General features: G+C 42.2%; 2 protein-coding genes and 1 non-coding gene across 3 annotated transcripts; all 3 read right to left on the bottom strand.

The window, feature by feature from the left end:
- Positions 1 to 42032: 42032 nt before the first annotated feature.
- TRNAS-CGA (transfer RNA serine (anticodon CGA)) lies at positions 42033 to 42114 on the bottom strand. The gene has a single exon. It is a non-coding gene; the product is annotated as a tRNA-Ser (tRNA).
- A 2099-nt stretch (positions 42115 to 44213) lies between these two features.
- TBX15 (T-box transcription factor 15) lies at positions 44214 to 112009 on the bottom strand. Its single transcript, XM_075263350.1, has 8 exons — positions 111702 to 112009; positions 65982 to 66198; positions 60486 to 60587; positions 57230 to 57401; positions 56644 to 56811; positions 56429 to 56493; positions 50255 to 50352; positions 44214 to 47484 (listed from the first exon to the last, which is right to left on the bottom strand). Exons 1-8 carry the CDS (start codon positions 111907 to 111909, stop codon positions 46703 to 46705), a joined length of 1812 nt encoding a protein of 603 aa, XP_075119451.1. The 5' UTR covers positions 111910 to 112009; the 3' UTR covers positions 44214 to 46702.
- Positions 112010 to 128624: 16615 nt separating this feature from the next.
- WARS2 (tryptophanyl tRNA synthetase 2, mitochondrial) lies at positions 128625 to 132114 on the bottom strand. Its single transcript, XM_075262539.1, has 6 exons — positions 132025 to 132114; positions 130422 to 130676; positions 130238 to 130318; positions 129461 to 129546; positions 129242 to 129360; positions 128625 to 129073 (listed from the first exon to the last, which is right to left on the bottom strand). The coding sequence occupies exons 1-6, from the start codon at positions 132112 to 132114 to the stop codon at positions 128625 to 128627; spliced, it is 1080 nt and encodes a 359-aa protein (XP_075118640.1).
- Positions 132115 to 144179: the final 12065 nt, after the last annotated feature.

The following is a 144179-nucleotide window of genomic DNA, read 5'->3' as shown; positions in this document are numbered from 1 at the left end:
CTTGTCCTGGGATCTTAGGGAAGTTCCTAATGATTTGGGAAATAGTCGGCTATAAAATTGTCCGCTCTTCCCCACAGGCCTTGTAACTGGGATTGGTGAGAGCCACAAATATCACCTTCCTTGTATACGGGGTGTTGTGTCTTCTGGAAAATGCTGAAGTCACTGGAAATAGCTGCACTCCAGACAAAGCCGCCTTTGAGTTGAGCGCCGACATTTCACAAGGAGAATTTTGTAAAAACAGAACCAAATGTGAGAACTTCCCACACAAAAGTGTTGGATCCAAACAACGACAATGCAGGTTACCATGGAAGAAGCTCGAATATATTGCTGCTCTCCATACTTTACGTCCTCTAGTTTGGTGAATTCACATTCAGCAGATTTATTGCAAACATTTTTGCAACTAAAACCAGGTTTTTTCTTTGCATAGGGTTGTTTTGACAGCAAATATGAAAATTTCTCCAAGCTTCATCCAGAGGATGGGACTGTTTCAGAACTTTCTGCAATAAATCTGCTATGTGTGAATACACCCTTAGACTAAAGCCAGTACAGAGTGACCGCTTCATAGCAGTGGCCAATGTTTTCAAGATTTGCAGCATCAATAAAAATATATTTCTAACCACTTCTGCATGGACTGGTTTTACCACAAGGACATATAGGCTGAAGTAGACACTCAGTGAAAGATTGGTGACACATTACCATGGATAGATGGAGAGGAACTTACGCCCATTGAGCATATTACATTATTATCAGGAATATCTTTAAGTATTTCACACTTGACTGCTGAACCCATATGGGATAGTGTCAGGAAGGCTGACTTATGGACCACCATAAAGTTATAGAATATCATCACCAAACCCTTCAGATACAGACAGGAATTACACTGAATCTCCATGATGTTTCCTTCTCTGTCTGACCAATATTAGAATAATAATAAGAGAGTGATTGACCAAGAACAATGATGTCTAAGAGGACGAAGGTGAGAAGAAGGACATGGAGGAGGATAAGAAGAAGGAAGACAGCTTCCCTGTCGTCCCTACCAGCGGCACAATGTGGGGTATTTCGTGCCCCTGTGTGCTGGTAGGACAGGCGGAATTTTAATTAGCCATGTATTAATTTCACATGGCTTGTTCCCTTTAAGAGGGCACAGATACCTCCCCCCTGTGCGTTTTTTTCTGTCCTGTGTAAAGGATCGGACAGGTGGGGAGGACTCTGTGTCCTCCTAAAGAGAAAGAGTAAGAAGAAGTTTCAGGTACTTACCTGCTCAGACCTGTTCAGGTGTCTTCAATCATGCACTCTGCCCCTTTGGACTTCTGTCGGTCCTGCAAAGAGAATAGGTAAGATTAAAGTTACCTATTTTGCCCACCTCCCTCACGCAATCCTACCTCCTGTTCCCCGGCATCCAGTCTTGCTGGGCTTCGGGAGCCGCGCGCAGCCAGCCGGCGTGTTCGCGCGGCTCCATGAGGGGAACTTCCGGTTTCGCGGAACCTTTCCTCTGCGTAGGAGGGTTCCGGCCGGTCGTTTAGAAGTGTAACACCGGCAACTTCCGGTTTTTCGGCATTCGCCGCTCCGGGACCACGCGAACAGCAGCGTTGGACACTGGAGGTCCTCAGGAGATTGAGGTACGTGCCAATGTAGTTGGCTCAAGGGGGGAGCGTGACTTGAAGGGCTAGGAGTGTTATGAAGGGCAAAGGAACGGAGCTTTTGACTAAGGCCACGCCCCTTCCGGATATGGGGCTGTAAAAAAGGGGGCAGGTTGCATCCCTCATTGCCTGCTAGTCTAATCCCTAGCTGGTTTCTGCGCTGTGGCTTGTGGTTACCGCTTCAAACTGCATTTATTCTACTGCAAACTCTGCTGAAGGTTGGTAAGTGGTCTGCAGAAGCTGGGTGAGTCTCCTCATATGGTTCCTTGAATGTACTCCTCTGATGTTTCATATTCCATGCTTAGGTATCGCTGAAAGCTAGCTTCTTTTTGTCATGTCTTCCTCTTCTACCCCTCCCGGGGATCAAGTAAGACGGAAGAAGTCTTCTAAAAGGAGACACCTGGCTTGCATTGATTGTGACGTTCCACTACCTGATGGTAGGTGCGGTTTTTTCGTCTGCTAATTCTCCCAATGGTGGGAGTATCCTGAATGTCATTGTTTTGCCTTTAGGCTATGACTGGTCACGCTGCCAGCAATGCAGGGGACCTCTGCGGGAGGAACCCGTTACCAGTGATATGGTTGCATGGGTCAAGGAGTACATGGTGAGTACGGTTGCCGCAAAGAGGGGAAGGGTCCCCTCCGGCTTCTAAGTATCCTTGTGTTTTTTGCAGGATGATTCTTTAAAGGATATCCGTACTTCACTGGCTCAGCTCACCAAGAAGCAGCGCGTGGAAAGGCGTTCTGCTTCACTGCCCTCCCTGGAGCGCCTCCAGGTGGAGGAGGTGTCCATATCATCGGACGATCAGTCCTCCTGTACCAGCAGACCAATTTTCCATCGGGAAAAGACTAATAAACTGCTGAAGGCCATCCGGTCGTGGGACCAGGTTGGCGAGGGGGAAGCCTCTGCGTCCACCTCTGGGAAGCGGAGGGTTTTCCAAGTGGACGCCTCCATGGCCAGCCTAATGGAACAAGAATGGAAGCAGCCGGAGAAGGCTTACGTCACCACCAGAGCTTTCAAAGCAGTGTATCCGATTGATCCCTCCCAGCTGGATCGCTGGGGTCCGCCACCCAAGGTGGATTTAGCCATCTCTAAGCTTTCCCGTCGCACTGTCGTGCCCATCGATGACGGGTCAAATCTTCAGGATTTGCTCGATAGAAGAGTGGATTCAACGCTCAAGAAGGCGTATTCGTCTGCTTCAGCCCAGGTGACGGTGGGCATCGCCTCAACGGAAGTAGCTGATAAGCTTCAAGCCCGGCTGGACCGCCTGGAACGGGATATCGACTCCGGGGTTAACAGGGACGACATCCTGGCATCCATGGGGGAGATCCGTCTCGCTACGGATTTCCTGAGAGAATCGGCAAGACAGCAGGTGAAGCTGGCTTCCAAGGCCATGGCCCTCAATACCGCCGCCAGGAGGCCCTTGTGGCTCAAACCTTGGCGGGCTGATGTCGCCTCCAAGTTTTCTTTGTGTTCCCTCCCCTTTCAACCTGGGAAGGTTTTCGGCCAAGGGCTGGACGATCTGATGGAGGGATTGGCTGATGGTAGAGGGAGATCACTACCACAAGCAACCAGAGGAGGAAGGCCTCCCCCTTCTAGGGGTCGAGGCTCCACGTCTCAATACAGGCCTCAACAAGGAAGCCAGAGACGCCCCAGATACCGTCCGAAAGGGGCGGGTCGCGGGATCCCCAAGGAGGACCCTAAGAAGAAGGGGTTTTGAGGGGACGCCGCTCTCTGTGACCAGCTCTCCCGTAGGAGGGCGCCTTTCGAATTTCCTTGTGGCATGGCATCTTCACATTCTGGACCCATGGGTCTTTCAAGTTGTTCAGCGAGGATACGCAATAGAGTTCTCCCATCCTCCGGTGGATCGTTTCATCACTACGCGGGTCTTACCAGCCCTACAACAAGACTGCCTGGAGGCTTCCGTCGCAGAATATCTCTTAAAGGGGGCCCTGGAAAGGGTCCCTCCTCCCGAAGTGGGTCAAGGAGTTTATTCACCCGTGTTCTTGGTTCCAAAGTCCACAGGAGGGTGGCGGATGATTATAGATCTTCGGTTCCTCAACCTCTTCATAAAGAAAAAACCTTTCAGGATGGAGTCCATAGACTCAGTAACCAGTTTCCTATTGCGCAACGAGGTCATGGTCACCCTGGACCTGAAGGATGCCTACTTACATATCCCCATCTTCCCGCCACACAGGAAATATCTACGTATAGCCGTTCTTATGGCTGGTCACGGAGAGCACCTACAGTTCACTGCTCTGCCATTCGGCATATCGTCAGCTCCGTATGTATTCACCAAGATGGTCGCACCAGTTGCCGCCGCTCTCAGACTTCAAGGCCTCTTCGTGGTTCCCTACCTCGACGACTGGCTTATAAAAGCTCAGTCTACTTCAATTCTCCATCACCACCTCCAGATAGCCATCGCCTTCCTCCAGGAGTTAGGTTGGCTGATCAATTGGGAGAAGTCAGAAATAGTGCCATCCACCCGGAAGGAATTCCTAGGGTTTGTTCTGGATTCCCAGAGCATGCAGATTTTCCTATCTCGTCCAAGGCGAGCAAAAATAGAAGCTTCGGTTCGGGGCCTCCTCAGGTCCCGATGGATCACCATTCGCACCGCCATGCGGGTCCTAGGCCTGATGTCTTCTTCAGCCAAGGCGGTCCCTTGGGCTTTATGGCACTTGCGTCCCCTTCAGATGGAAGTGTTGAGAGCCTGGAACGGATCTCCACGGGGACTGCACAGGAAGATCTGCCTTTCTCCCGGTACCCGTCTTTCCCTCAGATGGTGGAGACACCTGAAAGACGGAAGGTCCTCGGTTCAACCTCGTTGGACCCTGTTGACAACAGATGCGTCCCATTCGGGATGGGGAGCCCACCTGGACGGCAGGACTGTCCAGGGTCTGTGGAGGAATCCAGAGGTAGGAACCTCCAACCTGAAGGAGCTAAAAGCAGTGTATCTGGCGCTGAAGTACTTCGCCCCCTTTCTCGAAGGGAAGGCAGTCAAGGTCCGGTCAGACAATATGACGACGGTAATATACTTGAACAAACAGGGCGGCACCAGGGTTCCAGCCCTACTGAGAGAGGCGAACTTGATCTTCACGTGGGCAGAGAAGAATCTGACCCACCTATCCGCTGTTCACATCAAGGGCTCCCTGAACATAGTAGCGGATCAGTTGAGTCGGGGTATCCCTGTATCAGGAGAATGGTCTCTCAATCAAGACATATTCCATCAGATTGTCCAAATATGGGGCCTTCCGGATGTCGACCTCATGGCAACCCGACTCAACGCCAAGGTGGAAACCTTCTGCTCTCTGTACCAGGAGGACAATGCCTTGGCAGTGGATGCCCTGTCCATCCCATGGAGGTTCAGGCTGATATACATTTTCCCTCCAGTTTCCATCATACCCAAGGTATTGATGAAAATCAGACAGGACCAAGTCTCGGGAATTGCCATAATCCCGTTCTGGCCGAAAAGGACTTGGTTTGCCCAGCTCATGTGGATGAGTCAAGGCAGGTATTGGAGGCTTCCCCCCCTCCCAGATCTGGTGACACAAGGAGAGCTGAGACACCACGATCTGAGGAGATTCAATCTGACAGCCTGGAGGTTGACCAGTCCCTATTAAGGAATAGAGGACTGTCTCAAGGCGTCCTAAGGACTTTAGCCAGCGCCAGAGCCACCTCGACCAATAAGAATTACCGTAGGATCGGTAATATTTTCCAGGCCTGGTGCACGGAACACGAAGTGGACTCCTCCGATCCCCCTGTGAGGGCGATCCTGGATTTCCTTCAGGACGGCCTAGACAGAGGGCTTGCAGCTTCTACCCTGAAGGTACATGTAGCCGCTTTGTCCGCCTATCTGGGGAGGCGGTTGTCTCAGGATCCTTTAGTGAGCACCTTTATCAAAGGGGCAACTAGGCTGAGACCAGCAGTTTCTGCTCCTGTCCACCAATGGGACCTCAGCAAGGTCCTAACGGCACTTTGTGTTGCTCCATTTGAACCTCTGGAGGAGGTGGATCTAAAGTGGCTGACCTATAAGGTATCTTTTCTCCTCGCTATCACCTCGGCAAAAAGAGTAGGGGAGCTTCAAGCACTCTCATCGGAAGCTCCTTACATTGCCTTCTTTGAAGACCGTGTTCAGTTGAGATTTCTGCCAGGATTCAGGCCGAAAGTTTCTTCTAGGGCGAATATGAGTCAGCTCATTTGCTTGCCAACCTTTTTTCCCGTGCCCACTTCCCCTGAGGAGGAGAAGTGGCATACCCTAGATTTAGTCCGGAACCTGCAGATTTACCTTCAGCGCACACGCGCTTTCAGGAGATCTGAGAACTTGTTAATAAATTATGTAGGGGGCCATAAAGGCCGCAAGGCTTCTAAGGCCACCATCTCTCGCTGGGTGAAGGAAGCAATCAAGTTGGCGTTTGTGAGTCAGAACTTACCTCCGCCGACCGTCCTAAGGGCCCATTCGACGCGGGCAGTATCGACCTCTTGGGCAGAGGTCAAGGCTCTCACCTTGGACCAGATTTGTGCAGCAGCATCCTGGTCTTCAGAATTAACCTTTGTGAAGCACTACCGACTTGATCGGTATGGCTCAGAAGCTACTGCCTTCGGGCGTACTGTATTACATTCTGCTTGGGTTTAATCTCCCACCCTTATGGGGATTACTTGCTATTTCCCCACATTGTGCCGCTGGTAGGGACGACAGGGAACAAAGGATTATGTAGATAATCTTGTTTCCCTTAGTCCTAACAGCGGCACAAGGATTCCCCCCCTATTGTTGTTTATTTTGGAATGTATGTATTATTACTTGTTATTTACGCACAGGGGGGAGGTATCTGTGCCCTCTTAAAGGGAACAAGCCATGTGAAATTAATACATGGCTAATTAAAATTCCGCCTGTCCTACCAGCACACAGGGGCACGAAATACCCCACATTGTGCCGCTGTTAGGACTAAGGGAAACAAGATTATCTACATAATCCTTTGTTAGGCTGAGGAGGAGGAGTATGTGGAGAAGGAGAAATTGTAGGAAGATAAAAAGAAGAAAGATGAAGAGTAAGATAGGAAGATAAGTCAGGATGAGGAGGAGAAGGATGAAGAGAAGACATTGAAGAGGGATAAAGAGGCAGAAGATGAGAAGAGGATCGGAATCAGGAGGAGAAGGATGAAAGGAAGGAACATTGAAGGAGAGTAAAGAGGAGGAGGAGAAGAGGATCAGGAGCATAAGAATAAAAAGGAAAATTATTGAAGGAGGAGGAGAATGAGAAGAGTACGGAAGAGAAAAGGATCAGAAGTAGAAGAATAAAAATGAAAAGCTATCGAAGGAAGATAAAGAGGAGGAACATGAGGATCAGGAGGGAAGGGAAAGAAGGAAGAATGTGAGGTGGAGAAGAATGTGCAGAGGAGGTGGATGAAGAGGATAAGAAGGAGGATAAGGTGGAGTAGTAAGACGATGAAAAAGATCAGGATGAAATAAACGAAGAGAAGGAGAAAGCATCAAAGGAGGTTAAATAGGAGGAGCTGACAAAGAGAAATCAGCAGGAGAGAGGAAAGGATGAAGAAAGAATATGAGGTGGAAAAGTAGAATGAGAGAGGAGGAAGAGGATAAGCAGAAGGATGAAGAGGATAAAATGGAGGATAAGATGGAGTAGTAAGATGAAGATGATCAGGATGGAATAAAGAAGGAGGAGGGGAGAAGAATAAAGAAGAGGATGAAGTGGTGGAGTGAGAAAAAGAGAAGGAAGCTGAGTGGATGAAGTAAAGGAGGATGAACAAGAAGAAGTAGAGAAGGTTTAGGAGGAGTAAGAAGATGGAAGATCAGGATAAAAGGAGGATCAGCGTGAGGAGGGAAGAAGAATAAAAAGGAGGAGGAGGATGAACGGAATAAAGGAGGAAAAGGTTTAGGTTGGAGAGGAGCTAGTTTTGGAGGCTGACAATGAGGCTTTCATGTAACTTCTGTATTGTATTATTATTATAGATGAGTCTTATTTGATCTGAGGTTTTAGCACCCATTGGCTGCGGTTCATCCTCTTACCTCATGTGCCTTGGGCGCTGGCAGAGTCTGCTGTACCTTATTTCACCGGTATAATGGCGAGATGATTGTAAGCGATTACCACATCTGGAGCAGGACAACCATCATCCATCTTATCACTGAGATTAATCACACTTCAGATGTGGAAATTATTTACTGCTCCTTCTTATGAAAGTCCAAACAAAGAGAAGCAGCTTCTGACCACATGAAGGTCAATCCTGCCAAAAACAACTCCTTACCCCAAGTCCTTTATTGTGCATATGTTGAGGTTCTTGTCTTGTTTTTACTAATGCCCTTGCCCCATGATATCACAATAGTTAGACAATCTTATTATTTAATATTTCCTGGCCACAGATGAGAGAGAAGAGGAAAGGAGTCTCACAGAGGACTTCGCATTACATTACATTCAGCTCAAAACTTCTCAATAGAGGAATCTTCTCTATCCATGGTTGACCTGCCAAAAATGAGCACAGAACAGGGGGATAACTTGAGGGGGTACAGAGGGTGTAATCGCACCCCGGCCTACGAGCCTTACGGTGCTCACAAGCATTGGCATCAGTATTGAGATTGCAACTTCCATCTGGCCCATACGCCAAGGAGACCCATAGATTACCCTAACCACACTAAGATTGATTAAACTCCTTGGCACCCATAACCATCACTATCAAGAATTCAGCGCAGGGATGAAGTAGCAGGACCAGGACAAAAGATTGCATCGGGGCCCACAAGACTTTAGTTACGTCACTGGCACAGAAGATGGCTGAACTTCCTGAGACTACAAAAAAGCCTTCTGTGATATCAGCTGCACAATACGTGTGTATTATGGAGGAGTCCCCATCTACTCTACTTCATTTCCATTTTTGAGAAAAATGGACACAAATGACAGAGGAGAAGAAAGACTGGGACAATGTAGAACGTATGATGTAGTATAATGAAAGAGAGAGTATGGTTATGATGGGTACTGTGTGTCCTTAAGGAGACTACCTTCATCATGCAGAGTCTTAAGACCATATGTGCAATGGTAAGAATTCTATGAAAACAATATGCAAATAAGCTTCGGAAAAAGAAAACCTGCTCTAGCGCCATCTTTTGGAAGCTAGCTCCTTATAGATTGATGTCTGGTTTTTCAGAAACCTAGTGACATGATCTGGGATTAAAGCCAAACCAGAATACTTCCTCTAAAAAGAAGGGAGATCCATCTGCAGACATCTGTTTCGGGTTTAGTGTCCATCATCTGTGGGAAGCAGGGCAGTAGTTGGCCGGGGTGATAGGTCATAGACGCAAGAGCAGAGATTTGTCTGCTACGGCAGGGTCATCCTTGACCTCTATTTGTTCTTAAAAACAGATACAGGTGATATTTGAAGGGAAAAGGTGAAAAAATTTAAAAACAGATGATGGTGCTCCTATAGGACAGTAGAGTTTGGACTAGCCCTTCATCTTTGCCCAAGTTACTTACCTTAAAGAGTTATGCTAGGATAGACACAACTATCAGAAGGCTTAAGAGATGGTATACTTGTCGGCTGACACACCTGGACTGGAGCTACCATCCAGGAATACGCCAAACTTCTTGTCATGTCAAATCAGCAGGGCTGCAACCTTTCTCTGAGAAAACACCAGAAGACTCTGATGAAGAAGGAAGTTCTCCGTAACGTGTAATCCTCATTGAAATCAACCCTGACGGACGTCCACAGCATCTTCGGCCATGTCTGTGTTCCAGACGACACAATTTAAGATCTTGTTTTCATCCAACAACTCAGCGGGGTAAGGAATCATCTGGTATATTTTCAGAGAAAGGTCGCACCACTGCTTGCTGTGAGACCTCTGGGGCTGTATTGTTGGAGAATAGTATTTAATAATGGAGGTGAATGTGGGAGCTGGGGTTGAGCCGATCTTGAGACTTCAGGATCGACTTTAAAATCCGATTTCCGATCATTTTCCAGCCGATCCCGTTCACGATCGTGAAATTTGCTCGATTGCCAATTTGATCTTTTCCGTTCCCGATCGCTCAACCCAAGTCAATACTTCTCTATGGGAAAAGTCACTTTTAGGGTTGAGCCGATCTTGAGATAACCTCCGACTTCGATCCCGCTGGAAAAGATCGGGATTGGAATTCCAATCGCGATCGTGAAATTTACTCAATCACCGATCGAAATCCAATCTTTTCCAATCACAATCGCTCAACCCTAGTGGGAGCAGAATAATACAGGTGGTAAATTGTGGACAAGGACTCCACCAACATGTGCCTTTTATATTACTGATATCTTCTTATGAAGCTTTGGAACTGTCTCAGGCATTAGGACCCTGCTGCTTCCTCTGCACCCCCCTATAGCTATCCCACCTATAGCTACAGTACTAGATACTGCACCTACCCAAAAGATATAAAATTAAGTCAAGTGTTGATCCGGCTCCATTGGTGAAGGCGCGCACCCTCCACCCTGACGAATACCGAGCATCGGGGAAGAGTTTTATATTTGATGCTTACAAGTCAGAAAATGGAAATAAATTGAGGCAATGACATGAAATGCCCCCCACCCCCACCCCGAGTCTTGTGTCTGAGCCAAATGGACTCATTGAAATTGCTGAGCATTTTATAGCAAGATGTGAGTTTTCAGCTGGAATAAACCTCAGCTCCATGTTTTACACACATTATAAAAGATTCCGGCCAAGTTTTTGATGAGGATTCCATGCTAAACAGCAGAAAAGAAACGTTCAGGGCTTAGCCTCATGCAGCGAAAAAAATCTGGTAATGAGAGGGAGCGGAGCCGGCACATCAGCGAGAAGCCTGACTGGCGCCCGCTGTACTCTGGCAGGGTGTGGGCACTAGGAAAACACAATGCCTCCTCATAGACCTCACATATCTGCAGCTCCATGGATCAGTCAGCAATGGCGGCACAATCATAAGGGGGTTCACACGTAGCCCTGACTCTGCTCTGGCCCTGTCTGCCCTCCTGCTTGTATATACAGTGTGTAAAGGTTGTTTCCTTATTATATACACGACATATATCATTCAGCCTTATCGCTGGGATCTTTCTCTACAGCTGAGTCAGGTCATCTTTTCTGACAAGAAATGGGTGAACCTCATGAAATTGCTTTCTCTAATATTCCCAGAGTTTGCCCGCCAGTTTTGTTTCGGACAGTACTAGAATAGGGTTGAGCAATCGGGATCTGAAAAGATCGGATTCCGATTGTTGATCGAGTAAATTTCACGATCGCGATCGGAATTCTGATCCCGCTCTTTCCTGGCGGGATCGAGGTCAGAGGTTATCTCAAGATCGGCTCAACCCTACTCATGTATATATCATAAATAGGGTTGAACGATCGGGATCGGGAAAGATCAGATCCTGATCGGCGATTGAGCAAATTTCACGATAGGGATCGGCTGAAAAATTATCGAAAATCGGATTTTAAAAACAATCCTGAAATCTCAAGATCGGCTCAACCCTATGCTAGAAGTGATATTACAATTTTGGGTTCAGTTTCCTGGGTGACGCTCATGCAGGAGCAGCAGACATGTTGAGGAGCCCAGGAGAAGGAGGGAAGGTGACTATGACTGCTTATGGCTGCCAACAGTAGGCATAGTGCTATGTACATGAATTTAATTGCAATGTCCCAGGGGTATCAGTGTGGAGCCCTGGTGTACTGTGAGAGTATTACTGCTGAGATGAATGAGCCCTGGTGTACTGTGACTATTACTGCTAAGATGAATGAGCCCTGGTGGTACTGTGACTATTACTGCTAAGATGAATGAGCCCTGGTGTACTGTGACTATTACTGCTAAGATGAATGAGCCCTGGTGTACTGTGACTATTACTGCTGAGATGAATGAGCCCTGGTGTACTGTGACTATTACTGCTAAGATGAATGAGCCCTGGTGTACTGTGACTATTACTGCTGAGATGAATGAGCCCTGGTGTACTGTGACTATTACTGCTGAGATGAATGAGCCCTGGTGTACTGTGACTATTACTGCTGAGATGAATGAGCCCTGGTGTACTGTGACTATTACTGCTGAGATGAATGAGCCCTGGTGTACTGTGACTATTACTGCTGAGATGAATGAGCCCTGGTGTACTGTGACTATTACTGCTGAGATGAATGAGCCCTGGTGTACTGTGACTATTACTGCTGAGATGAATGAGCCCTGGTGGTACTGTGACTATTACTGCTAAGATGAATGAGCCCTGGTGGTACTGTGACTATTACTGCTGAGATGAATGAGCCCTGGTGTATTGAGGGACTACCCCGCTACCCTGGTGCAGGTGTGAACTGAGCCTGAGCCACAAGCTGGATTCATTTCAGTAGGAGCTTGTATTGTACTGTATAGTATGTAGAGATATCTCTATAGGTCACTACATTGTATATATAATACTACTAGCAGGAGGTATATTACATTTTATGTTTGTGTAGTGGCCCCATAAGAATTGTCCAATTTTGCACTGGTGTATTTTGTATGTGGTTTGTGTGTATGTCCATAAGCGTCGTGATTATGTGTATCTCATTTTGGATATTGGTGAAAAACCTGTGATCAATTGTTATGGATACTTGGCGTAAAGTTGTATCTAATCCTTCCCCATGTAGTACTGTGTTTAGACGCAAGTATCTAATTCTTGTTGGTGTAGTACTGTGTGCAGATGCACATATCTAATCCTCCGGCGTGTAGTATTGTGTGCAGATGTGTGTATCTAATCCTCCCCGTGTGGTATTGTGTGAAGAGGCGCGTATCTAATCCTCCTGCAAGTGAAACTGTGTGCAGACGTGCATATCTAATCTTATGCCATGTGGTATTGTGTGCAGACGTGCGTATCTAATCCTCTGGCATGTGGTATTGTGTGCAGAGGTATGTATCTAATCCTGCCCCATGTGGTACTGTGTGCAGATGCAGGTATCTAATCCTCACCTATGTGGTATTGTGTGCAGTGGCGCATATCTAATCCTCCGGCATGTGGTATTGTGTGGAGAGGCGTGTATCTAATACTCTGGCATGTGGTACAGTGTGCAGAGGCGCATATCTAATCCTCCCCCATGTGGTATTGTGTGCAGTGGTGTGTATCTAATCCTCCGGTTTGTGGTATTGTGTGAAGACGCATGTGGTACTGTGTGCAGATGCACGTATCTAATCCTCCCCCGTGTGCTACTGAGTGCTGAGGCACGTATCTAATTCTCTGGCATGTGGTACTGTGTTCAGACGCACGTATATAATCCTCCCGTGTGGTATTGTGTGAAGAGGCGCGTATCTAATCCTACGGCCTGTGGAACTGGTTTTAGACAAGCATGTCTAATTCTACAGCATGTGGTACTGTGTGCAGACGCGTGTATCTAATCCTATGGCGTGTACAACTGTGTGAAGATGCACGTATCTAATCCTCTGGCGTGTGGAACTGTAAGCAGACGCGTGTATATAATCCAACGGCATGTGGTACTGTGTGCAGACGTGCTTATCTAATCCTCTGGTGTGTGGAACAGTGTGCAGATGCGTGTATCCAATCCTCTGGCATGTGATATTGTGTGCAGACGCATGTATCCAATCCCCCGGCGTATGGTACTGTGTGCAGATGCGTGTATCTAATCCTCCGGCGTGTGAAACTGTGTGCAGACACATGTATCTAATACTACAGCATGTGGTACTGTGTGCAGACGTGCGTTTCTAATCCTCTGGCGTATGGAACTGTTTGCAAATATGCATATCTAATCCTCTGGCGGTGGTACTATGTGAAGACATGCATATGTAATCCTCCAGCATGTTGAACTGTGTGCAGATGTGCGTATCTAATCCTCCCCCCTGTGGTACTTTGTGCAGACACACGTATCTAATCCTTCAACATGTGGAACTGTGTGCAGACGCGCATATCTAACACTCGGTCGTGTGGTACTGTGTGCAGACGCACGTATCTAATCCTCCCCTGTGTGGTATTGTGTGAAGAGGCGCGTATCTAATCCTACGGCATGTGGAACTGTGTGTAGATGTGCGTATCTAATCCTACGGCATGTGGTACTGTGTGCAGACACGCGTATCTAATCCTCCCCCGTGTTGTACTGTGTGCTGAGACGCGTATCTAATTCTCTGGCATGTGGTACTGTGTGCAGAGGCATGTATCTAATTCTCCAAAGTGTGGTACTGTGTGCAAACACACGTATCCAATCCTCCCCTGTGTGGTATTGTGTGAAGAGGCGCGTATCTAATCCTACGGCCTGTGGAACTGTGTGTAGACGCACGTATCTAATCCTATGGCATGTGATACTGTGTGCAGACATGCATATCTTATGCTCTGGTGTGTGGAACTGTGTGTAGATGCATGTATCCAATCCTTTGGCATGTGGTACTGTGTGCAAATGCGCGTATCCAATCCCCCGGCGTGTGATACTGTGTGCAGAAGCGTGTATCTAATCCTTCGGCATGTGGAACCGTATGCAGATGCACGTATCTAATCCTTCAGTGTGTGAAACTGTGTGCAGAAGCACGTATTTAATCCTCTGGTGTGTGCGACTGTGTGCAGACGCATATATCTAATCCTCTGGCGTGTGATACTGTGTGCTGATCTGTGTATTTAATCCTCTGATGCGTGTATCTCAGTTTGGATATCAGTGTTGTATTGTGCATGTGGAGTGACCGTGTGTATTGCAGTTGGAATATGAGTGAAAGACTTGCAGGTTGGTATTGGCTAAGGGGGGGGGGCTTTGTGTTTGGAATGCTGTATCTCAGCAACGGTACGTCCGAGCGAGTTGGAGTCTCATCTTAAACCTTCCTGGATACCTGAAGTATCTCTGTACCAAATTTGGTGAAGATCGGTCCAGTCCTTTGGTTTGCATTAGAGAACGGACGGACAGACAGACAGACAGACAGATTCATTTTTATAATATAGAGAGATATTACCCTAGGCATACAATGTTTGGTATATGGTGTATACAGAGATTTCTCCACATATCACACCTATGCAGGGAAAGAAAAAGCTTCATCAACAATTATTAAAATAAAGTTTTAGCAATTTTATTATGAGATGCTTTTAATTAAATGTATATTAAATATCACCAAAAAATACTTAAAGGGATCACTAAATGGAGTAAATAAAAATGGTGCAATTGTTTATTAGAATTAACCAGTAACAATCTGGGGTCTAATATTATTATACGGGGTCTGGATATATGTAACGGTGCGCTGGTATAGAAAGTCCACGCCCCTTAACCCCTTAACGACCGGCCCATAGTAAAATTACGTCGGCACTGACAGGTCCTTCCTGACTGCCCTATAGTAAAATTACGTCGGGCAGTCAGGGAAGGATTCCCTGTCAGTGCCGATGTAATTGGAGCGGATCTTAGCTGTATCTGACAGCTAAGACCCTGTTCCATTACCCCCCATCGGAGGGGGCTCCGATCGGGGGGTTTTAACCCCTTCAGTTCCGTGATCAAACATGAAGCGGTTCCGTGACGGTGCCGGCCGAATCGGCACCCCCCGCGGCGAGATCGAGGGGTGCCGATGTCTCTAACATGGAGCCTGGGGTCTGGCCAGTGACCCCAAGCTCCAAAAGACCCCCAATACCTGGTTGATCCTGCCCGGGGAAGAGGAAGTCAGACGCAGGCAGCCCCTGCATCTGACTTCCTCCAGACGCTGCAAGACACTGAGAGCTGTGTCCTGCAGCGTCTAATAGAGAATTAGTGATGCTTTTATCAAAGCATCACTAATCCAAGTGTCCTAAAGTAAAAAGTGTAAAAGTAAAAAATAAAAAGTGAAAAATAAATAAATAAAGTGTCTGATAAAAATGAATAAACTTATAAAGCCCCAAAATTTCCTTTTTTCTATAAAAAATGAATTATATTAAAAAAAACCTAAAACTTAATAAAAACAATACATATTTGGTATCGTCGCGTCCGTAACAATCTGAACAATAAAACTCCAACAATATTTAATGTATACGGTGAACGTCGAAAAAAAACCCCGGAAAAAACCCGCCGGAAGTAGTGATTTTTCGCCATCTCACCTTACAAAATATGCTATAAAAAGTGATCAAAAAGTCATATACACCCCACAACAGTACCAATAAAAAGCGCACATTGTCCTGCAAAAAATAAGCCCACAACCAACACTGTCAACCGAAAAATAAAAATGTTACGCTTCTCAGAAGATGGCGATGCAAAAAACATTGATTTATGTCCCTAAATGTGTTTTTATTCTACAGAATTAGTATCGCATAAAAAAAATACTATAAATGAGGTATCGCCGTAACCGTACCGACCCGCAGAATAAAGGGAACATGTTACTTATATTGTACGCTGCATGGCGAAAAATTTAAAAGGTAGAATGCAATGCCAGGATTGATTTTTCTTTAAAAAATCCTGCAAAAAAGGGTTAATAAAATGTATTCAATAAGTTGTAGGCACCCAAAAATGGTGTCATTACAAAATGCATCTCATCCCGCAAACAGCAAGCCCTTATATGGCCACGTCACCAGAAAAATAAAGAAAATATAGCATCTACCAATGTGAAGACAAACAACCCCAAAATCGCCAAATCATTAGAATACAACTGGCTGCGTCAGGTAGGGAATGTATAAGCTGTGCAAGCGAATATCAGGGGACACCCCAGATTTACAGCTTACGAGGGAAAAGACACCGGAAGTGACCCCCTAAGTGACCCCAGAGTGACTCCCCCAATCATGGGACATAGTAGGGAATTTGGTGTTTGCAATGTCCTCCACACCGCTTATATATTCCCTCTTCGCCATCCCCTCTGCAATCACGTCCAGGGTACTAATACTCACTACACCCCCTGATATATTCTTTCAGGGGTGCAGTTTTCAAAATGGGGTGACTCCTTTGATGAATCCAGTTTTCTGGTACGTTATAGGCTCTACAAACATGACATGGCGTCCAGATACCAAACATCTGAATCTGTACTCTAAAAGTCGCATAGCGCTCCTTCCCTTCTGCGCCCTGCTGTGCGCCCAAACTGCAGTTTATGCCACATGTATGACACATGTATGACACTGGTGTACCCAGGATAATGTATGTAATGTCATATGTGGGTATAAACTGATATTAGGGCACAGCCGGACACAGAAGGGAAAAGAAGGGTTATTGGGTTTTTGGAGCGCAGACGGTTTGGTTTTTGGATGCCATGACACTTTTGCAGAGCTGAAGCGCCAGTAAAGTGGAATCCCCTGATATGTGACCTTATTTTGGAAACTACACCCCTGAAGGATTTATCCAGGGGTACAGACAGCATTTTTAACCCCCAAGTGTTGCTATAACTTATTATCCATAAATGAATATGAAGCTGATTGTGAGAAGTGAAAATGACAATTTTTCCAAGAATCGGTCATTTCAGTGCGTAATATGTTGTGTCCGACTCGTATCAGAGATGAACGCTCTGAAAGCTGTTATGCCCGGGATACCCGCTTACCAGTGTTTGGAGTGTGTATCTCTGCTGACATAAGTTGGGCACAACATATCAGATACTGAAATGGCGAATCTCTGGAAAACTTCATTTTTAACTTCTCATTATCAACCGCAATTTCATTTCTGGAAACCAAATAAATGCAACCCTCAAGGGTTAAAATGCTCGCTACACCGCTTGATAAATGCCATCAGTGGGGTAGTGTCCAAAATGGGGTGAGATGTCTGCAGATTCCACTTCAGGGGCTTTGCAAAAGTGGCATGGTGTCCTAAAACCAAACTGTGCTCCAGAAACCAATATAGCGCTCCTTTCCTTCTGTGCCCGGCTGTACCCAAACAGCAGATTCTACCCACACATGGCATTAAGTCTGTTATCCGGGGTACACCAGTGTCATACATGTGGGCATACACCGCCATTTGGGTACACAGCAGGGCGCAGATGTGAAGGAGCGCTATGTGCTTTTGGAGTGCAGATTTAGATTGTTGGTTTTTGGACACCATGTCATATTTGCCGAGACCCTAAAATTTCCCCTACAAAATGGGGTCACTTCTTGGCGAATTCCAGTTTACTGTCACCTTCAGGGCTCTGCAAAAGAAACATGGCGCCCCGAAAGTCCCTCTAACACTGTACCCCAATAGCTAAAAAGCGCACTGCTCCTTCTCTTCTGAGCCCTGCTGTGTGCCCAAGCGGCAGTTTACACCCACATATATAATTTTTTGACCCTCGGGATGGCCCCTTAATAGTTTTAGGAGTGCAGGTCTCTGACAACACAAAGTGGGTGCAACGTATTGGGCACCGAGATGGCAGATTTCTTTCAAAATTTCAATTTTCATTTTGTACATTAATTTTTGGGAAGCATTTTTAGGCTCAAAATGATGATACCCCTTGATACATTCCTTGATGGGTGTAGTTTTTAAAATGGAGTCACATTTGAGGGGTTTCCATTGTATTGGTACTTTAGGGGTTCAGCAAATGCGACATGGCACCTCAAAACTATTCCAGCAACATCTGCCCTCCAAAATCCAAATAGCGCTCATTCCATTCTGAGCCCCACCATGTCCCCATACAGCAGATTATGGCCACATATGGGGTATTGCCGTGTTCAGGAGAAATTGTGTAACAAACTGTGGGGGGCTTTCTCTCCTTTAACCCCTTGTGAAAATGAAAACTTTGGGGATAAAGGGACATTTTACTAATTTTTAACCTACACATCCCTAAGTTAGTAAAATCTGTGAAACGGCTATAGGGTCAAAATGTTCACTATACCCCTCAATGAATACCTTAAGGGGTCTAGTTTATAAAATGGGGTCATTTATGGAGGGTTTCAATTGTTTTGGTATCTCAAATCTTGTTTGAATGTGCAATGGGCCTGAAATATCTGCAAGCAAAATTTGAGTCTTGAAATCCAGTTGGTGATCCCTTCTTTTTGGGCCCTACCGTGCGTCCGTACATAGAATTAAGGCCACAAAGTGTACATTTTTGAACACGGGAGAAATGGGGCCATCTATTTTGGGGTGTTTTTCTTCATTTTTATGTGTTATGTGCAAAAAAACTGCCTTTAAAATTACTCTTTTGTGTAAAAAATATGAGAATTTTTTGTTTGACGCAAATTCTTTTAAAACCTATAGTGTCAAAATACTCACTATACCCCTCAATGAATACCTCAAGGGGTCTAGTTTATAAAATGGGGTCATTTATTGGGGTTTTCAATTGTTTTGGTAACTCAAATCTTGTTTAAATGAGCAATGGACCTGAAACATTTAGAAGCAAAAATTGTGTCTTGAAATCCAGTTGGTGCTCCCTTCTTTTTGGGCCCTACTGTGCGTCCGTACATGGGATTAAGGCCACAAAGTGTACATTTTTGACCACGGGAGAAATGGGGTCATCTATTTTGGGGTGTTTTTCTTCATTTTCTTGTGGTATGTGCAAAAAAAACGGCCTATAAAATGACACTTGTGTAAAAAATATGAAATTTTTTTTGTTTGACGCAAATTTTCTCAAAACTTATAGGGTCAAAATACTCACTATACCCCTCAATGAATACCCTAAGGGGTCTAGTTTATAAAATGGTGTCATTTATGGGTGTTTTCAATTGCTTTGGTAACTCAAATCTTGTTTGAATGTGCAATGGGCCTAAAATATCTGCAAGCAAAATTTGTGTTTTGAAATCCATTTGGCCCTCCCTACCTCTTAGGCCCTCCTGTGTGCCCGTACATAGGACTAAGGCCACAAAATGGACATATTTTAACACGGGAGAAGTGGGGTGATATATTTTGGGGTGTGTTTCTTCTTTTTGATGTGTTGTGTGCAAAAAAACTGGCTTTAATATGACACATATTTGAAGAAAATTAAAATGAAATTTTTTTCATCATTTGTAATAATTCTTGCAAAACAATATTTGTTTGATCAAAATGCTCACTATACCCCTCAAAGAATACCTGAAGGGGTTTAGTTTTCCAAATTGGGTCATTTAATGGGAGTTTCTGTCATTATGCCACCTATTCCTGTCTGCAAACATAGCTTGGTACAGGAAAAAATCACACACTCAAAATTTCCAAAATTTGCTTATAAACTTGATAAACTTGTAAATTGTCTAAGTTACTCAAATATGCTAAAATTATCTCAAATATGCTTGAAACACAAAAGGAACATTTGGAAATATATAACTACTAACTTTTTTGCCCTGTATTATTGTGTATATGTGAGATATCGCAGCTTAAAATGGAAAACATTGAAAAATTTTCAAAATTTTCAGCATTTGCGAGTTTTTTAATAAATTTACACAAGTTATATCAGTCTAATTTTACCTTCTCAGTAAAGTACAACATGTCACGAAAAAACAATATCAGAATCGCTTGGATGCAATATACTGTTACAGAATTATTCATTGATAAAGTCACACAGGGCAAATTTCAAAAATTTGGCTTGGTCATTAAGGTCCAAAACAGGCTGGTCACTAAGGGGTTAATATGGCCACTCCCACTCCGACTCGCCATTCTCCCAGTGTGACATCTCTGTGGACCGACTACTACTGACTAGGGCTGAGCGATCGGGATAGGGAAAGATCGGATCCCGATCGGCGATCGAGCAAATTTCATGATCGGGATCGGCTGGAAAATGATCGAAAATCAGATTTTAAAAACGATCCTGAAATCTCAAGATCGGCTCAAGCCTAATCCTGGAGTAGAAGCCACCGTCATTATAGAGGATTGTTCCTGGTCTCAGATAGCCCCCCCTGGAGGCAGAGTGGTATAGTACTGCCCCTAGGTGTTTATGGTGTTTAGTCATTTCCTCTTCAGTGTAACGTCCCTTTAAGACATTCTCAGTAAAGCAGATGTGAATTTGTCACTGGCTATTTCAATAACTCCAGGCCTTTCTTAGGGATTGATGTTCTGGGCGCCCCCCACAGCTCAGCCTATGATATGTGCTGTGCTCAGTGGCCACAAGCAATGGCCTTATCTTTGATCTGGGCCGATGTCTGGATGTCATTATACGGAGGAGGCTGAAGACATAACGCCGAGGAAATTTGCACTTAAAACAAGATCTGGTTTCCATCTGGAGAGGATGGAAAATAGAAGAAATCTATCGCCTCCAAGTCACCCGAAGATCTCTATAAACATGTAGACAAACCCCCCCAAGTCCTCTGTGGCCTCATCAATAGATCACCTAATGTCAGGTCTACTCCAGTCACATCCAGAGCTGCATGCACAGTCCTGCTGGCTACCTGTCAGGAGCTCACACCTCACCTCTCTACTGCCCCCTACCAGTTTAATGTCTGTATTAGCCTTCTCTGGTGTATTTCATACCTGCACAAGATAGTCAACATCTGTAAGTAGAAAGCAGCAGGATAGTCGCAGCAGCTTAGGTAACAACTACTGTATTCTCAAGCAAATTTATAAGCAAATTTTGGAAATTTTGAGTGTGTGATTTTTTCCTGTACCAAGCTATGTTTGCAGACAGGAATAGGTGGCATAATGACAGAAACTCCCATTAAATGACCCAATTTGGAAAACTAAACCCCTTCAGGTATTCTTTGAGGGGTATAGTGAGCATTTTGATCAAACAAATATTGTTTTGCAAGAATTATTGTACATCTATCATTGATAGATGGCATGCTGACTGCAGCTTTGGATGTGACTAAAGTACACTACATAATGTGAATCGAAATAATAAATCTGCTGTATTATACGGCGATTATCTCCGTGCGGTCAGGGATAATTATTAGTTGACTGAAAATACAATGAGACAATGTTACTTATATTTGAGTTTCATCCCTTCTCATGGACTGAGGTGCGTGAAGGAGAAGTCACCAGATTATCCTTAATGGACCCCATGAAAGTAACAGATTCAGGGGCGAGGGGGAAGTTTTATGATTATCGGCTTCCTGTTCCCCATGTAAAAAATGTGGGAGAAATATATAAGAAGGAACCGCAGCTCTGAGGGGATAATTTAACATTTCTATCACATTCTCACTGAGGTTTCTCAGATTCTTGTGGTTATAGAGACCTCACACAGTTTAATATCGAATATGAGGCCGCCCAGCATCCATACAGCCCAATGTGTATATAGTGAGAGTGAGATAGAAAGATTACTCTGCAAAAGCAGCGGAACCGAATGTGTCACACATCAAGAACTGCCAAACCATAAAGAGCACAGACGGATAATAAGTTCATATATTGAGACATACTGTACATTGAATAAAATGGCAAAACCTGTCACTACTGATATTAAAAGCACTCCACTAAAATATTACAAAACATAACTACTATAATACTACTCCTATATACAAGAATATAACTACTATAATACTGCTCCTATATACAAGAATATAACTACTATAATACTGCTCCTATATACAAGAATATAACTACTATAATACTACTCCTATGTACAAGAATATAACTACTATAACACTGCCCCCTATGTACAAGAATATAACTACTATAGTACTGCTCCTATGTACAAGAATATAACTACTATAATACTGCTCCTATGTACAAGAATATAACTACTATAATACTGCTCCTATGTACAAGAATATAACTACTATAATACTGCTCCTATGTATAAGACTATAACTACTATATTACTACCTCCTATGTACAAGAATATAACTACTATAATACTGCTCCTATGTACAAGAATATAACTACTATAATACTGTTCCTATGTACAAGAATATAACTACTATAATACTACCTCCTATGTACAAGAATATAACTACTACAATACTGCTCCTATGTACAAGAATATAACTACTATAATACTACCTCCTATGTACAAGAATATAACTACTATAATACTGCTCCTATGTACAAGAATATAACTACTATAATACTGCTCCTATGTATAAGACTATAACTATTATATTACTACCTCCTATGTACAAGAATATAACTACTATAATACTGCTCCTATGTACAAGAATATAACTACTATAATACTGTTCCTATGTACAAGAATATAACTACTATAATACTACCTCCTATGTACAAGAATATAACTACTACAATACTGCTCCTATGTACAAGAATATAACTACTATAATACTACTCCTATGTACAAGAATATAACTACTATAATACTACTCCTATGTACAAGAATATAACTACTATAATGCTGCTCCTATGTACAAGGATATAACTACTATAATACTACTCCTATGTACAAGAATATAACTACTATAATACTGCTCCTATGTACAAGGATATAACTACTATAATACTACCGCCTATGTACAAGAATATAACTACTATAATACTGTTCCTATGTACAAGAATATAACTACTATAATACTACCGCCTATGTACAAGAATATAACTACTATAATACTACTCCTATATACAAGAATATAACTACTATAATACTGCTCCTATGTACAAGAATATAACTACTATAATACTACTCCTATATACAAGAATATAACTACTATAATACTACTCCTATGTACAAGGATATAACTACTATAATACTACCGCCTATGTACAAGAATATAACTACTATAATACTACTCCTATGTACAAGAATATAATTACTATAATACTACCTCCTATGTACAAGAATATAACTACTATAATACTACCTCCTATGTACAAGAATATAACTACTATAATACTGCTCCTATGTACAAGAATATAACTACTATAATACTGCTCCTATGTACTAGAATATAACTACTATAATACTGCTCCTATGTACAAGAATATAACTACTATAATACTACTCCTATGTACAGGAATATAACTACTATAATACTACTCCTATGTACAAGAATATAACTACTATAATACTACTCCTATGTACAAGAATATAACTACTATAATGCTGCTCCTATGTACAAGGATATAACTACTATAATACTACTCCTATGTACAAGAATATAACTACTATAATACTGCTCCTATGTACAAGGATATAACTACTATAATACTACCGCCTATGTACAAGAATATAACTACTATAATACTGTTCCTATGTACAAGAATATAACTACTATAATACTACCGCCTATGTACAAGAATATAACTACTATAATACTACTCCTATATACAAGAATATAACTACTATAATACTGCTCCTATGTACAAGAATATAACTACTATAATACTACTCCTATATACAAGAATATAACTACTATAATACTACTCCTATGTACAAGGATATAACTACTATAATACTACCGCCTATGTACAAGAATATAACTACTATAATACTACTCCTATGTACAAGAATATAATTACTATAATACTACCTCCTATGTACAAGAATATAACTACTATAATACTACCTCCTATGTACAAGAATATAACTACTATAATACTGCTCCTAGGTACTAGAATATAACTACTATAATACTGCTCCTATGTACTAGAATATAACTACTATAATACTGCTCCTATGTACAAGAATATAACTACTATAATACTACTCCTATGTACAGGAATATAACTACTATAATACTACCTCCTATGTACAAGAATATAACTACTATAATACTACCTCCTATGTACAAGAATATAACTACTATAATACTGCTCCTATGTACAAGAATATAACTACTATAATGCTGCTCCTATGTACAAGGATATAACTACTATAATACTACCGCCTATGTACAAGAATATAACTACTATAATACTACTCCTATGTACAAGAATATAATTACTATAATACTACCTCCTAGGTACTAGAATATAACTACTATAATACTGCTCCTATGTACTAGAATATAACTACTATAATACTGCTCCTATGTACAAGAATATAACTACTATAATACTACTCCTATGTACAGGAATATAACTACTATAATACTACCTCCTATGTACAAGAATATAACTACTATAATACTACCTCCTATGTACAAGAATATAACTACTATAATACTGCTCCTATGTACAAGAATATAACTACTATAATACTGCTCCTATGTACAAGAATATAACTACTATAATACTACCTCCTATGTACAAGAATATAACTACTACAATACTGCTCCTATGTACAAGAATATAACTACTATAATACTACCTCCTATGTACAAGAATATAACTACTATAATTCTACTCCTATGTACAATAATATAACTACTATAATACTACTCCTATGTACAAAAATATAACTACTATAATACTACTCCTATGTACAAGAATATAACTACTGTAATACTACTCCTATATACAAGAATATGACTACTATAATACTGCTCCTATGTACAAGAATATAACTACTATAATACTACTCCTATGTACAAGAATATAACTACTATAATGCTGCTCCTATGTACAAGGATATAACTACTATAATACTACCGCCTATGTACAAGAATATAACTACTATAATACTGCTCCTATGTACAAGAATATAATTACTATAATACTACCTCCTAGGTACTAGTATATAAATACTATAATACTGCTCCTATGTACTAGAATATAACTACTATAATACTGCTCCTATGTACAAGAATATAACTAATATAATACTACCTCCTATTTACAAGAATATAACTACTATAATACTGCTCCTATGTACAAGAATATAATTACTATAATACTACCTCCTAGGTACTAGTATATAAATACTATAATACTGCTCCTATGTACTAGAATATAACTACTATAATACTGCTCCTATGTACAAGAATATAACTACTATAATACTACTCCTATTTACAAGAATATAACTACTATAATACTACCTCTTATGTACAAGAATATAACTACTATAATACTGCTCCTATGTACAAGAATATAACTACTATAATACTACCTCCTATGTACAAGAATATAACTACTATAATACTACTCCTATGTACAAGAATATAACTACTATAATACTACTCCTATGTACAAGAATATAACTACTATAATACTGCTCCTATGTACAAAAATAACAAAAATGTATTTACCGAAATGTTATTTTCCTGTGGTCGGGTGGCAGTACACACATGGGATAATAGTTCCCTGGATACAATCAGAAGTGACAGGTTAATAAGCAGTAATTGAGATTAATTAATTCTTCACCGCTTATATAAGACAGGAGAGAGCACAGCACACTTGTAATGTACAGTATGTAGCAATGAAAAATATGAGGACAAAGCCCCACGTAGCGAGCCGCAGCCGAAAAGCACTACAGGAAAATCTGAGGTGGAAACGCATCACAGTTTTTCTCGCAGTGTTTTTCACAGAAAGTGTACAGAGATTTCTTCTGCACACATTCTGCTTCCATTATATACAGTGTTGGCCAAAAGTATTGGCACCCCTGCAATTTTGTCAGATAATACTCAGTTTCTTCCAGAAAATGATTGCAGTCATAAATTCTTTGGTATTATCTTCATTTAATTTGTCTTCAATGGAAAACCACAAAAAGAATTGTCAAAAAGTCAAATTGGATATAATTCCACACCAAACATAAAAAAGGGGGTGGACAAAAGTATTGGCACTGTTTGAAAAATCATGTGATGCTTCTCTAATTTGTGTAATTAACGGCACCTGTTACTTACCTGAGGCACCTAACAGGTGGTGGCAATAACTAAATCACACTTGCAGCCAGTTGAAATGGATTAAAGTTGACTCCACCTCTGTCCTGTGTCCTTGTGTGACCACATTGAGCATGGAGAAAAGAAAGAAGACCAAAGAACTATCTGAGGACTTGAGAAGCAAAATTGTGAGGAAGCCTGAGCAATCTCAAGACTACAAGTCCATCTCCAAAGACCTGAATGTTCCTGTGTCTACCGTGCGTAGTGTCATCAAGAAGTGTAAAGCCCATGGCACTGTGGCTAACCTCCCGAGATGTGGACGCAAAAGAAAAATTGATGAGAGATTTCAACGTAAGATTGTGCGGATGGCGGATAAAGAACCTCAACTAACATCCAAACAAGTCCAAGCTGCCCTGCAGTCCGAGGGTACAACAGTGTCACCCCATACTATCCAGTGTCAGCGTCTGAATGAGAAGGGACTGTATGGTAGGAGACCCAGGAAGACCCCACTTCTTACCCAGAGACATAAGCCAGGCTGGAGTTTGCCAAAACTTACCTGAGAAAGCCAAAACCGTTCTGGAAGAATGTTCTCTGGTCAGATGAGACAAAAGTAGGAAAAGGCCTCAACATAGAGATTACAGGAAAAAAAGAGGCCTTCAAAGAGAAGAAGACGCCCCCTACAGTCAGACATGGCGGAGGTCCCTGATGGTTTGGGGTTGCTTTGCTGCCTCTGGCACTGGACTGCTTGACCGTGTGCATGGCATTATGAAGTCTGAAGACGATCAACACATTGTGCAGCATCATGTAGGGCCCAGTGTGAGAAAGCGGGGTCTCCCTCAGAGGTCAGGGCTCTTCCAGCAGGACAAGGACCCAAAACACACTTCAGGTCAGCACTAGAAAATGGTGGTGAGAGAAAGCCCTGGAGACTTGTAAAGTGGCAGCAATGAGTCCAGCCCTGAATCCCATAGAACACCTGTGGGGGAGGGGGAGAGATCTCTTGGTGGCAGTTTGGAGAAGGCCCCCTTCACATCTCAGGGGGGACCGCGAGCAGGAGCCAAAGAAGAATGGTCTAAGATTCCAGCAGAGCCTTGTAAGAAACTCATTGCTGGTTAGCGGAAGCGGTTGTGCGCAGTTATTGTGTCTAAAGGTTGTGCTACCAAGTATTAGGCTGAGGGTGCCAATACTTCTGTATTCGGAGTTTTGTGTAAAATGATCAATGATTTGACTTTTTTTTTTAATTCTCTTTTGTTGTTTTTTTCATTGCGAACTAAATAAATGAAGATATTACCAAAGAGTTTGTGCTTGTAATCATTTTCTGGAAGACAACAAGGATTATCTGACAGAATTGCAGGGGGGCCAATACTTTTGGCCAACACTGCATATAGGTAAACCGCCAGCGTTTTCATGGGTGTAATTGACGTTGCAATTTTCTGCAATGTGTGGATTGAATTCTCTAGAATACCATCCCCTTTGTAGTGACTGTAGTGCAAATCTTTTATCAGGGGCTCCCTACCTTATCCACAGTACAATGGATTCTTGATACTGATGGTTACGGCTCTAAGGAGTTTAATTCACCTTAGTGTGGTTAGGGGAATTTGTGGGTCTCCTTGGTTTAAGGGCCAGATGGAAGCTGCAATCTCAATACTGATGCCAGTGCTTATGGGCCCGCTAAGGCTCCTAGGGCCCGGATGCAGCTGCACCCTCTGCACCCCCTCAAGTTACATCCCTGGAACAACCCTTGCAGAGAAAGAAGATCCTGCCGAACTGGAAGTTCTCACCATCTGCACCTTGATGTAAAAGTAACTATAAGAGTCAATAGCATTATGGCAATGTCATACACTTACTTGTGGTTCTGCACTCTATTCTGCAAAGTGGACGGCACTGTGGGTGAGCCAATCAGGTTTCCCTTTATATGTGGCCAAGTGTCAAAATCAGAATAGTTTATGAGACTGACCTTAGACCTAGACAAGGACTTCAGTCTCCGGAAAGGGAAGATTCATGTCGCTCTCTGTAGTAAAATGAGGCTAAAATTGTCCATACAAATAAGGACAAAGAGATTTTATTGAAGGGGCTGGAAGCGAGCAAGGATCAGCCTGATGTCTATCAGATCAGAAGAAAACAAGTTCTTGTGGGATCCGGCTTGGTTGTCACCATTAACTCTCCACATATGATGGGAAAGAAACCAGTCTCTTTAGGAAGTTTGTTGTCTCTTCCAGTCAGACAAGATGTTGGCTTGATTGGGAGTGAATGTGAGCTTTGGTCCAAAGCGTGGCATCAATGGCTGACCAAGATCCTCATCGGCGAACTGCCAGGCAGGTTGAGCGAGATGAATTGAGGCACTAATATTTCAACATGTTCTTTGGATATCCTGATAGACATTTGTGAGAATCGAGAAGCAGGTAATATGGAAGAAGCAGTTGTGTAGATGGAGCCATAATCAAACTATCCTTGAAGCAGGGGATGATAGTGACACCCACTGCAAACCAAGTCCAGCTGTCAGAACCGCAGCACGTATTGTAGACACTAGGAGAGAAAATGATCCAGAATACAAGGTTCTAGACAATACAGGCATATGTGTCTGGTAAGAGGATAGAAGCCATGAAGCCATCGGAAGTTCTGCAACTAATTGGATGGTTTCCATTTTGTCCTTTTCCATTAGACACGTGTTCAGATTTGCTACTTCCTTGAGGAGACTTCAACTGTTGCCAAGAAAAAATCTCTGCCTACCCATCATTGAGGAACTTTTTGCAGGAAAATTCTTGTAATGAATTCATCCTATTTGAAGTCAGTATGGTGGAAATTTTGGTGAACTTGATAGTGTATCCTTTCTCCATGCTAGAAGACCATTTTTTGGTGGCCCCTGGAGTTTGGATTCATTGGTCCTCTTGACTTCTATCCCATCCCAGTTTGTTTTGAAAACAGTCTTCCTCTCTGGACTTTCCAATTGTCCTGTGTAGGTGATGGAAGAATTGGTGTAGAAACATCCAACCATTGCCTTCTGTCAGGTTTCCCAAGGGTCTCTGTAGTCAAAGAAAATCTTAGTCTGGAAAGGTAAGAGGTACACACAGTCCATGATGGGATATTGTCACTTCATGACTTGCGCAGCTCCTCCTTCACTGAAAGACGCCATAAAAATTTTATGGCCTCTAAGAAACCATCCTACAGAATTCATCCATGAAACTCATGAATGGTAAGGATCCTTGAATTTACTCTGGAGACGTCATCTTAAAAACCTTGTGGTGTTCGGCTGAGCCTTATTCTCATATATCTTCTATAGAAGATATAACTGTACATCTTACAGGTCAGACCTGGATATAAGGTTTCTTACCTTACCTGGCAGAAGTGGCAATGAATCCTGCTGTAAATTCCCTGGTGTGATATATCAAACACATGCACACCTTCCCTACACCTTGGACTGGTGTAACAGCAGGCTGAATTATGTACAAATTGAAAGCTGAGTGCTGGAGTCTTCTTGGTACACATTCAGGCAGAGGGACAGAGATCCAGCCTTGTATACACCCTGGAATAAGGCCCAGTGCCACTTTGGTATATCTTCAGGCAGAGAGACATGGATATACCTCTGTATATAGCTGCAACAAGGCCCAGCGCCATCTTGACACAACTTCAGTTAGACGAACAGGAACCCAGCCCTGTATACAGCCTGGATAAGACCAAGTACAAGCCTATGGGAAGTACAATGATGATCTGCATAGATGTGCTTGCAGATTTTCAGACAATCTCGTCCAGTAGAGGGAGCTTCAAATAACAATAGACAGCCATACACTAACCTATAGACTCCATATAAGGCCCCTTGCAGATGACTGGCCGGAATAGGATCTGTCCTGAGATTTGCGGCCCACACTGTTGGCCCACACATGGTACCGTGTAATTCACAGTCGTGTGCGTGGACCAACAGAAATTATTGGGTTAGTATGCTGTCCGGGAAAAACCCAAATATCACACTGAACTACACCACAGTCGTCTGTAATGGACAAAGGACCAGATACTTCATGGTATACAGCCCAGAATACAAACATATGGTCTATACAAAATAAAAAGGACTGGAAAATAAAAAACCTGAACAAAAGACAATAAAATACAAGTGAAGTGTGGACTCTCCAGCGTTATATAGGCGGTCCATGATTAATTAATTGATCTTAATTACTGCCTATTAACCTGTCTCTTTTGATTGTATTCAAGGAACCATTTACCATTGTGTGTGTGCTGACAACCAGGTAATAACTACTATAATACTACTCCTATGTACAAGGATATAACTACTATAATACTACTCCTATGTACAAGAATATAACTACTATAATACTACTCCTATGTACAAGAATATAACTACTATAATACTACTCCTATGTACAAGAATATAACTACTATAATACTGCTCCTATGTACAAGAATATAACTACTATAATACTGCTCCTATGTATAAGAATATAACTACTATAATACTTCTCCTATGTACAAGAATATAACTACTATAATACTACCTCCTATGTACAAGAATATAACTACTATAATACTACTCCTATGTACAAGAATATAACTACTATAATACTACTCCTATGTACAAGAATATAACTACTATAATACTTCTCCTATGTACAAGAATATAACTACTATAATACTACCTCCTATGTACAAGAATATAACTACTATAATACTACCTCCTATATACAAGAATATAACTACTATAATACTGCTCCTATGTACAAGAATATAACTACTATAATACTGATCCTATGTACAAGAATATAACTACTATAATACTGCTCCTATGTACAAGAATATAACTACTATAATACTACTCCTATGTACAAGAATATAACTACTATAATACTACCTCCTATGTACAAGAGTATAACTACTATAATACTACCTCCTATGTACAAGAATATAACTACTATAATACTACTGCTATGTACAAGAATATAACTACTATAATACTACTGCTATGTACAAGAATATAACTACTATAATACTACCTCCTATGTACAAGAATATAACTACTATAATACTACCTCCTATATACAAGAATATAACTACTATAATACTGCTCCTATGTACAAGAATATAACTACTATAATACTACCTCCTATGTACAAGAATATAACTACTATAATACTGCCCCCTATGTACAAGAATATAACTACTATAATACTACTCCTATGTATAAGAATATAATTACTATAATACTGCCCCCTATGTACAAGAATATAACTACTATAGTACTGCTCCTATGTACAAGAATATAACTACTATAATACTGCCCCCTATGTACAAGAATATAACTACTATAGTACTGCTCCTATGTACAAGAATATAACTACTATAATACTACCTCCTATGTACAAGAATATAACTACTATAATACTGCTCCTATGTACAAGAATATAACTACTATAATACTACTCCTATGTACAATAATATAAATACTATAATACTACTCCTATGTACAATAATATAACTACTATAATACTACTCCTATGTACAAGAATATAACTACTATAATACTACTCCTATGTACAAGAATATAACTACTATAATACTACTCCTATGTACAATAATATAACTACTATAATACTACTCCTATGTACAAGAATATAACTACTATAATACTACCTCCTATGTACAATAATATAAATACTATAATACTACCTCCTATGTACAAGAATATAACTACTATAATACTACCTCCTATGTACAATAATATAACTACTATAATACTACTCCTATGTACAAGAATATAACTACTATAATACTACTCCTATGTACAAGAATATAACTACTATAATACTACTCCTATGTACAAGAATATAACTACTATAATACTACTCCTATGTACAAGAATATAACTACTATAATACTATTCCTATGTACAAGAATATAACTACTATAATACTGCTCCTATGTACAAGAATATAACTACTATAATACTACCTCCTATGTACAAGAATATAACTACTATAATACTACTCCTATGTACAAGAATATAACTACTATAATACTACCTCCTATGTACAAGAATATAACTACTATAATACTACCTCCTATGTACAAGAATATAACTACTATAATACTGCTCCTATGTACAAGAATATAACTACTATAATACTACCTCCTATGTACAAGAATATAACTACTATAATACTGCTCCTATGTACAAGAATATAACTACTATAATACTACTCCTATGTACAAGAATATAACTACTATAATACTACTCCTATGTACAAGAATATAACTACTATAATACTACTCCTATGTACAAGAATATAACTACTATAATACTACTCCTATGTACAAGAATATAACTACTATAATACTGCTCCTATGTACAAGAATATAACTACTATAATACTACTCCTATGTACAAGAATATAACTACTATAATACTACTCCTATGTACAAGAATATAACTACTATAATACTACTCCTATGTACAAGAATATAACTACTATAATACTACCTCCTATGTACAAGAATATAACTACTATAATACTACTCCTATGTACAAGAATATAACTACTATAATACTACTCCTATGTACAAGAATATAACTACTATAATACTACTCCTATGTACAAGAATATAACTACTATAATACTACTCCTATGTACAAGAATATAACTACTATAATACTACTCCTATGTACAAGAATATAACTACTATAATACTATTCCTATGTACAAGAATATAACTACTATAATACTACCTCCTATGTACAAGAATATAACTACTATAATACTGCTCCTATGTACAAGAATATAACTACTATAATACTGCCCCCTATGTACAAGAATATAACTACTATAATACTACTCCTATGTACAAGAATATAACTACTATAATACTGCTCCTATGTACAAGAATATAACTACTATAATACTACCTCCTATGTACAAGAATATAACTACTATAATACTGCCCCCTATGTACAAGAATATAACTACTATAATACTACTCCTATGTATAAGAATATAATTACTATAATACTGCCCCCTATGTACAAGAATATAACTACTATAGTACTGCTCATATGTACAAGAATATAACTACTATAATACTGCCCCCTATGTACAAGAATATAACTACTATAGTACTGCTCCTATGTACAAGAATATAACTACTATAATACTGCTCCTATGTACAAGAATATAACTACTATAATACTACTCCTATGTACAAGAATATAACTACTATAATACTACCTCCTATGTACAAGAATATAACTACTATAATACTACTCCTATGTACAAGAATATAACTACTATAATACTACTCCTATGTACAAGAATATAACTACTATAATACTACTCCTATGTATAAGAATATAATTACTATAATACTACTCCTATGTACAAGAATATAACTACTATAATACTGTCCCCTATGTACAAGAATATAATTACTATAATACTGCTCCTATGTACAAGAATATAACTACTATAATACTGTCCCCTATGTACAAGAATATAACTACTATAATACTGCTCCTATGTACAAGAATACAGTTAGGGCCAGAAATATTTGGACAGTGACACAAGTTTTGTTATTTTAGCTGTTTACTAAAACATGTTCAGAAATACAATTATATATATAATATGGGCTGAAAGTGCACACTCCCAGCTGCAATATGAGAGTTTTCACATCCAAATCAGAGAAAGGGTTTAGGAATCATAGCTCTGTAATGCATAGCCTCCTCTTTTTCAAGGGACCAAAAGTAATTGGACAATGGACTCTAAGGGCTGCAATTAACTCTGAAGGCGTCTCCCTCGTAAACCTGTAATCAATGAAGTAGTTAAAAGGTCTGAGGTTGATTCCAGGTGTGTGGTTTTGCATTTGGAAGCTGTTGCTGTGACCAGACAACATGCGGTCAAAGGAACTCTCAATTGAGGTGAAGCAGAACATCCTGAGGCTGAAAAAAAAGAAAAAATCCATCAGAGAGATAGCAGACATGCTTGGAGTAGCAAAATCAACAGTTGGGTACATTCTAAGAAAAAAGGAATTGACTGGTGAGCTTGGGAACTCAAAAAGGCCTGGGCGTCCACGGATAACAACAGTGGTGGATGATCGCCGCATACTTTGTTTGGTCAAGAAGAACCCGTTCACAACATCAACTGAAGTCCAGAACACTCTCAGGGAAGTAGGTGTATCTGTCTCTAAGTCAACAGTAAAGTGAAGACTCCATGAAAGTAAATACAAAGGGTTCACATCTAGATGCAAACCATTCATCAATTCCAAAAATAGACAGGCCAGAGTTACATTTGCTGAAAAACACCTCAAGAAGCCAGCTCAGTTCTGGAAAAGTATTCTATGGACAGATGAGACAAAGATCAACCTGTACCAGAATGATGGGAAGAAAAAAGTTTGGAGAAGAAAGGGAATGGCACATGATCCAAGGCACAGCACATCCTCTGTAAAACATGGTGGAGGCAACGTGATGGCATGGGCATGCATGGCTTTCAATGGCACTGGGTCACTTGTGTTTATTGATGACATAACAGCAGACAAGAGTAGCCGGATGAATTCTGAAGTGTACCGGGATATACTTTCAGCCCAGATTCAGCCAAATGCTGCCAAGTTGATCGGACGGCGCTTCATAGTACAGATGGACAATGACCCCAAGCAAACAGCCAAAGCTACCCAGGAGTTCATGAGTGCAAAAAAGTGGAACATTCTGCAATGGCCAAGTCAATCACCAGATCTTAACCCAATTGAGCATGCATTTCACTTGCTCAAATCCAGACTTAAGGCGGAAAGACCCACAAACAAGCAAGACCTGAAGGCTGCGGCTGTAAAGGCCTGGCAAAGAATTAAGAAGGAGGAAACCCAGCGTTTGGTGATGTCCATGGGTTCCAGACTTAAGGCAGTGATTGCCTCCAAAGGATTCGCAACAAAATATTGAAAATAAAAATATTTTGTTTGGGTTATGTTTATTTGTCCAATTACTTTTGAGCTCCTAAAATGTGGAGTGTTTGTAAAGAAATGTGTACAATTCCTACATTTTCTATCAGATATTTTTGTTCAACCCTTCAAATTAAACGTTACAATCTGCACTTGAATTCTGTTGTAGAGGTTTCATTTCAAAACCAATGTGGTGGCATGCAGAGCCCAACTCGCGAAAATTGTGTCACTGTCCAAATATTTCTGGCCCTAACTGTATAACTACTATAATACTGTCCCCTATGTACAATAATATAACTACTATAATACTGCTCCTATGTACAAGAATATAACTACTATAATACTACTCCTATGTACAATAATATAACTACTATAATACTGCTCCTATGTACAAGAATATAACTACTATAATACTACTCCTATGTACAATAATATAAATACTATAATACTACTCCTATGTACAATAATATAACTACTATAATACTACTCCTATGTACAAGAATATAACTACTATAATACTACTCCTATGTACAAGAATATAACTACTATAATACTACTCCTATGTACAATAATATAACTACTATAATACTACTCCTATGTACAAGAATATAACTACTATAATACTACCTCCTATGTACAATAATATAAATACTATAATACTACCTCCTATGTACAAGAATATAACTACTATAATACTACCTCCTATGTACAATAATATAACTACTATAATACTACTCCTATGTACAAGAATATAACTACTATAATACTACTCCTATGTACAAGAATATAACTACTATAATACTATTCCTATGTACAAGAATATAACTACTATAATACTGCTCCTATGTACAAGAATATAACTACTATAATACTGCTCCTATGTACAAGAATATAACTACTATAATACTACTCCTATGTACAAGAATATAACTACTATAATACTACTCCTATGTACAAGAATATAACTACTATAATACTATTCCTATGTACAAGAATATAACTACTATAATACTGCTCCTATGTACAAGAATATAACTACTATAATACTACCTCCTATGTACAAGAATATAACTACTATAATACTACTCCTATGTACAAGAATATAACTACTATAATACTACCTCCTATGTACAAGAATATAACTACTATAATACTACCTCCTATGTACAAGAATATAACTACTATAATACTGCTCCTATGTACAAGAATATAACTACTATAATACTGCTCCTATGTACAAGAATATAACTACTATAATACTACCTCCTATGTACAAGAATATAACTACTATAATACTGCTCCTATGTACAAGAATATAACTACTATAATACTACCTCCTATGTACAAGAATATAACTACTATAATACTGCTCCTATGTACAAGAATATAACTACTATAATACTACCTCCTATGTACAAGAATATAACTACTATAATACTGCTCCTATGTACAAGAATATAACTACTATAATACTACTCCTATGTACAAGAATATAACTACTATAATACTACTCCTATGTACAAGAATATAACTACTATAATACTACTCCTATGTACAAGAATATAACTACTATAATACTACTCCTATGTACAAGAATATAACTACTATAATACTGCTCCTATGTACAAGAATATAACTACTATAATACTACTCCTATGTACAAGAATATAACTACTATAATACTACTCCTATGTACAAGAATATAACTACTATAATACTACTCCTATGTACAAGAATATAACTACTATAATACTACCTCCTATGTACAAGAATATAACTACTATAATACTACTCCTATGTACAAGAATATAACTACTATAATACTACTCCTATGTACAAGAATATAACTACTATAATACTACTCCTATGTACAAGAATATAACTACTATAATACTACTCCTATGTACAAGAATATAACTACTATAATACTACTCCTATGTACAAGAATATAACTACTATAATACTATTCCTATGTACAAGAATATAACTACTATAATACTACCTCCTATGTACAAGAATATAACTACTATAATACTACCTCCTATGTACAAGAATATAACTACTATAATACTACTCCTATGTATAAGAATATAACTACTATAATACTGCTCCTATGTACAAGAATATAACTACTATAATACTACCTCCTATGTACAAGAATATAACTACTATAATACTACTCCTATGTACAAGAATATAACTACTATAATACTACTCCTATGTACAAGAATATAACTACTATAATACTACCTCCTATGTACAAGAATATAACTACTATAATACTACTCCTATGTACAAGAATATAACGAGTGATTATGAAGATAATCTTGTTTCCCTTAGTCCTAACAGCGGCACAATGTGGGGTATTTCTGCCCCTGTGTGCTGGTAGGACAGGCGGATATTTAATTAGCCAATCAAATGCGTGGCAGGCCCTATAAGAGGGCACAAGAACCTCCCCTCTGCGTGTAAATACAAAAGTACCTCCATTACATTTATATACAGTTTTATACATAAGATATGATTCCCAGGGTGGGAAATCTTGTGCCGCTGTTAGGACTAAGGGAAACAAGATTATCTTCATAATCACTCGTTCCCTGTCGTCCTCAACAGCGGCACAATGTGGGGATATAGCAAGCAGGTCCCCAAGATGGGTGGGACAAACCCATGACCGAACTTAAACTGGTCTGGGCAAAGGCAGTGGAATCTGCCACTTGGTCCTTCAGGCGGTAATGCCGAATGAAGGTGGATTCAGATGCCCAAGAGGCAGCTGCATATATTTGGTCCACAGACAAAGCACTTCTTTCTGCCCGTGAAGTGGACACTGCCCTGGTTGAATGGGCATGAAGGAAAGATGGAGCCGACAGCCCTTGGGCGGTATAGGCGACTCTAATAGTCTCGGTAACCCACCGTGATATTGTAGCTTTGGCGGCTTTGGCGCCCTTGTTTTTCCCCGTGTAGCTGACCAACAGGTTTTCAGTCCACCTAAAGGGGCGAGTGCGCTGCAAGTAGATCTGCAGGCATCTAACCACATCCAGCTTGTGCCATCTTTCTTCTTCAGCAGAAGAAGGGAACGGAAAAAAATACTGGAAGGGAAATCAGTTGGTTCCTGTTTACAGCAGATGGCACCTTGGGACGAAACCCAGGGAGGAACCTAAGCTGTACATGGTCAGAGAAAAAGGTGGTATATGGCTCCTCAGCGGACAAAGCTTGTAGTTCACTAACGCGTTTGGCAGGTGTGACTGCCAATAGCAGCGCCATTTTGCCGGTTAGCGACTTGAGGGAGACCTCTTCCAGAGGTTCAAAAGGCTGGCCACATAGGGCGTTCAGGACCGGAATAAGGTCCCATTGGTGGACAGGGGTGTTTACCACCGGTCTCAGCCTAGTTGCCCCTTTAATAAAGGTGCTCACTAAAGGATCCTGAGACAAACGCCTCCCCAGATAGGCGGACAGGGCCGCTACGTGTACCTTGAGTGTGGCCGCAGCAAGACCTCTGTCTAGTCCGTCTTGAAGGAAGTCCAGGATCACCTCCGTAGGGGGATCGGTGGAGTCCACTTGATGCTGCAGACACCAGGCATTAAAGATGTTACCTATTCGACGGTAGTTCCTGTTAGTCGAATCTGCTCTGGCGCTGGATAGGGTCTTCAAGACGGCTTGTGACAGTCCTCTATTTCTCAATAGGGACTGGTCAACCTCCAGGCTGTCAGGTTGAGTCTCCTCAGATCCTGGCATCTCAGCTCTCCTTGGGTTACCAGGTCTGGGAGTGGGGGAAGCCTCCAATATATGCCCTGACTCATTTGTATGAGCTGAGCAAACCAAGCCCTTTTTGGCCAGAACGGGATTATGGCTATTCCCGAGGCTTGGTCCTGTCTTATTTTTATCAATACCTTCGGTATGATTGGAATTGGAGGGAATATGTAAAACAGCCTGAACCTCCATGGGATGGACAGGGCATCCACCGCCAAGGGATTGTCCTCCTGATACAGAGAGCAGAAGGTCCCCACCTTGGCGTTGAGTCGGGTAGCCATAAGATCGACCTCCGGGAGACCCCATCTCTGGACGATCTGTTGAAATACGTCTGGATTGAGAGACCATTCTCCTGATACGGTAATACCCTGACTCAGCTGATCCGCTACTATGTTCAGGGAGCCCTTTATGTGAACAGCGGACAACTGGACCAGATTCTTCTCCGCCTAGGCAAATATGAGATTCGTCTCTCTCAGCAAGGTTGGTGACCTGGTGCCCCCTTGTTTGTTTATATAGACTACCACCGTCATATTGTCTGACCGGTTTTTGACAGACTTGCCTTTCAATTCTGGGGCAAAGTGTACTAGGGCCAGGTACACTGCTCTGAGTTCCTTGAGATTGGATGACCCCAGCTCCGGACATCTCCATCGTCCTTGTACAGTTTTGTCTTGACAATGGGCTCCCCATCCCCACTGGGATGCATCTGTTGTCAACAGGGTCCACACTGTCGGGACCGTGGACCTTCCGTCTTTCAGGTGTATCCACCATCTGAGGGAAAGACGGGTAGCGGGAGAAAGGCAGATCTTCTTGTGCAATCCCCGTGGAGACCTGTTCCAGATTCTCAACACTTCCATCTGCAGGGGACGCAAATGCCATAAAGTCCAAGGCACCGCCCTGGCCGAGGATGACATCAGGTCCAGGACTCTCATGGCGGTCCGGATGGTTACCTGCCGAGTGCGCAATAGGAATCGTGCACTGGCTTGGATTCTTTCCTTCCTTGGACTGGAGAGGAAGATCTGCATCGCTTCTGAATCCACTATAAATCCGAGGAATTTTCTTCAATTTCGGACTTCTCCCAATTGATAATCCTAACTCCTGTAGGAAGTTGATGGCAAGGTTGAGCTGCTGGAGGAGAGCAGCAGGAGACTGAGCTTTCAGTAGCCAGTCGTCTAGATAAGGGACGATGAAAAGACCCTGAAGTCTGAGGGCCGCGGCGACCGGAGAAATCACCTTGGTGAATACCAGTGGGGCGGATGTGATGCCGAATGGCAGAGCTGTGAATTGATAGTGCTCCCTGTGGCCGGCCATAGCGACGGCAATCCTGAGGAACTTCCTGTGGAAATGAGCAATGGGGACATGTAGATAGGCGTCCTTCAAATCGAGGGTAACCATCACCTCTCCTGGCTGAAGAAACACAGCCACGGAATCCACGGTTTCCATTCGAAATGACCTCTTCCTGATAAACCGATTGAGGTACCTCAGATCTATTATCATCCTCCAGCCCCCGGTGAACTTGGGGACCAGAAAGACGGGGGAGTAGACTCCCAGACCGAGGTCTGAGGCTGGTACCTTCTCCAGGGCGCCCTTGGTAACATATTCGGCAACCAAGGCTTCTAGACTGGCCTGCTGAGAAGGTGGAAGAGTTTGGGTGGAAACGAACCGATCTGGAGGTGGAAGATGAAAGTCGATGTGATACCCGTGTTGTATGATCTTCAACACCCATGGGTCTTGGATATGGGTGAACCATGCTCTGGAAAAGGAGGAAAGACGTCCTCCCACAGGAAGGGGGGCCACAGGGAGCTGCCCCACGTCAAAACTCAGGCTTCCTCTTGGTGTTCTCCTTGGAAGCGCCACGACCAGCTCCCCTAGGGCGATATCTAAAACGCCGTTGTTGGGAAGGGCGTCTATAATTAGAGGAAGAACCTCTGCCTCTAGGGGGAGCACGTCTGCCCCTGGATGCTTGAGGTAGGGACCTTCCCCTACCTTCAGCTAATCCCTCCATAATGGCGTCTAAGCTTTGGCCAGACACCCTTCCCGGCTCAAAGGGGAGAGCACAGAGTGCTGCTTTAGACGCAAAATCTGCCCGCCAAGGCTTTAGCCAAAGGGGTCTACGGGCCGCAGTAGACAACGCCATAGATTTGGCGGAGATTTTAAATTGATGGCAGGAGGATTCCGCCAAATAATCTGCAGCCCTATGAACTCTTTTCATAGAGGCCAGAATCTCATCTCTGTCTATGCCCAAGTCTATATCCCGCTCCAAGGCGGCTAAGCGGTTGCGGAAAAAGTCACCAACCATAGAGGAGGCTATGGCCACAGAGGCTTGCGCGGAGGAAGCTGAGTAGACCTTCTTCAGAACGGAGTCCGCCCTACGATCCAGAGGGTCCTGAAGATTTGAACCATCTTCCAAGGGCACCAGGGTTCTGCGGGACAGCTTTGCTACGGCCAAATCCACCTTCGGGGGAGGCCCCCAGGAATCCCACTTGAAGATCCTGGAAAGCAAATGTCCTTTCTCTGGCTGTTTCCACTGCTGCACCATAAGGTCGGTCAGCGTGGCGTCCGCATGGAAGGCAATATGTCCCCCAGAGGCAGACGTGGAGGCTTCCCCGTCAACATCTCGGCCCACTGTAGACCGGATGGACTTCAGCAGCCTGCCCGTTTGTTCATAATGGAACGCAGTTCTGCTGGAATAACTGAGTCGTCCTCGGAGGAATCATCCTCTGCCACCCGCAGGTGTTACAAGGGGGGGGGGAGAGACGAGGAACGGAGCTCAGAGCATGGTCTCCTGGTGAGCTGAGACAAGGTGCAATGGATCCCTTTGAGGGAATCATCCTGCAAAACAAAAAGGAGAGTACAAGCAAGGGAAAAACTATTTACCCAAGCGATGCCCAAACTCACCATCTCCTTGACCCATGCCATCATATCTCTGGGAGAGGGCTCCACAGGTGGAGGACCTCTGCACCCGCGACAACGGGCCCACTCATAGCCTGAAAATAGGCAAGTTATAGGACCAGTAGTACCCCGCAGGGCACAACCTTTCAAGCCGCTACCTACCATCAGGGAGCGGTGTGTCGCAATCGAAGCAGGAAAGATGTTTCCTCTTGGAAGAGGTTTTCCTCCTACCATCCGCAGGAGGGGTAGTAGAGGATGACATATCCTACAGAGAGAGATAATAGACCATGCAACACTGTCACCATGACATCATACCAGCTTTTAAAAAAAGGGTAAATCTTACCAGGTCCTGTAGACCGGACAGAGAGGTGACTTGGCGCCCAACGTGCGACTCGAACCCACGACCTTGAGATTAAGAGTCTCATGCTCTACCGACTGAGCTAGCCGGGCTGGCGCTGTGAACAGGATCTGAACCTGTGCGGGGAGACCCCATTGGATTTCGAGTCCAAAACCTTAACCACTCGGCCATCACAGCCGGTTCCCAATAAAGTTTGCAAACTGGAAAAGAGTTCAAGATCAATGAACACCACAATCGCACGCCTTCAGCAGATACTGCAGGAAGGTCTCTGACACCAGGCCAGCCAGCCTCTTAATTCTGGCCGGCTGGAAGTGGGCGGAGCCACAATCAAAGCAGGTGAGGCAACCTGCCCAGACAACTAACCCTGTAATCAGGGGTCTGCAAAGATATACATTCCCCCCCACCAAGAGGCCCTTAACACGGGCACTTACCCCCACATCTCCCCGTCTTTTCCGGCCTTTAATAAGGCCTGAATCTTCCCTGAGTGAAAGGCCGCCAGCGCCAGGCCGTTGCCATGGCGCTATGATACTTCCGGCGAAACCGGAAGTGCGCGCTTACAGCGGCCGGCGGGGAACAGGATACACAACAGTGTGGTTCCACCCGCCGGCAGTCCGCGCGGCCACCAGAGGCGGCATGCGGAGTCCCCGGACTCTCACCAAAATGTCAGGTAAGTCACAAGGAGCAGGGGAAGCGGAGGAGAGGGGGGGCAGGGGGGATAGAGGGGGGTAGCCACACATGGCTAACAAGCACCTTCTCCCCGCAGGGCACAGAAGGTGACAAGAAGAAAACAACCGCTCAGGAGGTGAGTGATCCTGCTGAGCTTCTCTAAGAGGACACAAGTCCTCCCACCTGTCCTCTGTCCACACAGGACAGAAAAAAACACGCAGAGGGGAGGTTCTTGTGCCCTCTTATAGGGCCTGCCACGCATTTGATTGGCTAATTAAATATCCGCCTGTCCTACCAGCACACAGGGGCAGAAATACCCCACATTGTGCCGCTGTTGAGGACGACAGGGAACTACTATAATACTACTCCTATGTACAAGAATATAACTACTATAATACTACTCCTATGTACAAGAATATAACTACTATAATACTGTTCCTATATACAAGAATATAACTACTATAATACTGCTCCTATGTACAAGAATATAACTACTATAATACTACCTCCTATGTACAAGAATATAACTACTATAATACTGCTCCTATGTATAAGAATATAACTACTATAATACTACTCCTATGTACAAGAATATAACTACTATAATACTACTCCTATGTACAAGGATATAACTACTATAATACTACTCCTATGTACAAGGATATAACTACTATAATACTACTCCTATGTACAAGAATATAACTACTATAATACTACTCCTATGTACAAGAATATAACTACTATAATACTACTCCTATGTACAAGGATATAACTACTATAATACTACTCCTATGTACAAGAATATAACTACTATAATACTACTCCTATGTACAAGAATATAACTACTATAATACTACTCCTATGTACAAGAATATAACTACTATAATACTACTCCTATGTACAAGGATATAACTACTATAATACTACTCCTATGTACAAGGATATAACTACTATAATACTACTCCTATGTACAAGAATATAACTACTATAATACTACTCCTATGTACAAGAATATAACTACTATAATACTACTCCTATGTACAAGGATATAACTACTATAATACTACTCCTATGTACAAGAATATAACTACTATAATACTACTCCTATGTACAAGAATATAACTACTATAATACTGCTCCTATGTACAAGAATATAACTACTATAATACTACTCCTATGTACAAGAATATAACTACTATAATACTACTCCTATGTACAAGAATATAACTACTATAATACTACCTCCTATGTACAAGAATATAACTACTATAATACTACTCCTATGTACAAGAATATAACTACTATAATACTGTTCCTATGTACAAGAATATAACTACTATAATACTACTCCTATGTACAAGAATATAACTACTATAATACTACTCCTATGTACAATAATATAACTACTATAATACTACCTCCTATGTACAAGAATATAACTACTATAATACTACTCCTATGTACAAGAATATAACTACTATAATACTACCTCCTGTATATGTATATATGTTATAAGAAGTATTTATACAGTTTTACTGGTTTTCTTTGTTACAGATATGATATAATATTTTGATACTTGGGATATTTAAGAGACGACACATGATAACAGGAGAAGAGAGCAGAGATATTTATTGAGCGTCTGTGTGCTTGGCACTTATAGACAGGTGCATTCTTATACACAGTGATATATTACATAGCTGACTGCTGCTCTCCCCCTCCCCCACAGCCACTTCTGACTTAAATACCATTATCTACATCACATCCAAACAGAAATCTGATTATGTCATATTTGCATTATCACACAGCTGCGATTTTATATCGCCATGAGTGCAGCAGACAAAGCCCTACATTCCCAAACCCCAGGATTGCATGTGGCTTATTCCTCTCCCAAGCTTATATGTCATCCCCCTCCTGTATATACATTAACCCATTAGCTTTGTAGGAAATCAATGAATAAAGTGATACAAAATGACAAATAAATATAATTTTTGTGCTGCCCCAAAGAATATTTTACCTTAGGTTTGGGCTTTGGTGGCAACATAGTAAATCGATGGTGAGTGGGTTGCAGGGTCTGCTGCTCTCATGAAGCGAGAAGACACAAAGAAAGCAATATAAACTAACTGATAAAGCAGCGCAATAGTTACACAGTGGATACAAACAGAACCTACACTGAAGAAACGACCAGATCTCTCCTGGCCTGGTTTTAAGAAAGAATAGGCACAGGTGACAATAGAGAGTTAAAGCAGGAAAAAACAAGCCCGTAGGGCCCCCGTGTATTATACCATGGCGGCGCGGTATGGATCGTAGAGCTCAACCATCTACATCACCCTACCCTCTCATTGGCTTTTTGATGTTGGGGGTTAGTATTAGAATCATTTGTAAGGATACCCTCAATTTTTTAAAGAAGGTCCCTCCAAAGCCATAGGAGAGTGAGTCGATGAGTATGTAGTTTGTGCTCAATCCTCCTGAGGTGAATGTAATGGTGAGAAGATCTCGTCCGACCTAAACCAAACATCAATGGACATCAATTTAAAGGAAGATTCTACCTCAAACCTTAAACCAGCACATGGGGCCGTCAACAATAATTTCCCATGTCCTGATCGTGGCAGATCTTAAACTCTTTCCAGCTAGAAATATGGAAGTCGTTCTTCTCACGGGGACTTCACAATTAATCTCCACCTCTTGAGTAGGTCAAGAAGTAAAGACAAGTATCCTTGCCTAGGGTTACAGGTACTTAAGTGTTGGGGTGTTTTACGTGCTACCACATGTGGCCACCTCCGCTAGGCTTGCATCGAGCCTCAATACATTACGTTGGAAGAGCGGCATGAGGTCGTTAGTTACAATTTCCATTGGAAAAAGTTGTAGATTGGGGCTCATCTTGACACATTCAACCTTAGTGGACCTCCCATTTATTGTACTCAAGCATACAATTTTGGCAAATATCATCTATAATATACAGATAATAGTGTAAGGCACAATCAAGACAATCAAAGTATCATGGTGTTTCCTCTGTGATGTACAGATCATACAATCATTCTAGGCGCCGAACTGGAAGACGGAGTGTTTTATAAATGCTCTTTGGTGAGTTTCTTTGGTGTCTGAAACGGAAAAGTTTTAAGGGAAAATTTTTGACACCATTACAATAGAAGGTGGAGGATCACAAACCTGAGTAAATCCCAATCTTTCCATTGAGATCTAGCATGAAACCCTCTTGTATAGGTTATACGTTTTATATATGACTGACGAAGGAGCCATCGTCTACCACAACCGCTCCAAAGTGCACTAAGAGCTTTCATTCGTATATCACAACTTTTGACTACAATTCATAAATTTCTTAAAGTGAACACGTCTAGGTGATATAGCTTGTTGCAATAAGGCAGATAGCAGAAAAGAAAAAAAAACCTTGTCCTTATTTACACCGGGGTAAATAATACTTGTCTGGACGGAAAATTACAGGCCGGAGAAGAAGATACGCTCAGCTCGTAATTTGGATAATCTCCTGCAGATCTGAACAAGGCCTCAAACATCAACTGTGGCATCTGTCTAAAACTTTCTTGCACACGTTCCACCTCACTTCCCAATGACCAGTTCAAAGGAGCATTTTCCCCCTCATTTCCTAATGATGATTAGGCTCCACGCTCTAATTTCCCAGCAGCCGGACTGCCACGTGGAGTCACAAGTTCAAGCCTCAACGTCAGAGAACAAGTCTACATCCCGTAAGTCTTACTACACAACATTCCTTGACACTTCTGAAAATATCACAACAATCATCATCCAATGATATCCACAGTCCTGTCCACAGATGTCCACCAGTAGGGTAACATTTTACAAAGTCCCACAGACCATATAGGTTTGTTCTGCAATGATTGGTGGGTTGAAGACCTTGATAAATCCATTAAGCTATGAGTATGATCCCATCGTACATCCAGAGTATCTTCAACAAAGTCTCCAAAACAAAGATTTACGCTGCATGCTACTTTCATGATATTGCATTGTATATCCACCACTTGCCATGAGATAGTCATGGCTCCGCACTAAACCTACTATTTAAGGCACTGTGGTTTTTTTACTGTCCAATCCACAAAGACCTAGATGGTCTTCAAACCATATGCACAGACATCTGTGATGAAGACCCTGGGACAGCTCCGTACTGTCTGCTGTCACAGGCGTTTGTGGCTGGCTGATTGGTTGTAGGGTTGCCAATCATGTGCATGGCATCCATACCTGAGGACAAGTATTGCCTGTCCCCAAAAGCGACATTAGACGGTGAAGAACAGAGTAAAGTGCCTTGTGGTGCAGTCAGTTTCTCGGGGCTCGCTGCCAGGCGAGGAGAAGCTGGGAAGTTGTATCCATAAAGGTTGTAAGGGTTGTGGATGGAGAAGGCATTATAGGAACCTTGCTGCATGTGGCTGCTTCCAAACATATGCGAGGATGAGGAGCTGGAGGAAGGGTTTCCTGCTTGCATCATATATTGAAACTGTGAGGTTGGGTATGAGCCCAGCTGCCCGCTGTACGCATCCATTTTGCTGTTGCTTGGCAAAGAAGAAGCAGTTGGCATTCCAGAGATTAAGGTGGAAGTCCTCTGGGACATAAAGGTCTCAGATGGTTGGGTACCAGTGGAGTTTCCACCTTGCAGCCTGTTGTATCCATTATCACCCAGACCCGAGTAGCTCTGGAGTGCGGCCATGTTGCTCCTAGCACAGGCGGGATACTCCGACAGGTTAAGATTGCACAGCTGATTTTCTCGGCAGCCAACATTGAAGGAGTTGGGTGTCAGATGAAAGGTTGGAGGAGAGCAAGATGGAGAGAGCAGGTGGGAGGATGCCGAGGGAGATGGGGTCCCAGTGCTGGAGGTTGTTGGAGATGTTCCTGTACTGCCACCTAGGACAAAAATGGAGAGAAGAATCCTCAATAACAGATAAGAAGATTCATCAATATGAATATCAGCATACAGATCCTCCACATTCATACATATCAGTATACAGGTCCTCCACATTCATACATATCAGTATACAGGTCCTCCACATTCATACATATCAGTATACAGATCCTCCACATTCATACATATCAGTATACAGATCCTCCATATTAATAGATATCCATACACAGATCCTCCATATTAATAGATATCCATATACAGATCCTCCACAACTCCATATATATCAGTATATAGAGCCCCATAATTATCAGTATACAGATCCTCGGGAATATGCAAATCTGTTGTCCAGGATGTAATTAGATAAACAATGCCTATTTTTGCTGCCCCCTTAAACATCAGGCATGACTTTTTCAGATAGCCTAATACCATGATGCGGGATTATTACCAAACTAGTATATCTATCCCAAAAGGAACAGATTCCCAGCTGTGGACAGCACTGTTTCGATCTGTTGGATCTCATCAGCACAGCGTAGGGATACTAGTTTGTCAGAGTGAGAGACTATAGACCAGGGTCAAGGACTAAGAAAACTCCTTAAAGAGAGTGCCTTAGCAGGCGTATGGAGACTTACAAGCCATTTTTGCTCCACTGGGGGATTCTGGGGAATATGCAAATCTGTTTTCCAGGACGTAATTAGGAAAACAAAGCCTCTGCTCACTAAAAAGTGCCTGATGTTTAAGGGGACTGCCATAGAGGCAGTGAGCAGAGGCTTTGTTTTCCTAATTACATCCTGGAAAACAGATTTGCATATTATCCAGAATCCCCCAGTGGAGTGAAAATGGCTTGTAAGTCTCCATACGCCTGCTAAGGCACTCTCCTTAAGGAGTTTTCTTAGTCCTATTCAGATCCTCCACACTCATGCATATCAGTATACAGATCCTTCACATTGATACATATCAGTATACAGATCCTCTAACTTTTACATATGTGTATACAGATCCTCCATACAGTAAGATGCTTTATTATTATGTCCAATATACAGGACAGCAGTACACACTTATTATATTCCATTATATTGAGCAGCAGTGATGGTTGTGATGTCTGACCTGCTCCCGGTCAGGAGATCCTACAGACTGATGCCAGGCCGCTGTCTGCCCATGTGATCCTCATCCGCTACTACAGTTAATTACCCTTCCTGAACATTGAAGTAATAACAATTAATGGTCCTCGTCCACCTGACCATAAAGGTCACCCCCGGCTGCTGAGCCCTACCAGACACAACCAATGAGCAACCTCTTAACACTAAACATGCTGTCTGACACCACTAAAACGCTACCCACCTGGGAGCAGGTGACTGTATGTTTGTGTTCCCCTAACCTCCTTTCTATGATCCCCGTTGGTCCCTACAGTAGGGCCTGTTATCAGTAGATCCCAGCAGAGATTTCACCACCCAATACAATAAGGTGTATAGCTAACTTACACTGGGCCTATTTCTCCAGGGTCCCAGAACAGCCACATGATCTGTCTCTATGATATGTATGCCCTTGGTGTCCCATTGTGGACAGTTCTGTATGGATACCAAAATTTGAGTAATGACTCCTGGAGGCTCATTAGCATATGAATAAAAACGGTCTCATTCAAAAACTACTGAGGCGATTAACATACAAAGGGTATGTGTGGAATAGCCTTTCTAAAGGCTATGCAAGTATATGTTTAGTTAAAAATGGCTTTTCCCAGTGATAGAGCCCCTTCAATGTTAAAAATGGATGAAAACAGATGGAAAATGGATTAGTTTCTATAGAATATGCCGACATATTACAGTAACCTGAGGATACAATACTCTGATAACATAGTGCTGCTTTCCTCTCCTATCGGTGTATGTCAATGAAGCTGAGAATATACAATCGTGTGATAATGGTTGATAACAGACAACAGTGAACAAGTGATATATATTTGTATATATACAATCCTCTGATAACGTATGATAACCGAGAACAACTGATAACGGTGTATAGCACTGAAGATAACAGAGGACTACAGTGAGTATTGTAATTCCCTAACAATGGTGTATGTCAGTGAGGCTACGATTGAAGGACCTGCAAGATTTTATTGGAATGCGATGTGATATTGAGGCAGGTCCTTGGTTTTTGGAAGATGTTGTGAATGGTAGGTCAGGTCTAAGATCATGACAAATGATCATGATAAATGCTTGATTTATATGCCAAATTTGGTCCAGTGCTTATAGAATAGACAACAAAAAGTCAGACGGTCATCAGTTTCCATCCATTTTCGTGGTCATCAGTTTCCATCTGCTTTCATGCATCTTTTGACGCGCTCCCTGTGACACTTCAAGGGACACCTAAAGCTAGAAATTCCCTTTCATGCCTTTTTCTGGATTGACTTTACGTCCACTCAGCATAAGGAGCGGCTGTGAGTTTCTGCGGGGTAAGGATTTTTGGGACGGCCATGATGGTACACACAGGCTGAGTTATTACAGACCTCGCCTACAGAGCGCTTCATTCCTCTAATGCGATTAATGTGATGCAATGTGTGGCTGATCTGGAGCCAGGAATTATCATAAACTTCTGGGTGGATAAGCAGAGAGAAATGCCGTTTTCATCACCTCCATAGCTTATTCCTCCAAGTATTTTTTCATCTTTAACTAAAACCACTGGTACAGAACTTCAGCTGTTCAACACATGAAAGATGAAAACTCCCCCCCCCCCCCCCAAACAAGTGTAACTTCTTGGTATCTGGATAGAGGCTGAGCTCACCTTGTTGCTTCTGCATGGTCGTAAAATCTTCAAAGGTAAGAGTGCGGACTGGTGGCCTCCAGAATGCATACGTCTCCATGATCGCCTCCAGGCCCGTCCTGCAAACGAGAGAAACAATTAGCTAAATCGAAGACAGGATCCATTTATATAACACTCAATAAAAGTGCACAGCAGATCTCCTGACAAACTGCGAACGAGACCCCATACTTTACTCCGAGGTTCTACATCTCCCGGGAGAGATGCTTTATGTGCTGCAAATGACCATCTCGTCTAGGCCGCGCCTCAAGATGTTTCTCCAGAGGAAACCTGGCTTTTGGACTTAAGTCCTATACATCTGTAGGAAACAACTGCAGTGCTCCTTAACATTCATCCTAAAGCTTAATGCAATATCCAAACCCTCCATGAAGCCCCATTGTAGTGAGGGACCTAAAGAAAGTTGCCGTATACCTTATCATGCACAACGATCTCTGATTTGGGGATGAAAAGGGATCAATATGGAGCCTGTCAAGCTCATATCACAAGAGGGAGAAGGAACAGAATACGGAGTGCGGCCTGTGCGTTAGGACCTATGTGAAGTGATGGGCACCATGTTGGGAACCAGGTTTGCTTATTGTTCCCATAGATAGCGGCCAGTGGGTAGTTTTGGCCACCTATTTAACTCTATTACCCCAATGGGTGTTCAGTTTGTGCCCAGCGCTCGCTTCCTGCGCCACACTGGTTAATATTATGATGTAAACATGATAAAAATGTAAGATGTAGATTTCCTAAATTCATCTGTCTATGATACAGGGGACAATTTTCCCCCTACTTTCTAAAACATATATTTATGGGGTATTGGTTCTGCTTGTGGAGATCCAGATAGGGTGCAGGGAGTTTTACAAGCAATGTTGCCTGGGAAAAAAGTATGCAAATTAGCTCTCCTCCAGACAGAATGAAGCTAGTGTCTCCTACAGTGTAAGTCAATGATAAAGACTTGGAACAGGACTAGGGATATCTGTAGTGAGATGTCCGGACTTCTTCCTCTTTGTCAGTACACAGGAAGGTACAGGTTGCCTGGGCGAGATGCCGTTTTATTGTATCTCCTTGTGGAGATCCAGTTGGGGTTGTGAGAATTGCAAATTAGAGTATGTAAATTAGCTCTCCTCCAGAAGGTTAAAAAAAACCTGTCTCTCTAGCACCACCTATAGAAAGAGGCCCTGTATACCATGACTAGACATAGCCATCAGACTACAGACTCAGCAGTCTTAAGTCAGTAGAGAGCAGGGCACTGGTTGGTTGGTTGAATGAGACAGTGGCGTAACTACCTGCGTAGCGGCTGTCACAGGGCCCGGGACATTAGGGGCCTGGCGACAGCTTCTACCCCTGCAGCTTTTTTTTTTCTTAATAGGCCGCTATTAACGGGCCCTATTTATTTACCGATCCTGGCAGGGGCCGGGATCAGTAAGTGACGCCGTGGGCCCCACAAGCACTATTATTATACTCGGGGGTCTTTTCAGACCCCGAGTATAATGATCGGACACTCTGGAAAGGTAAAGGAATATAATAAACGTGTTACTTACCTTTCCACGCTCCTGGCAGGCTTCGGGCCTAGCTGTGTGACGTCCCTGACGTCACTTGACCCAGGCCTGCGTCCCGGGTCATGTGACGTCCCAGACGTCATTGAAGATAGCCGAGACCACTGAGGACTGCAGCGGAGCCGGGGATAGGTAAGTGACATTGTTTTTTATGTTGGTATCCCCCAGGTCTCCAATTATTATACTCTGGGGTCTGAAAAGACCCCAGAGTATAATAATTGTACATGGGTGTTCACAGTGGGGCATAGTACTGTGTGCTGGGGCCACAATGGGGTGTAATACTGTGTGCAGGGTCCACTATGGGGCATAATGGTATGTGCAGGGTCCACAATGGGACATAATACTGTGTGCAGGGTCCACAATGGGACATAATACTGTGTGCAGGGGCCACTATGGGACATAATACTGTGTACTGGGGCCACTATGAGGCATAATACTGTGTGTAGGGGCTACAATGGGGCATAATACTGTGTGCAGGGGCCACTATGGGGGATAATACTGTGTACTGGGGCCACTATGAGGCATAATACTGTGTGTAGGGGCTACAATGGGGCATAATAAAGCACGCAGGAATGGGGGGTGGTCAGTAGGGGTCTTTGGCGTCAGTCATGGGGGGCCCATGTCAAAAGTTCGTCACGGGGCCCCACCATTCCTAGTTATGCCAATGGGATCAGATACTATCAACATAACCACAAGAGAGGGGGGAGCCATTTATTCTTGTGGAGAAATCCAGCTGATGTCGGAAATCTTACAAGCAGTGCTTCCTGGGAAAATGTCTGCAAATTAACTCTCCTCCAAAAGGAAGAAAAACACTAGCCTGTAACTCAATGACCATCCAATTAAAGAGCCTTTTTGAGATATTGAAAGCAATCTGCGATGTCATGAATAACCTTAATGGGTGATCAAGGAGGTGAAAGAGGAGTGCCGGAGGAAACCATGCACCTTAAGACTGGAAGAGACCTAGGAACCAACATGTAATGAACCAGTTATGATAACGTTACTTATAGGATCAGGTTGTCATCTCAGGCATAACTTTATTCTTGCCATTTGTAACAAGAATCTTATTAATCCTCAGAATTACTCATAGACCTGTGTTTTCAGCTTTAAGACTGAACAGATTACATTGCATAGGAGAAATCCTCCGAAGGACCTGAACCTACTTCTCCACTGTCAGAGTCGGCTTCGCGAAAATGTGACGATAAGTGACTTGAGCAGCTCTTGTGCCAGACATTGGAGCACGACCGACCTTACATACGTGCCTTTGTGTTGAACACAAATGAAAACCAAAGCAAAGCTATTTGAAGGCCCGCTCCTTGGAACTCTCTACATTTGGATCCATTTAAACAGAGTTTTGTACTTTTAATAGGTATGAAAAATTTGATGTATCTTTTCATCTTTCTTTCCCTTGTCTTAACGCTCCACATTTTTAATATCGAGCAATAAATCAAACTGTTGTATTGTATGGAAAATGGAACAAGATGTTTTGCATATCTGGATAATGGGATCCACATGGCCTGTACTGTGTCAGCTACGTCACCATTGAGGAGCGGAGGAAGGTAAGAGATGTCTTGGGGAAGATGAGTGATATCTCGATGATTCAAAGATATGTCATAGGTGATGGACAGCTGAGTATTGTAGTGGAAAATTAGATAAAATGAAGTCATAAGAAGGTCCAAGAACATCTTGAAATAGTTGACAAAAGCTGCAAGTTAAGCAATGTCATGTAAGGTTGGCCGAACCCCATGAGGTTGGTCCAAGACTCAAGTCATATATTGATTTTCGGAATCTTTTCTAATTTGGCTGAGGTGGAATAAGATTGGTTGTTCTATCGTCAGATTCAAGTATCTGTAGAGTTAGGTGGAAGATGACTGGGTGTATGAAGAAATATGGGTCTTATATGATCCTCCTTATCTTCTGAAATTATCCCAATTCATCAAGGTTGTTAGACCATCAGTGTACTCAGCACACAGAATTGAGTCAATGGGTTTTTTTTGACTAGCAACCGAAAATGGTTGGTTGGTTGGGGCTGATAAGAGTATCAGATCAAGACAGACGTCAGCTGGATGGGTAAAGAGCTTGAAGAACCAGGTCAGGAGCCTAGAAGAAAGGACGGCTCTAGATGAAGATCAGATTGGACGAGATAGATGATCGTCACTTGGAAGGAGACAGATGAAGGTCTGATGAAGATTCATAGGATTGGAATAAGGTAAAGATCACATGGGAAGTAGGAGAAATGGAAGGTCCCATGATGAGAGGCAGAATTACATAAATCAGGAGAAGGTGGAAGACCAAAATACAGGATGTTCTGGAGAAGCACGGCTTATATGGTTCATATATATGATCTATGGATTTATTTCTATGTATTCCAGTCAAGTGATATCTCAGAAATCCAAAATTTGTGAATGGAGAAGAGAACACAACGTAACCTTAAATCAGTACAATAGATACAAGAGATTTACAAAGTCTTTGACCCATCTCCGTAAATTCCATCTATTGTAAAAGTGGAGATTTCCTTTAAGGGACCCAGCCTTTGTATCACATCCCCCATACCCCCAGCCAATGGCCAAAAATATGTGATTATATGAAAAGGTGTCAAATAATAAATTCTTTGTTACATCTTATTGTGACGACCTGAGAGTGATTCCTCCTCTTTATAGCCTCCATTCATGTCTATTCCGAGTATCAATAGAAATTAGCCACATGTTATGGCCGGGCCATGCCTCCTAATCCTCTGTTATTAAGACATGCATTACAGCGCTGGCCAATGTCTGATGCAAATCCCAACCCTTCCAGATCTATCAGCGTTCACCTCCGCCAGTAATCTGCTTTATTGTGTGCAGTATTTATAGACCAGACCACTCTTCTACTGCAGATACTTTGAGTTATTCTGAGAGTGCTGCAGGCAATTAAAGTGGGATTTTATAGACTGTCGGTCCTGCGCCACGTACTCTGGATCCCATCTCCACCATGAAGGAAAATTTATTGTGACAAGTTCTGTTTTTAACTGTTTTTATCCTGTTCTGCTCATAATGGAACCAATGTGAAAATGGAGACGTGTGAAGCTAGAGTCTCCATCTGAAATAGTAAGAGGACCAGCACTTTAATATACGGCTCCAGAAAATAATGAAGACTGCTGTTACATACAGAGGGATCAATAATAATCCAACTGCTCGAAGGTACACGATTACCAAATCCTCAGTCACCTGAAATTTATTACAGAGGTCTGTGGATTACATGGGTGGACTGGTCTATAATGGAGGCCTATATATTACATGACTGGACTGGCGTACAATGGAGGTCTAGACTGTCCATGAATGGAATGGTCCATACCTTAAATGGATAGATTTGTTTACAATGGAGGTCTCTTACACGGTCAGATGGGCCTATAACGGAGGCCTATACCTTACCTAGATTGGTTTAAGGCAAAGGGATACACCTCACATGGGTTGACTGGTTTACAATGGAGGCATATATATTACATGGATAGACTGGTCTATAATGAAGGCATATACCTTACAGGACTGGACTGGCGTACAATGGAGCTCTACACCATACATGAATGGAATGGTCTATGATGGCGACCTATAACTTAAATGGATGGATTTGTTCACAATGGAAATCTCTATCTTACATGGTCAGATGGGCCAATACCTTACCTAGATAGATTGGTTTAAGACAGAGGGATATACCTCACATGGGTTGACTGATTTACAATGAGGGCATATATATTACATGACTAGATTGGTCTACAATAGAGGTCTATGGCTTTCCTGGATGGATTGGGCTACCTTGGAAATCTACATCTTACACGTATAGACTGATCTATAGTGCAGGTCTATAGTTTACATAAATGGGCTAGTCTACAATGTTTGCCTACACCTTACATGGATGGATCGTCTACAGTGTAGGTCTATACCTTAAGTAGATGGACTTATCTACAATAGAAGGCTACACCTTACATGGATGGACTGGTCTACAATGAATGTCTATGGCTTATGTGTGGACTGAAGTATTCTTGCTTGAGAGCCATGTCTGATGATAACAGGAAAGCCTCAGTAAACAGACTTTAAAAAGAATTTGGATTTGGGATTCTTTGACTACAAATCAGTCTATCAAAATCAGTAACAAATGTTCACCGTTATCCCTGAACTGGTTTCGTTATCCCAAAAGGAACGTGCAGAGGTCTGAAGACGTTCTAAGGAGGGAATGTAAGGAGCATTTCTCTGACACAAAAAAAAATCGCAATTTAATATTCATCTGGGCTAAACTTTTCTCCAGCTGATCCTTTCATTGACTTTCCAAGGAGATGGAGGTAAACAGTGGCTTATTGACCATCAGCCTCGGATTATGTGGGTGCACATGGAGGTGAAGAGCAGGACCCCAGCTTGATGAATGGATATGTCTTTGTGTTTGATCTGAGTCCAAGCAGAATTAGGCATTGGAAGCCTCTGCACTCCACTCACAACGTCAAGAAAATCAACAGAAAAATATCATTTTTTTTTTTTTTTTTTACAAGAAAATGTGTTTGCTAAATGATCCCAGGAAGGACACAGAGCCAAAAAATCTCAGCTTTGGCCTACACACTAATTTTCTGACATACCGGTTTCTTCCTGAGTCCCGGAATCCTTTGGCAAAAGGGTTTCTGTCAATCTTCAGCCTTGTAATCTGGAAGAAAACAAGCCCCATGACTCACCGATGCTAAAAATAATACTAATAATCCTCAATGAAATAAATTATTCTGCAAAAAAAAAAAAAATACGCAGCACATTCCAAATATTACAATGAAGAAGCCCGATTCTTGGCTGGAGGCCTCACCTGCTGGTTCTGATAGGCGGTCACGGTAGTGAAGACAGTTTCAGGAAAGTTGAAAGTCTTGACTCCTTCTCCTGCTGGAACAGGCTTGGTTGGAGACAACTCACTACTGAAGTCCTTTCGTATGACATGGACACGGGGCTGATACTTGTGCATGGAGTGCAGGATTATCTGTAACCACATACACGGGAGTCATGGCATTATTCCCTGTATCCAAACACAGACCAATGGAGCATTAAGAGGCATGCAGTGTCGTATTGAATGCAGTTAGCTACGAACAAATGCAATGGATTCTACTAACTCTTTATTAACAGGAGAACTTGAGAAGACGCTCAATGACTAAATTCACCAGAGCAGCATAAAAGAAAGGTCAATGGTTCTAAGTGGATTTCTCCAACGTTGCCATATTCTAGGTGGCCATGCATTGAACTGGTTGAAGAACACCCCTGGTAGAAGTGGTGGAAGACCTAGTAGATGCCTGCACTAAAATCACTAATTCTATATGTAGTAATATAATGTCCTGTGCATGTGAGTTGTGTCATCAGTCATCCACATACTCAATGAAGCAACAAAGCCAGGCAGTACTTACATGTCCTTGGTCGTCCAGCTCATTGTTAGTGAGTTTGAGCTTGTCGAAACTGACCACCTGCCTCATCCAGGTGTCCCCAGAGGCCAAGGAGTCTGGATGGATGTAAACGCGAGGAGGAACTGGAGAGTCAGCATTGCCAGCCACCATCCACTTGGAGCTGTGATAAACATATCTAAAAAAAAAAAAAAGATAAAGATGGACTAAAGATTAGAATACAAATTGCAACAGGAGTTACGTTCAATGGGGTGTGAAGGAGTTGAAGGGATCCTATACATTAGATGTAAGTCAGCTGTATTGGGCGCCCTTACTCCTCCCTGATGGAAAATGATGGGGAAGTGAAAGATAGGACATACTGGGTTTCAGCATGCTCAATCCTTTCCTCTGTAGGAGATAAGCTACCAACAGAAGTGTCTGCACAGTACAGAGGTGTCCAGAGAGATCACAGGAGTCTGGAGAGGACAGAGGAGTCCGGAGAGATTACAGGAGTCTGGGGAGGACAGAGGAGTCCGGAGAGATCACAGGAGTCTGGACAGGACAGAGGAGTCTGGAGAGATTACAGGAGTCTGAAGAGGACAGAGGAGTCCGCAGAGATCACAGGAGTCTGGGGAGGACAGAGGAATCCGGAGAGATCACAGGAGTCTGGACAGGACAGAGGAGCCTGGAGAGATTACAGGAGTCTGGGGAGGACAGAGGAGTCCGGAGAGATTACAGGAGTCTGGACAGGACAGAGGAGTCCGGAGAGATTACAGGAGTCTGAAGAGGACAGAGGAGTCCGCAGAGATCACAGGAGTCTGGGGAGGACAGAGGAATCCGGAGAGATTACAGGAGTCTGGAGAGGACAGAGGAGTCCGGAGAGATCACAGGAGTCTGGAGAGATTACAGGAGTCTGGAGAGGACAGAGGAGTCCGGAGAGATCACAGGAATCCGGAGAGATTACAGGAGTCTGGAGAGGACAGAGGAGTCCGGAGAGATCACAGGAGTCTGGACAGGACAGAGGAGTCTGGAGAGATTACAGGAGTCTGGGGAGGACAGAGGAGTCCGCAGAGATCACAGGAGTCTGGGGAGGACAGAGGAATCCGGAGAGATTACAGGAGTCTGGAGAGGACAGAGGAGTCCGGAGAGATCACAGGAGTCTGGGGAGGACAGAGGAGTCCGGAGAGATTACAGGAATCTGAAGAGGACAGAGGAGTCCGCAGAGATCACAGGAGTCTGGGGAGGACAGAGGAATCCGGAGAGATTACAGGAGTCTGGAGAGGACAGAGGAGTCCGGAGAGATCACAGGAGTCTGGACAAGACAGAGGAGTCCGGAGAGATCACAGGAGTCTGGGGAGGACAGAGGAGTCCGGAGAGATTACAGGAGTCTGGGGAGGACAGAGGAGTCCGGAGAGATTTCAGGAGTCTGGGGAGGACAGAGGAGTCCGAAGAGATTACAGGAGTCTAGGGAGGACAGAGGAGTCCACAGAGATCACAGGAGTCTGGGGAGGACAGAGGAGTCCGGAGAGATTACAGGAGTCTGGGGAGGACAGAGGAGTCCACAGAGATCACAGGAGTCTGGGGAGGACAGAGGAGTCCGGAGAGATCACAGAAGTCTGGACAGGACAGAGGAGTCTGGAAAGATTACAGGAGTCTGGACAGGACAGAGGAGTCCGGACAGATTATAGGAGTCTGGACAGGACAGAGGAGTCCAGAGAGATTACAGGAGTCTGGGGAGGACAGAGGAGTCCACAGAGATCACAGGAGTCTGGGGAGGACAGAGGAGTCTGGAGAGATTACAGGAGTCTGGGGAGGACAGAGGAGTCCGGAGAGATTACAGGAGTCTGGGAAGGACAAAGGACTCCGGAGAGATTACAGGAGTCTGGACAGGACAGAGGAGTCCGGAGAGATCACAGGAGTCTGGGGAGGACAGAGGAGTCCGGAGAGATTACAGGAGTCTGGGGAGGACAGAGGAGTCCGGAGAGATTACAGGAGTCTGGGGAGGACAGAGGAGTCCGGAGAGATTACAGGAGTCTGAAGAGGACAGAGGAGTCCGGAGAGATCACAGGAGTCTGGGGAGGACAGAGGAGTCCGGAGAGATTACAGGAGTCTGGGGAGGACAGAGGAGTCCGGAGAGATTACAGGAGTCTGAAGAGGACAGAGGAGTCCACAGAGATCACAGGAGTCTGGGGAGGACAGAGGAGTCCGGAGCGATTACAGGAGTCTGAGGAGGACACAGGAGTCCGGAGAGATTACAGGAGTCTAGGGAGGACAGAGGAGTCCAGAGAGATCACAGGAGTCTGGGGAGGACAGAGGAGTCCAGAGAGATCACAGGAGTCTGGGGAGGACAGAGGAGTCGGAGAGATTACAGGAGTCTGGGGAGGACAGAGGAGTCCGGAGAGATTACAGGAGTCTAGGGAGGACAGAGGAGTCCACAGAGATTACAGGAGTCTGGGGAGGACAGAGGAGTCCGGAGAGATCACAGGAGTCTGGGGAGGACAGAGGAGTCCGGAGAGATTACAGGAGCCTGGGGAGGACAGAGGAGTCCGGAGAGATTACAGGAGTCTGGGGAGGACAGAGGAGTCCGGAGAGATAACAGGAGTCTGGGGAAGACAGAGGAGTCTGGAGAGATTACAGGAGTCTGTACAGGACAGAGGTGTCCAGAGAGATTACAGGAGTCTGGACAGGACAGAGGAGTCCGGAGAGATTACAGGAGTTTGGGGAGGACAGAGGAGTCTGGTGGGGGACACAGAGAGCTGAAGAGGACACATTGATCTGTAGGAAACAGAAGAGTCTGGAGGAAACCAAGCAGTCTGTTGGGGTAGAGAGGTAGCTGAAGAGGACACATGGATCTGTAGGGGAACAGAAGGGTCTGAAGAATGGCAGAGGAGTCTGGAGGAGACAGAAGGGTCTGGAGGGAGACAGTGGAATCTAGAGGAGATAGAAGGATCTGATGGAGGACAGAGGGGTCTCTCTCTTGATGATCAAGGACTAATCTCCATAGCAAACAATGCCTGAATATGCCTGCACCTTCCTGTAGTTACAGAGACCAGCACTCAGAACAATCTGGAATACCAAATGATTATAGAAGAAGAGTAAATATAGTCTGTTACCATAGAAAGACTTCAGTCTGTATAGGAGCTGTATACACAGTACTGCTGGATATTTTTAATAAAGACTATAGGAAAGTCTCAAATGTTTGCTGTAAGTGGCAGTAACCTGTAGGATCCAATTCTTCTAGTGCATACATTCCAACTATATGTTATATATTACATGTTCTCACCGGTATCTTTTGTTGTCCACAGGCACAATGTCCATCGCTATGTAATACTGCTGATGAGGATCCAACCCTGAGATCTTCACTCTCATTGCTGGGAACATGCGTCTACAAAATACATTACAGAAGATCTGTTAGGACCAAGGGAAGGACATGCATGGAAAGATGCAGAATCTATAGGGTTAGTGATCAGGATTTGATATAAAAGGATAATGCACAATATTATATTTTATTAATAATTTTACAATGCATAGATTAAAGGGGGTTCTAGGATTAGATTGACTTCTATTTTTTAAGAGACAGCACCACCGCTGTCCACAGGTTGTGGCTGGTATTGTATCTCAGTCATATGCCATGGCGACCAATTGGGGTCTCTAAAAATGGAACAATCCTTTACCCTTCACCCTGAATATTGATGTGTTTCACACCCCTGATAATATTGCCCCTAACAACTTGGTTTGGACATCGACCCCTCTCATCCCCACAGCACAAGACATAAAGGTTCAGTCAGAATTTCCTATTTAGAGCTTTTTCCTTACAAGATGTTGGAGGTTTTCCAAGCTCTTACAATGTTCTCCTCAGAGAAACTTTGCTCCTAGATTAATTGATATGGAAAACTATAGCAACAATGAGCCAGTCCTGTGGTGGGACGACCAAGAGGTCAATGACCTGGAAGAGCTCGAGAACTGTCTTCTTCTGCAATATCTTCATGACGCTGCGGAGGACTCACTTCTGCAGCTTGTTAGAAGGAAAATCATCTTTTTTGGTCCATAAAATCAGAGCAAACCAGACAGGGGGCACTTTCAAAACCCCCAATGACGCTGAATGTGCAGCCCAGCAGGTTCTCCTCTGGCTACTCGGTGGAGTTGGTCTCCTAGATCCTGAGTGTCCCAAAGCAGTTACCAGTGGATAGAGGTGGGAATTTCATCCTGGTGCCAGCAGAAGAAGAGAGAGGGTCAGAGATGCCCCAAGACGTTAGGCCTCAAAGAGCAGATCACAAGATTGGATCCGTCTACTGCGGACACAAAGACCAAAAACTTCTCAGTCCCGATGGGCAGGATGAGATACACATAGGTTGAGGACGTTGAAGATGCCATTTTTCCCTAGTCTGGCGGGAAGAATAGACTACAGCTCCTTAGACATAGACAGCTTGTCCATCTTATTGATTGACCAAGAAGTATCAGCCAACTCCTTTAGTGCATGCTTCCACATTCAGGTTTTAAGATGAAGTTTTTGAAGCCAACACCAGTATTGGATTCTAAAAAAATAGAAGCGGTCCTATCTATCCTTTATGGTTTCTCTCCCTTTATGATCCATATCAGGTGTTAGCTTCAAAAACTGCATCAACAAAACCTGAACGTGTAAACTCAGTCTTATGGCAATATAAGATAAGATAAGATAATCCTTTAATAGTCCCACCTTGGGGAAATTTCAGCGTGTTACAGCAGCATAGTAATACAGATACAGGATAATACAGAGTAATATGTTACAGACGTAGACACAGATAAGCTGAGAAGAGAAGATATACTAGGAGTCCATGGCAGCTAAGGAAAAACAGAAGAGAAAGAGGAAGACCTCATGGTCATCCTCATAATCATTAGTTCTCTGTGCGGAGAGCTCTTCGTTTGGTCCTAAGTTGTACAAGAGAGTACCAATCACCGCCAGTGCCAAGTCAACTCTTGGACTTTCTGTCCATACCTCCAACTACCCCAATATATACTCCACCCCTGACTCACCTCAATCCTATTCCTGGGGTTTACCCAAAGTCATAGAAATGCAGAGGCAATGGGTGAAATTGTGGTGTCGGGGACCAGACTATTACATGCAGTAATTAGGGTTGAGCGATGGGGATCGGGAAAGATCGGATCCTGATCGGTGATAAAGCAAATTTCAAGATTGGGATCGGCTGTAAAATGATCGGAAATTGGATTTTGAAATCTCAAGATCGGCTCAACTCTACTGTATATATAATATGTAATTAGGGTTGAGTGAACGGGATCGGGAAAATTTGTATCCTGATCGGCGATCAAGCAAATTTCAAGATCGGGATTGGCTGTAAAATGATCGGAGATTGGATTTTGAAATCTCAAGATCGGCTCAACTCTACTGTATATATAATATGTAATTAGGGTTGAGCGAACGGGATCGGGAAAGTTTGTATCCTGATCGGCGATCAAGCAAATTTCAAGATCGGGATTGGCTGTAAAATGATCGGAGATTGGATTTTGAAATCTCAAGATCGACTCAACACTAGCAGTAATGGTAATGTGGAGCTAGGCTGGACTGGCCATACTGGGCCATAGCAAAGTCATGGGACCTCAGACTGCTCATGGGTCTATGCACAGAAGTTGAAATAACCGTTTCCAAAAACAGTTAAAAAAAATTAGCCCTGTAGGAGGAGGAGGAGGAGGAAGGGCTGTTACTTCACGATTTCACACATCATAAATATCTCTATATATCCAACCCACAGAATGTGCACCAAACCAACAGCGATGGACAAATTACAGGTTTCCAGAAGTTTCTTCTTCTGTGCGCAGCTTGGGCCATGCCGGGTATTTGGAAAATTCTTGTAAATGGCTGAGACTGAATCCATGGGGTTTGCACATTTACCATCCTTCCCTCCAGGGAACATTCCGGAGCCTCTGGGTCTGATCTCGGGGATACACACGCTGTATCCAGAGAAGGTTAATGTGGTTACACAAACATGGTTTTATTTTCTCGCTTTGCCGTGAACTTTGACCTAGACATTCTCGGTAGGCAGCCAGGCCCGGGGTTTGGACTAATTGGTGTTTTCTTCCAGACGTGCAGATTATCACCTCCCTGCAGTGACTGTTGGGGATCCCTTTATAGATTACCCTACAACTTCAGCAGCCACCAGGAAACTGTAAAAACAAAAAGTTGTAAAAGTCTTCGCTGGGTTTTCAGGCTGCAGGACTTCACATCCGCCAGCTGCCTCCTGCTGGATCCTGCGCGGGTAAACAATCCCTGCTGGGCCGCATTGCTGAAGATATAGCGTGCACCCAAGGAATATCCTGCATGTACTGCAACACAACTAGGAACTTGGCTCACAAGTAAGGGCGTGTCTGTCAGCACAATGCTGACTGATTCCAAGTGGTGGAAGCAGAATTCTGATTGCAGCTCTAGAAGTGACTGGAGTATAAGACAGAATATGACTCCAGGTCATGAATTTTTAGACTGAAGCTACACATTACCATAGTAATGGGACACACACTGGACATGCTATAATTGTGATCAGCCGGGTGCAGGGAGTCCAGCGTTCTTGTGAACAGTTCAGAGTATATATAGTCATCTTCATCTCTATTTATAGTAAATCCAAATTAAAGGAAAATTCCTCCCAGATTCCAGCTATAAACACGTGGAGACTTCATTCTCAATAAAGTAAATATATGACAAGACGTCTGACATCTTCCTCTACCCTCCTCTTGCTTTCTTTGGAATTTTCCTTTAAGAATCTTGGAAGTGCCTGACTCTTCTGCTCTAGCCTCTCCCATTCCTGAGCTATTAACCCCATGGCTGAGTTAATATCTGCAACGTCTGCCATATACTCCTTCTAGGTTTAGAGATAATGCCCCCATGTTTCTGGACTATACCACTATTGCAGGTTAGGGGAGGTTGCCATTGGCTACAAGCAGTAGACTACTGGATCACCAGTCATAGAAGTGAAATCACTAGATCACCAACTATAAACACTTCACCACTGGATCACGGATAATACACCATAAAATCAAGTGAACACAACAATATATAATCCTCAGTCATGGACACTATACCACAGGGTCATCAAGCAATACACTACTAGATCCTTAATAATGGATAACACACCACATGATCAGCTATAATAAACACCACAAGATCACCAATACTAGACACTACACCATAGGATCACCAATAATAGATAGTAATATCAGTAAATCACATGTCACAAGCACTACACCAGTGGATCATTAATCATGTATAGTTCACCATTCCACTACTGGATATCGTAGCATAAACACTACATGACTTGATCATTAAAGGTGCTGAATCATTAAATCAGCAGGACATATACTATGCAATACTAGAACATCAGAGATGACCACTACTGTTATTCCTCGAGAATAGATCCCACATTACATGGACACACCACTGGATCACAAGTGACACTGCACTACTGGATAGTAACAGACAATACATCACTAGATCATAAAGGCTACTGTATTTCTCCAGCAGATCACCAACATTGTAATCTGCAATAATGGTTCACCTTGAAAAGGCCATCATATCACTGAGTCATCAGGGATCCAGGGATCATTTCACTACTGAGTCATCAGGGATCCAGGGATCACTTCACCACTGAATCATTAGGGATCCAGGGATCATTTCACTACTGAGTCATCAGGGATCCAGGGATCACTTCACCACTGAATCATCAGGGATCCAGGGATCATTTCACTACTGAATCATCAGGGATCCAGGTATCATTTCACTACTGAATCATCGGGGGTCCAGGGATCACTTCACCACTGAATCATCAGGGATCCAGGGATCACTTCACCACTGAATCATCAGGGATCCAGGGATCATTTCACTACTGAATCATCGGGGGTCCAGGGATCACTTCACCACTGAATCATCAGGGATCCAGGGATGACTTCACCACTGAGTCACCAGGGATCCAGGGATCACTTCACCACTCAATCATCAGGGATCCAGGGATCACTTCACCACTGAATCATCAGGGATCATTTCACTACTGAATCATCAGGGATCCAGGGATCATTTCACTACTGAATCATCAGGGATCGCTTCACCACTGGGGCATTAGGAACAGATATTATTTTAGGCCAGGAAGAATGGACACAACCCCCCCCCCCCCCAATTGACAATGGAGGACCACGATACTACTGACTCCTTAGGGAGTCAGGGATCATCAGTGACCAGGTATTATACAACGGGATCAAAACTGCCCAAATGAATCATCAGAGATAGGTATTATCATACTAGGTCACTAGGAATGAACACAGATCCACTATTTCTCAACACCCTGAATCACCAGGAACAGCAGTTTTACACTAGATCACCTGAGATCAGACATGACAAGAGTGGATCATCTGGGGAGTCATTATCCCACTGGATCACCAGGAATTAGATAACACACTTCTGGAAATAGGGCAAGGTATAACCCCAGTGGATCACCAGGTACTAGATATAGTATACCACTAGATCATTGAGGAATGGCGTCATCTCACTAGATCTTTGGGGATCAGATAGACATCTCTGGGTGATCAGGAACAGCCATTAGTTCACTAATGACTTGGCCTTGATCTTCAGGGGAAGGAATTGTCCAAATGGATCACCATGCAGTGAGCATTACATCTCTGGATCATCAGGTATTATCCTGCCACTAGATTACTAGTACAGGACGGTTTCCACATTACTAGATATCCAGATCTAGTCTCGAGGACTGGCGCCATACATTCATCTGCACCTGTCGTGTCTCACCTGCCAGCCTTGGTGATGATCATCTCCGTCCCGATGTCATGGAACCTCTTCCAGAGGTCGGCACATTGCAGCTCCACTTGGATCTCATCCATAGAAGACACAGTTAATGGTTGGGGGTCAGGGACTCGAGAAGGCGCCAGGTCAGGGCAGGTCTCATAGGAGCAGGATGTCCTCTCTGCCAGGACCTCGGTGTCTGAGCTGGCGCTGTGTTCAGAATCTGCCAAGAAGAAACAGACAAAGATAAGAAGATGGAAGGAGCACAACATTTACACCTTACTATACCCCTCTAATTCACATGGCTCCAGTCACATCCAGAGCTGCATTTACTGTTCTTCTGGCTGGAGTTTTAACTTATGCATGTTACAGGGCCAAAATAATTGTAACAGCCTGTACAGGCATTGTTTAATGGCAGAATCAAGTATGCAGCTCTGGATGTGACTGGAGAATATGAAATGATGTAACAAAAGAATTATGTATGCAGCTCTGGCTGTGATTGAATAATAAAGTGCCATAGTGAATGGAGATTTACATGTAGCTGTAGAATTACATGTGCAGCTCTGGATGTGACTCTGATATAAAATATAATGTGAGTGTAGCTCTGGAGGTGACTGGAGCATAAGACAGGCTGTAACAGTAGGAGTGTGTATACAGCTCTGGGAGTGACCGAATTACAATTGGGACTACAGCTCTGGGTGTGTTTCTATTAAGCATGGAGTAATATTATGACTACTGCTCTGGAGGTGACTGGAGTATATTGTACAGTTCAGGACCAGTACATGTTACGGAGATGTATCCTGTAATGTAGTATTATAAGTGGAGCTTCCCTTTAAGAAATGCCCCTTGGGACCCTTCTTTTTATGTTCAGACCCCAATAATTTTGGATCACATCCCATAATGGAGGCTGTGGCGGACTGGACCCTGTCTGGTGAATTGCCCCCTTATTATGGACGGTCATATTATAGGGGCAGCCTCCTAACCTCTACAGTGAGCATCCTGACTGATGGGCAGTACTCCTCATCTGGAAACAGTCAGTAAGCAGCGTCCAGCATCAGGCGCTTAATTGTACTGACTATTAGACTGATGAGCGCTGATGAATATTCAGGCGGTAACTCCATTGGGACACTCAGCGGCCTCTCCAGGACGACACGTTCACACCACAAGCTGCAGCGTATGTGCTGGATGACTCCTGATGTATACACTGTATGTATGACCCGGTATATGTCACCCAATCATTCCCACGGCTTTTCATTTCAGTCACTTATCCTTCTCAGTCAGTCAGAAAAAACATTTGTTAATGTAAACCACCTAAAGTATACGCCACACTCGTGGGACACAGTGTTCTACAGGATTGTCTACGTTGGATATTATAGTAGCAAACCCTCAGCTGTGAGAAGTATTAGGTAATATGGAGTTTGTTAAAGTGTTGTTTCAATCCTTTTTTCTGTAACCATCACTGTTGCAGTCTTGGATGAGTCAAATACTAATAGCAGGGGCGTAACTACCAGGGTAGCAGCAGAGACAGCTGCCACAGGGCCCGGGACACTAGGGGGGCCCGGTGACAGCCGCTACCGCTGCAGATTTTTTTTTTAAATAGGCTCCAGCACATAACGGGCCCTATTTACTGCGGCGCCTCCTCCACAGTCCATCTTTTAATAGTAGTAAAGCTAGCAATTACTGCCTTTACTACTGCACCCAAGCAGGGGCCGCCTGCTGTCCGGGCCCCTGCTGCCTACCGGCACTTGCATAGTGACAGCGGGCAGGAGAAACTTCTATCTCCTGCCCGCTGTCCCCAGGCCCTGTGGCGGCATCTATACTAGTAGATTGAAGGACCTGAGACATGACGTCATCAAAGGTCCTTTAATTTACTAATATAGATTCAGTGTCTTTTGTGAGCGGAGCTACCTGGATTGTCAGGTCAGTGTACAATGGGGGGAATGGGTTATAGGCTGTGAGGAAGAGGGGTACATGGGTGTGCAGGCTGTGTGTGAGAAAGTCTGCACCCCCATTCCTTCCTTTCTCACATACAGCCTGCACACCTATGTACCCCTCTTACTCACAGTCTGCACCCCCATTCCTTCCTTTCTCACATGCAGCTTGCACACCTATGTACCCCTCCTACTCACAGTCTGCACCCCCCATTCTGCCCTATGTGAGCAAGAGGAGGGAATGGGTGGTGCAGGCTGTGTGTGAGCAAGAGGGGTACATAGGCATGCAGGCTGTGTGTGAGCAAAGAGGGTGACCTGGGGGTACAGGCTGTGGGTGAGAAAGAAGGGGGAATGGGGGTGCAGGCTGTGGGTGAGCAAGAGTGTGGTGGAAGGGGGGGTTTCCCCCTCCACATCACCCTCTTGCTCGCACACAGTTTGCACCCCCATTACCCCTCCTGCTTATACACACCCTGCACCCCATGTCATCCTCTTATTCACATACACCCTGCACGCCCATGTACCCCATGTCAAAAGTTCACCACGGGGCCCTGCCATTCCTAGTTACGCCACTGACTAGTAGTTACTATTGAATCATCTCAAAAGAGGAAAAAGAGGCCTCTTCTAACGCGTATCAAAATAATGTGATGGTCTTATTAGCTACATTTTGTCCTTACAATGTTAGTAGCTGCTTCTTATTGGACCATCTCAGGAGAAAACAGCAAGAAGAGGTCACCACTAACGCACATTAAAGGGGTTGTCCCATCACAAGGATCCTATCTATACTGCTTGTTAATGTGGATGTAAGACTTTTCCTAAATACAATGCTTCAGCAAAACTGCTTTGTCTGTCCACTATCTTACTTTATTCAATTTTTTGTGGCCACAGCCCTGACTTAGCTGCTCCTGAGTCAAATGATGTATCTGCTGCTCTCAGGGGGGAGGGAGGAGGGGCTAAGTGCAGGGAGTGAGCCTGTGTATCTAGCTATTCCTGTGTCTGCACCATGTGACCTTCCTGCTCTCAGATAGAGGAGCTGCTTTCATTTCTTCTGTTCCCCCAGTTATCAGGCTAATTCAGTTGTGTTCATTATGGCAGAGACAGGCAATCTCTGTATGTAACACAGAATGGAGTTGCTGCTGCCTGTACTTCATAGTCCAATGTGGGTGGGCGGAGCTAAACGGCAGGTTGCCTGTGAAACCCCGCCCACCAAATGATGCAAGAAACCAGGAAGAAAGAAGATTTTACAAGAGTGAAGACTGCTGAGTATGTGAGGTGGGAATACCCCTTTAAGCCAGGAATGGTCATACACATGTCTTATTGGCTACTGAATTTACCCTCTGAGTGATTCATCTTTATTGGTTCATCTCGGAAGGAGATTAAAAAAAAACAAAAAAAAAACACCCCTACCATGTTTCAAGAAAATGTGATGGCAATGTTGAGTAGATTTTGACCTTGCATTGTGGCCAGGCCTTTATTAGGTCATCTCAGGAGGAAACACCAAGAAGTGGCCACCACTAACGCATTTTGAGCGAACTTTGGTTCCTCTTACAATCTGATGGGTTCCTCTTTATTGGGTCATCTCAAAAGAAAACATCAAGAAGTTTAGCTAACATGATTGGATCACTGTCTTCTTGTCTGCTGACTGATCTTACACAGTGACTGGTACAGTACCTCTGAACCAGATGACCCCAGATTATACCGAGAAGAGGCCGCCATTATTGCATTTCAAGCCATCGTGAGCGCACAGCTGTATTATTCAATACTTATATTACATGGGTTCCTCTCTATTGGGACAGCTCGAAATGAAATTCCAAGAAACAGCCACAGCGAATGCATCAGATAGTCAGGCTCTTCTTTATAGAAGAGGAAACTCTACATCCTGCTGGGAGAAGAGGAGACCACTGTGGAGATCGCTGCCCAATACGTGTCCAGCTGTCACCAAACAAGAAGAAGATGAGACCCATGGACTGTTATACCCCCTAATCACCCATTCACCCCCGGACATTTCTGCCCCCCCCCCCCCCCAATTACCCACTATCACATATCCCAACACCCTGCCCGCCATACCAACCAATCCCTCTGGCACCAATAAAGCTCTTCCAACTTGCATTAATCTGATTGGATGATGAGAAGAGGAAACTCTACATCCTACTGGGAGAAGAGGAGTCCACTGTGGAGATCGCTGCCCAATATGTGTCCAGCTGTCACCAAACAAGAGGAAGATGAGACTCCACGGACTGTTATACCCCAAATCACCTATATTTTGAACCTTATGTTCCTTGCCCTGGATTATTTGTCTCCCTTGTTTCTACCCCCCTGTCCTGGCTTCTGGACCTTCTGCTATGGATTTCGGATATATTATGTACCTTTACTCCCTGTCCAGACCTCCTGCTGTGCACTCCTGGGGATTTCTTACATATCACTGCTGCCTACCCTGATGTCCTGCCTTAGACTCTTGTCGACATCTTGGACTTTTCCTGATTCTGTCCCTCTGTTACTAGTCCTAACCTCCTGTTCACTTCTTCACTACATGTCGGCTGTCTGCTCATATTTAAGTCTGTATTCACACTCTGTCTGATTCTTTGGTGCACCGCACCATTGTCCCCGACCTTCCTGATCAGGACCACTCCAGGAGGAAATGACCTGGTGGTCTCCCTGCTGCAAGGTGCAGATGTGCATACGGGAGTCAATATTTGGGGGGAGGACATATACACAACATCCCTCTGGGGGGAGGGGGGGCCTATACATAACATCCATAGGATTGTTCCTAAGCCGTACTGTTTGGTGTCTTTTTGGGTCCACAATGCACTGTCCATTACAGCTGGAATATTTAACCCCATACTGACCAGCCTTTCCCTATTGCAGTAATACGCTGTGTCTGCACAAATTACATTATTATAAGATAACTTTCCTGCCATGACGCCTGGGATGGGGCACAGGGACAGTCATAGAGGCGCTGTCCTCCCCCATTATACTGAATGTCCTCCTGGGACACGTGTTTGGATGCTCTGCTGACATTTGCTGTGAACCCGTCTGTTCTGGGAGACTTTATAGGATGTTTTGACTGTCAGACGGTGATAATTTGTCTGGAAGCGTACGGATACGATTGCGGTGAGCGCTGAATTATTCAACGTACTGTACATGTGATTCCTATTACAGCCGCCTCTGCTTCCACACAAGGTCACAGGATCTGCTCACTACAGGGAGAAGCTCACTACTAACTCACTATACAACAGAAGGCAAGTCAGAAGTCTGCAACACCCACAAATAGACATGCCACACCCACAAATAGACACGACACACCCACAAATAGACATACCACGCCCACAAATAGACATACCACACCCACAAATAGACACGACACACCCACAAATAGACATACCACGCCCACAAATAGACATACCACACCCACAAATAGACATGCCACACCCACAAATAGACACGCCACACCCACAAATAGACATACCACACCCACAAATAGACACGCCACACCCACAAATAGACATGTCACACCAACAAATAGACATGCCACACCCACAAATAGACATGTCACACCCACAAATAGACATGTCACGTCCACAAATAGACATGTCACGCCCACAAATAGACATGACACGCCCACAAATAGACATACCATGCCCACAAATAGACATGAAACACCCACAAATAGACATGCCACACCCACAAATAGACATGTCACACCCACAAATAGACATACCACGCCCACAAATAGACACGCCACACCCACAAATAGACATGTCACACCCACAAATAGACATGTCACACCCACAAATAGACATGTCACACCCACAAATAGACATGTCACACCCACAAATAGACATGACACACCCACAAATAGACATACCACGCCCACAAATAGACACGCCACACCCACAAATAGACATGTCACACCCACAAATATACATGTCACACCCACTTTCTGCTAAAATTATTATCATCTTCCAGATTGGTGAAGTGCACTGCAAACACTGGAGTAATCTACCAATAGTAGACTACGCATGAATGAGATTGACAACCAAATTGCCCAAATATACAGCGACAGCCACAGTCACCCCATATACAGCGACAGCCACAGTGCTCTAATACACAATAACAACCACCAAGCCTCTATATATAGTGACAGTCACAATACCCCCACATACAGTGACAATCCTAGTACCTATACATATATATATATATATATATATATATATATATATACAGTCACACTGCCCCCTGATGCATTAGATGAGCCCCCTACTACCACAGCAGAGACAGCTACAAGCCTGACAATACAATTTCTGAATGCTCGCTGCTGTGATATACAATATCCCGGTGATTAATAAAATATCATGTAATATATAATTAACTATGGCATGACGTGAAACTGAAATGACATAACATCACATATAATAAACTGCCATAAAGGCTGATGTAAAATATCACTAATGTAAGGCGAAATAAACCAAACTGACCTGTAATAATGTATAGTGTGGTGATATACAGTATATATAATCATGTATTATGTGAGATATAAGGTATAAGGTGTCCTGTAGTACTGTATAGGTGATATATATGTCATCATGTGTTATGTGGGAGAAGATATCACGGACTAATAACCTTTCGCATAATGTGTAATATAATATGATGATTCCTGTCATGTCAGTCTAAAGTACCATAATAATAATAATAATAATAAATAATGATACAGTGTAAATGATACAGTAGGCCCCTCCGGTAACACGTATGTGCCTGCCCTGGTTGTGGCGCTGACTGCCATTCCTGCAGCTGGGACGCTGCTGTTTCTGACATGGTGAGGTTACAGTCATGAGAGGGTTAATAATGAGGCCGCTCCTCTGTGGTCAGTATCCTGCTGAGATTCCCTGTGAGCTCCTCGCCCCCTGCTGGTCAGTATGAGGCACTGCTGTTGTTTGACTGCCCTGTGTGGCAATATATCAGTATGTGCAAAGATATGTATAAGGGTCTATATAGATATGTACATATGTAAATAGACATGAGATAGATAGATAGATAGATAGATAGATAGATAGATAGATAGATAGATAGGAGATAGATAGAGAGATAGATAGATAGATAGATAGATAGATAGATAGATAGATAGATATGAGATAGTACTTTACACAAAAATTAAGGGCAAATCCGGGTAGTATTATCAGAACAACCACATTAGCCAATCAGGCTAACTACCACAAAAATTACAATTTTTTTTTTAAAAAAGTATAAATTTATTGAAAAAATATATTAATAAATATTTGACATAGTTTCAAAGGTCAATGGTGCAACCACAATAATGCAATGAAACACATACTGATAGGCTTCTGTGAAAACAATATGCTTCGCAATGAGTCAATGTAATGTTTTAAATAGAAGAGGAGCACTCCATGGGTTAAAGTGAAAAACAGTTAGCATGCTGTATATATATCAATACATGGAGAGACCTTTAGATGGCTAACAATTATTACTGACAACCAACATATCACTCAGTTTTGCAGACACAGAGAAAAGCATGTGAATAGTTAGATATTACCTGTATGTATCTCATGCATTAGTACGCTCCCCGACGCGCGTTTCACCACACACAGTGGCTTCGTCAGGGGGAAAGACTAGATATGAGATAGATAGATAGATAGATAGATAGATAGATAGGAGATAGATAGATAGATAGATAGATAGATAGGAGATAGACAGATAGATAGATAGATAGATAGATAGATAGATAGATAGATAGATAGATAGGAGATAGATAGATAGATAGATAGATAGATAGATAGATAGATAGATAGGAGATAGATAGATAGATAGATAGATAGATAGATAGGAGATAGATCGATAGGAGATAGATAGATAGATAGATAGATAGATAGATAGATAGATATGAGATAGATAGATAGATAGATAGATAGATAGATAGATAGATAGATAGGAGATAGATCGATAGGAGATAGATAGATAGATAGATAGATAGATAGATAGATAGGAGATAGATAGATAGATAGATAGATAGGAGATAGATCGATAAATAGATAGATAGATAGGAGATAGATAGATAGATAGATAGATAGATAGATAGGAGATAGATAGATAGATAGATAGATAGATAGATAGATAGATAGGAGATAGATAGATAGATAGATAGATAGATAGATAGATAGGAGATAGATAGATAGGAGATAGATCGATAAATAGATAGATAGATAGGAGATAGATAGATAGATAGATAGATAGATAGATAGATAGGAGATAGATAGATAGATAGATAGATAGATAGATAGATAGATAGGAGATAGATAGATAGATAGATAGATAGATAGGAGATAGATAGATAGATAGATAGATAGATAGATAGATAGATAGATAGGAGATAGATAGAGACTGTAATAGAGACAACTATTCTATACTGTCCTATAGTTGCCCTGACAGGGCTGGACTAACCATTAAACAAAAATAAACATGTACTTAGGGTATCAAGAGAGAGGGAGATGCTCCATATATTGTCGGGGGGCAGCACTGAGATATATGGCAGTCTATCATGAGTGACCACATAGTGCAAAAGTGCAAATGCCGAATCTGAACCAGTCTTTTCTATGGCTGTGTTCACACTGGTGTTGGTCTGATCGTAACGACAGAGTGAAAAGTTGTCAGAATGAAGGATGTGTCAGGGTTGATAATGTCTGTATCTGTCATCTGTGACTACAAAAGACATGGCCACAGGAACAGGGGCATAACTATCAAAGATTGGGCCCCCCAGACACACACGGCATAGTGCCCCCTTTCCTGACCTCCACGCAGTATAATGCCCCATGTACACATAATATAATGTCCCATAGTGGCCTCTTCAACCAATATAATGTCCCATAGGCCCCCCACCCCCCCACAGTATGACCCTCCATACAGTATTATGTCCCATTGCAGCCCTCCCACACAGTATAATGTCCCATAGCGGCCCCTTCATACAGTATAATGTCCCCATAGTGGCCCCTGCACACAGTATTATATCCCATAGTGGCCCCTCCACACAGTATTATGTCCCCATAGCGGCCCCTCCACACAGTATTATATCCCATAGTGGCCCCTCCACACAATATAATGTCCATTAGTGGCCCCTTCACACAGTATAATGTCCCATAGCGGCTCCTCCATACAGTATAATGTCTCATAGTGGCCCCTGCACACAGTATAATGTCCCATAGTGGCCCCTTCACACAGTATTATGTCCCATAGCGGCCCCTGCACACAGTATTATGTCCCATAGTGGCCCCTCCATACAGTATAATGTCCCATAGTGGCCCCTGCACACAGTATAATGTCCCATAGTGGCCCCTCCATACAGTATAATGTCCCATAGTGGCCCCTCCATACAGTATTATGTCCCATAGTGGCCCCTCCATACAGTATTATGTCCCATAGTGGCCCCTGCACACAGTATAATGTCCCATAGCGGCTCCTCCATACAGTATAATGTCCCATAGCGGGCCCTGCACACAGTATAATGTCCCATAGTGGCCCCTCCATACAGTATAATGTCCCATAGCGGCCCCTCCATACAGTATAATGTCCCATAGCGGCCCCTCCATACAGTATAATGTCCCATAGCGGGCCCTGTGGCAGCTGCTATCTCTCTATCCCGGTACTTACGCCCCTGTGCAGGACTTCTCATCATAGTCATTAGAGAATCAGCCAGGTTGAGGCCCAGGGAGGTCGCTGAGATCCTGGGGCTGGTCCTGGACACACCGCTGCGGTGCACAATAACAGCACAGACCCTCAGTAGCGTTTGTGTCCTCAGCCTTGGGCTCCATGCACATGGCCACATTGACCCAATATTTCTATGGCCCAATACACACACCCCTGTATTATGACAGGGCCGAGGCCAAAAGTAAGGCCAGGTCTTCTCCACCTCATACAGTTATATTAGGGGGGCACTTCATACAGTTATATCTGGGGGGCACCTCATACAGTTATATCTGGGGGGCACTTCATACAGTTATATCTGGGGGGCACCTCATACAGTTATATCTGGGGGGCACTTCATACAGTTATATCTGGGGGGCACTTCATACAGTTATATCTGGGGAGCACCTCATACATTTATATCTGGGGGCACCTCATACGGTTATATCTGGGGGGCACCTCATACAGTTATATCTGGGGGGCACCTCATACAGTTATATCTGGGGGGCACTTCATACAGTTATATCTGGGGGCACCTCATACAGTTATATCTGGGGGGCACCTCATACAGTTATATCTGGGGGCACTTCATACAGTTATATCTGGGGGCACCTCATACAGTTATATCTGGGGGGCACCTCATACAGTTATATCTGGGGGGCACTTCATACAGTTATATCTGGGGAGCACCTCATACAGTTATATCTGGGGGCACTTCATACAGTTATATCTGGGGGCACCTCATACAGTTATATCTGGGGGGCACCTCATACAGTTATATCTGGGGGGCACCTCATACAGTTATATCTGGGGGGCACTTCATACGGTTATATCTGGGGGCACTTCATACAGTTATATCTGGGGGCACCTCATACAGTTATATCTGGGGGGCACTTCATACAGTTATATCTGGGGGTCACCTCATACAGTTATATCTGGGGGGCACCTCATACAGTTATATCTGGGGGCACCTCATACAGTTATATCTGGGGGGCACTTCATACAATTATATCTGGGGGTCACCTCATACAGTTATATCTGGGGGGCACTTCATACAGTTATATCTGGGGGGCACCTCATACAGTTATATCTGGGGGGCACTTCATACAGTTATATCTGGGGGGCACCTCATACAGTTATATCTGGGGGGCACTTCATACGGTTATATCTGGGGGGCACCTCATACAGTTATATCTGGGGGCACCTCATACAGTTATATCTGGGAGGCACTTCATACAGTTATATCTGGGGGGCACTTCATACAGTTATATCTGGGGGGCACCTCATACAGTTATATCTGGGGGGCACTTCATACAGTTATATCTGGGGGGCACCTCATACAGTTATATCTGGGGGGCACCTCATACAGTTATATCTGGGGGGCACTTCATACAGTTATATCTGGGGGGCACTTCATACAGTTATATCTGGGGGGCACCTCATACAGTTATATCTGGGGGGCACTTCATACAGTTATATCTGGGGGGCACCTCATACGGTTATATCTGGGGGGCACCTCATACGGTTATATCTGGGGGTCACCTCATACAGTTATATTAGGGGGGCACCTCATACAGTTATATCTGGGGGCACCTCATACAGTTATCTGGGGGGCACTTCATACAGTTATATCTGGGGGGCACCTCATACAGTTATATCTGGGGGGCACTTCATACAGTTATATCTGGGGGCACCTCATACAGTTATATCTGGGGGGCACTTCATACAGTTATATCTGGGGGGCACCTCATACAGTTATATCTGGGGGGCACCTCATACAGTTATATCTGGGGGGCACTTCATACAGTTATATCTGGGGGGCACCTCATACGGTTATATCTGGGGGGCACCTCATACGGTTATATCTGGGGGGTACCTCATACGGTTATATCTGGGGGTCACCTCATACAGTTATATTAGGGGGGCACCTCATACAGTTATATCTGGGGGGCACCTCATACAGTGATACATGGGGGAACCTCATACAGTTATATCTGGGGGGCACCTCATACAGTTATATCTGGGGGGCACTTCATACAGTTATATCTGGGGGGCACCTCATACGGTTATATCTGGGGGGTACCTCATACGGTTATATCTGGGGGTCACCTCATACAGTTATATTAGGGAGGCACCTCATACAGTTATATCTGGGGGGCACCTCATACAGTGATACATGGGGGCACCTCATACAGTTATATATGGGGGGCACCTCATACGGTTATATCTGGGGGGCACCTCATACAGTGATACATGGGGGCACCTCATACAGTTATATCTGGGGGGCACTTCATACAGTTATATCTGGGGGGCACCTCATACGGTTATATCTGGGGGGTACCTCATACGGTTATATCTGGGGGTCACCTCATACAGTTATATTAGGGGGGCACCTCATACAGTTATATCTGGGGGGCACCTCATACAGTGATACATGGGGGCACCTCATACAGTTATATATGGGGGGCACCTCATACGGTTATATCTGGGGGGGGCTCCCTTTAGAGATAGGTGTCCCAGAGGTGAGGCCTGTATCTCGCATCCTGTGGATATGCCATAAATATCTTCCATGGGAAAATCATTTACAAGGTTTTCCCACGACCATCGCCAGACCTAAATCTGTAGACAATTGGAAGTTAAAGATTTTGTAAATATAAATAATTTAAACATTTTGTGGAATTTTAAAGATTTTCTCTTGATCGGTTGCCAATGGACACGACCATGAATGCCGGGACTTCTCAGACACCCGGCCATGATGTCTTTAGGGCCCATTCAGATATTGGAGGATGAAGCGGTATTGTGTAGACGTCGCTGCAGGAATGGGGTGATCGGCAAACACTTATTGTCAGTGTTACAGCCCGTCCTGCTCCATCTCGGCCTCCCATTGTTTTCTATGGTCCAGGAATACAGAAAGTTCCTGCATTCATGGCCGTGTCCAAGACAAAAAGCGTCAGCGCTAAGAGCGTCGGACGAAATCTATAAAACTCTGCAAAGTCTCTCATTACTTATATTTGCAATAATTGTCTACAAATTTGTATTTGCGATGTTCATGGGAGACCCCTTTAATCCAGCCCTGAGGCCCTGGCACCCTATAGGACACCCTGGAGCCACACAATGTGGGGTCAGCAGGACCACTACTACTTCTACATCATCCTATAGGAGACCCTGGAGTAACAGTGCAGGGGAGCGGGCATCAGTACTGGAGAATCACAGAGATGAGAGTAGACCTGACAGATGGCAGCAGCTGGCAGCGTATTGCTCCACGCTGGCACCCTGTGGTGTCTGGGCAGAAAAGGTGACTTGTTCAGAAGAGAACCACCTGTCACAGAGCGGCCTGGACCTGTCACCCAAAACAATGAACCATTGAAAGAGCAAAGCTGACCATGCGCCTCAGAGCCGACACTGGAATATGTTGATATACTGCAGTGATGTTTGATACTGTCCCCTATTTACTGCAGTGATGTTTGATACTGTCCCCTATTTACTGCAGTGATGTGTGACACTGCCCCCTATTTACTACAGTGATGTGTGATACTGATCCCTATTTACTGCAGTGATGTGTGATACTGCCCCCTGTTTACTGCAGTGATGTTTGATACTGCCCCCTATTTACTGCAGTGATGTGTGACACTGCCCCCTATTTACTGCAGTGATGTGTGATACTGCCCCTATTTACTGCAGTGATGTGTGACACTGCCCCCTATTTACTGCAGTGATGTGTGATACTGCCCCTATTTACTGCAGTGATGTGTGACACTGCCCCCTATTTACTGCAGTGATGTATGACACTGCCCCCTATTTACTGCAGTGATGTGTGATACTGATCCCTATTTACTGCAGTGATGTGTGATACTGCCCCCTATTTACTGCAGTGATGTTTGATACTGACCCCTATTTACTGCAGTGATGTGTGACACTGCCCCCCTATTTACTGCAGTGATGTGTGATACTGCCCCCTATTTACTGCAGTGATGTGTGACACTGCCCCTATTTACTCCAGTGATGTTTGATACTGACCCCTATTTACTGCAGTGATGTGTGACACTGCCCCCTATTTACTGCAGTGATGTGTGATACTGCCCCCTATTTACTGCAGTGATGTGTGACACTGCCCCTATTTACTCCAGTGATGTGTGACACTGCCCCCTATTTACTGCAGTGATGTGTGATACTGATCCCTATTTACTGCAGTGATGTGTGATACTGCCCCCTATTTACTGCAGTGATGTTTGATACTGACCCCTATTTATTGCAGTGATGTGTGACACTGCCCCCTATTTACTGCAGTGATGTGTGACACTGCCCCCTATTTACTCCAGTTATGTATGATACTGCCCCCTATTTACTCCAGTTATGTGTGACACTGCCCCCTATTTAGTCCAGTGATGTGTGACACTGCCCCCTATTTACTCCAGTTATGTGTGACACTGCCCCCTATTTAGTCCAGTGATGTGTGACACTGCCCCCTATTTACTCCAGTTATGTATGATACTGCCCCCTATTTACTCCAGTTATGTATGATACTGCCCCCTATTTACTCCAGTGATGTGTGACACTGCCCCCTATTTAGTCCAGTGATGTGTGACACTGCCCCCTATTTACTCCAGTGATGTGTGACACTGTCCCCTATTTACTGCAGTGATGTTTGATACTGCCCCCTATTTAATGCAGTGATATGTGATACTGCCCCCTATTTACTGCAGTGATGTGTGATATTGACCCCTATTTATTGCAGTGATGTTTGATACTGCCCCCTATTTACTACAGTGATATATCATCTTAATCCTTCAATCACACATATAATAGAGAAATCATTATGGAGTCCAGGGAAACAAACCCTCAGCAGTGTACAGCGCTACCCCCATCTGTATACATGGGAGAAGTTCTGAGTCTTTCTCTCTCTCAGTAAATAGAAGGTTCTTGTTTCTATCCAGAGCCCGGACTCCGGCACACACAACTGATCACAGCTAAGCCTCCTTTGCTGAATGTTTGTTACAATGTATCAGCCTGGGCTCCAGCCTGTTTATATCACAGTGATTGCCTGGATTGGATACAAGTGTTACAAACCCTCAGCTGTGAGATACATTAGTTATTGCCCCCCCCTATAGATGGTTTATATGATTCGCCCCTGACACCCAGTCACACATTGTCTGTTCCCAGTTTACAAGGCCATGTGCGCAGGTTTTTTGTCACCTGCCCCTGTATTTGCAGCATGTGCCCCCTACAGGCAGCAATGATGATCACCATTGTCTGCTAGTCATTAGACGCAGCCCCGGCGGTATCTATAAGCGGTGACTATTAGCGCTGATTTTATAGCCTGGTGTAATCTTATCCTGTGTAGATTCCTCTATTCTGGGAATTAGCTGCATGTAATAAAGTGCCGATAGAAACCGCCATCAAATATTCCACATGGTGAACTCGCTGTGCAAAATAAACCCCAGCCAGGGGTGTAAATGAGCCCCAGATGTAAAAAGCAGGAGGATTAACCCCATCACAGCCAGACGAAAATAAGCCAAGCACTGAAAACCACTTCTATGGGGTGTAAGTGCTGGTAGGCGGGGCTTGTGACATCATCCCTGGTGCACCTGTCCATCTGGTGCACCTGTCCATCTGGTGCACCGCTCTGTGACCTCCTTGATCCCCACTCGCCTCTCTCTATCAATCTCTTCTTACTATCAGTTTTTTTTCCCCTTTCATCTCTTATTCCTTCTCTTCTCTCTGTATTTCTATATTTTGTTCTTTCCCTTTTTAATAAAAACTGCTAGGAGTGATGCAGGGTAATAAGAGGGTTAATGGTAACATCTCCAGTGATCCGGGGTAATAAAGGGGTTAATGGTAACATCTCCAGTGATCCGGGGTAATAAAGGGGTTAATGGTAACATCTCCAGTGATCTGGAGCAACCAAGGGGTTAATGGAAACATCCCCAGAGAATACATTTAGCCCCCCTGGTGGTCTGGGGCAGTGAGGGCATCCATTTCTCCTGTAACATTTGGCCTTTGTCTCTCCTTGGAAGGAGCCAGTGGTGACATCACTACATTGCACCTGCTGCTCCCAAGCAAAGACCGAGTGCACCCTGGGGGAGCGGGGCAAGGCAAGCATTTTACTGTAGAGGCCACAATGAATGGCCAACATATTGGGGGGCCCTGATGAGCGTGGCATTACTTGTACTATGTGAGGGCCACAATAACTGCGTGGGGGTCACTGGGGGATGTTATACTGTTTGATGGCCACTGGGGTAATGTCGTATTTTGTGGGTCACAAGGAGGCATTATATTGTATGGGGCCACTACTGGGGCATTATGCTGTGTGGGGGCACAAAGGGACAGGGAGAGCTTGGGTGGTGCCAAAGGGGGCATGGCTGAGGTTAGAGGCTCAGCAGGTTTTGTCCCTCATTGGCTGCTCTGAGTACTGGGAGCTATGCATGCATGTGTCTGAGAGTGTCGGGAGGAATAGCTGTTGGCCAGGCTCATGTATTATTATTCTTATCACTTTCATAGACAGAAGAATAATATATTGCCTTGAGATAGAACAGCTGAAGTTTTGTTACATTGGGAGACAGCAGGTATTGGGGCCTTGTTTGTCTGCAGGTCCGGTCTGGGTCTCTGCTGCAATGGCCGCCCCCGCCCCTGTGATGAGGGCCACAGATGTGTCTGCAGATTTACCAGATATTCCAGGCCGCGCTCTCATGGCTGATTTTCCGTGAATAGTTCTCTGCTCTTTTCCTAAGTGTCAGCGGCAACTGTTCTCCTCACCGTGTGAGGGGGGTTAAGCCCAACCAGATCCAAAATAGTCCGGAAAGGGGGGACACCATTTTCCGTCCCCTCCCCCATCTGACAGCTGCCAGAAGGGGTGTTGTGAGCAGGAGGGTAAGAATCCAAGAGATATAAATTACAAACAAACTCAGCAACACCGGGAAAATACAGAGAGGAAGTAAGTGCCCCCTGCCCGTCAGCCCAGATCTGCCCCCTGCTGGGAGGCCACAGGACCCATCACTGGCAACAACAGACAATAAATCATAGCAGGAAATGAGGAAAAGCCTATGATGTGGGGAGAGGGCTGGATGTGGAGCCTCAAAGCATATAACCGTATACCATATCACATATAACCGTATACCATATCACATATAACCCAGCACCATATCACATATAGCCATATACCAAATCACATATAACTAGGCACCATATCACATACAGTGTTGGCCAAAAGTATTGGCACCCCTGCAATTCTGTCAGATAATACTCATTTTCCTCCAGAAAATGATTGCAAGCACAAATTCTTTGGTATTATTATCTTCATTTAATTTGTCTTCAATGGAAAACCACAAAAAGAATTGTAAAAAAGCCAAATTGGATATAATTCCACACCAAACATAAAAAAGGGGGTGGATAAAAGTATTGGCAAAATCATATGATGCTTCTCTAATTTGTGTAATTAACAGCACCTGTTACTTACCTGAGGCACCTAACAGGTGGTGGCAATAACTAAATCACACTTGCAGCCAGGTGAAATGGATTAAAGTTGACTCCACCTCTGTCCTGTGTCCTTGTGTGACCACATTGAGCATGGAGAAAAGAAAGAAGACCAAAAAACTGTCTGAGGACTTGAGAAGCAAAATTGTGAGGAAGCATGAGCAATCTCAAGGCTACAAGTCCATCTCCAAAGACCTGAATGTTCCTGTGTCTACCGTGCGCAGTGTCATCAAGAAGTGTAAAGCCCATGGCACTGTGGTTAACCTCCCTAGATGTGGATGGGAAAGAAACATTGACGAGAGATTTCAACGCAAGATTGTGCGGATGGTGGATAAAGAACCTCGACTAACATCCAAACAAGTCCAAGCTGCCCTGCAGTCTGAGGGTACAACAGTGTCACCCCGTACTATCCAGCGTCAGCGTCTGAATGAGAAGGGACTGTATGGGAGGAGACCCAGGAAGACCCCACTTCTTACCCAGAGACATAAGCCAGGCTGGAGTTTGCCAAAACTTACCTGAGAAAGCCAAAACCGTTCTGGAAGAATGTTCTCTGGTCAGAGGAGACAAAAGTAGGAAAAGGCCTCAACATAGAGATTACAGGAAAAAAAGAGGCCTTCAAAGAGAAGAAGACGCCCCCTACAGTCAGACATGGCGGAGGTCCCTGATGTTTTGGGGTTGCTTTGCTGCCTCTGGCACTGGACTGCTTGACCGTGTGCATGGCATTATGAAGTCTGAAGACGACCAACACATTGTGCAGCATCATGTAGGGCCCAGTGTGAGAAAGCCGGGTCTCCCTCAGAGGTCAGGGCTCTTCCAGCAGGACAATGACCCAAAACACACTTCAGGTCAGCACTAGAAAATGGTGGTGAGAGAAAGCCCTGGAGACTTGTAAAGTGGCAGCAATGAGTCCAGCCCTGAATCCCATAGAACACCTGTGGGGGAGGGGGAGAGATCTCTTGGTGGCAGTTTGGAGAAGGCCCCCTTCACATCTCAGGGGGGACCGCGAGCAGGAGCCAAAGAAGAAGGGTCTAAGATTCCAGCAGAGCCTTGTAAGAAACTCATTGCTGGTTAGCGGGAGCGGTTGTGCGCAGTTATTGTGTCTAAAGGTTGTGCTACCAAGCATTAGGCTGAGGGCGCCAATACTTTTGTCCGGCCCATTTTTGGAGTTTTGTGTAAAATGATCAATGATGTGACTTTATTTCATTCTCTTTTGTGTTTTTTCATTGCAAGCAAAATAAATGAAGATATTACCAAAGAGTTTATGCTTGTAATCATTTTCTGGAAGAACATGAGTTTTATCTGACAGAATTGCAGGGGGGGGCCAATACTTTTGGCCAACACTGTATAACCATATACCAAATCACATTTTGTCAAAACCACAAACTTAAAGGGATTTTATCATTAGACTCCCTTTTTCTACAAACACCATGTCGGAATGACCTTTAGGGTCCATTCACATGGAGTAACACGTGGCGTTTTTTGTGCTTATTGTTACAGCCGTAAAAAGACGTTTCCATTGAGTTCTATAGTAAAATAACGGACGTAAAAATACAGGCGTATTTTACTATAGAACTCAATGGAAACGTCTTTTTACGGCTGTAAAAATAAGCATAAAAAACACCTTGCGTTACTCCGTGTGAATGGACCCTTAGAATGACTATTCTTTTCCTAACTTCCCTTTTCTGATCCACTCCGCCTTTCCTGAGAATTTTCCCCTGTGTTCAATGAAGACTTTCCAGCGACGCCTCTGACTTCTTCTGTCAATGCCTTTCTGCTGCGTCATTAGCCGGCGAGATCGGGATCCAAATCCTACGCATGCTCGGTCGGCTCTGCCATGGAGCCTTGGGCAGAGGCAACTGTGCATGTCCATTAAGCCATTTTCCTGGAGCCTCTTACATAAGCATCCGTTCGGCCACAGGAAAATGGCCGAACGGACATGCGCAGTTGGCTCTGCCCAATGCGACACGGCAGTGCCGACTGAGCATGCGCGGGATTTGGATCCTGAACACAGACTCACTGGCTGATGACACAGCGGAGACGCGTCAGCAAAGAAGACAGGTGTGCCTGGAGCGTCTTCGTTGAGCACAGGGGAAGGAGAAGAATAGCCTTTCTAGTGTCTATTCTGATGTGTTGTGTATAGAAAAAGGGATTCTAATGATAGAATCCCTATAAATGTATTTTCTTGAGATTTTCTCTGATAACTAACACAAAGTAGCCGATAATTGTGGAGGTGAAGGAAAATGACACAAGGTCATCAACACTGTAATCCAATAAATCAGGGGTGCCCAATACGTAGATCGCGATCTACCAGTCGATCGCGAAGGAAGTATGGGTCGATTGTGAGGCCGAGAGAGCAGACATATTCCGGGTGCGGACTGCTGTGTGGGCGGGGCCTGGGCCGCAGCCCCGCCTAGTTTCCATGTCAGACTGGAGAGCGGGGAGCGCGTCATCCCCCAGAGCTGCTGCTGCTTCTGTCCCGTGTGTCTCTTCCCTCCGCTCTGCCGCTGAGACACAAGGGACAGAAGCAGCAGCAGCTCTGGGGGATGACGCGCTCCCCAGTCTCCAGGCGGCAGCGGGCAGGAGCCTTCCAGGCTGGGGGTATGTGCTGCGGGCACCGGCATTACTGGCAGTGGTGTCAGCTCTGTGCTGGGTGCCTGGGCAGTGCCATGTGAGCTCTGAGCCAATCAGAACATCTGCATCAGAGCAGGCCCCACCCCTTGACTTGTTAAGCCCTGCCCAGTCTTGTTAGACTTGTGGCCCCTCACACAGCAGACCCAGGCCCCGCTCACACAGTAGATCATTTTTGACTTGGTCAAGTTATGAGTAGCTCAACCCCTGTAAAAGTGTGTCATGCAAAAGACCGCAGCCCCCTGCACTCTGATATCCCTAAATATAATCCAGTGCGCACAATTGCCTTCAGAAGTCACTTAATGAGTTAATAGAGTCCGGCTGCGTGTAATGTAGTCTCAGTATATATATATATATATATATATATACACACACACCTGTTCTGTGAAGGCCTCAGTGGTTTGTTAGAGAACGCAGTCGACCACTCCCTCCTGTTAGAAATTCTCTCATCCCTTGGTATCTCAGACCTGGCCCATTCTTAGATCTCCTCATACCTCACTGACCGCACATTCAGCGTCTCCCACTCTCACACCACCTCCTCACCTCGCCCTCTCTCTGTAGGTGTCCCCCAGGGCTCCGTCCTAGGACCCCTCCTGTTCTCCATCTACACCCTTGGCCTGGGCCAACTCATAGAATCTCATGGCTTTCAGTACCACTGCTATGCCGATGACACCCAAATCTACATCTCTGGACCAGACATTACCTCCCTGCTGGCCAGAATTCCAGATTGTTTAGCGGCCGTAGCCTCCTTCCTCTCCTCCGGCTTTCCACATTCAGAGAAGCCGTCAAGAGGCCCATGGTCAATGTGGAGGAGCTGCAGAAATCCTCAGGTACAGGAGAATCTGCCCACAGGACAACTAGAAGTCCCTGCGCACCCCACAAATCTGACAATCTATATGGAAGAGCGGCAAGAAGGAAACCATTGTTGTAAGAAAGACATAAGAAGTGACGTCTGCAGTTTATGGCCACAAGACATATAGGGGAACACCGCAAACATGTGGGAGAAGGTGAGAGGAGACCAAAGGGGAACTTTATGGCCTAAATGCAAAGTGCTATGTGTGGTGGGAAAGTAACCCTGCCCCTCCCCCTGCACACCCCATCATCCCCACTGTGACACATAGGGGGCAGCATCATGCTGGGGGGAGGCAGCAGGGACAGAGGTGATGGGAAGATGGATGGAGCTAAATACAGGGCAATCCTGGAAGAAAACCTGAGACTGGAGGCTGCAAAAGACTTGAGACTGGGAAGGAGATTCCAGCAATGACCCGAAACCTCCGGCCCAAGCTCCAGTGAATGGTTTAGATCACAGAATATTCTGGTGTTAGAACGGCCCAGTCACAGCCCAGACCCAAATCCCATTGAGCATCTGTGGCAAGACATGAGAATTACTGATCACAGACGCTCCATCCAATCTGCCTGCAAAGAAGAAGAAGAAGGGGCAGAAATCTCATCTCTAGAGGTGCAAAGCTGAGACCGAGCCCAGAAGACTTGTAGCTGGAACTGCGGCCAAAGGCGGCTCTACAGAGTATTGCTATAGGGGGCTGAAGACTTTTGCACGTCACAATTGTCAGACTTTTATTGGGTTACAATGTTGATAACCTTCTATCATTTTCCTTCCACTTCACAATTATCTGATACTTTGTGTTATCACTCAAAATCCCAAGAAAATACATTTACGTTTGTGGTTCTTGCAAAATGTGACAAAGTTCAAACGGTGTGAAGACGTTTGCAAAACACTGTATAACCCAGTACCACGTCACATAAAAGTGCATCTCTATAAATTAGAATATCATCAAAAAGTTTTGGGTTTTTTAGTAATTCAATGGGAAAAGTGAAACCCAGATATTCTATTCTATTCTATTCTATTCTATTATACAGTGACTCTATTATATTCTATTATATTATATTATACAGTGACTCTATTATATTATATTATATTATATTATATTATATTATATTATATTATATTGTATTGTATTATACTGAGTCATTACATACAGCGGGAACTTTTCCAAGTGTTTCTTTCTGGTAATGTTGAGGATTATTTGTTACAACCAAGGAAAACCCAAAAGTCATTATCTCAGAAAATTAGAATATTATATAAGAACAACCACAAAGGCTTCTTAAGGCCGGGGGCCCCACGGACTGGAAACGCCATGATTTGCCCGCAGCAGAGACACTGCAGGAAAAATCGTGGCGTTGTACAGTGCAGGCAAAGTGGATGGGATTCATGCGAATCCCATCCCCACTTTGCGGAAAAGATCGCAGCACGGACACACTACGATTTGCAAAACCGTTGCGGCTTTGCAAATCGCAGCATGTCAATTATATCTACGGAAACGCCGGCGGCGTTCCCGTAGATATAATGTTAAGAGAAAGTCCACAGAGGAATACTCTGTGAACTTTCTCTTAAAAGCGCTATGGAAAGAACCACAATGCATTATAGTGCTGCGGATACGGCCTGTGGGGCCTTAGCCTAAGTGCTTAATAAGGTCCCTTAGTCTGGTTCAGTAGGTGACACAATCATGGGGAAGACTGATGACGTCAGAGATATCCAGAAGGCCGTCACTGACTCAAGGAAGGGAAGCCACAAAATGTCATTGCTAAAGAAGCCGTCTGTTCACACAGCGCTGTATGGAGTGGAAGGAAAAAGTGCGGTAGAAAAAGGAGCACAAGCAATCGGGATAACCGCAGCCTGGATAGGATTGTTAAGAAAAGGCTGTTCAAGAATTTGAGGGAGATTGACAAGGAGCGGACGCGGCTGGAGTCACCACACACAGACGTATCCAGGACATGGGGTACAAGTGTCACCTCCATGTGTCAGCCACTCATGACCAATAGACAACGCCAGAAGCCTCTTACTTGGGCCAAGGAGAGAAAGTTCTGGACTGTTCTCAGTGGTCAAAGGTGTTTTCAGATTTCAGTAAATTTTGCATTTCATGTGTTTGGTCCCAGAGTCTGGAGAAGAGCGGAGAGGCCGCTGTACACAATCCAAGCTGCTGGAGGTCTAGTGTGACCTCTCCACAATCACTGATGGTTTGGGGGCCATGTCATCTGCTGGGGGAGGTCTACTGGGTTTTATCAAGACCAAAGTCAGCGCTGCGTCTACCAGGAGATTCTCCAGCACTTCAGGGTTCTCTCTGCCCACAAGCTTTATGGAGATGGAAGTTTTACTTTCCAAAAGGACTTGGCCCCTGTCCACACTGTCAAAAGTACCAAAACCTGTTGTAATAACCGCAGTATCACTGGCCTGACCTTATCCCCATAGAGAATCTATGAGAGACCCCAGACCCAACAATGCAGACGAGCTGAAGGCGGCTACCATACACCCTGGGCTTCCATAACACGAGCTCTGCAGGCCACAGGCCGATCCCTCCAGGACACATGGCCGCATTGATGACGTCATTCATGGAGCCCCCACCAGGTATTGGGGGTAGTTACTGGACACACTTGTCATTGGGCGACATTTATGGGTTACATCATTATTTTGCAGTTGTTCTTATATAATATTCTAATTTTCTGAGATAATGACTTTTGGAGTTTCCTTGGCTGTAAAAAATAATCCTAATAATGTAATAATATAATATAATATAATATATGGGGGTCACTTATTCAATTGAATTACTAAAAAAATAACTATATGGTGATATTCTAATTTATTGAGATGCACTAATATAACCATATACTGTATGACATATAACCATATACTGTATGATATATAACCATATACTGTATGATATATAACCATATACTGTATGATATATAACCATATACTGTATGATATATAACCATATACTGTATGACAAATAACCATATACTGTATGATATATAACCATGTACTATATCACATATAACCATATACTATATCACATATAACCATATACTGTATGACATATAACCATATACCGTATGATATATAACCATATACTGTATGACATATAACCATATACTGTATGATATATAACCATATACTGTATGATATATAACCATATACTGTATGACAAATAACCATATACTGTATGATATATAACCATGTACTATATCACATATAACCATATACTATATCACATATAACCATATACTGTATGACATATAACCATATACTGTATGATATATAACCATGTACTATATCACATATAACCATATACTGTATGATATATAACCATATACTGTATGATATATAACCATATCCTGTATGACATATAACCATATACTGTATGACATATAATCATATACTATATCACATATAACTAAATACTGTATCACATATAACACTACACCAGGTCATATATAACCCAGCAACATACATATCTGCTTAACCCCTTAAAGGCTTATTCCCATCTCATCCGATCATGCTCGGGGTAATAACTGCCCCATGTTCTGACAACCAGGGAAATTCAGCTCTACAGTGTTTCTGTAAATCCATTAGAATATCATTACCCTGTCATCTTAAAGCTGCCGCCATCATTGGCTTATCATGTCATATATACAGTGTTGGCCAAAATTATTGGCCCCCCTGCAATTCTGTCAGATAATCCTCGGTGTCCCCCAGATAATGATTACAAGCACAAACTCTTTGGTAATATCTTCATTTATTTTGCTTGCAATGAAAAAACACAAAAGAGAATGAAAAAAAGTCACATCATTGATCATTTTACACAAAACTCCAAAACTGGCCCAGACAGAAGTATTGGCGCCCTCAGCCTAATACTTGGTCGCACAACCTTTAGACACAATAACTGCGCACAACCGCTCCCGCTAACCAGCAATGAGTTTCTTACAAGGCTCTGCTGGAATCTTAGACCCTTCTTCTTTGGCACCTGCTCGCGGTCCCCCCTGAGATGTGAAGGGGGCCTTCTCCAAACTGCCACCAAGAGATCTCTCCCCCTCCCCCACAGGTGTTCTATGGGATTCAGGGCTGGACTCATTGCTGCCACTTTACAAGTCTCCAGGGCTTTCTCTCACCACCATTTTCTAGTGCTGACCTGAAGTGTGTTTTGGGTCCTTGTCCTGCTGGAAGAGCCCTGACCTCTGAGGGAGACCCAGCTTTCTCACACTGGGCCCTACATGATGCTGCACAATGTGTTGGTCGTCTTCAGACTTCATAATGCCATGCACACGGTCAAGCAGTCCAGTGCCAGAGGCAGCAAAGCAACCCCAAACCATCAGGGCCCTCCGCCATGTCTGACTGTAGGGGGCGTCTTCTTCTCTTTGAAGGCCTCTTTTTTTCCTGTAAACTCTATGTTGATGCCTTTTCCTACTTTTGTCTCCTCTGACCAGAGAACATTCTTCCAGAACGGTTTTGGCTTTCTCAGGTAAGTTTTGGCAAACTCCGGCCTGGCTTATGTCTGTGGGTAAGAAGTGGGGTCTTCCTGGGTCTCCTCCCATACAGTCCCTTCTCATTCAGACGCTGACACTGGATAGTACGGGGTGACACTGTTGTACCCTCGGACTGCAGGGCAGCTTGGACTTGTTTGGATGTTAGTCGAGGTTCTTTATCCGCCATCCGCACAATCTTGCGGTGAAATCTCTGGTCAATGTTTCTTTTCCGTCCACATCTAGGGAGGTTAGCCACAGTGCCATGGGCTTTACACTTCTTGATGACACTGCGCACGGTAGACACAGGAACATTCAGGTCTTTGGAGATGGACTTGTAGCCTTGAGATTGCTCATGCTTCCTCACAATTTTGCTTCTCAAGTCCTCAGACAGTTCTTTGGTCTTCTTTCTTTTCTCCATGCTCAATGTGGTCACACAAGGACACAGGACAGAGGCTGAGTCAACGTTAATCCATTTCAACTGGCTGCAAGTGTGATTTAGTTTTTGCCACCACCTGTTAGGTGCCTCAGGTAAGTAACAGGTGCTGTTAATGACACAAATTAGAGAAGCATCACATGATTTTTCAAACAGTGCCAATACTTTTGTCCACCCCCTTTTTTATGTTTGGTGTGGAATTATATCCAATTTGGCTTTTCAACAATTCTTTTTGTGGTTTTCCATTGAAGACAAATTAAATAATAATACCAAAGAATTTGTGATTGCGATCATTATCTGGAAGAACACGAGTATTATCTGACAGAATTGCAGGGGGGCCAATACTTTTGGCCAACACTGTACTAGAGACTGGTGACATCACTGAGAATACAGCCTATCCGTATACTAGAGAGCGGTGATATCACTGAGAATACAGCCTATCCATATACTAGAGAGCGGTGATATCACTGAGAATACAGCCTATCCGTATACTAGAGAGCGGTGATATCACTGAGAATACAGCCTATCCATATACTAGAGAGCAGTGACATCACTGAGAATACAGCCTATCCATATACCAGAGACTGGTGACATCACTGAGAATACAGCCTATCCATATACCAGAGAGCAGTGACATCACTGAGAATACAGCCTATCCGTATACTAGAGAGCAGTGACATCACTGAGAATACAGCCTATCCGTATACTAGAGAGCGGTGACATCACTGAGAATACAGCCTACTCACTAATATATAACATAAATATTCACTATGTATACACAGGATATACAGCTCCCTCTATATAGATATATATATAGAGCGCCCCTCATTACTATGTCCATCCTCCGCCGCCTCACTGGGACCTTGTTTTGTATTTACCAGTATCTGGGGACTTGGGGAGAGTCGGCGTCGGGTTCAGTTCAGGCCGAGAACACAAGAATCTTGTTTTATAAATTTTTATTCATTAACCCTTTACTGTCCTGCTGTGGAGCGGTGATGGTGAAGCAGCCATTGTAATACCAGCGAGGTGTGTGATATATACCGTATACAACGTATAATTCTAGAACTATCTCTCAGCTAGTCCCTAATTCCTGACATGATTACATTTACAGGACAGCCCCCTCATATCCAGGATCGTCCCTCATTTATAGCACTTTCAGTTTCTATTTGTACAAGACGTCAAGTTCCTGAAAAATCCAAATAGCAAGAATCCAAAATAAAGGAAAAATCTAGAGAGGTGCCGAGGATGGCGCTTACAGGCGCCGCACACGTTCTGGCTCTGGATTACGGCCATACGCCTAGACGCCACATTAATCATAATAATATAATAAACCTATATATAGCAGCCTATTATATAACCCTGTATACAAGAATAACAATAATCACAGAGCCAATAATATACAAGCGAATAAGGAGCCATATAATAAATAGGAAACACATTACTGATATATAGTCGGAATGATCGGAATAATAAGTATCATATGAGTATATAGTAATAAAGTGATATACACACAATGACTAATAATCAGAGTATTATAGAAAGAATCAGGAGAAGGAAACACTAAACGATGAATAATAGTAAAATATTATCGATACGACAAGAATAACAAGGCCCGCGGCAGTCAGAGTCCTGGAGACAAGATACCGTATATACTCCAGTATAAGCCGACCCGAATATAAGCCGAGGACCCTAATTTTACCACAAAAAACTGGGAAAACTTATTGACTCGAGTATAAGCCTAGGGGGGAAATGCAGCAGCTACTGGAAAATATCAAAAATTAAAATGGTCGGAGTTTTTGGGTGCAGTAGTTGCTGGGGAAGGGGAGGGGGGGTTTTGGTTGTCTGTCTGCCCCTTCCCTGAGCTTGAGGACTGAGTTTTTTTTCCCCACTTGGAATTCAGTCTGGCTGTGTATAGGGGATCTGCAGTGCTCCTATTAACCCCTTCCCGATGGAACAGGAGCACTGCAGATCCCCTATATTCAGTAGACCGGGCACTGTCAGACACAGGGAGACCTAATGTGTATGTGAGTCACAGTCATTTTCTTTTGTATGTATTCTAGGGAAAGGAGGGATTTACAACTTTATTTTTTAATTTTTTTTTTTAAAGCTTCTTTTTTTCCCACCATTTTATGGGAGATTCTATACATTGATATTGCGGCTGGTCATAGACTCCCCCTCCTAAAAATAAAAAATATTTTTTTTTACTTGAGTATATATACTCGAGCATCAGAATACAATGATTAATCATTTTCCTTATATTATACAGATATTAAACCTCGCTGATATTGGCTATGGTATAACGGGGGAAGTCAGCGCATTAAACATGTATCACACAGCGAAGACCTGGCGGTAATGCCCAGAGAGTTCTCCCTGATCGAGGGTATTTTCTTATGGTATAGCCCCCCCCCCCCCCCCAATTACCCATAGGTGCCCCCCCCACCCCTCCGCTATCTTATAGGTCACAGGATGGCTCCAGCGTGGCGATATCACGTCAGACCTCCTGTTATATACAAATGGTGGGAACCTGTCTGTGAAAAGCCTCTATAGATAAACAGGGATTTTACAATAGACTGCAGCCTATAGCACAAGTGATCTAATGATTGCAGGTTCAAGCCTCCTAGGTAAACCTAAAAGAATTTAAAAAAATAAAAAAAAATCTAAAAAATTCTAATCACCCCCTTTCTCTAGATTTCAAATTAAAAAAAAATAAAGAAAACCAATAAAAACACAATAATTATCCTCACGTCCAAAAATTTTTATACTACAAAAGTTTTTCCCATATGGTGGACAATAGCAAGAAAAAATCCACGTGTCTGAACAGTCGTGAGTTTGAAAAAATAAATTTCCAACTTTTTGATTTTTATTAAGATTAAAACATAATGAAAACTATTTATATCTGGTATCACCATAATCACACCGGCCCGCAGAATACACGTGACGTCACTCCGGCCGCGCAGTGAACGACGGCAAAATAAATCCCTTTAATAAAAGCTGCACAGGCAGGTTTTTTCTTCATATCCTCCCCCATTCAGATTGATTTTGCAGCTTCCCAGTATATCCTAGGGAATATAAAATGGGACCGATAGGAAGTATAATCTGTCCCACAAAACATAAACCCCTGTACAACTCTGTGAGAGGAGGTGAGGATAAAAGGGGAGTGAAAAAACAAAAGTAGGGAAGGGTTAATATTGTATAATTAGATATATACTTGTATAGTTACTGTCACAGGGATCAGTCACTGGATTATTGGTGATATTATAGAATTAGTAATATTGTATAATTAGATGTATATTCTGTTACATATTTACTGTCAGTCACTGGATTATTCATGTATTTGAGGATTTTTCTGCTTCTGCCATTTATGGAGTCGGAGTCTGACTGTGGAACAATAGGGGTTACAAAGTTTGGCTTCCCGACTCCACAGCCCTGAACAAATAACTATATATACTGTATATATATATATATATATATATATATATATATATATATATATATATATATATTACTGAACAAATATAATATATACGGTATATATATATATATATATATATATATATATATATATATGTATAGTGGGATTACACGGAGCAGACATTTTTGTATCATTATTTTTCTGTAACCATTTCCCACCAGAAGCATTTTTTGATTTTTGTTATTGACTCCATACATCCAAAACGCCATAACTTTGTTATTTCTCCATTCCCAGGCCATGTGAGGGCTTAGTATTTGCAGGACATATTGCGCTCCTTATTGGTGCCATTAATATTCTGTAATATGTACTAGAAGGGGTGAAAAGGTGCAGAATGGGAAGTGGAGAAAAACTGCGCTTCTACTGCGTATTCTATATGTCACCTGTATTCTATACATCACCTGTATTCTATGTCACCTCTATACTATGTGTCACCTGTATTCTATATGTCACCTGTATTCTATACGTCACCTGTATTCTATATGTCATCTGTATTCTATATGTCACCTCTATTCAATACATCACCTGTATTCTACAGTATATGTCACCTGTATTCTATATGTCACCTCTATTCTATACATCACCTGTATTCTATATGTCCCCTGTATTCTATATGTCACCTCTATTCTATACATCACCTGTATTCTACAGTATATGTCACCTGTATTCTATATGTCACCTCTATTCTATACATCACCTGTATTCTATATGTCACCTGTATTCTATATGTCACCTGTACTCTATATGTCACTTGTTGTCTATATGTCACCTGTATTGTATATACCACCTGTATTATATATGTTACCTGTATTCTATAGTGTGGTATGATTCCAGGAATACTAAATATAGGCCTGTGTCCCAGGTAGTGTACAGCCGCAGTGTGTTACAGTCCCTGCAATGTGGATGATATTCTGTGATATTCTGGCTAATCCAATCCACACATTGCAGAAAAATATCCGAATATGCAGAAATGCTACAACCGTTGTATTCTGTACATCGCAGCATGGCAATTATATCTACGGAAATGCCGGCGTTTCCGCTGCAGTTTTTCCCGCAGTGCTTTTCACGGCGGCTCGCTACCTGGTGCCTTTGCCTTAATTCGATATGTTTTAACCCCTTATAAAAATTCTAAACTTTGCAAGAACAATTTTCTTGAAATCGCCATATTGTGATACCTGTAACTTCTTTATATCTCCGTGTCCATAAGACCGGGGCACTTGTTATATGACATCATTTGGGGACGTCTGTGGCTTTAATCACTTTTTATACAAATTGCAAAACAGCAAAAAAAAAAAAAAAAAAGTGCTTAGTTTTTGTTTTTTTTTCCTGTTCAACGCAATAGGATACGTAACATCTGCGCGTTTACACTTTATGTTTTTTACTTTTCTATGTGTTCTAGGCAAAGGCGGGGATTAGAATTTTTTATTCTGTATTTTTTTCTTAACTTCTTTGTAATTTTTTTGTTATAATTTTTAGACTCCAGGGGGTCTGACTACTAGTACAATGTATGCCAGACAAGCCTGAGGGGCTTCAATAGGGAGTCAGCGGGTCCTGGAGCCAGCAATCCTCCACAAAATGGCGGTGTGACGATGGTGCTTTGGTCTGCTTTGCCAAGGGGGATAATGCCCGTGATCGGACACTACTGTGGGCATTGCGACCGTGTTGCGACCGTGTTATTATGGCGGATATTGGGAAAGGGTTAATGGCAAACCGGAGAATGATCTGCAGACGCTGCGAGGACAGAGACGGCTCCATCCAGTGAGAACGCTTGTCTACCACTGTGTTAGGGCGGGTTCACACCTTCAGGTTTTCAGATGAAATTCTACAAGCCAGAACCAGGAGGGAATTGAACAAAAAAAATACTGCACTCATCTGCTCAGGGAACAAATTTAGGGACAATTTTCATCTCAATTTTCATGTTTTTGGTTAAAGAAATTAAAACCGTTCAGTGATCTGCAGCGAGAGACGCCTGAGCCTGCGAAAATCTCCTCCGTGTACGGGCCAAAGCTTCAAAACTGCAGCAAAAATAAAGGAGACAACACGAGAGGAGGAATCGTCATCATACACACAATGGGGGTCGTAGTATCAGCGCAGCTCTGCAGGGACATTATAAGCTCAGCACCACCTGGGATATATCCTGGGGTACGATAATAATATGGCCCCAGGCGGGCCCCTAGATACAATAATAATATGGCCCCAGGCGGGCCCCTAGATACAATAATAATATGGCTCCTGGCGGGCCCCTAGATACAATAATAATATGGCTCCTGGCGGGCCCCTAGATACAATAATAATATGGCTCCTGGCGGGCCCCTAGATACAATAATAATATGGCTCCTGGCGGGCCCCTAGATACAATAATAATATGGCTCCTGGCGGGCCCCTAGATACAATAATAATATGGCTCCTGGCGGGCCCCTAGATACAATAATAATATGGCTCCTGGCGGGCCCCTAGATACAATAATAATATGGCTCCTGGCGGGGCCCCTCACACTCCCGGGGGCCATAGATACAATAATAATATGGCTCCTGGTGGGGCCCCTCACACTCCCGGGGGCCATAGATACAATAATAATATGGCTCCTGGTGGGGCCCCTCACACTCCCGGGGGCCATAGATACAATAATAATATGGCTCCTGGTGGGGCCCCTCACACACCCCGGGGTCTGTGGATACGATAATAATATGGCTCCTGGCGGGGCCCCTCACACTCCTGGGGGCCATAGATACAATAATAATATGGCTCCTGGTGGGGCCCCTCACACACCCCGGGGTCTGTGGATACGATAATAAAATGGCTCCTGGCGGGGCCCTTCACACACCCGGGGTCTGTGGATACGATAATAATATGGCTCCTGGCGGGGCCCCTCACACACCCGGGGTCTGTGGATACGATAATAATATGGCTCCTGGCGGGGCCCCTCACACACCCCGGGGGCAGGGGACACAATGTAACACCACCTTTATATCCAGTTATTACAGAAAATACACAAGCCCAGCCTCAGACATGAATATTACTGTACAGCAGTGGTCAGAGCCTGCTGGGACTTGTAGTAGCCGACGTGGCAGCTTCTCAGACTAAACCCTAGAACAATGAGCAGGATCCATTGATACATCTGATTGGGGTCTCTGAGCCCCCTCACAATCACCCCCAATATCACCAATAATCACTGACACATCCCATTACTTATCACTGGAAGTATCGGGTACAGTGTGCGGAATTCTCCAGAGGGGGCGCAATAACACAAGGATGGGGGGACCTATCACATGGAGAGTTCCCCAACATAATATAGTCCCCTAATCACCCCCACTTAGTTTATTGCCCTATAAGTGCCTTCAGGTCCTATGCTGTATAGTGCTCCTAAAACCCACACTATATAGTGCCCCCAGGTCTTACACTCTATAGTGCCCCCAGGTCTTACACTCTATAGTGCCCCCAGGTCTTACACTCTATAGTGCCCCCAGGTCTTACACTCTATAGCGCCCCCCGGGTTTTACACTCTATAGTACCCCCAGGTCTTACACTCTATAGTGCCCCCAGGTCTTACACTCTATAGTGCCCCCAGGTCTTACACTCTATAGCGCCCCCAGGTCTTACACTCTATAGTGCCCCCAGGTCTTACACTCTATAGTGCCCCCAGGTCTTACACTCTATAGTGCCCCCAGGTCTTACACTCTATAGTGCCCCCAGGTCTTACACTCTATAGTGCCCCCAGGTCTTACACTCTATGATGCCCTCAGGTCTTACACTCTATAGTGCCCCCTGGTCTTACACTCTATAGTGCCCCCTGGTCTTACACTCTATAGTGCCCCCAGGTCTTACACTCTATAGTGCCCCCAGGTCTTACACTCTATAGTGCCCCCTGGTCTTACACTCTATAGTGCCCCCAGGTCTTACACTCTATAGTGCCCCCAGGTCTTACACTCTATAGTGCCCCCAGGTCTTACACTCTATAGTGCCCCCTGGTCTTACACTCTATAGTGCCCCCAGGTCTTACACTCTATAGTGCCCCCGGGTTTTACACTCTATAGTGCCCTCAGGTCTTACACTCTATAGTGCCCCCAGGTCTTACACTCTATAGTGCCCCCTGGTCTTACACTCTATAGTGCCCCCAGGTCTTACACTCTATAGTGCCCCCAGGTCCTACACTCTATAGTGCCCCCTGGTCTTACACTCTATAGTGCCCCCAGGTCTTACACTCTATAGTGACCCCAGGTATTACACTCTATAGTGACCCCAGGTATTACACTCTATAGTGCCCCCTGGTCTTACACTCTATAGTGCCCCCAGGTCTTACACTCTATAGTGCCCCCGGGTTTTACACTCTATAGTGCCCTCAGGTCTTACACTCTATAGTGCCCCCAGGTCTTACACTCTATAGTGCCCCCTGGTCTTACACTCTATAGTGCCCCCAGGTCTTACACTCTATAGTGCCCCCAGGTCCTACACTCTATAGTGCCCCCTGGTCTTACACTCTATAGTGCCCCCAGGTCTTACACTCTATAGTGACCCCAGGTATTACACTCTATAGTGACCCCAGGTATTACACTCTATAGTGCCCCCTGGTCTTACACTCTATAGTGCCCCCAGGTCTTACACTCTATAGTGCCCCCAGGTCTTACACTCTATAGTGCCCCCAGGTCTTACACTCTATAGTGCCCCCAGGTCCTACACTCTATAGTGCCCCCAGGTCTTACACTCTATAGTGACCCCAGGTATTACACTCTATAGTGCCCTCAGGTCTTACACTCTATAGTGCCCCCAGGTCTTACACTCTATAGTGCCCCCAGGTCCTACACTCTATAGTGCCCCCAGGTCTTACACTCTATAGTGACCCCAGGTATTACACTCTATAGTGCCCCCAGGTCCTACACTCTATAGTGCCCCCAGGTCTTACACTCTATAGTGCCCCCAGGTCCTACACTCTATAGTGCCCCCAGGTCTTACACTCTATAGTGACCCCAGGTATTACACTCTATAGTGCCCCCAGGTCTTACACTCTATGATGCCCTCAGGTCTTACACTCTATAGTGCCCTCAGGTCTTACACTCTATAGTGCCCCCAGGTCTTATACTCTATAGGGCCCCCAGGTCTTACACTCTATAGTGCCCCCAGGTCTTATACTCTATAGGGCCCCCAGGTCTTACACTCTATAGTGCCCCAGGTCTTACACTCTATAGTGCCCTCAGGCTTTACACTCTATAGCGCCCCCAGGTCTTACACTCTATAGTACCCCAGGTCTTACACTCTATAGCACCCCCAGGTCTTACACTCTATAGCGCCCCCAGGTCTTACACTCTATAGTGCCCCCAGGTCTTACACTCTATAGTACCCCAGGTCTTACACTCTATAGCGCCCCCAGGTCTTACACTCTATAGTGCCCCCTGGCCTTACACTCTATAGTGCCCCCAGGTCTTACACTCTATAGTGCCCCCTGGCCTTACACTCTATAGTGCCCCCTGGTCTTATTTCTATAGTGCCCCCAGGTCTTACACTCTATAGTGCCCCCAGGTCTTACACTCTATAGTGCCCCCAGGTCTTACACTCTATAGTGCCCCCAGGTCTTACACTCTATAGTGACCCCAGGTCCAATGCTGTATAGGTCCCCAGGTTTCACTCTCTATAGTACCCTGAGGTCCATGGCTTGGGGCAGTGGGTGATCAGTACAATTCTCTGGTCCTGGCACCTATGTCAGAGCAATCCCATGACAGAGAAGTAGTCCTAGGAGCAGTAAGTACTGAGAATTGCCCCACCACTCTCTCACTACTACTGATGGCAGCATCATACACTGGTAGCTGGTCAGTGTCGGAGGTGGTTGTCACCATGACATGGACCCCTTGTGTATGACCCCTGTCAGAGAAATGGAGCAACAAATGAAGGTTTACAATCTGAAGAGGCTGGTAAATGGTAAATATTATATTTATCTAATGATACGCCATGACATATCCCATATATAGAGACATATCTCACAAATAGGCTCCAATTGTAAAAAGTAAAAATCCATATCGCCTGTAATGTACAATATATAAATAAAGCTTAGTAAGAAGCTGTGCAGTCTATGACATTGCTCCATACTGCCAAAAACCGCTGATAGCGGCCTCATAAACTCTCCATATAAATTCTCCATATTATATATCAGTCTCATTATAAACTCCCCATATATTATATCAATCTCATTATAATCTCTCCATATATTATATATCAGACTCATTATAATCTCTCCATATATTATATATCAATCCCATTATAATCTCTCCATATATTACATATCAGTCTCATTATAAACTCTCCATATAATATATATCAGCCTCATTATAATCTCTCCATATATTATATATCAGCCTCTTTATAAACTCTCCATATATTATATTTCAGTCTCTTTATAAACTCTCCATATATTACATATCAAACTCATTATAAACTCTCCATATATTATATATCAGTCTAATTATAATCTCTCCATGTATCATATCTCAGACTCATTATAATCTCTCCATATAATATATATCAGCCTCTTTATAATCTCTCCATATATTATATATCAGCCTCTTTATAATCTCTCCATATATTATATATCAGTCATATTACAAACGCTCTGTATATTATATACTATATCAGTCTCATTATAAAATCTCTGCGTTTCAGTGTCATTATAAGCTCTCTGTATATTATAGATGATCCCTATAATTAACTCATTTTTATATTATATATCATCCTCATTGTAATTTTTGTATAAGTGTCTTTATAATCTCTCTGTATGTTATGTATATATATATATATATATATATATATATATATATATATATATATATATACACATGTTTTTATATATAAACTCTCTGTATAATATATATTACCTTCATCATAAAGTTTTGTTATATTATATATCATCTCCATTTTAAACTATCTGTACATTATATATGAGTGTCATTATAAACTCTCTGTATAGTTTATATCATTATAAACTATCTTTGTATAATATATCATCCCAATAATAAACTATTTGTATATTATATATCAGCCCAATTATAAACTTTATAATATATATGTGTCTCATTATAAACTCTATGTATTATATGTCAGTGTCATTATAAGCTCTCTGTATATTATACTGTATGTAGGTCTGATTATAAACTGTATATTTTAGATCATTATAAACTCTGTATATTATACATCAGTCTCATTATAATGTTTCTGTATATTATACATCATATATCTATATCTATCTATCTATCTATCTATATATATATTACATATCTATTTGTTATATATCATTGTCATTATGCAGCGACTCTTTGTATATTACATATCATAGTGATTAGAGTATACACTCTGCATGTTATATATCGTTATGGTTAGAAATTGTCTGTATAAATATATATCAGAATCGCGTCAGTATATTGTATGTAAATGGTGTTATAAACTCTGTATATATGATATACTTTGTATTTTATATAATAGATTGTGTATATTATACTTTATTATGAGTCTAAGCTCTCAGTACATTTAGTATCTTGTATCTCTGTAGTATATTATTAGTTGTCATCACAAATATGATCGTCATTTTCATTTCTCTTCAGTTTATTGCATATCATTGTCACTATAAACATTCTGTATATTCAGTGTCTTTATGATTTGTGAACTCTCTGTATATTATATATCATAGTAATTATTAACTCTGTACAATATATAATAAGTATCAGTAACATTATAATGTCTCTGTATCACTATATTCTTCAGTGTGGCTATGACTGATCTATATGTTATATGTATTATAGCAAGCGCTGTATATTAGGTATGAGTGCTAATTATAATCGCTGTATATTATACACCAGTGTGAAGAATATTATATACCACTGGGACCAAACTCTGAGGGAATATTATACATGATATGATGTCACTAATATAAACACAGGTATGTATGAGATCATATTATACAGCAGGTTCTACATCAGGCATTCAGTGTCTATTATACATGGCTAAGAGTATACAAATGTCAGGCTTACAGAATAGATATATAGTCCATACTGACCGCATATGGTAGGCTATAGGTAGAAGGGGCAGCTGACGCCGAGAAATAGATAGATAGATAGATAGATAGATAGATAGATAGATAGATAGATAGATAGATAGATAGATAGATCTGGGATAGATAGATAGATAGATAGATAGATAGATAGATAGATAGATAGATCTGGGATAGATAGATAGATAGATAGATAGATAGATAGATAGATAGATAGATAAATAGATAGATAGATAGATAGATAGATAGATAGATAGATAGAAGAGAGATAGATAGATAGATAGATAGATAGATAGATAGATAGATAGATAGGAGATAGATGGATAGATAGATAGATAGATAGATAGATAGATAGATAGAAGAGAGATAGATAGATAGATAGATAGATAGATAGGAGATAGATGGATAGATAGATAGATAGATAGATAGATAGATAGATAGGAGATAGATAGATGGATAGATAGATAGATAGATAGATAGATAGATAGGAGATAGATGGATAGATAGATAGATAGATAGATAGATAGATAGGAGATAGATAGATGGATAGATAGATAGATAGATAGATAGATAGATGTATAGAATATGTGGAAATACATTATATAATTATATATAGAATACATGGGCATATATGTATAGCTATAAAATATGAAGAAATATATTCATAGTATAATATATATAAAGATAGATTTCATATAGAATATGTGGACCTAGATTTATGTATAGTGGGAAAAATCGGCTCTGCACCCAGTTTGCATGCTGTGCTGTTTCTGCATTTTTTTCTACTATATGTATATATGTTGTATGTGGACATAAATATATAGAGGTGATTTCATTTAGCATATGTGGACATAAATTTATAGCTATAATATAGGTGGACATGGATTTATAGATATAGTATATGTGGCTATAGATTTATAGATATAGTATATGTGGCTATAGATTTATAGATATTGTATATGTGGCTATAGATTTATAGATATTGTATATGTGGCTATAGATTTATAGATATTGTATATGTGGACATGGATTTATACAGTATATGTGGACATAGATTTATAGATATTGTAAATGTGGACATAGATTTATAGATATTGTATATGTGGACATAGATTTGTAGATATTGTATATGTGCACAGAGATTTATAGATCTAGTATATGTGGACATGGGTTTAAACAGTATATGTGGCTATAGATTTATAGATATTGTATATGTGGCTATAGATTTATAGATATATTATATGTGGACATGGCTTTATATATTATATGTGGACATAGATTTATAGATATAGTATATGTAGACATGGCTTTATATATTATATGTGACTATAGATGTATAGATATAGTATATGTGGACATAGATTTATAGATATAGTATATATGGACATAAATTTCACTTTTTCTTTTATACATGGCTCCTGGCCAATAGTGACCCCAATGAGGGCAGTATACAACCGATTACAGAACAAGTATACAGCTGAATATATAGTGTTTATCTGTCCTCTCCGAGATCTCATTATGGGGCCAAATATAAACTTAGAATAAACTTAGAATATATTACAGTTTAGCGCACACAACAGGTCTCAGTACATAGCAGAGAATATGATAATCGGGTCAGAGCATAGAGCCAAGTGTACATTCCAGTATAGAATGGAGTATACAAAACAGTACAGAGCCGACTATATATCACAGTATAGAGCCAAGTATACATCACAGTATAGAGCCAAGTGTACATTCCAGTATAGAATGGAGTATACAAAACAGTACAGAGCCGACTATATATCACAGTATAGAGCCAAGTATACATCACAGTATAGAGCCAAGTGTACATTCCAGTATAGAATGGAGTATACAAAACAGTACAGAGCCGACTATATATCACAGTATAGAGCCAAGTATACATCACAGTATAGAGCCAAGTGTACATTCCAGTATAGAATGGAGTATACAAAACAGTACAGAGCCGACTATATATCAAAGTAAAGAGCAAAGTATACATTCCAGTATAGAGCCAAGTGTACATTCCAGTATAGAATGGAGTATACATAACACTACAGAGCCGACTATATATCACAGAATAGAGCCAAGTATACATTCCAATACAGAGCCGAGTATACTGAACAGTATATAACCGAATGACACATCACATTATAGAGCCGAGTAAACATAACAGTATAGAGCAGAGTATACATCATAGTATAGAGCAGAGTATACATCACAGTATAGAGCAGAGTATACATCATAGTATAGAGCAGAGTATACATCACAGTATAGATCAGAGTATACATCATAGTACAGAGCAGAGTATACATCACAGTATAGAGCAGAGTATACATCACAGTATGGAGCAGAATATACATCACAGTATAGAGCAGAGTATACATCACAGTATAGAGCAGAGTATACATCACAGTATAGAGCAGAGTATACATCACAGTATAGAGCAGAGTATACATCACAGTATGGAGCAGAATATACATCATAGTACAGAGCCGAGTATATATCACAGTATAGAGCAGAGTATACATCACAGTATGGAGCAGAGTATACATCACAGTATAGAGCAGAGTATACATCACAGTATAGAGCAGAGTATACATCACAGTATAGAGCAGAGTATACATCACAGTATGGAGCAGAATATACATCATAGTACAGAGCCGAGTATATATCACAGTATAAAGATGAGTATACATAACAGTATAACAGTATACGGCCGAGTATTCATGACAATACAGGTCCGAGAATACATGACAGTATAGAACTGAATATATATCACATCATAGAGCCGAATATAGATCTCTCCAGTGTATCCCAGAACACCGGTGCCTGCAGTATACACTTATGTAAGATGGTACGTACGTATGTTATATGTAGATTAGGTATCTTTGAGTGTTATGTGCTGTGTATTATATGGGATATTACTTATGTGTTGAGCATCATATGACATATTAGTCATGTGTTATGTGCTGTGTATTATATGGCATATTATTTATGTTTTATGTGTTGTGTATTATATAGGACATTCTTTACGTGTTATATGCTATGTAATCATTTAATCAGTTATGTGTGACTATGTATAATTTGCTGTTAGTTTATTATATTGTTGTATTATATAATATGTTCCGTGTGTCTCTTAGGTCACTTTTTACTTTGTATTACCGGTATATAGGTGTTATATGTGCTGTGATCCTAGTATATTGCTGTATTATATGTTATGTAATAAGTGCTGTGTGTCTTGTTCCTTGTGTTGTTTACTTTGTGTATTATGCTATCAGTGCTGTGTATAGTGTCTTTTATACTATGTCTTATCCTATATATTATGTGTAGTGTGTATATACAGACCCTGATCTATTCCGCAGGCAGCAGTGATTTTTCGGACGTATATTCCAGAATCCTGATCTATGCCCGGATCACATCACTTATATGTTCGGGCAAAGTGTGACCCGAGACACCCGACAACTACAGCCAGACACCCACATAAATTACCCCGATTCCCTATATATATATATATATATATATATATATATATATATATATATATATATATATACGCCTCGAGTAATATAGAGCAACTATAGGGCCCAGCAAGCTAACACATATAGGATAGAGTCTTATAGGATTATACTGGAAAGTTACAGGTATGATACCAGTCACACATATAATATGATGGCAGGAAGTCATTTATATAGCGTAATGATTGACAGTGATATATAAATTAAAATAGCAGGCAGTCACATATATGATATAAAAATAGGATATCATGTATAATAATATACCAGGCAGTCATATATATATTAATATAATACCAGACAGTCCCATACAATGTTATAATATCGGACAGTCACATATATAATTTAATACCACAGTCACATATTGGTAATTGGAGTATAATCCCAGGCATATATACTCATAGATAGGTGCGGCGTATTGTGTCATTATTGTAGGCAGTATATAATTAAAAAAAAATCATGAAGTAGGCAATATATATATATATATATATATATATATATATATATATATATATACTATTGAGGCAGGCAGTAATATATAACCCTATAGACTATTATATCAGGCAGTAATATATAACCCTACAGACTATTATAGCAGGCAGTAATATATAACCCTATAGACTATTATAGCAGGCAGTAATATATAACCCTACAGACTATTATAGCAGGCAGTAATATATAACCCTACAGACTATTATAGCAGGCAGTAATATATAACCCTATAGACTATTATATCAGGCAGTAATATATAACCCTACAGACTATTATATCAGGCAGTAATATATAACCCTACAGACTATTATATCAGGCAGTAATATATAACCCTATAGACTATTATAGCAGGCAGTAATATATAACCCTACAGACTATTATAGCAGGCAGTAATATATAACCCTATAGACTATTATATCAGGCTGTAATATATAACCCTACAGACTATTATAGCAGGCAGTAATATATAACCCTATAGACTATTATAGCAGGCAGTAATATATAACCCTACAGACTATTATATCAGGCAGTAATATATAACCCTATAGACTATTATATCAGGCTGTAATATATAACCCTACAGACTATTATAGCAGGCAGTAATATATAACCCTATAGACTATTATAGCAGGCAGTAATATATAACCCTACAGACTATTATATCAGGCAGTAATATATAACCCTATAGACTATTATATCAGGCAGTAATATATAACCCTATAGACTATATTATCAGGCAGTAATATATAACCCTACAGACTATTATATCAGGCAGTAATATATAACCCTATAGACTATTATATCAGGCAGTAATATATAACCCTACAGACTATTATATCAGGCAGTAATATATAACCCTACAGACTATTATATCAGGCAGTAATATATAACCCTATAGACTATTATATCAGGCAGTAATATATAACCCTATAGACTATATTATCAGGCAGTAATATATAACCCTACAGACTATTATAGCAGGCAGTAATATATAACCCTATAGACTATTATAGCAGGCAGTAATATATAACCCTACAGACTATTATATCAGGCAGTAATATATAACCCTACAGACTATTATATCAGGCAGTAATATATAACCCTACAGACTATTATATCAGGCAGTAATATATAACCCTATAGACTATTATATCAGGCAGTAATATATAACCCTATAGACTATATTATCAGGCAGTAATATATAACCCTACAGACTATTATAGCAGGCAGTAATATATAACCCTATAGACTATTATATCAGGCAGTAATATATAACCCTACAGACTATTATATCAGGCAGTAATATATAACCCTACAGACTATTATATCAGGCAGTAATATATAACCCTATAGACTATTATATCAGGCAGTAATATATAACCCTATAGACTACATTATCAGGCAGTAATATATAACCCTACAGACTATTATAGCAGGCAGTAATATATAACCCTATAGACTATTATAGCAGGCAGTAATATATAACCCTACAGACTATTATATCAGGCAGTAATATATAACCCTATAGACTATTATATCAGGCAGTAATATATAACCCTATAGACTATATTATCAGGCAGTAATATATAACCCTACAGACTATTATATCAGGCAGTAATATATAACCCTATAGACTATTATATCAGGCAGTAATATATAACCCTATAGACTATTATATCAGGCAGTAATATATAACCCTACAGACTATTATATCAGGCAGTAATATATAACCCTACAGACTATTATATCAGGCAGTAATATATAACCCTATAGACTATTATATCAGGCAGTAATATATAACCCTATAGACTATTATATCAGGCAGTAATATATAACCCTATAGACTATTATAGCAGGCAATAATATATAACCCTACAGACTATTATATCAGGCAGTAATATATAACCCTATAGACTATTATAGCAGGCAGTAATATATAACCCTACAGACTATTATATCAGGCAGTAATATATAACCCTATAGACTACTATATCAGGCAGTAATATATAACCCTATAGACTATTATATCAGGCAGTAATATATAACCCTATAAGCTATTATAGCAGGCAGTAATATATAACCCTATAGACTACTATATCAGGCAGTAATATATAACCCTATAGACTATTATATCAGGCAGTAATATATAACCCTATAAGCTATTATAGCAGGCAGTAATATATAACCCTATAGACTATATTAACAGGCAGTAATATATAACCCTATAGACTATTATAGCAGGCAGTGATATATAACCCTAAAGACATTATATCAGACAGTTGGTTTCAGGCACATAGTACCAAGCAGATCCATATAATAATACAAAAGCATTTTTAGGATTATAATACAAGACGGTCATAGATAACGATGAGGCCCATACTAGAGGATTGGAATATAATACCATCAGCTCCTATATAATAATATAGGTCACATACTGGGATATAACACCATCAGCTCATATATAATAATATAGGTCACATACTGGGATATAACACCATCAGCTCATATATAATAATATAGGTCACATACTGGGATATAATACCATCAGCTCATATATAATAATATAGGTCACATACTGGGATATAATACAATCAGCTCATATATAATAATATAGGTCACATACTGGGATATAATACCATCAGCTCCTATGTAATAATACAGGTCACATACTGGGATATAATACAATCAGCTCATATATAATAATATAGGTAGGTCACATACTGGGATATAACACCAGTCAACAACACTTTATACAAGGCCACAGTTTAATGGAGCATGATAGCAAAGAACTAGTATGTATATACGAGTATATCAGACAGTGGTATATTGGAGTGTAATAACCAAATATAAGATTAATAATATCAGGCAGTATTATATACGGGGTAAAATACCAGGCATTAGTAATAGGGATATAAAAACAGACAGTAGTATATAGTAGTATAATACAAGGCCACCATATATTGAGGTATAATATCAGGTAGTAATGTACAGGGATAAAATGCAAGCGGCCACATATAGAGGGATAATATTAGTAGGTCACATATATGTGGTGTAATATGAAGTGACAATATATAGGGGTGCTATACCAGGGGTATACATAACGGGTGACTAAGGAGTACAATACCGGCCAAAAGTAGCCACACTAGGTAGCAGTATATAGAGGTCTAACACTGACAGCAGTATATAGTGATATAGTACCTGCGATATAAATACTGATAATAAAGTATGTAGAGAATTTATACCATGTACAGTATATAGGGGTATAATATCAGACTGTAGAATATATATAGAATATATGGTTATAGTACCGGGTAGTAGTTTGTAGAGGGGTCGGGGGTCTAATATCAGGCAGTAGTATATTGTGGCATAACACCAGAGATATAAATGCCGATACTATTGAGAGATATTAGACCATGCAAAGTTATGTGAGGATATCATATCAGACAGTAGAATATATGGGTATCGTACCAGACAGTAATTTATAGAGAAGTAGTTCCAAGCGAACAAATATCAAGGCATTAGTATATATTGTAAGTGTATATTGTATGCATTGTATATTGTGTTATTATAAGTATATTAACAGGCGATATGACAAAGGGGTATAAAACTCTGAAAGCGAAATACCAGGCAGTAGTATATACGAGTATAACAACAGGAAGTAGCATATAGACGTATAATACCAGGCAGTAGTATGTGAGGTATAATATCCGACAGTGATATATGGAGTTATAACACCAAGCAGTAAAATATGGGAATATAATAACGGGTAGTAATATATAAGAGTATAATACCATGCAGTAATATATGGGGCTATGACACCAGGTACCGTAGTAATGTATGAGGATATACCAGGCAGTGACATATGGGAGCATAATACAAGGCGGTCACACATATAGATATAATACCACTAGGATATCACACGTGCAGTAATATACGGGAATATAATACTAGGTATATATGTATTGGGGTATAATACCAGGCGGTCACACATATGTATATGCTAGCACTAGAATATCCCACCAGGTTGCAATATATGGGGGTGTAATACCAGGTTGTAATATGAAGTATACTACCAGGCTGTAATATATGGAGCATGCTACCAGGCTGTCATATAAAAGGCTGTAATATATGAAGTATACTACCAGGCTGCAATACCAGGCTGTCATGTATGGAGTATGCTACCAGATTGAGATCTATGGAGTACAATACCAGGATGTAATATATGGAGTATACTAACAGGCTGTAATATATGGAGCGTACTAAAAGGCTGTGATCTATGGAGTATAATAGCAGGCTGAAATATATGGTGTACTATACCAGGCTGTAATATATGAAGTATACTACCAGGCAGTAATATATGGAGCATACTACCAGGCAGTAATATATGGAGTATACTACCAGGCAGTAATATATGAAGTATACTACCAGGCTGAAATATATGGAGTATACTACCAGGCTGAGATCTATGGAGTATACTACCAGGCTGTAATATATGGAGCATGCTACCAGGCAGTAATATATGGAGTATACTACCAGGCTGTAATATATGGAGCATACTACCAGGCAGTAATATATGGAGTATACTACCAGGCAGTAATATATGGAGCATACTACCAGGCTGTAATATATGGAGTATAATAACGTATATGCAGTAACCTATAGCAGTATAATTCCAGAGGGCCACACATATGGATATGACAGCCGGCAGTAATGTATATGGCCATCCAGGTCTGGGGGTTGCAGACCCTGACACTCACCAGGGTTGAGGTCCAGGCAGGCCCCCGCGTCCTCTCCTTCCCCCAGCTCCCCCTGTGGGCTCAGTCCGTCCATGGAGAGGTCCAGGCCCTTGTCCGGTTCCCAGTCCCGAAGTTTCCTTTTTTTGTGGCCCCCGATCAGCGCCTCCACCGAGAATGCATGAGCCCTGGAGCTGAGCGTGACCCCCGGGCATCTCCTCCTGTCACTCATGGTCCTGCCAGCCGGAGCCCTACATGTGCCCTGCTGCCCCACTGACTGCTGAGCCCGCACTGCTGCTCCAGTGGCCGGGGCTGGGAGGGCTCCACACCCCCCCTCAATGAGTGACAGCCCCAGCCTAGAGGGGGGAGAGGGGGATCCAAATATGTCCACACTCTGCCCTCCCCTACACACAGCATTAACCCCTGCTGCTCCAGGGGACCCAACAGGAGTCAGGCCGGGACACCCTGATATAGAGAGAACCCCCACCATACAGCATGACACATGTGTACCCCACATTAACCCCCACTGCTCCATAGCAGTCCTACTATGTGCACCCCCCCCACACACACACACACACACTCATATTCCCAAATACAGTATACACTCCGCATTAACCCCTGCTGAGCATAATTTAACACAATACAGACACAACAGGCAGAGCCAGGGACAGGTAGACAGTATATATATATATATATATATATATATATATATATATATATATATATATATATATATATATATACATACATATGAAGAGCTGAGGGCACATAGGGACGGCAGATAGCAGAGAACAGTAGATTACACTCACCTGCCCTACTGACATATACAAAGGAACAAACACTGACCGTATTCACCTGCTCTCCATGTCCTGTTTATCCAAAACCCACATCTGTATCGACATCTGTCTATATCTCACACGTTATCTAGAAAATCCACTCCTATATCTATATACGCTTCACACATACACGTCATCTGCAAAATCCACACCTGTAGCCATCTGTATTCATCACACCTACAAGTTATCTAGATAATCCACGTCTATATACACATATACCTCACATATGCAAATCAATACATTCCTACAGTACATGGTATCACACAAGCAGTTTGATAGATATAACCCTTGTCGACGCTGTATACCTATATACAGACAAATCTAGCTACGTTATCCTAATCTGCGTCCACAGGTCTATCTAGATAATCGGCATATACAGTCATATATGTAATATGTGCATAATATAATTTAGATTATCCCTGTCTGCATCCATATATACTTATTATTCATCTCAAACTCAGGCCATCTAGATAATCCACATTTTACATCCATAGATATATCACACATACATGTTATCTAGATAATCCACATTTGATAATACACATCACATACAGACATACATTACAAGTACAATAGCTAGATAATATACATTTATATCCACATATACATGAAATACAAAATATCTAGAAGATTCTAGATAACACACTTCTGTATCCAAATATACCCCGCATGTACTAATCATCTATAACAACAAAGGAAAACTATCTAGATAATCCACGTATACATCCACATATAGATCTCATCCAAGATATCTAGAGAATCCACACCTATATCCATATATACATCACACACACAATTGACTTATCCACAGATATATCTATCTATACATAGCATCACACAAACAGTTCGGTGTATATAACAGGTATATATACAGTGTATTCATATATGCAGTATACATACAGGTCTGCCTACATTACCTTAATCTCCGGCCACATATACGGTACACAGATCTATCTAGATAATCCGCATATTAATTCATATATATTTACAGCACATTTACAAGACATCTAGATAATCCACGGCTATATCCATATATACATCAAACACAAAAACATATTTAGGTATTTCACATCTGTATCCAAATATACCCATGTATTTACTAGTTATATAATCCATATTGATAACCATAGATCATCGCATGTAAAAAAAAATCTAAATAATCCACATCTATAGCCTCATATACACCACACATACAAATTATCTAGATAATCCACATCTATAGCCACATATACATCACACATACAAATTATCTAGATAATCCACATCTATAGCCACATATACATCACACATACAAATTATCTAGATAATCCACATCTCTAGCCACATATACACCACACATACAAATTATCTAGATAATCCACATCTATAGCCACATATACACCACACATACAAATTATCTAGATAATCCACATCTATAGCCACATATACATCACACATACGAATTATCTAGATAATCCACATCTCTAGCCACATATACACCACACATACAAATTATCTAGATAATCCACATCTATAGCCACATATACATCACACATTCAAATTATCTAGATAATCCACATCTATAGCCACATATACATCACACATTCAAATTATCTAGATAATCCACATCTATAGCCACATATACACCACACATACAAATTATCTAGATAATCCACATCTATAGCCACATATACACCACACATACAAATTATCTAGATAATCCACATCTATAGCCACATATACACCACACATACAAATTATCTAGATAATCCACATCTATAGCCACATATACACCACACATACAAATTATCTAGATAATCCACATCTATAGCCACATATACACCACACATACAAATTATCTAGATAATCCACATCTATAGCCACATATACATCACACATACAAATTATCTAGATAATCCACATCTATAGCCACATATACACCACACATACAAATTATCTAGATAATCCACATCTATAGCCACATATACATCACACATACAAATTATCTAGATAATCCACATCTATAGCCACATATACACCACACATACAAATTATCTAGATAATCCACATCTATAGCCACATATACATCACACATACAAATTATCTAGATAATCCACATCTCTAGCCACATATACACCACACATACAAATTATCTAGATAATCCACATCTATAGCCACATATACATCACACATACAAATTATCTAGATAATCCACATCTCTAGCCACATATACACCACACATACAAATTATCTAGATAATCCACATCTATAGCCACATATACATCACACATACAAATTATCTAGATAATCCACATCTATAGCCACATATACACCACACATACAAATTATCTAGATAATCCACATCTATAGCCACATATACATCACACATACAAATTATCTAGATAATCCACATCTATAGCCACATATACACCCCACATACAAATTATCTAGATAATCCACATCTATAGCCACATATACATCACACATACAAATTATCTAGATAATCCACATCTCTAGCCACATATACACCACACATACAAATTATCTAGATAATCCACATCTATAGCCACATATACATCACACATACAAATTATCTAGATAATCCACATCTCTAGCCACATATACACCACACATACAAATTATCTAGATAATCCACATCTATAGCCACATATACATCACACATTCAAATTATCTAGATAATCCACATCTATAGCCACATATACACCACACATACAAATTATCTAGATAATCCACATCTATAGCCACATATACATCACACATTCAAATTATCTAGATAATCCACATCTATAGCCACATATACACCACACATACAAATTATCTAGATAATCCACATCTATAGCCACATACACACCACACATACAAATTATCTAGATAATCCACATTGATATTCACATATGCATCACACAAACATTTTGATGTATGTTAAAAAAATATACACAGTACACATTATACATAGAGATATATCTAGATAATCTCCATCTGTGTCCACATATACATCACACAGGTCTATCTAGATAATCCAATCTATATCCATATATACACCATAAGTAAGATATTCAGAATATCTATATCAACGCATATCAAATACGAGACATCTACATAATCCAAATCTATATCCGCATATACATCATATATACCAACTAGCTAGATAATGTATACCAGTATATATGCATAAATAGGTCAAATAATCTAAATAATCCACAGCTATATCCGCATGTACTATACGTCACATATACAAGTTATCTAAAAGAAAATCCACCTCTATATCAAAACATTACAAACCAGCACATAAACAGCATGTACACTATATACATATGGGTCTATTTACATAACCCAAACTGTATCAACATATACATCACACAGGTCTATCTAGATAATTCACATCTATATCTATATATGCATCAATTGCAAGATATCTAGATACTACAACTATCTAGATTATACCTATGAATATGTTTTAAGTAAATTTAGATCATCCACATCTATATCCACATACACATCACAAATACAAATTATCTAGATAATCCACATTTATTTCCACATACAGTATATGTTACTTACAACATATCTAGTTAATCCACATCTCTATCCATATATACATCACATAAACACATGATCGAGATAGTTCCCATCTTTATCCATACAGTACACAGCATCCTACAAATAGTGCAATATATGTGATAGGCATCTATATACTATATACATATAGACAGTATACATACAGATGTATCTAGATAATCCCCTGTGTCCACATATACATCACACAGGCCTATCTAGGTAATCTCCATCTATAGCCATATGCACCTCAGATATATCAGATTCATCTCCCTCTATAGCCATACATCCATTACACACGCTGTTCTATCTAGATAATCCACATCTGTATCTAGATACACATCACATTCACAATTCTCGCTAGAAAAGATGTATATTTATATATCACAAACATTTCGATGCATATACCACGTATCTACAGTAAATCCTTCTGTGCATCATTCATACATATTTATCTATATATTTCTCTTCTATGTCTATCTATACATCACACAGGACTATCTAGATAATCCCCATCCATAGATAAATTATACATTTTCTACATCTCTGTTCGTACATACATCGCCCATACTGTATATAGCACACAATACTATCCAGATATATCCATGTAAACATCATAGATACAATTATATCTGGATCATTCCTATCTATCACCATACATCACAGATAAAGTTATTTCTAGATGACTGACTATACAAATCACACATCAATCTGTATCTAGCTAATACATATATATGTCTACATTTATAGCACACGTATATTTCTGTGTAGCAAATACATACGTCTATAAAAATCATACATACGGTTGTATCTAGAGAAAATCCATCTGAATTCATATATACATTACATATACAGTTCTGTTTAGATCATAACATATATATCCATAAATACCTTAAATGTATTCCTATCTAGATAATACACATATATAGATATATACATATACAGTTTTATTTAGCTAATACCGTCTATATCTATATATACACTACATATACAATTCTATCTAGAAAAATACTATCTGTAGCAATATGTCCATGATACCTACAGACGTATATAGATAATACCATCTATAGCCATATATACACTACCTATACAATTCTATCTAGAAAATACCATTTAATACATGATACCTACAGACAAATCTATTAATGCATCTATATACATATATCCATTACATATATAGTTCTATCTAGATAATACTATCTGTAGCAATATGTCCATGATATCTGTAGACATATATAGATAATACCATCTATATCCACATATCCATTACATATACAGTTCTATCTAGATAACACCATTTGAAGCCATATATATATATTACAGCCACAGATTTATCTAGATAATACCCATCTATATCCATATATACAATACATATACAGTTCTAGCTAGATCATACCATCTGTAGCAATATATCCATATATACAATATATAGAGATATTTAATATAGATAGATATTGCAAATGCAGTTCTATCTAGATAACACCATGTGTAGCCATATATCTATTATAGACACAGATTTATCTAGATAATACCTTTTGTAGCCATATATATAGTACATATACAGTTCTATCTAGATAAAACCAGCCATATATCCATATATACATTATAGCCACAGACGTATCTAGATTCACATATACATCTATATTACATGTCATATACAGTTGTATCTAGATAATACCATCTGCAGCCATATCTTCTCCACATCTATGTACACTATCGCATCTTCCTCCATACCATATATCTGGGTTGTATAACAGTCGCACGATTATGTTTCTGGGTCAGATGATCTGCGACAAATCCAAGGGCGACAACTCCGGACAGAGCAGGAAGGTGACAGGAGCAGAAACTGAGCTAATCCAGAGATAATAACCGGAGACCTGGACCCAAAACCGCCGGTACCGAGAGCTGCACCGGAGAGGAGGAACCGCATCACACACAGACTGATCTGAGACCTGCAGGAAGCCGCATGTTCTTACTGTATGCTGCACATCATGTGATATTATAGGATTATTATATGTGATATATGAGGGATTGTATGGGATATCACGTGTCACACTACAGAATTATTATCATATGTAATGTAAAAGGATTATGTCATATGCACCATTGTACAATATATATTATGGGGATATTATGTGTTATGTATAAGGATTATATATTATGTAGTATCACTGTACAATAGATATGTATTATATGACTATATGTGATATATGAGGATTATGAGGATTATGAGGATATTATGTAGTATCATTACATCACTGTAAAACAACTAAGTATTATATGATTATATGTGATATATGAGCAGTATATACAAGGTAGCACTGTACAATATATATTATGTGATTATTATGTGTGATATATGAGGATTATATATTATGTAGTATCTCTACATCACTGTAAAACAACTCTGTATTATAGGTTTGTTATATGTGACGTATGAGCATGATATATCATGGATCCCAGTACATTATACCATATTACAGTATTATTCTATCTAATGTATGGCGGTTTTATCTTATTTATTACATATATCCCATATGTTACTGGATAATATGATGGGGTTATTATATGTGATGTACGAGGATGATATATCATGTATCACTGCACACTACATGTTTATGGATATGTCATGTAAATATTGTACATGACACTATTATAGGATTATTCTCTGTGATGATATATAAATATAGAATTTATTAATGTATAATAAATCATATTATAGGATTAGTATATAACATGTATGCCATATATCCCTGATACAATATGGAATTCTCATGCATCACATTCAATAATCCTATAATAATACACTGAATATTGTACATGCAGATATAATCCCATATTATATTGTACAGTGATGCATAGTATACAATACTTCTATATATTGTACAAAGATACAAAACACACACATATATATATATATATATATATATATATATATATATATATATAATAGATATATGATAGATATAATAATCATAGACCATTATATAATGTACAGTGATGTATAGGAAGTAATCTTCATATGTCACATACAATTCTATATGATATAATGCAAAATATTACAGGATATATATGTATATATATATGTAACTCATAAATCATATATAATAATATGATAATACTATGATATAATTGACTGCATAGTGATCCACAATACATCATTCTCATACATCACATCATAATCCCATATCATACACTATATTGTACAGTGACAATGTTATCCTGATATACCTGATATAAATCTAAGATATGATGTAAATAATCCTCACACATCACATATAATAATACTGTTATACCTTGTACAATGACAGATCATCTTATCTGCTTGTGTCTCAAAAAATAATCCTATAATACATGATATTCTATCCCCAGAATCACATGCAATAACCGTATTATAATACCACAATATCTATCTTATACATGTTTATATGATATATATGTAATAATGGAGTATTATTTACTGTACACTGATACATTATATAATATAATCATATATATCATAGAATAATCCTACAATATATCATGTACATCACATGTAATAATCCTGTATTATATACTGTATTGTAATTTATAGTATATAATACTTATATAACACACATATAGTCATATAACATAAAATGTACAGTGATATATAATATATATTCTTCATACATCACACATACATATTATATAATGTATAGTGATCTGTATTATATATTCCTCATATATCACATAAATACTCCTGTATGATACAATGTACATCGATACATGACATATACATACACTCTCAGCATTGTGAATATTATATATGGGTAGAGAGCTTATATGGCGGCTATATATACTGCAGATATTACATAGTTACAATCATTTCTGCTCTGAGATGTGATATCAGGTTATAAGACATTATATAACACTCCTCTTACCTTCAGTGATGTGCAATATTATTACTACTGCTTATGTGACAGCATAAGATAGATAGATAGATAGATAGATAGATAGATAGATAGATAGATAGATAGATAGGAGTTAGATAGATAGATAGATAGATAGATAGATGGAAGATAGAAGATAGATAGATAGATAGATAGATAGATAGATAGATAGATAGATAGATAGATAGGAGATAGATAGATAGATAGATAGATAGATGATAGATAGATAGATAGATAGATAGATGATAGATAGATAGATAGATAGAAGATAGATAGATAGATAGATAGATAGATAGATAGATAGATAGATAGATAGGAGATAGATAGATGATTGATAGATAGATAGATAGATAGGAGCTAGATAGATGGATAGATAGATAGATAGATAGATAGGAGATAGATAGATAGATAGATAGATAGATAGATAGATAGATAGGAGATAGATAGATAGATGGATAGATAGATAGATAGATAGGAGATAGATAGATAGATAGATAGATAGATAGATAGATAGATATGAGATAGATAGATAGATAGATAGATAAGAAATAGATAAATAGATAGATAGATAGATAGATAGATAGATAGGAGATAGATAGATGATTGATAGATAGATAGATAGATAGATAGATAGATAGATAGATAGGAGCTAGATAGATGGATAGATAGATAGATAGATAGATAGATAGATAGATAGGAGATAGATAGATAGATAGATAGGAGATAGATAGATAGATGGATAGATAGATAGATAGATAGGAGATAGATAGATAGATAGATAGATAGATAGATAGATATGAGATAGATAGATAGATAGATAGATAGATAAGAAATAGATAAATAGATAGATAGATAGATAGATAGGAGCTAGATAGATGGATAGATAGATAGATAGATAGATAGATAGGAGATAGATAGATGGATAGATAGATAGATAGATAATAGATAGATAGATAGATAGATAGATAGGAGATAGATAGATAGAAGATAGATAGATGGATAGATAGATAGATAGATAGATAGGAGATAGATAGATAGATAGATAGATAGATAGATAGGAGATAGATAGATAGGAGATAGATAGATAGATAGATAGATAGATGATAGATAGATAGATAGATAGATAGATAGATAGGAGATAGATAGATAGATAGATAGATTAGATAGATAGATAGGAGATAGATAGATAGATAGATAGATAGATAGATAGGTAGGAGATAGATAGATAGGAGATAGATAGATAGATAGATAGATAGATAGATAGATAGATAGAACAATCCAGTCTGCCAGCAACTTGTATGGATGGAAAATGTACTTTTATTGGAAAAATCAGTACACCACGTATGGATAGATAGATAGATAGATAGATGGATGGATGGATGGATGGATGGATGGATGGATAGATAGATAGATAGATAGATAGATAGATAGATAGATAGATAGATAGATAGACAATCTACTCTTACTCTGTATTACTCCCATCATCCCTGTCCCCAGGAGCTCACACTTTATTCTTATCTCACACATTATCTTCTCCTCCCTCTCTGACTATAGTGATATAACTTGTGAGATCTCAGTGATGGCTGTTGCACTGTAATATACTGTAGATTATTTATCGGCTGAGGCTGCCACCTGCTGGACAGTCTAAGAAGCACAACACAAGCCTGTATCTATGCTGTATATACAAAATGGTGGATATTTATTAAGACATTTGTGTGATATTCCGGGATTAATCTGCAGCCCACTGATGTGCTATAATTATTTAGAGGTGTAAGACCCCTAATAAAAATGCTGCATGCCGAGTCCGCACACCACAGCCTGAAAGGAGGCACTGGAGTAGACGTCAGGTTCTTCTCCTTCTTCTTCTTCCTCTTCCCAACCAAGCTTACTACAGAGTATACAGACCCAAACTATATATATATATCAGTTGTTAATTGGAGTAACGCTCCACTACATCTCTACATACACAACTCTACTACATCTCTACATATGCACAGCATACCCAGCTCTGCTACATCTTTACATACCCAGCTCTGCTACATCTCTGCATAGGCACAGTATACCCATCTCTGCTGCTTCTCTGCATAGGCACAGCTCTGCTACATCTCTGCATATGCACAGCATACCCAGCTCTGCTACATCTCTGCATATGCTCAGCATACCCTGCTCTACTACAGTACCTCTAATGAGGCAAGGTGAGGCACCTGCCTCAGCCTGGCGATTTTTTTTTTTTTTTACTTTTGTTTCACTAAACGAACACAAGAGAGCTGCCGCTCTCCTTGCACTGGTTCAAACATCTACGTATCAGCGTAGGCGGCGTCATCACACCGCCTACGCTGATACGCAGACGTATGCGGCGGCAGCGGGAGCAGCGAGGTCGGTAAGTATAACAACTTTTTTTTTTGTTTTATAATAAGCCACTACCTGCTGGAGTATACCCCAGCAGGTAGCGGCCTATTTACCAACCTCCCCGGACCTGCTCACTGCCGCCCCTGCTTCGCCTTGTATTATAGGCCGCGGCGGGCGGTAGTGAATAGGCCTGGGCCCAGGTCGCGATCCCACTACCGCTATCATTATACTCGGGGGTCTTTTGGCCTACATGGTAATATACCAGACCATGTGACGTCTGGGCATTACCATATAGGCCCGAAGCCTGCTAGGATTAACATCGGATCCCAGAGAGGTGAGTAACACTGTTTATTATGTTCCCTCCCCTCCCCTGGGGCTCCGATTATTATACTCGGGGGTCTGTAAGTATTACTGCACAAAATATCACTGCATTGTATTTATTGTAATGTTACCACTAGCATCCCCAACCCCCCGCTGTCTGAGATGGACGGAATCAGTACGGGGGTCTTTTGATTGTCCACCTCATGCAGCAGAGAGGCTAGGTTCACTACTGGCACAGCCTACACATCTCTGCTACATTTCTGCATACACACAGCATGCCCAGCTCTGCTACATCTCTACATACCCATATGGCCCTGCTACGGATGTAGTGTATAAAAATGGCGGGATTGTTATGAAAACCTGGAGTGTAGCTGTGTGTGACAGATGGCATGCTGTGCCTGTGATTGTTCCGGCATCTCGGCAGCTCGCTGGGATGCCATATAGTGAGCCTGTTGTTGGCATCGAAGATCCGCCTGCTCCGGTGTTTTGGCAGCTCTCAAGCTGGCCTGCTGCTAAATTTGTTTCTCGTGCCGTGCCTGTTATTGTTCCGGCATCTCAGCAGCTCGCTGGGACGCCATATAATGAGCGTGTTGTTGGTGTCAATTTACTGTCTGCTCCGGCGTTTCGTCAGCTGTAAGAGCCGCCTGAGGAGAACTCTGTTGACTTCTGGCTACCTTCATAGGTCTAGCAGCTCTGGAGTATAATGCAGGATAAGTAATGTCATGTATGTACACAGTGACTTCTGGCTACTTTCATAGGTCTAGATTTTCACAAACACAGTACTAGCAGGAGGACCTGGCTTCACACGGGTATATTATATTTTTTGTTTGTGTAGTGGCCCCATAAGAATTGCCCAGTTTTGTACTGGTGTATTTTGTATGTCATTTGTGTGTGTCCATAATTGTCATGTGATCATGTGTATCTCAGTTTGGATATCACTGAAAAACCTGTGATTGGTTGTTATGGATACCTGGAGTAAAGCTGTGTGCATGTGACCTTGTGCAATAGTGTTATCTACACTGCCCTGTCCTTTAAAGATGACATACAGCAGTGAAGAAAAATGGCTGGGTTGTTATGGAAACCTGGAGTAAAGCTCTGATGTGTGATGGTGTGTGTTGAGCTGTGTATCTAATCCTCTAATGTGTGATACTGTGTATTGAGCCGTGTATCTAATTCTGTATGTGTAATAGTGTGTGCTGCGCTGTGTATCTAATCCTCTGATGTGTAATAGTGTGTGCTGCGCTGTGTATCTAATCCTCTGATGTGTAATAGTGTGTGCTGCGCTGTGTATCTAATCCTCTGATGTGTGATAGTGTGTGCTGAGCTGTGTATCTAATCTCCTGATGTGTGATAGTGTGTGCTGACCTATGTATCTTTATCCTCTGATGTGATATACTGTGTGCTGAGCTGTGTATCTGTCCACAGCTGAGATACTGATTTGGATAAACCCCGCATGATAGCATTAAAGGCTTTTTGAAAAAGTCTGGCATGATGTTTAAGGGGGCTGTCCCTAGAGGGCATCATACAGAGGCACTGTTTTCCTATTTACATCTTGGAAATTTTTTTCCCATAATCCCCCAGTGGAGCGAAAGAAGCTTTTGTAAGACTCCATACTCCTGAGAGGGTGATTTCTCCTTAAGGAACGATAATATCCCCAGAATCTAAGACTATATCTGCATTATGGATGAATTTACATAACTGAACACCATTTGACATTCTATTCTTGGTCCCACAGAATGAGGTGGTTTTCTAAGTTCTCTTCTTTCATTCTTAATGTTGGCGTCTATTTAGCAGATCTTCCCTTGGCATGCTATATGTGGATCTTGCAGTCCTCTCTAAGCTGGCGATGGTAGACTAGCTGCTATACACTGCACACAGTGAGAAGAGGAGAATCTGCTCTATAACTTCTGTTTGCATTCAGTTCCAGCATTGGCCTAAGCCTGGGTTTCTTCTATTATGTCCTGCACTTCCTGCTCACTCCTCCTCTCCCCATAGACTTCTATAGAGATGTGTAATATAAGTCATGTGACCTGCAATCAGCCTGGAGACAAATCAGAGATGATCACAGTGAAAGTCAGTTTAACAGACAGAGCAGAAGAAACCTGATGAGAAGCCTGATGATAATGGGAGGAGCTTAATGAGAGGAGGAGGAGCCTGCTGATGAGGAGGAGCTTGATGAGAGGAGGAGGAGCCTGCTGATGAGGAGGAGCTTGATGAGAGGAGGAGGAGCCTGCTGATGAGGAGGAGCTTGATGAGAGGAGGAGGAGCTGCCTGATGCAATTCATGATAAAGTGTATTATAATCACTTGTACTGTTCCTTTATAGAACATGCCTGTTTGTATATAAATACGATGCATGAATATATGTATGAATATATATATATATATATATATATATATATATATATATACACACACGCACAAATCTGTATATAACATGTAAGTATAAATGTATGTACTGTATATGTATAAATATATGAATGTATACATTTGTGTATCAGCAGTGGATGGCTACACCGGTGTTTTTTGGCCCCTTACAATCTCAGTACTCTTTCCTCCTGTGCGGCTTCTTCTTCGTTTCTTTCTTCATCCTCGGAATGTTTCAGCCGTTCCACTCATCACAACTCACCATCAGTCCATATTAATAATATACCGCCTAATAGTGACCGGACAAAGAGACGCATTATAGAGAAGTATTATTTGTCCGAGAGCCCCGAACCAGTGGTGGTGACATCCTGGAATGTCCACTGTCAGATCAGGCCGCTCCGCTCACTATATATACTGACCTATCTATATATTGTAGACTATATGACCAATGAAGGACCCAGCAGAATAGTGAGCGCAGCTCTGGAGTATAATGCAGGATAAGTAATGTCATGTATGTACACAGTGACTGTACCAGCAGAATAGTGAGCGTAGCTCTGGGGTATAATACAGGATAAGTAATGTAATGTATGTACACAGTGACTGCACCAGCAGAACAGGGAGCGCAGCTCTGGAGTATAATGCAGGATAAGTAATGTCATGTATGTACACAGTGACTGCGCCGGCAGAACAGGGAGCGCAGCTCTGGAGTATAATGCAGGATAAGTAATGTCATGTATGTACACAGTGACTTCTGGCTACTTTCATAGGTCTAGATTTTCACAAACACAGTACTAGCAGGAGGACCTGGCTTCACACGGGTATATTATATTTTTTGTTTGTGTCGTGGCCCCATAAGAATTGCCCAGTTTTGTACTGGTGTATTTTGTATGTCATTTGTGTGTGTCCATAATTGTCATGTGATCATGTGTATCTCAGATTGGATATCACTGAAAAACCTGTGATTGGTTGTTATGGATACCTGGAGTAAAGCTGTGTGAATGTGACCTTGTGCAATAGTGTTATCTACACTGCCCTGTCCTTTAAAGATGACATACAGCAGTGAAGAAAAATGGCTGGGTTGCTAACCTGGAGTAAAGCTCTGATGTGTGATGGTGTGTGCTGAGCTGTGTATCTAATCCTCTGATGTGTGATACTGTGTATTGAGCCGTGTATCTAATCCTCTGATGTGTGATAGTGTGTGCTGAGCTGTGTATCTAATCCTCTGATGTGTGATAGTGTGTGCTGACCTATGTATCTTTATCCTCTGATGTGATATACTGTGTGCTGAGCCGTGTATCTAATCCTCTGATGTGTGATAGTGTGTGCTGAGCTGTGTATCTAATCTCCTGATGTGAGATAGTGTGTGCTGACCTATGTATCTTTATCCTCTGATGTGATATACTGTGTGCTGAGCTGTGTATCTGTCCACAGCTTGATACTGATTTGGCTAAACCCCGCATGATAGCATTAAAGGCTTTTTGAAAAAGTCTGGCATGATGTTTAAGGGGGCTGTCCCTAGAGGGCATCATACAGAGGCACTGTTTTCCTATTTACATCTTGGAAATTTTTTTCCCATAATCCCCCAGTGGAGCGAAAGAGGCTTTTGTAAGACTCCATACTCCTGAGAGGGTGATTTCTCCTTAAGGAACGATAATATCCCCAGAATCTAAGACTATATCTGCATTATGGATGAATTTACATAACCGAACACCATTTGACATTCTATTGTTGGTCCCACAGAATGAGGTGGTTTTCTAAGTTCTCTTCTTTCATTCTTAATGTTGGCGTCTATTTAGCAGATCTTCCCTTGGCATGCTATATGTGGATCTTGCAGTCCTCTCTAAGCTGGCGATGGTAGACTAGCTGCTATACACTGCACACAGTGAGAAGAGGAGAATCTGCTCTATAACTTCTGTTTGCATTCAGTTCCAGCGTTGGCCTAAACCTGGGTTTCTTCTGTTATGTCCTGCACTTCCTGCTCACTCCTCCTCTCCCCATAGACTTCTATAGAGATGTGTAATATAAGTCATGTGACCTGCAATCAGCCTGGAGACAAATCAGAGATGATCACAGTGAAAGTCAGTTTAACAGACAGAGCAGAAGAAACCTGATGAGGATAAGCCTGATGATAATAGGAGGAGCTTAATGAGAGGAGGAGGAGCCTGCTGATGAGGAGGAGCTTGATTAGAGGAGGAGCTGCCTGATGAGATCCATGATAAAGTGTATTATAATCACTTGTACTGCTCCTTTATAGAGCGTGCCTGTTTGTATATAAATATGATGCATGAATATATATATATATATATATATGTACACACACACACGTACAAATCTGTATATATCTGTGTATAAAATGTAAGTATAAATGTATGTACTGTATATGTATAAATATATGAATGTATACATTTGTGTATCAGCAGTGGATGGCTACACCGGTGTTTTTTGGCCCCTTACAATCTCAGTACTCTTTCCTCCTGTGCGGCTTCTTCTTCGTTTCTTTCTTCATCCTCGGAATGTTTCAGCCGTTCCACTCATCACAACTCACCATCAGTCCATATTAATAATATACCGCCTAATAGTGACCGGACAAAGAGACGCATTATAGAGAAGTGTTATTTGTCCGAGAGCCCCGAACCAGTGGTGGTGACATCCTGGAATGTCCACTGTCAGATCAGGCCGCTCCGCTCACTATATATACTGACCTATCTATATATTGTAGACTATATGACCAATGAAGGACCCAGCAGAATAGTGAGCGCAGCTCTGGAGTATAATGCAGGATAAGTAATGTAATGTATGTACACAGTGACTGCGCCGGCAGAACAGGGAGCGCAGCTCTGGAGTATAATACAGGATAAGTAATGTCATGTATGTACAGTGATTTTGCTCTTGCTGCAATTACTTCTATAGATCTATATTTGGTTATTTTGGCTTCTTTACACTTATTGGGGTTTTCAATAATCCAGAATATTTCAGACAGATAACACTTCACCAGTCTCCACTTTACATTAGGATTATATTCGGCCGCACACCTCTCACCACTTCCATTTTCGTGCCATAATTCGGAATATTTGATCTGGCTCCGGTTGAACAGAATTTTCCATTATATAAAAAGAATTTACAGACCATCAGTATACAGGGAGGGATCATTGTCTGGTGAATGATGGGGGAGTTGTTCAGGTCCATAGTCACAAAACATTGGACTACGCAGGTCATTTATCAGTCACATGGTTGGAGCACATCAAAGGGCCGGTGTCCGGTCTGTCCATAAGGCCTGATTGTTGTATAATGAAAGTGCATAACACCTTATATTGTACTTTATGTATTAACCCCCTCAGCACTGTAGGGTCGCTGTTTGCTGGCAATGAATAAAATCCACCGTATTCAATTGTGTCCAAAAAATAAAGAGCTGCAATCTCTGACAACATTGGCTGACAGCAGGCTAGGAGTGCAGTAGTCAGAGCCCCTCCCCCACCACAGCAGGCTAGGAGAGCAGTAGTCAGAGCCCCTCCCCCACCACCGCAGGATAGGAGAGCAGTAGTCAGAGCCCCTCCCCCACCACAGCAGGATAGCAGTGCAGTAGTCAGAGCCCCTCCAGGGTATCTGCTGTCATCTGAGCCCCACCATCCCACAGACTGTGTCATACACAGGAGCCGCCACCTCCCGGGCCCCCTGAGTGCCGCAGTTGAGCACGTTTGTGAGATACCCCGTCTCCCCCCTGAGTCTTTGAATTTCCTCCCGGATGGGCGTCAGTTTGGCGATCACGGCCTCGGCCACCACCAGCTTGTACTGCGCAGTCTCAAGTCCTCGGCTCTGCTGCACCAGCTCCTCAGGGGTCAGGCCGCTTACAGCACTATGGATAGCCACTAGGTTGGAGACCCCCGGCCGATTTTCAGGGTCATAGGTCACCTCTGAGGTACAATCCGTCACAGCCTTGCGGAATTTCATGACTATTTCATCGGGGGTGTCCGTCAGTCGCACCGTGGCCAATTTTTGGGGGTCTGACTTTGACATCTTCACCATAGGGTCCCGGAGGGAGCGGATCTTCTTGGAGGTGCCTGTCAGGAGGCAAAACATGCTGTTAACCCCTTACACTCACGTCATGTTCTATCCCTGTGTTGTTACCCAGACAAAGATAATACTACCCAATGGCTTGACATACAGTATATACACCCCCTCCCCAGCCTAAGCATTGACAATCTGTATCCTCGCCGGCCGTCACTCACTCATCAGAGCCTTGGGGATGGGGAAGAATTCTCCGTAGCGATGATTGAAGATCCGCGCCACGTCCTGCGTCAGCTCCAAGTGCTGCGCCTGATCATCACCGACAGGAACGTGTGTGGACCTGTGGAGAGCAGAGCGTATAGACAGCAGCCTCATACATGGCAGGCCCCATAACCCTGTGTATACTCCTCCTCTATGACATCATCACAAGGCGCACTTACCGGTACAGCAGGATATCGGCCGCCTGCAGCACGGGGTAGGTGAACAGCCCGACACTCCCCTCGTTCTTCTGGTTCTGACTTTTCATCTGTCAATCATTGAGAACAGAGCGTTCACCATACACAGCACAGCAGCCATAAAGTGACGCTGCACTGCTGAAAACATACAGGTGCCCTGTACTGATCTTACCAATTTACTCTAGTCCCAGCTAAAGCTGCATTTATAATTCTGCTGGTTTCCAGTGGTGTCTCAGGTAGCCTGACCCGACACCCCTGCTGCACTGAGCGTGCTCAGTGGTTCTGCAAAAGAAACGATCACAAGTCCGCAACGCAATAGAGCAGAGCATTTTGTATCAGGCTGTGTTCACATAAGTGGCCGTCTCTGCTGCACTGGATTGTAATATGTGATGTAAGAGAAGAATTCCGAATACAGCTCTGGCTGTAACTGGAGCATAAGATACAATACAATTCAAAATATACTCTAATTACAACCAGAGCTGCATTAAGAACTGAATTAACTGCATTAAGAACCTAGTAGTATTCTGAATGCAGCTCTGGCAGTAACTGGAGCACAGGGTGTAGTAGTATTCTGAATGCAGCTCTGGCAGTAACTGGAGCACAAGATGTAGTAGTATTCTGAATGCAGCTCTAGCAGTAACTGGAGCACAAGACGTAGTAATATTCTGAATGCAGCTCTGGCAGTAACTGGAGCACAGGATGTAGTAATATTCTGACTTCAGCTCTGGCAGTAACCAGTTGTTCACATTCCCTATCACTCACCTTCCATTGCGGCAGATGGCGGAGCCGCGGCATTGAAGTCATACAGCCAAGAATCCAGCCGAGCTGAGCATGCTCCGGGACCTGCAGGAGACAGAGGCAACTATAGGGGTAAGTAGTGGATTATATAGATATAGCGTCCCCTACCCTCATTATGGCTGCCGGTGACATATACACATCTACTGACCCGAGACTGCTGGAAGAGACAGCTCCTGTCCGGGTCCACCCCACAGGCCAGCAGGCAGGCGGTCATGTCCAGGACACTCCCCCGTAGGTTGGCCGGGTCCTGGGGGACAGTGATGGAGTGCAGGTCCACAATACTGTAAAGCACAGAGGTGAAGTCCTCCTGCAGGCTCACCCAGCTCTGCAGCGCCCCCAGGTAGTTACCCAGGTGCGGGATCCCAGTGGGCTGGATCCCAGAAAAGACACGAGGGGCGGCGCTCTGCAAAGAGGAGAAGAAGAGACACTATATATAATATATACTGTACCACACCAGTATATACATACCACCGCCTCAGCTCTGCTACATCTGAGCATCGCCCCCTGCTGATGCCCCTGACAGGGAAGATTAATGGGCAGTGCCCCTGAGCTGCCGGAGCTGACACTGCAATGACCGCACATGATGGGGGTGATTAATGAGGATGATGGGAGTGCGGAGCAGAGACTTCCTCCCCTCTTACAGTTGGCAGCTCCCACCCCTACATATCTGATACCCTTGTAATAGGGAGAGGTAACCCCCTCAGATACTTTATGATATGGTGTGTGTGTGTGTGTGTGTGTGTGTGGGGGGGGGTTCTCATGTACCGTACAAGGGCGCGGTGCAGAAATACACTGAAGCTGTGCACTGCATGCAGATCACACACCTACAGATACAAACAATGTCACAGTGACACTAGAGGGCGCCGTGTACAGACTGACCATCAGTGATTATATATAATGTGACATTAGAGGGCGCCGTGTACAGACTGACCATCAGTGATTATATATATATATAATGTGAGACTAGAGGGCGCCATGTACAGACTGACCATCAGGGATTATATATATAATGTGACACTAGAGGGCGCCGTGTACAGACTGACCATCAGGGATTATATATAATGTGACACTAGAGGGCGCCGTGTACAGACTGACCATCAGTGATTATATATATATATAATGTGAGACTAGAGGGCGCCATGTACAGACTGACCATCAGGGATTATATATATAATGTGACACTAGAGGGCTCTGTATACAGACTGACCATCAGGGATTATATATAATCTGACACTAGAGGGCGCCGTGTACAGACTGATCATCAGTGATTATATAATATGTGACACTAGAGGGCGCCATGTACAGACTGACCATCAGTGATTATATATAATATAATATATATATATATATATATATATATACACAAAATATATATGTAATGTGACACTAGAGGGCGCCGTGTACAGACTGACCATCAGTGATTATATATAATATGTGACACTAGAGGGCGCCGTGTACAGACTGATCATCAGTGATTATATAATATATATATATATATATATATATATATATATATCTATACAAAATATATATGTAATGTGACACTAGAGGGCGCCATGTACAGACTGACCATCAGTGATTTTATATATAATGTGATGTGACACTAGAGGGCGCTGTATACAGACTGTCCATTAGTTTCCCTCTGACCCTAGAGGGGGCGCCTTCCACGTGACCTCTTCTGTACGGGCAGCCCTCACCCACCTCAGGGGCCCTGTCAGGTTCCCTTCTATGTGTCCGGCCCCGGCTCTTACCTGGGCCTCTCGGTGCGGGGCAGTAGTCAGTGTACGGACTCCAGTCCTCAGCCGGCTCCGCACAGCACCCCTCACTATGGACAGCGCCATCTTTATGACGTCAGTACCTAACGTGATCAAACCGTCACGTGACCGGAGAAGTGAAGCTGCAGAACCACGTGACACGTCCGACTCCTCGGGTATCTGTCCTGTAGGGTGTGTGATAGTGAAAGGCCCGAGGACCGGCTGGGGGTTGTAGTACTCCAGGCTCCAGAGACCGAGGACCGGCTGGGGGTTGTAGTACTCCAGGCTCCGGAGAGCGAGGACCGGCTGGGGGTTGTAGTACTCCAGGCTCCAGAGAGCGAGGACCGGCTGGGGGTTGTAGTACTCCAGGCTCCGGAGAGCGAGGACCGGCTGGGGGTTGTAGTACTCCAGGCTCCTGAGAGCGAGGACCAGCTGGGGGTTGTAGTACTCCAGGCTCCGGAGAGCGAGGACCAGCTGGGGGTTGTAGTACTCCAGGCTCCAGAGAGCGAGGACCAGCTGGGGGTTGTAGTACTCCAGGCTCCAGAGACCGAGGACCGGCTGGGGGTTGTAGTACTCCAGGCTCCGGAGAGCGAGGACCAGCTGGGGGTTGTAGTACTCCAGGCTCCAGAGACCGAGGACCGGCTGGGGGTTGTAGTACTCCAGGCTCCGGAGAGCGAGGACCAGCTGGGGGTTGTAGTACTCCAGGCTCCAGAGACCGAGGACCGGCTGGGGGTTGTAGTACTCCAGGCTCCGGAGACCGAGGACCGGCTGGGGGTTGTAGTACTCCAGGCTCCAGAGAGCGAGGACCGGCTGGGGGTTGTAGTACTCCAGGCTCCGGAGACCGAGGACCAGCTGGGGGTTGTAGTACTCCAGGCTCCAGAGACCGAGGACCGGCTGGGGGTTGTAGTACTCCAGGCTCCTGAGAGCGAGGACCAGCTGGGGGTTGTAGTACTCCAGGCTCCGGAGAGCGAGGACCAGCTGGGGGTTGTAGTACTCCAGGCTCCGGAGAGCGAGGACCAGCTGGGGGTTGTAGTACTCCCCCCAGAACCAGCTTGCATTGCCCCCCTATGAGGACTTCAGGTGTATGTATCAGATCCATGAGGAGACACCGGGGGGCTCAGTCCTAAGCCCGCACCCCTCATGTATCGCCCGGGGCCGTTCTCTCTAATTTTACCATTTTAAAGACTAAGTCACATGGCAGTAAAGACCTCCAGGGGGCTGAGCCCGAAAGAGAGGGAACCCCCCTCCCCATGTTATATAGAACCCTCCCACACACCCCTATGTAATATCACATGTCATGCCGATCCCCCCATGTAATATCAAATGTGTAATGCAGACCCCCATGTAATATCATACATAATGCCGACCCTCTCCTCATGTCATATCACACATATACTATACACTCCCCCATATACCCTGAGTGACAAACAAACTCAGTCCCCAAATAGAAATGTCCGATCACCGTATACTCTGCAGTTATGTATCTGCAGACATATCATTTCTGACAGGTGTGCTCTCATCAGACTGTTTTATCACAAGATTCTCAGGGGCTACTTTTGGGTAGTGTATTTCTTGATGAGCGATCACTGACTACTAGACATGTCTCTACATTGCACTTGAAGACATTTTGCCCATATCATTGTACAGAGAAGCAGGAAGGTCATTTTCGACAAATTGCCGCCATGTAGACCATTTTGACCTCACTGTTAGGAGATGTTGGGGCAAGAAGTGATATTAGGGCGCACACGTGGTGAACAACACGGCCCAGACAGACCACCAGTAGAGAGGATGGACTGATAAGTGGTCAAGCACGGTCTAGTGGTCCAGAGTTTTCCAATAAATGTCTCATCATCACACCGAGGAGACTCAGCAGGACACTAGGGTGACACCACAGACAAGGGGTATATAGATGTATAATAAGTATATGACACCACATGAGGGGTATATAGATGTATAATAAGTACAGTGGGGCAAAAAAGTATTTAGTCAGTCACCAATAGTGCAAGTTCCACCACTTAAAAAGATGAGAGGCGTCTGTAATTTACATCAGAGGTAGACCTCAACTATGAGAGACAAAATGAGAAAACAAATCCAGAAAATCACATTGTCTGATTTTGTAAGAATTTATTTGCAAATTATGGTGGAAAATAAGTATTTGGTCATCTACAAACAATCAAGATTTCTGGCTCTCACAGACCTGTAACTTCTTCTTTAAGAGTCTCCTCTTTCCTCCACTCATTACCTGTAGTAATGGCACCTGTTTAAACTTATCAGTATAAAAAGACACCTGTGCACACCCTCAAACAGTCAGACTCCAAACTCCACTATGGTGAAGACCAAAGAGCTGTCAAAGGACACCAGAAACAACATTGTAGCCCTGCACCAGGCTGGGAAGACTGAATCTGCAATAGGCAACCAGCTTGGATTGAAGAAATCAACTGTGGGAGCAATAATTAGAAAATGGAAGACATACAAGACCACTGATAATCTCCCTCGCTCTGGGGCTCCACGCAAAATCTCACTTCGTGGGGTCAAAATGATCACAAGAACGGTGAGGAAAAATCCCAGAACCACGCGGGGGGACCTAGTGAATGAACTGCAGAGAGCTGGGACCAATGTAACAAAGCCTACCATCAGTAACACACTACGCCGCCAGGGACTCAGATCCTGCAGTGCCAGACGTGTCCCACTGCTTAAGCCAGTACATGTCCGGGCCCGGCTGAAGTTTGCTAGAGAGCATTTGGATGATCCAGAAGAGTATTGGGAGAATGTCCTATGGTCTGATGAAACCAAACTGGAACTGTTTGGTAGAAACACAACTTTTCATGTTTGGGGGAAGAAGAATACTGAGTTGCATCCATCAAACACCATACCTACTGTAAAGCATGGGGGTGGAAACATCATGCTTTGGGGCTGTTTCTCTGCAAAGGGGCCAGGACGACTGATCCGGGTACATGAAAGAATGAATGGGGCCATGTATCGTGAGATTTCAAGTGCAAACCTCCTTCCATCAGCAAGGGCATTGAAGATGAAACGTGGCTGGGTCTTTCAACATGACAATGATCCAAAGCACACCGCCAGGGCAACGAAGGAGTGGCTTTGTAAGAAGCATTTCAAGGTCCTGGAGTGGCCTAGCCATTCTCCAGATCTCAACCCTATAGAAAACCTTTGGAGGGAGTTGAAAGTCCGTGTTGCCAAGCGACAGCCCCAAAACATCACTGCTGTAGAGGAGATCTGCATGGAGGAATGGGCCGACATACCAACAACAGTGTGTGCCAACCTTGTGAAGACTTACAGAAAACGTTTGATCTCTGTCATTGCCAACAAAGGATATATAACAAAGTATTGAGATGAAATTGTTGTTACTGACCAAATACTTATTTTCCACCATAATATGCAAATAAATTCTTACAAAATCTGACAATGTGATTTTCTGGATTTGTTTTCTCATTTTGTCTCTCATAGTTGAGGTCTACCTATGATGTAAATTACAGACGCCTCCCATCTTTTTTAGTGGTGGAACTTGCACTATTGGTGACTGACTAAATACTTTTTTGCCCCACTGTATATGACACCATACACAAGGGGTATATAGATGTATAATAAGTATATGACACCACATGAGGGATATATAATAAGTATATGACACCACACAGTGGGATATATGGATGTGTAATATCACACATCAGGGGTATATAATATGTACTACAGTCAGCCATGACACATTTTCCGCTGATGACAATATGGTGTTGATTTCCCGGGTTACCCACATTGGTGTCAGCCATTACCGGCACTGACGTGACTTCATCATAATGGGATTAGTCCAGGTAACGCTTTCCACATGTCATGGCGGCCGGCCGGGGGCGATCACACAGACGTGTCGTATAACCCATTACATACTAATAACATGGCGGCTCATTATTACCGCCTGCAGCACATTCTGCTCACTAACCTCATGTACAGGGTCCCAGGGGAGAGGACGAAAGCTGCAACTCATTACATGGGTCATCGGCCTCCTGCCAGCCCCGAACCCCCCATGTACACTGAGATAGACAGAGGAGGGCAGTGGATAGAGCCGGAGGGGTGCAGGGGATATGGGGGGCCAATACAATGATGATAATACAAGCCTGCAGACTGTCCTCTTCAGGATCTTCCTCTGCCATTTGCAGTGTCTGGGCCGCAGTCAGTCCTGCAGCTGTGTGAGCGGGTCTGAGCGATCTACAGCCTCTGGATTTACTGGCACTGGTGAGAGAGGATGGCGGGCCCCAACCCTGATGTCTCTCCCCAGGCCCGCAGTCACTCCATCTGTACCGCACTGGACTACACTAACAAACATGAGGCACCGAGGTATACAGCTCCTAGGCTGACCTGTGTGTCTCCATGGTGACAGACTATAAACACATCCTATGTGCTGGGATATAGTCATTTGTGATACTGTCTGCTGAGCCGTGTATCTAATCCTATCCTGTGTGATACTGTATACTGAGCCGTGTATCTAATCCTATTCTGTGTGATACTGTATACTGAGCTGTGTATCTAATCCTATCCTGTGTGATACTGTATACTGAGCTGTGTATCTAATCCTATCCTGTGTGATACTGTATACTGAGCCGTGTATCTAATCCTATCCTGTGTGATACTGTATACTGAGCTGTGTATCTAATCCTATCCTGTGTGATACTGTATACTGAGCTGTATCTAATCCTATCCTGTGTGATACTGTATACTGAGCTGTGTATCTAATCCTATCCTGTGTGATACTGTATACTGAGCTGTGTATCTAATCCTATCCTGTGTGATACTGTATACTGAGCTGTGTATCTAATCCTACGCTGTGTGATACTGTATACTGAGCTGTATCTAATCCTATCCTGTGTGATACTGTATACTGAGCTGTATCTAATCCTATCCTGTGTGATACTGTATACTGAGCCGTGTATCTAATCCTATCCTGTGTGATACTGTATACTGTGCTGTATCTAATCCTATCCTGTGTGATACTGTATACTGAGCTGTGTATCTAATCCTATCCTGTGTGATACTGTATACTGAGCTGTGTATCTAATCCTATCCTGTGTGATACTGTATACTGAGCTGTGTATCTAATCCTATCCTGTGTGATACTGTATACTGAGCTGTGTATCTAATCCTATCCTGTGTGATACATTATACTGAGCTGTGTATCTAATCCTCTCCTGTGTGATACTGTATACTGAGCTGTGTATCTAATCCTACCCTGTGTGATACTGTATACTGAGCTGTGTATCTAATCCTGTCCTGTGTGATACTGTATACTGAGCCGTGTATCTAATCCTATCCTGTGTGATACTGTATAGTGAGCTGTGTATCTAATCCTATCCTGTGTGATACTGTATACTGAGCTGTGTATCTAATCCTATCCTGTGTGATACTGTATACTGAGCTGTGTATCTAATCCTATCCTGTGTGATACTGTATACTGAGCTGTGTATCTAATCCTATCCTGTGTGATACAGTATACTGAGCTGTGTATCTAATCCTATCCTGTGTGATACTGTATACTGAGCTGTGTATCTAATCCTATCCTGTGTGATACTGTATACTGAGCTGTGTATCTAATCCTATCCTGTGTGATACTGTATACTGAGCTGTGTATCTAATCCTATCCCGTGTGATACTGTATACTGAGCCGTGTATCTAATCCTATCCTGTGTGATACTGTATACTGAGCCGTGTATCTAATCCTATCCTGTGTGATACTGTATACTGAGCTGTGTATCTAATCCTATCCTGTGTGATACTGTATACTGAGCTGTGTATCTAATCCTCTCCTGTGTGATACTGTATACTGAGCTGTGTATCTAATCCTATCCTGTGTGATACTGTATACTGAGCTGTGTATCTAATCCTATCCTGTATGATACTGTATACTGAGCTGTGTATCTAATCCTATCCTGTGTGATACTGTATACTGAGCTGTGTATCTAATCCTATCCTGTGTGATACTGTATACTGAGCTGTGTATCTAATCCTATCCCGTGTGATACTGTATACTGAGCCGTGTATCTAATCCTATCCTGTGTGACACTGACTGCTGAGCTGTGTATCTAATCCTATCCCGTGTGATACTGTATACTGAGCTGTGTATCTAATCCTATCCTGTGTGACACTGACTGCTGAGCTGTGTATCTGAGCCTGTAAATAATGTCACATGTGGGGGGTTAATAATAATAATAATAACTATGGAGCGGAATATAATTATTATTATTACGGACCCCTTCGCTCCTCCACCCTGAGCCGCGCACTCAGCTGCTGATGGTCAGGGCGGCTCCTGTTATACTTCAGGCCCCGGAGCCCTCGTCTGTCATTAGACAGCACATAGATATGGCTGGCGACGGGCTGGTTACTCGCAGGACCACTGGATGTGCCCTCTGAACCCTGAAGTGTAAGGAGGGAGACCCTGCAACTTGGACCATGTATAAGACATGTAATACACAATGTGCAGGACTGTTCCTCCAGATCATGTGACTCAAGACGCTGGGTGACCTGTGGAGGTGCTGGTGCCATTCTCAGGACATGAGCTTTAAACCATCCTCTAGTTCTAGGCCAGTCACTCCATGTCAGGTCCGGACTGGGGGCAGAAATTAAATTAAAAAAATGTGTGCACTATTGGGGTGTCAGGGGTCCCTGGAGGTAATAATCATTGCATTGCGGTATATGTTGGTCCTATATAAGCAGAAGTACACTGCACCAAAATGTCATGTAAATCAGAGCGAAGTGTCAGGAAGATGTCGGTGACTGTTTCTGTGTCGGGCTCTTTGGATCCCTCTCAATCTCCTGCAATAATGAGCCCCATGCGAGGAAACTGCCTAAGGCCGGAGCCCCACGTTACACAATGCTGCGTTATACACTCCCTGCAAACAGAGGGGAATTATGGATAATCCGCACGTTGCAGAAATAAAACCGCAGCGGAAAAATGGTTTAAAAAAAACTTGCAACTCGCAGGATGTCTGTTATACCTGCGGAGAAGTATAATAGGGCAGAAAGTCTGCAGCGTAAAACTTCGGTGAAAAACACTGCAGATAAAAGTACAATGTGTTTCCACTATGGTCCACGTCGTTCTTTTGCTGTGTTTCGTGACATGAGGCCTAAGAAGGATGTTCCACATTATTAAGCAGCCTCAAGTTTCATCAATATCCAAAAGAGTAAAAGATCTCTCTGCGACTGAAAATCCTCAAATAGGAAAAAACAATGTCTGGGACAAGGGATGAAAACAGAAGTGTCATCATCGTACTGTGAAGAGATTTGTGGCTGATCCAGAGCACAGATGGGTTCGTGCAGATAAAGGCAGAGTGAGGAAGGTTTCTGCCAGACAAATTCATTGCATTAAGAGAGCGGCTGCTAAAATACCATCAAAAAGCAGCAAACAGGGATGTGAAGCTGCCGGTGCGAACCTCAAGGTGAAGGATCCTCCAGGCTTGCAGTGGTGTATAAACCTATTATTCGGCCACCCTTAAACAGGGCGCACAAGCAGAAACAGTTGTCGTGGGCCCAGATATACATAATTGATTACTGGTGAGTGCCGGGCAACCCTGGATGGTCCAGATGGATGGAGTAGTGGATGGTTAGTGGATGACTGCCATGTCCAACAAGGTTGTCCCGTCAGTAAGGAGGAGGCGGAGTCATGTTTAGGGCTGAAATCATGGGGAGAGCTGGTGAGCCCCTTTAGGGTCCCTGAAGGTGTGAAAATGGCCTCTGCACAGTATATAGAGTCTCTGACTGACAACTTTCTTCCATGATACATAAAGAAGAACGTTCTGTAGCAAAATCATCTTCATGTAGGACAATGAACCATCTCATGCAGCAAAGAAGACCTCGGAAGCATTGACTGCTATGGGCATGAAAGGAGAAAAACTCCAGGTGTGACCGCCATCCTGCCCTGACCTCAACCCTATGGAGAACCTTTGGAGTAACCACAAGAAAAAGAACTGAGGGTGGGAGGCAGGAGACATCAGAAGAGCAGCTCTGGAGGCCATTCTGACAACCTGCAAAGAAAATTAAGCAGAAACTATCCAATAAGTTCTCACAAGTTCAATGGATGAAGAAATGTGACATTACAGAAGGCTCCTCTGTTATCCGGTGACATCACAGAAGACTCCTGTGTTATCCGGTGACATCACAGAAGACTCCTGTGTTATCCGGTGACATCACAGAAGGCTCCTCTGTTATCCGGTGACATCACAGAAGACTCCTGTGTTATCCGGTGACATCACAGAAGGCTCCTCTGTTATCCGGTGACATCACAGAAGACTCCTCTGTTATCCGGTGACATCACAGAAGGCTCCTCTGTTATCCGGTGACATCACAGAAGGCTCCTCTGTTATCCGGTGACATCACAGAAGGCTCCTCTGTTTTCCGGTGACATCACAGAAGGCTCCTCTGTTATCCGGTGACATCACAGAAGGCTCCTCTGTTATCCGGTGACATCACAGAAGGCTCCTGTGTTATCCAGTGACATCACAGAAGGCTCCTCTGTTATCCGGTGACATCACAGAAGGCTCCTCTGTTATCCGGTGACATCACAGAAGGCTCCTCTGTTATCTGGTGACATCACAGAAGGCTCCTCTGTTATCCGATGACATCACAGAAGGCTCCTCTGTTTTCCGATGACATCACAGAAGACTCCTGTGTTATCCGGTGACATCACAGAAGGCTCCTCTGTTATCCGGTGACATCACAGAAGGCTCCTCTGTTATCCGATGACATCACAGAAGACTCCTCTGTTATCCGGTGACATCACAGAAGGCTCCTCTGTTATCCGATGACATCACAGAAGGCTCCTCTGTTATCCGATGACATCACAGAAGGCTCCTCTGTTATCTGATGACATCACACAAGGCTCATGTAGGTAGACCGGTCTCTTAATGCTGCAGATTCTACAAATCACCATTTTCAGATTTTTACAACCTATAAAATGTTTATAATTTCTGTTGTGCAGAATAATCACATGACCTGTTAACTCCTTGTGATCTACCCAAACAAACCACACACAGGATCCATGAGCAGATTGTATGATACAAGGTAAGATTAGATACAGGATAGGATTAGATACACAGCTCAGTATCACACAGGGTAGGATTAGATACACAGCTCAGTATACATTATCACACAGGATAGGATTAGATACACAGCTCAGTATACTGTATCACACAGGATAGGATTAGATACACAGCTCAGTATACAGTATCACACAGGGTAGGATTAGATACACAGCTCAGTATACAGTATCACACAGGATAGGATTAGATACACAGCTCAGCAGTCAGTATCACACAGGACAGGATTAGATACACAGCTCAGTATACAGTATCACACAGGATAGGATTAGATACACAGCTCAGTATACAGTATCACACAGGATAGGATTAGATACACAGCTCAGTATACAGTATCACACAGGACAGGATTAGATACACAGCTCAGTATACAGTATCACACAGAATAGGATTAGATACACAGCTCAGTATACTGTATCACACAGGATAGGATTAGATACACAGCTCAGTATACAGTATCACACAGGATAGGATTAGATACACAGCTCAGTATACAGTATCACACAGGATAGGATTAGATACACAGCTCAGTATACAGTATCACACAGGATAGGATTAGATACACGGCTCAGTATACAGTATCACATAGGATTAGATACACAGCTCAGTATACAGTATCACACAGGGTAGGATTAGATACACAGCTCAGTATACAGTATCACACAGGATAGGATTAGATACACCGCTCAGTATACAGTATCACCCAGGATAGGATTAGATACACGCCTCAGTATACAGTATCACACAGGAGAGGATTAGATACACAGCTCAGTATACAGTATCACACAGGATAGGATTAGATACACAGCTCAGTATACAGTATCACACAGGATAGGATTAGATACACAGCTCAGTATACAGTATCACACAGAATAGGATTAGATACACAGCTCAGTATACAGTATCACACAGGATAGGATTAGATACACAGCTCAGTATACAGTATCACACAGAATAGGATTAGATACACAGCTCAGTATACTGTATCACACAGAATAGGATTAGATACACAGCTCAGTATACAGTATCACACAGGATAGGATTAGATACACAGCTCAGTATACAGTATCACACAGGATAGGATTAGATACACAGCTCAGTATACAGTATCACACAGGATAGGATTAGATACACAGCTCAGCAGTCAGTATCACACACGATAGGATTAGATACACAGCTCAGTATACAGTATCACATAGGATTAGATACACAGCTCAGTATACAGTATCACACAGGGTAGGATTAGATACACAGCTCAGTATACAGTATCACACAGGATAGGATTAGATACACCGCTCAGTATACAGTATCACACAGGATAGGATTAGATACACGCCTCAGTATACAGTATCACACAGGATAGGATTAGATACACAGCTCAGTATACAGTATCACACAGGATAGGATTAGATACACAGCTCAGTATACAGTATCACACAGGATAGGATTAGATACACAGCTCAGTATACAGTATCACACAGGATAGGATTAGATACACAGCTCAGTATACAGTATCACACAGAATAGGATTAGATACACAGCTCAGTATACAGTATCACACAGGATAGGATTAGATACACAGCTCAGTATACAGTATCACACAGAATAGGATTAGATACACAGCTCAGTATACTGTATCACACAGAATAGGATTAGATACACAGCTCAGTATACAGTATCACACAGGATAGGATTAGATACACAGCTCAGTATACAGTATCACACAGGATAGGATTAGATACACAGCTCAGTATACAGTATCACACAGGATAGGATTAGATACACAGCTCAGCAGTCAGTATCACACACGATAGGATTAGATACACAGCTCAGTATACAGTATCACATAGGATTAGATACACAGCTCAGTATACAGTATCACACAGGGTAGGATTAGATACACAGCTCAGTATACAGTATCACACAGGATAGGATTAGATACACCGCTCAGTATACAGTATCACACAGGATAGGATTAGATACACGCCTCAGTATACAGTATCACACAGGATAGGATTAGATACACAGCTCAGTATACAGTATCACACAGGAGAGGATTAGATACACAGCTCAGTATACAGTATCACACAGGATAGGATTAGATACACAGCTCAGTATACAGTATCACACAGGATAGGATTAGATACACCGCTCAGTATACAGTATCACACAGGATAGGATTAGATACACGCCTCAGTATACAGTATCACACAGGATAGGATTAGATACACAGCTCAGTATACAGTATCACACAGGATAGGATTAGATACACAGCTCAGCAGTCAGTATCACACAGGACAGGATTAGATACACATCTCAGTATACAGTATCACACAGGATAGGATTAGATACACCACTCAGTGTACAGTATCACACAGGATAGGATTAGATACAGCTCAGCAGTCAGTATCACACAGGATAGGATTAGATACCCTGGTGGTTGATGTATGTTGCTGTATTCCACGTGCCTGCTCTCCTGGAGAGGTGACCCCGCTGGGCTCCCTGAGGCTTTGTCCATCACATTTGACGCCCCCTTCCTGCTCCCCCTCCCCAGGGTCAGGATAGGGTTACTAGTCACAGACTGGAGGGTGCGAGGCTCATGTCAGCACCTCCTGTGATGAAAGTCAGTCAGGGCGGAGGCGCGTGGCACTGCGGGGAGCAGGAAAGGGTTAATTCACCGTATCTGTCTGTGTCATCGGAGGTGACGGGGCTAAATGGATCCAGATTCTTCATTGTGAACCTCAGGAAGTCTAATGAGGGGTTAATGAGGACTCTCGGAAAGCTGGGTGACAACTGTGTGACAGTCATTGTGCAGTCTTCTGAAAACTGTGGATTGTGTTGCTGATTTTGATACCGCATTGAATCTGTTTCCCATGTATAAGAAAATAACCCTCGTGCGCCACAGAGTCAGTGAAGAGGACGCCGCCTCAAAATTCTTCTTCATTGTGTGAACAGCCCCTAAGTCTCCTGACCCCGGGTGGGTCCCCACAATGGTCACCATACTCCTCTAATTCTGGACGTACCGCAGTCATGGAGCCCCCATCATAGGACAGCTGC

This window comes from Leptodactylus fuscus, chromosome 2 (genome assembly GCF_031893055.1).
Source record: "Leptodactylus fuscus isolate aLepFus1 chromosome 2, aLepFus1.hap2, whole genome shotgun sequence".
Classification (NCBI taxonomy): Eukaryota; Metazoa; Chordata; class Amphibia; order Anura; family Leptodactylidae; genus Leptodactylus; species Leptodactylus fuscus.
Note: the sequence above shows the minus strand (reverse complement) of the source record. Positions and strands in the feature narration are given on the sequence as shown.

Coding starts and splice junctions, on each gene's coding strand:
- TBX15 (XM_075263350.1), bottom strand. CDS start 111,909: ATGAGTGACAGGAGGAGATGCCCGGGGGTCACGCTCAGCTCCAGGGCT. Junction 57,402..60,485: donor GTGGACAACAAAAGATACCG/GTGAGAACATGT, acceptor TTTTTTTTTTAG/ATATGTTTATCACAGCTCCA. Junction 50,353..56,428: donor CGGGACTCAGGAAGAAACCG/GTATGTCAGAAA, acceptor TCTCGTTTGCAG/GACGGGCCTGGAGGCGATCA.
- WARS2 (XM_075262539.1), bottom strand. CDS start 132,114: ATGGCGCTGTCCATAGTGAGGGGTGCTGTGCGGAGCCGGCTGAGGACT. Junction 130,319..130,421: donor GTCTCTTCCAGCAGTCTCGG/GTCAGTAGATGT, acceptor TGTCTCCTGCAG/GTCCCGGAGCATGCTCAGCT. Junction 129,074..129,241: donor CATCCCCAAGGCTCTGATGA/GTGAGTGACGGC, acceptor GCCTCCTGACAG/GCACCTCCAAGAAGATCCGC.